Genomic DNA, 143,389 nt, shown 5'->3' with positions numbered 1-143,389 from the left:
AGCAAACAGCCAATGAGGGAACTCCAACACTCAGCCAGCCGACCAGTAGTGTAACTACATCACTTAGTCAGTCAGTCACGGACATTGGTGTTTGTCAGGCTGGCCTCGATGTTGTGGTCTGGCAAAAACATAAGCTGAAGGGATCTGTCGCACATCATCTTAAGAATTACAATTACACTTTTCACCCAACACTTTAAACAAGAGAATGTTTAAAAAAAAAAAAAAAAATCTTAGACCAATGCAGTGCAAACCAGATAATACTTCAAGTTCAAGGATGTCTACACATGTTTATCACACTTGGTGTCAGCTTTAGCTTTTTTTAAGGGCAAACTTTGTGGAAGCACTATCCTGGCATGCTCAGCTTTTACACCGCTCTGATGCAGTCAAATATTATATGAACTTTACAACAATCTCTCAAAACATGTTGAATAAGATTATAACCAAGATTTCAAATTAGTCATCAAAATGGTATAAGCTTTTCTTTAGCATTGCTTCAACTCTTCTTGTATCCATATTATGCAATTAGGTATTGATATTGAAATGAATTTCAGCATTTCTTTTTCGCTCAACTCAGCATTGTGTGCTGCTCAGACCCCTGACCATGTGTAGACAACCCATAAGTGGCTGCAGTCAACCCTTTTTTACTTGTTTGTAAAATTAGCAAAGGGTAGCTGAGACAGTAGAAGTTCACATTAAGTTGTTTGTAAACTAAATCAAATCCCAGGAAATATTCAGTTATATTTAATAAATAATTTACATTCATGTTTGCTAGAATTTTAAATTACCTCCATCCCTCCACAAAATACCTTACAGCTATGCTACTATTGGAATAAAACTGTTTCTTTCTTAGAAAGAAGCAAGTTTGATGCCCAGATAAAACATGTAGAGAACTCTGTCTGAATTGGTAAAACATCTATTTTTTGTGTGATAGAGATCTGTTTGGAATTGTCTCTCTCACCAAACTTTGAGCTCCACTGGAGAGAAATTTCACCTTCCTCCACTTATCATTATGTTGCGGCTCATGGAGGAAACAGCAGCAATCAGCCTGTTGTGTACATTGTTTGGTACTTGTAATTGTGCATTTGACCTTTTGAAAGACTATTTGTTTTCTTTTGTCAGTATACTTTAATAAATAGCTTAAATAGGTGGGACGAATTTCACCCACAATCCCCTAGCTGTTGGGATTTCAGACTTCAAGAACTACCTGAGAATTGTTTGTGTGTGCGTCAGTGTTCCTTGAAATGGTAAATTCAGTTAGCAGCTCGTGAGCCTGTTTTTTTATCTTGTTGACGGTGGTCTCAAAAATAGCTTTCTGTGGTTTTAAACATTAGTGCTTTCAAACAAAGTTAAGCGTGTATTATTTGAACAGTGACCCTAAGCCTGCATGACTGTACGGCACTAGGAAATGATACAGCAAAGAAGTTCATCAGACAACTGAAATCCAGACACACACAGCTGGAGGAGAGCTGATGTGAGCTCATTCAATCCCCAGCTCCTGCAGTTCACATGTTGAAGTGTCCTTTGGCAAGATACTGAACCCCAAATTGCCCCCAGTGTATTGTGTGTGTGTGTGTGTGTGTGTGTGTGTGTGTGTGTGTGTGTGTGTGTGTGTGTGTGTGTGTGTGTGTGTGTGTGTGAGAAAGCACAGTAAGTCTAGAAAAGGGCACTGTGTGAAGGGGTGAATGTCGCAGTAGTGTAAAGCGCTTTGAGTGCAGTCCATTTAACATTTACCATTTTCTGTTTGTTTGTTTGTTTGTGTTTGTGGCTGTGTTTGTGAGTGTATAATAGTTAAGCTCTACAATCGGACCCAACTTGTGAAGGGTCCGATTGTAGAGCTGGCAGACATACACACATATACATATAGTCCTGTACACACACAGATGCACTCACACACACTTCAACTACAGCATGGAGTCTGAAAGCTGTTGCAAAAGCTAAAATGGCACAGCTAAAAAGATGGCTGAGAATTGTGTGTGTATGTAATTACAGTGCAATCAAGCTTATATGCATCAATGTGTGTGTGTTACTGACTTAGGGTTCCAATTTGTTTGTGTATGTGCTGTTCATGTATATGTGTGTATCTTTCTTGTGTGTGCATGTGTGTGTGCCCATACTGTATGTGCTTTTGTGTTGAGGCCTCACTAACGAGGGGAATGTCATCTTATTGCTCATCAAACCTCATTAGAAGTGCAGGCTAACACTTCGAACCCCATTGCCCCCCATCACCATCACCACACGAACACACACACACACACACACACACACACACACACACACACACACACACACACACACACACACACACACACACACACACACACACAAATCTCTCTGTCCTCCCCCTCTCACAACACAAAGCAGTCTCTGTTTGTGGACATTACCGCATGTGCAGAGAAAGAAAAAGGCCTAACGACCGGAAGAAAAAGGTAGAATTGGGGGGGTGATGAGAAGAAAAGAAGAGAAAAAAAAACATGGAATGGCCTGGCAATGGGACAGAGAAACATCTACCCCTGTATGAAACACGCATAATGGTGGGAAATTCAAATGTCTGTAGAAATGCACTAGTGCTCCTGTCATTACCACCTGATGATGAATCAACTTGTAATACTGAATAAGTCCTCACAGCTTCGAGTCTTCCCCACTTATTTTAAAACTGCTTTAGTAAAACCTCTTTTAAAGAAAGGGAGCCTGGATATTTTAACACCCAGCAATTTTAAACTGATTGCAAATCTCCCATTTTTAAGCAAAATTTCAGAGAAACTAGTTTTTAATTAGATAAGCACCTTAGTAAACTCAAAGACTAACTTAGACATGTTTCAACCAGGTTTTAGGACACCTTACAGCATAGAGACATACCCCACTAAAAGAAGTGAACGATATCAGAACAAATCTTTACAAGAACAAGCCTTCACTGTCAGTGCTACTTGATCTTATTGCTGCCTTTGACACTGTGGACCACCAGATTCTTTTAGATAGATTAAGTGAGCATGTTTGCCTGTACGAAATCAATTTAACTGGTTTACCTCATATCTTTGTATTTATAGATGACCACACCTCGAAACAGTATGAGGTTATTTTTGGAATACTACAAGGATCAGTTTTAGGACAGCTACTTTTTAATTTGTACATGCTAACCATGGGCAGCGTCAACAGGAGGCACAGCATCTCTTTCTTCAACTATGCTGATAACTCTCAGATCTACGTAGCTGTGTCTCTTGATGACACTGGGCCAATTGACTCACTTGTTAACTGTATTTTAGATATAAAAGCCTGGACGTCACAGCTCAACCAGGATAAAACATAAGTACTGATCAGTGGTTCAAAGACTCAGAGAGAGAAACTGGCCTTCAAACTAAAGGCACTAGGACTCAACCCAAGCTAAGAAGTAAGAAATCTAGGAGCGATTTTTGACTCTGATTTTAATTTCAAAGCTCATGTGCAAGGTGTCACAAAAACAGCGTTTCATCATCTGAAGAACATCTCCAAAGTGAGGCAATTTTTCTCTCTGAACCACACAGGCAGACTGATGCTCACTTTTATAACTAGCAGGCCTAGTGCTTTCCTTTCTGGTCTACTGAACAATACAATAAATCGTGTACAATTAATTCTAAATTCTGCTGCACGATTGCTGCCTAAGACCAAAAGGAGAGCACACATTATACCTATTTTAAAGCCTTTACAGTGGTTACCTGTTAGTTTTTGTATTGATTATAAAATTCTTTTATTAGTTTATAAGGCACTACATGGCTGTGCAGGAGATTACCTCTCAGCAATGCTTGTGGTTTATGAACCAGGAAGGCCCCTAAGATCTTCCAGTTCTTCTCTTTTAGCTGTTCCCCAAAGCAAAACAAAAACAGTTGGTTATTTAAGCTCCAAGCTGCTGGTACAGCCAGAGGATCTGAGAGGAGCTGGAAACATTGATATTTTTAAATGTGAAGTAAAAACCCACCGATTCAGTCTGGCTTTTTAGTATTTATACTTATTTTATTCATAATCATCATTATTATTTATTTTATTCTATTTTGTATATCAATATTTTACTGTTGATCATTATTTATTTTATTCTATTTTATTTTATGAACATTTTACTGTTTTACTGTAATCAATTTATTTTGTGTAGTATTTCATAATTCTTTTTTTATTGTTCTTTTTTATTGCTTGTATTATCGTTTATTAATCATCTATGGTTGGTTTGGTGTGCATTAGTCTCTAAATCCAATCGACATCCTACATTTTGTCAATCATTTATAAAGCACTTTGATTTGAATTTTAAAACGCAACATTTCAAATCCAACCAGGGACTTTTGAAGTATGTAATTTCCAGTCTCTCTCCTTCTCTCCCCATTCTTCCTGTTACTATCTACTGTGCTGTCCAATACAAGAAAAATGCCAAAAATGTATATTAAAAAAAGCTCACTACTTAAGCAACAGGGTAGGATCTGCTTTTCTGTTCCCAGGGTGCCCCAGTAGCCACTAAACGGCGGAAACATTTAGCTTTCTTCTGATCTCTATCTTGGGACCAAAACTACTGTTATAAATTGTGCTCACAGACAGCAGGACTCTGTTTTGGTCTAGCCAGCTTTCACATGCACACGCACACGCACACACACACACACACACACACACACACACACACACACACACACACACACACACACACACACACAGGCCGAGGGCTGTAGTCAACCACAGAAAATCTTGGTCGATAGAAATCGAACCAACTCTTCAACCAACCCATATTAATATAATTTCCAAAAATAGAACTATATCAACTAGTGATCTGAACATAAGAACTACTGAGGAATATACACTCAAAGCCTCCAACGTTAAACATGAAAGTTGACGGAACATCCTAACACAGACAAGTTAGCCCACTGTTTTTAGATGATATGCCATGTTAGTTTTTGAGCTTTGATATGCAAACCACTGTTTGCAAAGTTTACACTCGACTTTTTGGTCATCAGTTTTAACAAAACACAGCCACACTGACAACTTCTTTGACATGGTGTCAATTTGTTTGGAGCCGACTCCGTGGACGACGACACGCCCCCGTTTTCACAGGAAGTCAGTCCTTCCTGCCAATGAGAATTTGGTTGGACGAGAGCATATCGACCAACCAAACGACTAGTCGAAGGGGAGACTACCACCCTTGACAGGCTATGATGACAAATACCACTCAGTCTGTTTCACTTCAGTTTAACTTAAATGTATAGTCTTAATCTTTGTATAGTTAGGTTACTGTTTTATCACTCACTTTAAGATAAAATAGCTGACAAGACAGTTAAATCCCATCTTAATAAAGATTAATGTAACCTTGTGCAAACCTAGGAGCTCTGGGGAATTTACAGTGGTAACCATGATAGCAGTCCATTGTCTCTCTATCTACAGTACTAGAGCAGCCGTTGCAGACTTTCTCATTCTAAATGTTGTAAAGTAGAACTAAATAGGCATATTGTTAGGGAAAACTCATGGCTCTCAAATGACTGGATACCAGGTCATTTCTTGCAGCTAAAAGGAGAGCAAAAATATAATTCTTGCAACAGTATAGTCATACTGTACCCAGTCAGCAAAAAATGCAAGACGTCTACACATAAACATGGCTGCATGTATTAAATAGTAACCTCAGTTAATGTCAAATAATTTTCTGCTATCAAACGTGTAAATGTATTTTAATCCAAATCTATAACCCTAAAATGCCAGCCTGTTAATGTCTCTTAGCTCTTTCTTTAAGAAGGCTCTGTCCACGACTGTGTGTACGTTGCCACAGTGATGTGAGAAGAGGGCTTGACATGTCATGTGAGGATGTATGATGCCCATGAGCTGTTATTATAAATGGATTGTGCACGTGTGGCTCAAATGTGACAACAACACAGTAGCCGTCTGAGCTTGAGCACCACACTTACACAAAACACTAGATGGCAGATATATGTACTGTATACACCGATCAGCTGATCAGTGTATGTGTGTGTACTAATATGTGTGCATGCAGACCTACCTCCAGGTCATCCAGGGAACGGGCCAGGCTGAGGCGTTTGGAGCGCCCAAAGGAGCGTCTGGCTGAGGAGCGTTGAGGGAGAGGAGGGAAACCCATTGTCAGACCACGGAACCGACCACCCTGAGGAGAGAAAGACAGACATTCAATACACATCCTATCTGAAGCACAATGTAGGTGGGGGCAGCAGTAGCCTAAAATCAGCCTAACAGCAATCCTAAAAGCAAGCTGGTGATGAAGTTGCCAGTTCTAATCCCTTGAGCAGATGAGAAAAATTTGTGGGAATAGTGAGTGTCTCCCCTCCCTCAACAGCTCCTGCTAAGCTTCCATTTAAGGTACATCATGCCAAATTCAGTGGCCAACAGCAAACAACAAGTCGACTTGGACGCTCCCAAGTATGAATGTGTAGAGCTGACTGAGTCTGAATAAACAAAAAACAATGCTCATTTGACTTTCCAACAGAAATAATGACAAAAAGTTGATTGATGTGGAGGGTTCATCTGTGGTCTGAGAAGCATTGGATCTAAAATTTCCTGGATCTTGTTCTGGCCAAAGGCTTTCTGTATATCACATGCCAACCCTCACCCTCTCTCCCCTCATACTTCTGTCCCTCTTTATTGACAGTCTTCAGTGGAAAACAATACCATGAAAATGGTCAAGTCAATATATGAATTTGAGCCAGACCAATATATCTGCCAAAATATTGTGTTATGGTAGATATTTTTTGAGGTCATAGTAAGTGTCTCCGTTATATATTTTGTCCACCAGACAAGCACTGGCAAGTTTATTCTTTAACTGTAAAATGTCCCCTTCAGCAGGAATCCTAGCCACAGTCCCTAAAATAATGAAATGCTCTTTATGAAATATGTTTGTTAATGTTATTTGTTTGTGTAAAAAAAAAAAATAGGAGGCAATATATCATTGCCATATATCAATATTGGTTTTGGTATCAACCTCAAAAATCCAGTTTCAGTCAGGATACGACATGAAAACCTAAAAAAGCATGCACAGTAAAGATGCAACCAAAAGTAATTTAATAAAAGACCACTTATCTAATCTAACATACCAGTATTCAATGCAATTTTTTGTTATTAGTACATGGAATCTCTACAGTGTTTACACTGCTGTTGGACTGTGGACTGTATCAAATAACAACCATGGCAACCAGTAGCCAAAGTCTTGAATTCACCTGTTAATAACACTGCAGTGCATTAATGGGACGTAATGTCAATTTAACCATACAGGTTTTACATCAAAACCTGCCAGGTGAAGCCATTTGTTTGCACTATCCACATCTCAATTTTCCAAACCATGATCCAGTTCAAACAGGTTTTGATCAATAGCACGTTCATAAACAGCATGCCAATGCCACTGACTAGTGCCTGTGTGTGTGCCTGTGTGTGTGTGTGTTTGGTGGGACAGGTGTTATAGAAAATTCAATGTTTACGTGTCAATTAGACAAAACAAAGAATGTAAACAATCCTACATGAAAGCTTACATGAAGAGATTTGTGCAACTTTGCCTAAAGCCTTTCTGTTACATGTGCATGTCTGTTAAAGAGGGGTTTCTTTTTTCCACTTAAATGTTAAATTCCACATGTTAGACACAGGCATGTACAGTCCTGTGGTTTTGCTTGCAGTACCAGGTAATACTTTAGTCAACCCCACAACCATAGCCATAGCACAGAGACACACAACCAGGGGATGGAAATGATAACAACAAAGCTTGTAGAGCTGTATCAGACAAAGTAGCATGTTTTGCTCTCGCATAGGATTGAATTATTGTTCAGGTGGTGTCATAATTGTGTCCGCTCATTTTACTTCCCTTTGATGCTAAAAATAGAAATACACAGAATATTCAAGATGGTATAACAAATTTTGTAAAGATAACTGAAGTGGAAACCCACTAACTGGAGTGAAGTTAAAACTGGCCTGCTGCTACATGACGCCATAAACTGTTGATTAACATAGGCACGATAAAATTAGTTATTGGGTCATTAGGATTTATTGTCCAAACCCATCTGGCTATGATGTAACCACAATGAGTTGTGCATTAAACCAAAGATGATAGTCTTACTTTGCCTTCACAAATCTACAATTAGCTTTTAAACAACTGTTGTTCTTTCGTCTTTAGAGAATGAGAGAAATACTGTCCTTCTTTCTCTCCTCTCACAAATGGCATTTGGCTAATCTCCTTATACTGTAGCAGAGAGCATATATCAATGGACCCCAGTTGACTAATGAGTAATTAATCAATGTTGACAGGCTCCAGAGGCCAAATTGAGGTGCATGTTGAATCTGACTGGTTGATTCAGAGCAGGTCTTGTCGGCATTTCATCAGGAGATGACAAGTGGTGTTGCCTGGATACTGAGTCAACCCTGCATCTCTGTGTGTGTGTGTGTGTGTGTGTGTGTGTGTGTGTGTGTGTGTGTGTGTGTGTGTGTGTGTGTGTGTGTGTGTGTGTCAGATAACACACATTTCAACACTCGATTACATTTGTGGACACAAATATTCTCACACGACCTCAGTTTCACCTGGTCAGTTTAAAACAAGCTTAATTTATGACGGCATTGACATTTGAAGCAAACAAAAGGATTTTTAAGAGAAGTTGAGATTTGGGTGAAAAAGGAATTGATAAATCCCTGATCTGACTCAGTGGTGCTGGGGTTGTTTTGGGTGTGGCTGCACCAGAGCGTTTTTAGAGCAACATCTGAAAGACTAAATTTTAGTGGAAATCTCACAGCTCTTATCTCTGCTGTTGATCTTGTCCCCTTCTCCCTCTCACACACTCACACACACACACACACACACACACACACACACACACACACACACACACACACACACACACACACGTTACCTTAACAATGAACACTACTTGGCTAACCATAACCCTTACCCTGACCTTAACCACTGACCCAAATATCATCTTTTTCCCAGTTCGGGACACAGCTTTTGTACCCAATTGGACAAGCCATCCCCAGTTAACTGGCCTTTAGTCTAAAATTTGTCCCCAAACGTAGGCTGTGACAGACACGCACACTATCAATGTCACAGAAAAAAAGGCATCCTTCCTGTTTACAACAACGCAGCTGTCAACAGAAAAAGAAAACACACGCACGCATGCACGCAAAAAAAAAAAACTTGCTAAAAACAATAACTCCAGTATAACATTGGCTGAATACTTCAAACATACAGGCACATATTTAATACAACATATTATCTTTTTGATTTAACATGAAGTATAATTATTAAAGTATCACATTCATCAAGATTCAACTGGTTTTTCTGTATTTATTATATTTTTAAGAGTTTTCTTCCAATATGAAATTTCATATCTACTTCATGTGGACAGATGAATGTCAGGTACCAAACAATTTCCAAAATTGATGAATAGCTTTTTTAGCTTTTTTGTTTTTCCAATGAGCAATGTTAGTGTGGGGGCTTATGGAGGTTTAAATGATGAAACAGTGCCACCATGTGGCAAACACTAACAAGCAATTAAGGATAACGCTCTAGTAAACTGCACATTATAGGTAAAAAGTCAGCAATAAGATCCATTTAATTCTAAAGTATAAAGAACACTGAAAGAAAATCTAAAAAAGAAAATCCACAACTACATTTTTCACAACAGAATCAGCATTTTATCGTGACTACGAGTGATCATGGCTTACCATGGCAGCCTCCAAAGCTCTGCGTCTCCAGTCTGACGACATTGTTCAGAGAAGTTAACATCCACCTTCCTGTCACTGTCACCCTCTATCCTGCCCCTGTCCTTGTAAAAACTTCCTCTGATTGTCCCCTGGGGGTCCCTGGGACCCTGCCAAGGGTGAGGTTTACTGGAGGAAGCACCAGCCTCCTTCGGTATCAAGGAAACAAGAATCTATCCCCCAGAATCTTCGTAATATGTAAATGTAGACAAGGCAACCATTTCCTACATACTTTTAATGATTCTGTATGAGCATTTCATCAGATGGGTTGCAGAATGGTTAATGCAGATGGAATCCAGTCTGGCTGGATATATCTTCCCCTCTTTGTCTGTATCTGTTCCTTTCTTTTTTCAGGAAACAATAACAGACAGTCAATAATGGACTATATCTCACTGCAATAAGAAATGTATTCTCACAAAATAATGCATCTTATTTATCTAACTATAGCTTAATCTTAATTGGAATCTTTGGACAGCTTTCCTTTACTGTTACACAGTACTAATGTCACCATATTAATCTCTACAGCATTTATATGTGAGTAAAAAACTGAGTTAATTAATTAAAACAAATATTATACATTTACTACTAAAACTAGTCTAAAACTTGCTTTGCTGTTACCACTGACTCTAATTACAGTGGGAAACAGGTGGTTTTCAGGTGAAGGCAGATGTCTGGCTAGTGCATAATACATGATCTGATACTGGAGCTGTGGGGATAAATTAATTATCAATCCACTTGTACTAAGTCTGGAGAGAAAGCCAACTGGGGTGCTCTAACTATCCAGTATAGTACAGGGAAGTTTGGTGGGGTGAATATGGTTGTTTACAATTTTCAAAACCACTGCAGGGTTTCGAATCTTTGAGAAACTTCATTCAAGGACTGAATGAGTTAATTTCCAGGCCTTTAGAAAGAGAGGGTGAAAATGCAATGGAGTGCAGTGGGATGAACACAGATTGATTTATAGCCTCAACAAACTGTAGTCTTGGACACACTCTAGTCAGAGTAAATTTCCACAGCAGGGGTGTGTGATGGGGGATTCTACCTGTTGCCAAGGGTTCTCATCTCATGGTCAGTTTTAACACAACTCTTCCAAAACACCCATAACCCACAAACTGGGACAGGGTAACACATCACTGAATGCACTATTATAGAAAGCTTGACAATTTTGTGCTTAAAACACGTGAATAAAAATCAGTAAAATAAGTGGTAAGCGTAGAAACCGAGCATCAAATCAAGGGTGTTTGTAATTAAAATACTTTTATAACTTACCTTTTTCTCACCCTCCTTTGCATTCCCTCGTTTCTTCTCTCTTTCACCTCTCTCTGCTCCAGTCCGCTCTCTGTCTCCAGCACCAAACAGCTTCTTAGCCCACTCATCTTTCTGAACAGCCAGCCGGTGGGTGTGGGAGTGGGGATGTGTAGGAGGAGGAGGCTGACTCCCCCCAGGTGGAGGCAGGTGGTCTCCAGGGGCCAGCGGGGCCCGGTAGCGGTCGGCCGGGATCTTATTCATGGGTGGGGGCAGGGTGCTGCAGTTGGCTGATGACCACCCGTCGGTGGATTCAGCGTAGGACTCTTGGTCGCTGCTCAGGCCCTGGAGGTGGCTGTGGTGATGCTGCTGACGCCAGTCTCTCAGCACATGGACTGGCAGCCAGCGCTGCGGCTCCACCCCTACTGCTCCTCCAGCTCCTCTCTTTTCTCCTCCCCCCACAGCTCCTCCCCGCTTCCCTGGTGAGTAGTGGTGAGGGTGGACCCCTCGTGAGTGCCTGCTGGGAACATCGGGTTGAGCTAAAGGGAGAGGGTGAGGGAGGTCGGCCAGGTGTGGATCGTGACGGTAGTGGCCATTTCTGAGAGCTGGCGGAGGAGGAGGAGTTGGGTGACAGGCTGCAGCTCCTAGGGTGGGGCTCCAGGCCTGCTGGGAGGAAGGTGGGCTGTCCCAGTGGCGTGACCCAGAAATGTGGTTGTGATTAGGAGGACCTCCAAGGTCTACTAAGAGCACTCTGTTGCTCTTCTCTTCTGGTAAAAAGTTGCCGATCCCACTATCACTGTTGCTGCTGGTGCTGTGGTTCTGTTGGGCATCGTTGTCTGGATCGTGGAAAGCCCGGGCCCGAACCCCCTCAATGTTGTCCCCCATGTCCCGGTAGAGGACGGAGACAAACTGGAGGAGAGGCTGAGAACTGGGCGGGAATTCCAGGCAGCCTCCCGTGTCTGGGTCAGGGGTACACTCAAAGCCGAACCTCCTGGCTACACCTAAATGGACCTGAGGTTACAAAACAGTCACAATAAGTATGTCAGTCAGTGGGTAGACATCCATTGTCATATATGTCAGTTTTTTTCCATGACATAAAGGAATAACAATATAAATATTCATAAACAAATAAGAATATATTTGAATTGTGTCAAAATGTTTCCAATTAAATGAAATGTAGCTGTTAATATGTTTCTGGTTTATTAGCATCACTGACACTAGATTAAATCAACTTGCGTACAACAATCAGACACTGAAAGTCCGGCCGGCTTCAATACTTTCTGAGTACTGTATTGTATTGTATATACTGTATATATTGTAATGTATATTGGCAGTGAATGCATAGTCAGATTCCTATTTACTCATTCTTTGATCATTTAGTTCCTCATTTAACAGACTAACATCATTTGACATAACTTTGTTTATATAAATATCATTAACAGCAGCTATGCTATGTGTGTGTGATAGAATTAAACGCTGATGCATTTGAGAAGTGTGGTTTAGTTTGTTAAATAGGAAAAAAATATGTTTATAACCCACAATAAGAGATATTGAAAAATAACAGTATTGCTGTGGTATTTGTAGCAAAAGTATTGATTGGTACCGCCACTGAAAAATTTCAACTTCCAGCCCCTTTTTTTTTTCATTATTTCTCCCCTGATGAAGAGCCTGTAAGGTCAAAAATGGTTGGTATTTTAAACCAACGGGGCCAACTTATTTAGTTTATAATAACTTTTCTCCTTGCTGTGCCTAAGAGTCCCCGAAGAACATCATTTTTTGCAGTGATCAGTTTTTTCATCTTCAAGATCAGCCTGAGGTTTCCTGGACTTACCTCAGCAGAGGGAAACAGCACTTACCCACTGCATTTGTTTTATGTTTGAAATCCCCAGCCCTCATTGACAAAACAGTGGAAAATTAAACATCCAATACTTAATAATATTGCAGTTAGATAGGAATGGTCTATGTATGTATCTGTATAAACAAAATAATTCGACAGAGTAATTTCCTTTTAAGCGTGATTTGTAAACCCTTGTTGTATGTCATCTCTGAGTCTCCCTTATACCTGGTGATGACAGAGGTCTGGGTCCACAATGAACACGTGACAGGAAGTCCTCAAACCACCCTCTTCATCTCCTCCGTTGCTGAAGTGATGATCATCCGTGGCCTGCATCGTGACCAGTCCAAAGAATCGCCGGTCATCAGGACAACAGGCGCTGAAGGCCAGTTTTTCTGCAGGATAGGTAGCCAGGATCTGACCTCTGTCACTGCACAGACGTACACTGTCATGCATGACCTGGTAGGATATAATTAATGCATGTTACTACTTGACTGTTACCAGTTACCTGACATCATTAACAATTACAGGAAGACAGAGAGGTTTCAATGTTGATACACTGGTTATACACTTTGTTTTCTAGCAGCTTTAAGCATGCAGGCTAATTGATCTGTTAAGAAAGACAGTTTGTCTGATTAACTCTAGACTCTTTTGAGTCCTAACAAGTTAAAGTTTCAAGGCTTACCAGGAAATAGCACTTCAGATTAAGCTATTGTTTTTTTCTTCTTTTTTTTTTACTGGATTAAAAAAATTAGCTAACAAGTTATTAACAAGCTATTATCCACCGATGGTTAACAAGATATTCAGTCGCACCTTCATGAGGACCAAAGAATGAATCTTTTGCTCTGCCCTGAGGCGTCTCATGCTGCCTCTGATGGCTTGCAGGCTGTCATTCTCTAAGCTTGTCCCAGTGGAGGCCAGCTCGATGGAGCCCAGATAGCCAACAATCATGCCCACATTGAGGATGCCTTCGCCAGGCTCTAGGCCCAAGTCGCCCCCATCTTCTACATCCACGTCTTCCTCTTCATGGGGCTGAAGGTGGAGATGGCGGAAGTCTGATTCCAGGAAGACTGAATCATCATTGAGAACTTGGGCCATCTCCTCCTCAGAGAGTAGGTTGGGATTGCTCTGGGAACGGGAGGAGTTCCGATACGGAGGGAACTCTGGATCGGACAGCGGACGTGGCTTTGATGATGAGCTAACACCAGGTCTCTCCTTGTCCGAGCTGCTGGAGGAGTGGCTGGAGTTCTCAAAGATCATGTTAAAAATTCCCCCAGACTGCAGCTCCGCCACCACCTTCTCTGCCCTGTTGATGCCCAGCTGCTTAGAATCCAGTTTGGGTTTGTACCAACCCCCACGAGCTCCACAGCCTGACCTGCTGTTATTGTTGTTGTTAACACTGTTGTCATAGAAACCATCCAACTCATCATCGCTAGAGCATGAGTCAAGGTAAGATGCTGCCATTGTATTGCTGCTGTGATGGCGACTTCCAGCAGTACGTTGGTGGTGATGGTGTCGTCTGTGACGTTCTCCCTCAGCGATGACTAGTTTCAAAACACCAGAGCAGCGCCCAATCAGTTTGACCACATCTTCATGTGACGCCTTGGAGACGTTGATGTCATTGACAGAGAGGATGTAGTCTCCCGAACGTAGGCCCACGTAGTCCGCAGGGCTCCCCTTCAGGATACAGCTGAGGACACATGGGCTTTGGCCGGACAGTGTAAAGCCATACCCTGTTCTCCCTCTTGCCACCTCCACAGCGCGGATGCGGCCCTGCTGGATGGAGGAGGCTGGGTTAGGCTGGGGCAAGTTCAGCCCAGTTCCACCACATGGGCGCCTCTTGGATGACGCATCTGCTTGCCTGAACATTGTGCCAGGGAACTTTCTCTTGTCCATTGATTCAGTAAGTTTCAATTAGTCATTATATGTCCCTAGGCTCTGCTCAAGAGGAACACAGGGCATATCCAGTGTCCGTCTTCTTGTCAAACAGCTTTGCTGTCAAGTTGCTATGAAAAAATGAGGAGCGGTTCTAAATGCAGCAGGGGAGTGAGAGTTTGGCCTCAGCTCTGGCACAGTCTTGCTAGCCCTCCCATCCTGGTGTCACTCGCTTTTCCAGTTCACAGGCAAGTTACCTGCAGCACAACAGAGCAGAACCAAGTCAATCATGAGGGCTTTTGCCTGCTTCACATGCTCTTGTTGCCTCTACCAGAGCTTCCATCATACTTTTATTCCATACGTAGATCAAACATGCTGTCTGTCGGCCTGTGTGGTGTCAAAACAACTCGTTATGTTTACAAAATCGTCCAAAGTGTTAGGTAAAATTGTGATTATACTATTATTAAGGGCAGTATGTATAGTTAATAAAGCATATTAATGGGAAGGGACTCTACGTACAGCCACATCCGTGCAAGGCGGAGTCAGTGCAGGTCTGTCCAATGAGAAGTGATTTCTAACCAGAGGCGTTTTCACACCTGGCAGGCATGCAGGTAAAATCAGACCGACCCAGCCTACAACACCTGTAACTTCAGGATAACTTCAGCTTTTAACTTTTAAATATGCGTTTCGCTTATTTTCAAAACCTTGCGTTTGTGTTGAACAACTTTTTTTTTTCATAAAGAGCCTCCGACCTTATCTGAGGAAATGTAAAGAAAATGTTAACGGTAGCTGAGATTAGCTGACGCGTTACCGTTAGCTTAGTTAGCTCCGCATGCTAGCAAAGTTAGCGCTGGTTGAATAAAGTTCGCTGGCGAAAGAAATGACCGGTCATGCGTTTGTTAGTCTACACTGAGAAATGCATGGGGTTTTTTTTCTGTCAATTCGTGAGAGTTGTGAAAACTTTTTCTTGCCGTGAGTTGCTGTTCAGAAGTGCATCCACCCATGCTTAAATCCTAGTACCGCCTCCCGCTTTCCACATCTTTGGAATGTCGGTCTGTGACTATGGCAACGGCGGTGTACACAGACTTTCGCATCCCGTCATTGGTTTCCAGAGCTGTCAGTCAGCAGCGACCAGTTGTGCGGATAAATTGACGAAAGTTAGATTGAGAAATCACAAATAAAAGTACCAACAGTGGCCCGATTCCACAGGTGTCAAAACTTAGCGTCGCAAGTGTGGCCGCTGAAGTTTGCTGATATTATATTTGGAGTATTATTGGGAGCAGAGTGCGTGTATCGATCTGTCTTTTACCAGCGCGCAGCGGGAAACAGACAGCAAAAAACGACTGCATCTGGCTAAAATGGGTCTGACTTGTAAAGGAGGGACAGCCAAGTAAAAGGTGGATGCAGGTCCTTTTTATGTGCCGAGGAAGAGGTTTGGTCTAGCGGGTTCACTCAGCAGGAGATTTCCAAAAAAAAAAATGACTTACTTATCGGAGTCCGACGGTGATGCTGCTCGGGCAGTTTCCATAGTTTTGTAGCTAAGGTTAGTAAGGTAAACTCAGGGACGATGGGTAAACAAAAGAAAAGGCTGCACCATCTGGCGAAGTAGCCTTAAGAGGAGGAGTAGGAGGAGAGGGAGGTGTGTTTAGAGTGGGCAACGGCGGGGGTGTAGAGAGGGGGAGACTTCAAACAAATGAAATAATACAAGGAAATAAATTGTAGAGTTTTCAGTGACTTCATAATGGTCAGATAGTGTGTCTGGGAGAGAGAGAGGTTTATCTAAGCTGCTGATCAGTGGTATCAAGATCCTTGAACTATACCACAACTAACAGTACTGAGCAACATCAGCAAAAGGCAGCAGGGAGCAGCCCCACCAGACCCTTCAACGTGAAACAGTTGTTCTTCAGGCCAGGGACACTAAAGTGACCTACTTCGGCAGGAAATCTGCACTTCTGAGTGTCCAAAAAAAATCTTTGATGCATATGCATATGGTGTGCAAAGTGGCATTGGAGTAGCTGAACTTTTGTATCTGAATTTCTGATTCAAAGTAGAAAGACCAGTTAGAGCACATCACACCTGTGGATTTATTTTAGTTTCAAAAGGTTACTAGAAATTAGCAATATAGAGTTGCAATAAGGTCTATAAAAGATTTAAAACATTGTTGGAATATTAGTTTATTTTCTTTCCAAAACTCCCACCTGTCTAGTTTTATGTGATTTTGTACATTGTATTAGTTTGTCCTGTAAATGATACGCAAGGTGCTATGCATAGTGTTAGACATACAGATGACATGATCGGCCCGTTGTAAAGTTCAACCATAAGGAGCGTTTGCTGTGTACAGTTGATTAAAACCTGTTCCATCGTGATTTCAGCTCAGTACTTCATGAACCATATGGCACCTGCTTAGTAATCCTGTTAATACCTTTTAATCATGAGCCGCCCATCTTAATGGGTGCTGTAAAACAAGGAGCTATGTATGTTTTCATACTGTGTGGTCCATAAAAGGGAATTGCAGCGTGGCTGAGAAAAGGAAATTGTAAAAATGTGGTAACTTGACCATGTAAAAGATCAGTTAGAGTTAAAGTTAAAGGTCTCATAACTGGCTTCAAATACAGTATGTTACAACAGACTTTTAAACAAGCACGTTGCTAAATTGTGGTCAGTGGTTTCTGACCAGCTCAGCTTGACCATTTGTTGCCTGTTTGGGTCATTTGAGCTGGTTGGTAACAGCTTGTTCTTTCTGACAGAGAGCAGGGTGAGGCAGAGTGTGGCAGAGCGTTTTAACGGTTGTAACCTCACTGGTTGATTGTGTTAGAGTCACACAGTGGATCCTGTGTGTGCCAGGCAGCCACGTTTATAATATTATCGAAAACACATAAAATACCTTCTACTGGTTTGCCATCATAGTTGTCGAGCCAAGTTTAAGACCATCAGGAAGGAAATTGTCTAATTGAATCACGAAACATAACAAGTTTAACATCTTTAAATAATTTATTCCTCTCTACAATGGACCATATGCAGTGATTAATCTCTTCAAAATATTAGAATTATTGAAATACACAATCTTTTGTTCATGTTTTTTACAAGCAACTGTAAAAAGAAAAAAAAGAAACGTGTAGAGGAGGATCCCAACTGAAAAAACTGCAAAGTGAATCTTCAGTCACCCCCAGAGAATTATTGGATAAATCACAATTGTGGCAAGTGGTCACCAAACTGCATTTTACAGAAAGGGGAAAAGAGGTATTCTTTCAAAGCCAAGCGCCAACATGCTAATCGCATAGGGAGTTGAGGTTATGGGACATGTAAAGAACTCGACGCAGAATAGACTTTATCATGTTGATTCTCAGCTTTTTCATTAGACTACAAACAGTGACTATATTATGCTCTGCGTTCTTCCAATCTTCAAGTGGAAGAAATTTAAGTCTTAAAGGGAAGCATGTTAAATCAGTAAAACATGACCTTTGTCCACGACCTCCACACCCATCTCCCAAAACCACAAACGATTTCTGGGTAATCGTATTACCCCCTGCAGGGAACCCCAGTCAGTCATTTGCTCTTCTTATGCCTGGGGGAAGATACTAAAAGGCAAGCTGAAAAGAATTTTTCCTCAATCCAGGTTTTTTAAATAATTTCCTTAGACATAAGTAGCGTAGAAAAACAAAAAAAAAGGTTTTCTGTCATCCTCCATTTTTCTCACCACATAAATCCATTGACTTTGAAGAGACTGTTGATCTTAGAAAAACGCGACTCCTTTAGTCTCATTTAATCTGCTTCAGAGAGGCCTCACATTGGAATTTCTTTAACAACTGCAGAGGTCTCCGTCATTTATTGTGTGAATACATAATTTTAACATGATCAAAGGAAACCAGTCACATTGCCTTTAAAGGTTGAAAAGTTGTAACATATTTAACATACAAATCGCTGTGATGTTTTTAAGTTTTCTGTACTGTAGGACTCATTGCATATCAAGAAAGCATCTAACATCAACATGAGAACTTCAAGTTTTTAAGTGCTAGGTGTATTTTAATATTCTGCACAGACACTGAATGATGAAATATTTACCAATCTTTAACAGAGACGAAACAATATTTAAAGCTCAACAAAAAACAGAAAACTCCCACGGTCACGTGGCATAACTACGCTACACTTCCTCGGCTGTTGATTTGTCAAAGCTGCTGTTGGTCGCTAAGGTTACAAGGCTCCCTTTGGATTGTGTTGCATCTCTTCCACACAACAGTCATGGCAACCGTAACCCATTCAAATACAGTATTAAGGACTATGCAAGAAAATAGCAGTAATGCCAAGCATGCTTTCAAGCTTTCAGTGTACAGGACATACATATATTCAGTCTTTTATCTAAGGCAAGTGTATGTACAGAGTAACAATGCCCAGCACACCCCCAGGCAACTCAAGGTCAAGTCTTCAAAAGTGAGGGGGGGAAAAAAAAAAAAAAAAAAGCCACTAAGCTTGTAGCTCTCTGCATTCTGCTGATTCCATGATTTCTCATTTTCGGATCACGTATGTATGTGTGTGTGTTAAGACAAAAAAGAAAATGGCATCACATTATGCGTCTATTTAAGATCCCTCCTCTTTACACAGATCTCACTGTATCATGCACCATGGCCTCCATATTACTTTACAATTACTTTTTACAAAATACAAAGGTAAATCCATTTAAAGATGACTGTAAATTACTTCCAGTCTTATTACAATAGTCACATCTTACATCCTGAGAATTTAAAAAAAAAAAAAAAAAAAAAAGGACAAGAAATCGACAAGTGGAATTATTCAGGTGCAATGGGGGAGCATACTGGACTTGAATGTAATAAAAACAAAAAAGGACTAGACAGACATAAGCAATATCATAAAATCTTAAGAGGAAATGCTTATCCCCCAGCTACTGGGTTATAAAAGAAAAGTTGACATCACCACAGTTTTGGTATTTTTGTCTTTTAGGTGTAGACTTTTTTTTTTTTTTTTTATACTGCTCACTATGTACCTGTCTGGTTCTTTGCCCTCTCACGATAACATCCAGAATACGCCACTGAACAGATGCAGGGATTGTAGTAACTTGCTGAAATAGTCGCAATCAAGTTGTCCTTTCTGCATTGACAAATACAATTGCAACACCCATCCCCTGCTTATGAGGAAAAAAATAAAAATAAAAATACTATGCTATTAGTGATCATTCTTACACATAAAATTTTACTATTTAACTAATGTGGGTCAGAATGACAACAAGTAACAAATATAAAATAGGTCTTCAAAGATACTAATTATTCACAACTTTAAGCAGGCATTTCTGACCCTTTTGTGCCAGCCCATTGTCAGTGTCCTAACCAGACCTTAAGCACTCCTTTTAAAAAAAAAAAAAAAAAAAAAAAAAAATACACCACACTGAAAAATAGATGCATTGAAACTTTAAATATAGTAAATATTGTCTAATTTATTCTCTATTTACTTTACTGACATCACAATACTCAAGCAAGTCCTCACAGGAAAATAAACAAATCTGATTCTGTGATTACTCTTATCTTTATCTATTTTGTTTGTGGGTTTTTTTGTTTTTTTAAATCAAGGTGCTGGGTAAGAGAAGTGTTCAAGGTGCTGTCATTCGTCTCAAGGAATGGTCTGTGGGTGCTGTGGGGGGGTTGTAGGCAGAACCAGATTTGCAGCCAGTGTCCTTCATATAGGTGCAGGAGCTCACTCTTCCCCTTCAGAGACTGCCCTTTTACATTTAACATACACCCTAAAATTAAAATGGATTCAGATCTCCCTCGCCTTTTCTTTTGATGCTCATTCCACTGAATTTGTCATGGTGACTCCAGTAGCTCAATTTCAGATCAGTGAAGGGAGGGACAAGAATGAGGCTACAGCAGGTTTTTGTAATAAAACATTCTGTTCTTCCCCACCATCGCAACTCAAGGGGGAGATTTACACTGAGATCTAATTTCGCGCCCTACCACATTTCTCACCCTAATCCACTTTTCTACCCACACTTCATTCCCCCCGGCCCCTCTCTGTGCCTCCATGTCTGTCTCAGTCTGTTGCCCTCAGAGTGATGTATCCTGGTGGATTGACTGCAGACAGCTCAGCAGCTGGTAATATGGGCTGCCCGGCGAGGCCACAGTCTCAAAGACGGACTGGAAAGCCCTGCGGTCCAACTCCTCGTCAATCTGGTGTCGGTAAAAATCCATGGCCACGAGGCAGAACAGGTTGATGTCCACAACTTCACTAGAGCCCATTCGGCTGATCACGTGTGGCAGTCTGGTTAAGAGCGGGGGGGGGTTAAGGACAACAGACCACATTGTTTGCTGAGCAATGACAAATCTGGACTGCATTTACACTTCTACGCTACTAAATACAACAACCCAATCACTGTCTTGCCCATGAGATCTACTGTTGGTTATGTGAGGATACAAGGCCGAGATCCACTGAGAGGTGGAAGCAGAGACGAAGAAGCAGGAAAGACTCCACATGGCCATGGCCACTGGTGTCCTCTGAGTGAAGTTGGACAGGGACAGCAGCACCCAGTCTCGCACCATTGACGACTGGCCGGTGGCATGGAGTGTCTGGAAAACCTGGGGATGAGTGCACAGCAGAGGGAGAGTTGGGAAAGCAGAGTAATTAGACCAGGACAAAGATATGGACAATATTACTTAAAATATCTATTTTGTTGTCTGGAACAATAAATGGGAGAATCGCTTCAGGTACATTGTACACCACGTGACTCTCACCTGCTCTCCTTCCCCGAGTCACTCACTGGGCTGCCAGTGTTCTGATTTTAATTTTCAAATTGGCTGATGATGTGGAAAATGTCAAATTTACCAGGCATTTCTAAATCAATTTGAAGCAAGAAATGAACCATGCAGTGATAGATTTTCATTACCCCTTTTCCAAAAATTAGATCTCAAAACAAGAACTGAGCTTGTAAAATTTGGGCCAGTTTTGCAAAGCGAAACAGTACGACTACCAACATTTATATGTTTAAAGATAACCGCTATTTCAAGATAAGCATTCCTGAATCATGCCGCTTCATATTTAGTTCTACTGCAAATTCTACTATTATATTACATTCCTGGATGACAACTGGAACCCAGTCTCTTTGCTCAAGCTTGATGTCTTGACAACCCATTGTCTGATTGGACAACAAGAGAGCTGACTTGCACAGTCAAAACAAAAGTAACAACTTTACTTAGAGTGGACTTCATTGAAATTTTCTGTAATGCTCCCTGCAAGAAGCAGACAACCAGTTAGCAGGGAAAAAGAAATTGTTGAGAAATGCACCATTTCTGTAGTCAAAGAATTCGATTTGTCAAAAATAGAATCAACAATAAACTGATCCAATTTTGCCTTGTGAGCCTGAAAATATCCTAAAAAGTTTTTTAATCTTGTTACATAAAAACAAGAAAATACTGAAGTGATTTTTTTTTTTTTTTTTTTAAATTTGCCTGGACTCCCTTCCTGCTGCTGACCTTGTAGACGACAGTCGCCATGAATTGTGGGTAGGGTTGCTGATTGGACAGGAACTCTCCGATGACCTTGTTCATGACGTCCTGTGGCGGGAAGAAGTCATCCAGAAACTGGGGCAGAATCCGGGACACCACCCGCGCCTCGCTGGGTAAACCCTTCCTGATTCTGCAAACAGGAAACCCCAGAAGAGCAAATGATGATGGGAAACAACATATGAAATTGCTTTTTATCATTAAGTACAGTAGCTTATTTTTGAACTCCACAAACCCATAGAGAAAAAAAAAATTAAAGGTGAAGGAAGAAGGCTGCAAAATAAAAAGTGTCACATGTATGGTTTGCTGTTTTTCTTTTACAAATGTTTGCAATTTATGTACAGTGGAGGGTGGGTATGCGTGTGTGTACCTGTCAAAGAGCACAGAGACCCTCTCCATGGCAACAATGATCGACTCGCTGTCTGGAGCCTGAGGGTCAGAGTGGGTGGGGCGACTGGCAGGGCTGGCTTTCTCCTTGCCTGAGGAGAAACCAACATGACCCGCCGTGACGCCCACCGCCTCCACTACAGCAGAGCCAGAGTCAACCTGACCTCTAACCCCTGTCACGTCTGAACCCGAGCAAAGCACCGCTGAGAGGACGAGAGGGGGGGGTTGGAACCGGTTGAACCAGTGGGGGAGAAGTTAGAGGTGGAGTAGGGACACTGATATCACATGATTCAGATCAGAATTTAGTTGACCTCAAACTGAAAATTGGTGAATTTCAGAGAGCTTCCTTCTGTCAAATCACATTCTTAAATAGGTTTTCTACAAATGACTGGTGTTTAAAGTATTAGAGAGATTTTCAATGCCATGTTTCCTAGGTACATTATATACTAGATTAGCCTCTCCTATGACCTGAATGCGCTTCAGCTTGCACTGCTGTACAGCACAAAGAGAAGTGGTATGCAGAAAGTTATAAGTCGATTTTCCATGTGCAAGAGCCAGGGTTTACTCAAAGAATTGGCTGGCTAGCTCTAGGCAACAAAGGAGTCTTATTTAGCCCATCAGCACAAGAACAACAACATGCTAGGCGCTGACAGAGTTAGTAGGGGCCGACGTAGGGGTTAGAGGTAGGGTATAGGAGAGGTATGTATAATACAGGTATCACATGCAGGAAGCAAGCAAATTTTTTAATGCTATCATAGGTGTAAAGAAATAGTTGGAGCACTGAAAGGTCTTTTATGGTATAAAGCAAGATAACGAATGGTAATCACTAGTATTAGCCATGATGTGGTTTCACATGGAATACATGTAGGTGTTATCAGTGTTGCTGGCGGTGTGTGTAAAGACAGCAGACCTGTAAATGTAACAGAAAATGGTCCATGTACAATGAGAAATCACTCCTGCGATTGTAATAGTTGGGTTTCTGAAAAACAGGTTTACTTTTAAGCATTTATTTTCATTTATACCAGCCATGCACCACTTCTCCCCACATGTACTACTGAAATCTAAACCACATTTGAAGGCTAATACTACTTCAGGAAAGTAAAATAGCTACTTTACTTTTCCAAAATATTAACATTAATCTAAGATGGACACACATTAATTCTATGTTCATGAGTAATTTTTCATGCATTACTAAACACATCTTAAATTTTTCTATAGTTACAATTTCTTGTGTCTCTACTATATGTAGTAGGGCTGCAATGATTAGATTTGACAATTTCTGTTTAATCTACTGATTGATTATTCTCTTAATTAACCAACTGATCATTGTCCACAGAAAAAAAAGGAAAAAAAAAAAAAGTCCAGTCCCCAGAGCCTAATATGGCATCTTAATATATCTTGGTTTGTCTCAAATGCCTTAATAGACTAAAGAAAAAACTAAAAAAAAAACTCACATTTGAGAAGCAGAATGAAATTTTTGCTATTTTTACTTAAAAACAAATAAACAAATTAACTGACTGTCAAAATATTTTGATTCAGTTTTTAGTTGTTTCAGCTCTTAGAAACTTTCAGATGTTTGCAAGAGGGCATAAACATTAAGGTTTAAGCTAGCGAGTTAGCATTGCAGTGGGCTTAGTAGCAGCCACACATTCCCACTTAATGTGATTCTTAAGCTTGTCATAACTCTCCCTTTTAACCCTTCCATTTGTTTCAGAGTCCTAAGCTATGAGCGTTAGATAAAAATGACTCCGAGCCAAGAGTGGAGTTAGAGGGGAGGAACATTTTCTCTGTTGTTTAATAGCAGATCATACCCTACTTAAGCTGCATTACTACTCTTTAGATTAGAAAGATTTGTTTGATTATCTTGAGAAGACAGGTTAAAAATATTTCTTACAGGACCTTTGTGGACCACTATATTTTACATGCAATTAGGAAGAAAGGGGTCTAGGATGAGAGCACAGGGAAGAAATGAGACACAGCCTTAGTGTGGCAGAGCAATTAACAGTTAATCTTGCATTGCTGCAAATTTAACTACTGTCAGAACTGCATCAGCCTCAGTGAGGAGAGCTCATGATAAAGTCGTCTACTAATATGGGTGTCCATGCAGGTGAGTTAGCCAGCTAGCTCGATGCCATGGTGAGAGTTTGCGGCAGACTTATAAAGCCACAACAGCAGTCATGAAAGCGCCAATCCTATTAGAGTACATTCTGGTGATTTAGCCAGCATGCAGGGTAAGTCATGTTAGCACCTTTCTTACCAGTGTACATGCAGGTGAGCATGAGGCCTAGTGCTGCCATGGCTCTGTGTGGTGACGGCATGTTGACTCGGTCCACGCTGAGTTTCACCAGCGCTTCTCCATCCACACGGGACAACTGCTCCGACAGCAGGAGACGCTCCAGACCGCGCAGCACGCAGTGATAGATGACGGAGGGAGTGGAGTCCTCGCTGGCAGAAACCATTACACCGCACAACTGGAAGACAGGGACAAAGGCAGGAGAGGAAGGCAGGAGCAGGACTGAGAAAGGCAGACATTTTTGTAATATATTTCTACTTTCATTCTATTGGGTAATGTGTGATACACGCCAGGGTTTGTTGTCCCCTATTAAATTTGCCTTACCTGTATAACGCCGGCCATAAACTCAGCTCCTACATCCAGAGGGTAGTTCTCCATCATGTAGAAGGCCACTGCGCACATCACCAACACATGCTGCTGGTTATGCAGGTTCACACAGCTGCAGAATAGAGACAGGAGACACACAGAGTGAGTGGGACAAAATTAAGATGAAACAGATAAAAAGGAAGGCCAGTAGGTATTTGTTTTAAATGTGAAGGGCAGCACCTAGTGGCCAGGAGATGCACTGTACTCTTGTTTCTATCACCTTATTAAGCTGAATAAAACTAATTGATTCAAAGATCCACTTGCAGTGTGGGGAGGGTCACACACGGCCATTAAACACACTGGCTCCCTGAGGCTCTTTGATCATCAATTCAGCTCATTAGAAGATGAAATGAGGTCAGGGTCTGCATCTGTTTGTGAGATGAGAGAGAGAGATACTCACTGAGCGATAGCCCTGAGGTTGGACAGTAGGTACTCTGAGACGGTGGGGATGAGCTGTTTGGCTGTGTCATCCAGCAGGTCACACTCCAACACATACAGCACTCCATGCAGGGCCCCCATGCGGCTTGGCAAGTGGGTGCTGCGCAGGGTTGTCTCCAACAGGCGACACACAGGCTCGGCTATTGCTTTGTCCTGGAAATATACATTCAGTTTCTTTATATTTCATCTGTACAATATCAGATTGCAGGTTAACAGTACACTTTTACGAATCACAAAACACACAGTCTACCACCATGTCACGTCTACCAACCACACACTGCCTTGCTCACCATTCCCAACACAGCAGCAGCCTTGCAGATGGCAGGCACCAGGTATTGATTGAGGATCTCATCCTCAGGCGGGTGGAGCTTCTGCAATTCCATCAGGGTGGAGAACATCATGTCAAACTGGTTCCTCTCTGTGAACAGGTCCGACACCGCCAGCAGCTACAGAGAATGACAAATGGGAGTAGAGGGTGGAAAGGTTGAGAAGAAAAGTGACCCATCCTGGGTTCACATAAACACATTAATCTTGGGAGGCTCAGAGTATGGGATAAGGTTAGGTCTTGGTCCCATTTATGCTGGATCCTCTCAATATTTACACACTTTGATTGATTGTTTTCACACTAGCCCATGACACCGAGCCAGCAGGTATACATTTTAAAGTGTCTGGACTCCATGGTGAGTAAAATTTGGCTCCTGAGGTCTACAATCTTTAGAATTTCAAAACTATTACCCAGAGGAGAGTAGACAGTCTTATTAGTGTGAATAAACAGATCCTTGGAAGAACAAGTGAGACACTAACTGAGCGTGTGCGCGTTGACTCACCGATCGGACCACTTCACTTATGAGGATGGTTGGAGTCCTCCTGTTACTCGGCGAGCCAGGGATCAGCCACTGGCTGTAGAGCTCCAGAAGAAACTGAGAACATGAATGAATATCCACACCTGCACGGTGCTTCCTGAAAGCACAGACAGACAATGGTAGGTCACGGTGTGGATGCTTATTTCAGTGCATGTTGCCACCTGTGCACTGGAGACTAAGGAAATATGTACATGAATGTGTCTGCTATTTGTCTGACCTAGAGTTTATAGGCGATATTGGCGGGGAGGTGGGTGCTGGAGTGTCTGCCTCATCTTCTTCATCCTCACCCCATTCTTCCTCCCTCAGAGGAGTGATGTTGTTGCCCAACCACACTGAATGGATGGAGACCTGGAGAAAGTGATGCCAAGCAAAATACACATTTGATTTAAGCTATTAACATTAACAAACAACTTAATCCAATGTATTGTTCAAGCTTCCTGTTAACCATTGCTTCATTTTTCATTCTTCTCTTACCTGCCCCAGTTTGTAATCCATGTTGCCCATCTCCCTCTCTGTGTTGATCTGAAGCAGCAGCTTCTCATGGCTGATCAGCATACCTGCTGAAACACCATTAAACAGGAAATCTATTCAGTTTTAACATATTATACAAAGTGTTAGGTGTCAGTGCAGGAGCTGGGGTTAAGGAGTGTGTGAATGTAGACTGTCTGTTACCTGCAGAGGCTGCTGACAGTGAGGGTACAGGGTCCCAGGCATGGTATGGGTGGTGTGTATGGACATTGTCTCTCTTCGACACAAGAGCCTGAATCTCTCTCTCCACTTCACCCCTGATCACCGCAAGTTTCCTTCCAAACCTGGGCGTGTGCACACAAAAAAAAAAAAAAAAACTTAATATTAGTACATGCTTATTTTAGGCTCCTACACAGTCAGCAGCTAAAGTCTGCATAGCTACCGTGTTTCCAGGGCTTTGAGGCTCTTGTTGCGGGGCTGCTGTTCCAGACAGCTGACTGCAGGGTTGCCAGCAGCAGGCAGGGTCATGGCACTCAGCACCAGGCTGGTGATGGCCTGCACTGCTAACACATTCAACTGGGTGCGCTCCAAGTCCTCCTAGAGACAAAAGGGTAAAATAAATTTGATTGGTAGGAAAAATATGCAGGATATAAAAAGAGAGACAGGGAACATGATTATAGAATGCTTACCCACAACTTATTGTAGTGTTTCTCATGTGTCATGACATAGAGGTCATGTGTATGAAATACATAAATGCTTGCACTTGTTTCTCTAAGTAAGCAGTCACGTGAGTGCATATGTAGAAGAATTGGGTTGTGTAGTTGTATGAATCTCACTAACCGCAGCAGGTATATGAGTGAAAATTGTTCTGTTTGTGTGTATACCTCTTGCTGCGCCTCCTCCTCCTGGTCCATAGTGATGGGTTGGGTGACCAGCACCCCCAGCAGAGTGGCCCAGGTCTCCTCAAACTGAGTCCTGCTACTCCAACCTAAATGTATAGCAACCATGGTCCATACAGATGTAAAAATATCAAAATGTCACATTTAGAACAAAATCTGACATTCAAAAAGGAAGAAATAAGTGGCATCAATGTGATATGAAAATGTAAATGTGAATGGAGACAATAGGGCAAAGTCAATTTTATAACTGTGTTTCTGTACCTAGTGTGTTGATGCGATAGAGAAACTCTCTGAAGACATCCTTTTCCTGCAGGAAGTCCACAGGGATCTCAGGTAGTGTAGTGCTGAACTCTCCTCCTGGCTGAGGGGACCAGCCCAGTTTCCAAACCTACACACACACACACACACACAAAGCATTTAAACAAATAGACTACTGCATTCTTGTATCTGAATTGCAAACAATTTCTTTTACTCACTGACCAGTGGAGGTACTCTGGTGTAGCTGTTGACCAGAGGCAGTCGGGACAGACTGATGACAATGTTGCGCAACGTTGGTGTGAGAAAAGCAGGGAATATACTGTTTCTATGGTGACCCAGGGCAAGGATGCTCTGCAGGCCTTCCACCAGCTCCGCCATGATCTCACATGCGTGCCACTCGCACATGTCTGCAACACAAAGGAAACTTGACATCGTATATCTCTTTAAGCTTTCACTTGAGAGCTACTCCGAACACAAGAAAAGAAACATACATGCATAAGCATCATGTGAAATGACAGGACAAAGCACTGAATTACTAGAATTGCATTAAACAACCCAGCAGTTTTACTCAGTTTATAAGTGAAAGCTCACGGTTTGCATGTGCTGAGTCCAATTGGTCTCCTTCAGCATCTCTTTCTGCCTTTGTCTTTTTCTTCTCTGGATGCAGCAGCTGGTCACGGGACTCACAGCCACTGGGCAGCCAAGGCAAAAGTTTAATCAGCAATGAAATGACCCAACTTTGGAGTCTGTACAAACATATCCTGCTGTCCTCGTTACCTGCAACAATGATGAGGCGTAGGCAGTAGACGAGGGAGCAGGTGTGTGTGGTGTACTCTGCGGTGGAGAGCTTGTTCCAGACGCAGGGCTGCTGCAGAGCCAGACACAGACAGGACAGAGCCCACTGCAGGTCCACACTCAGGGGCAAATGATTCTGGAGCAGACGCCATACCACCACCTGTAAGAGTCACACACACACACACAAAGCATTTAAACAAATAGACTACTGCATTCTTGTATCTGAATTGCAAACAATTTCTTTTACTCACTGACCAGTGGAGGTACTCTGGTGTAGCTGTTGACCAGAGGCAGTCGGGACAGACTGATGACAATGTTGCGCAACGTTGGTGTGAGAAAAGCAGGGACTATACTGTTTCTATGGTGACCCAGGGCAAGGATGCTCTGCAGGCCTTCCACCAGCTCCGCCATGATCTCACATGCGTGCCACTCGCACATGTCTGCAACACAAAGGAAACTTGACATCGTATATCTCTTTAAGCTTTCACTTGAGAGCTACTCCGAACACAAGAAAAGAAACATACATGCATAAGCATCATGTGAAATGACAGGACAAAGCACTGAATTACTAGAATTGCATTAAACAACCCAGCAGTTTTACTCAGTTTATAAGTGAAAGCTCACGGTTTGCATGTGCTGAGTCCAATTGGTCTCCTTCAGCATCTCTTTCTGCCTTTGTCTTTTTCTTCTCTGGATGCAGCAGCTGGTCACCGGGACTCACAGCCACTGGGCAGCCAAGGCAAAAAGTTTAATCAGCAATGAAATGACCCAACTTTGGAGTCTGTACAAACATATCCTGCTGTCCTCGTTACCTGCAACAATGATGAGGCGTAGGCAGTAGACGAGGGAGCAGGTGTGTGTGGTGTACTCTGCGGTGGAGAGCTTGTTCCAGACGCAGGGCTGCTGCAGAGCCAGACACAGACAGGACAGAGCCCACTGCAGGTCCACACTCAGGGGCAAATGATTCTGGAGCAGACGCCATACCACCACCTGTAAGAGTCACACACACAGGCGCGCACACACACGCAAGTAGAAAATTACCATGGTAAAGAACCTAAACAGTTGGTGCAAAGCAGTCGTACACAACATGGTAGGGTAATTTCTATTCTGAAATACAGTACAGTGAATTACAAACATGATAATTTTGTAATTATCATGCATTAAATCTAATTACTTTGATTTAATGCATCTATAAAGCTAGAATCAGATCTCTCACATCCAGAGCGCTCAACAGTCTGATAAACAAATTGCATGTTTAATATGTGGTATTTTACCTCAGTGGCAGTGCAGGTGAAAGTGGTGATGAGGTGCTCTTTGTCAGAGGGAATATGTAGTGCAGAAGGCAGCTGGCTCACACTTAGCAGGTACTGGGACAAAGCTCTGCAGAGTGACAAAACCCTGGGGTAGAAACCTGGCTCATCTGAAACAGAGACAGTGGAAAGTCTTACAAGAGGCAAGAAATTTAAGGGACTTAGGAAAGACAAAACTTGTCTGTTAAATGATTCAGGCTGACTGTATTAAAAAAAAAAAAAAAAAGAAAGATTACAGAACTTTGACTTGTGTTTTCATCCACCAATTTTTCAATTTTTCCCTCCCACTCTCACCGTACACAGCAGCCAGTTGGTCCCAGTAGGGCTGGGGTTGGGAGGGTGGCAGGAAGGACTGATGTGGGGCAGGAAGTGATCCGGTGACCCCTGCTAGTTGCTCTAGGGTCACTTGCAAGGCTGTCTCCAACAAGAGCGACCCCTGACCCCGTGCTAACCGCTGCATCCCCATACTCAGGCACGGACACAGCAGGCTTAGGTTGAAATCCTGGAAAAAAAGATAACAGAGGGCCAAATTCAGATGTGGTATTGTTAAGATATAATGAAATATAGCAATATATTTCAGTATTAAAATCAAATCAATACATTTTAAGAATATTTGACCTTGAGGTCTCATGTCTGGGCACTGCAGCAAAAAACTACACCATATTAAATAAGAGCACATAGATTGCAGATACAAATACAACTGAATAAATTCCCTGTCTTTTGGGTCAAAACATTTTTTACTGGGCATTGAAGTTTGTATGCGTACTGAAGGGCTGTATTTGTATCTATATCACCTTGCAGCTCATGATGCTGAAGAGATCAGCGGGAGGTAGTTTAGTAAGCAGTTCTGTCGTCTCCAACAGGGAAACATCTCCACGAAGACAGCACTGAGACTTCACCAGAGCCACGTACCACTCCTAGAAACAAAATAAAAATTGTTTAAATATTTTTTTGTGCATATTTTCAATTTATTTCCTCTTTTTTTTTTTTTATTAAAATGAGCAAAAAGTTCCTAAAAGATGTGTTTGTGATTGTGAGAGATTTACATGTACTTTGTTATTCAGGTCTGAGTGTCCAGACCTTGCAGACTCCCTGAGTCTCAAATCCCTCACCTTATCTGCAATGACCAGTTCAGGGGCAGGAGGTGGATCCCCATCCAAGGGGTGTGATGTGACCGGAGGGGTGGGGCTGCTGGTGTCAGCAACAGTGGCTCTGAACCTGTCCAGCAGGGAGTAGAACCTCTGATGCCTGCAACGGAGGATATGACAAATTGATTTTTTTTGATTTTTTTCAAACTGGACAGAGATGAAAGGACTATTAAAATTTTGAATAGAAGCAGTTTAGAATATTACCTCTGAGCCAGCCCACTTGTCTGGAGATATTCCTGGATCCTGTCCAGTTCCTCCACAGGCAGCTGGGCTATGCTGTTCTACAAGTGGTAAGGATTAACGCAGATAAGCATATGACCAACAAACCACAAAAGTACATTTTAACATGAAGACTTTTTCTTAAGTGAGAAATTACAAGTTTCTCCCCAAGCTTCACAGAAAGAGATGCAAAGTTTGCATCTGAGTATTTTTATCTACATGTAGCAATGTATTCATGAGTCGTATGAGCTCCCTCCCTGTATGACACAAGAACTGAATCTATCACATGTATAACTTACAAGCAAACTCCTGTGTGACAAGAAAAAGTAAGCCAACAATAAACTGTACCTGTAGTGTCTCAGCCAGCAGCATCTCTACCCTGCGACACGCCAGTGTGTCCACCATGCGAGCCAGAACCCTGAAAGGTGTACTGAGCAGCTTGTCCACATACAGCATCAGCAGCGATCCCGACTGACTGAGGTGGATGCCCTCCAAACACTGCAGAGTCTTCTTCAACATGGTAGGCTGTACGGTAGAGAATAAGGGAGGAAAGGTGAACACGCAGAAAGTGAGGATAAGAGGCAGAGAGGAAAGTAAAGGGGGAGAGGATCGGAAAGAAGAACAAAAAAATTCTAACAATTACTTGACAAAATTTTAACCGGTTTGTCAACAGATTAAATTGTGGAAAGGCCAACTAAAAAAAAAGACAAAGCAGAACAAATCAAAAAAATGACTGATCAGGCAATAAACAGATATAAAGGAAGTTATCTCACAGTAGTAAGGTTGTCACAGCGGGACTGAATGGCCTGGATGAAGAGGCCGCTGGCAGCTGAATTGCGGTGCACGGCGCTGATGAAGTCCTGCACTGGAGGCTCATGGGAAAGGCTGATGAGGTCACGCACATGGTTGACAATCAGCCAAGTCAGATGTTCTGAGTCATGGAGGTTCTGACACTAAAAAAGGTGAGGAAAAAAAACATACATACATCTTAACTATAAAACAGAGGATTCAGTGTTTTGCTCTAGGGCACTGCAGTATGGTGCATGCTTGTTGTCCTGGTATTGCGAGCTCTGGTCTGCACATGAGGACTGTTTTCTCACTCAGTAAAATGGTGTTACTACTGTTCCAAAATTGTAAATTGTAATTCTCAACATGTTTGAGCAACTGTCAGTGTTTCTAGCTGGGAATGATGCATCTTCATGTATTTATGATTCACTGCAGCAGTATGAACATTTTGTGTGTAGTCTCACCACATAGTCACAGAACAGGATAAGGGCTCCCCTGCGTACAATCTCTCTGTTGACCATTGCTGACCGGGACTCAGGCTTGTCCTCTTCACCTTCCCCTGAGGAGTGAGGGCTCAGCAGCTTTGTGCATGAGAGGCTTTGTCTCCTGACAGAAGGAAAAGAGAGAAGGGCAGGGCCAGGAATGATGGACAGAGGATACAATGCTGTGATTTAGCATGATTTCTTGTCCTAAAATTGATTCATGAGAAATGTCAGAAGTCGCTTGGGAGCCATTACCATAGGAAACTTATATTTCAGGAGTATTTTTGTTGTTCATGTGTGTTCTCACCTGGGTGTCTGGTGAACCTCAGCCCACCAAGAGTAGTTGGTGTAGTTGATGATGAGGAGAACCTGGCACCAGAGGAGCACCAGGGATGGGTGGGTGGTAATGAGGCATTGCACCATACTGTTCAGACCCTCTAATGGGTAGAAAAGGGTGGCCTCAGTGCCAGTCTGCCCACTGCCACTGTCACCCTTCAGGAGACGGCTGGCTGCAGCTGTGATCCTGCGAAACATTCCTGAAGGAAAAAGGGAAAGGATTTTCATATTGTTAGAAAAAATGTCTTGCACTTCATTGTAAAACTTAATACCCATTTTTTTTTTAATATGCCATGCTTATTCTGACCTTATTTAGAGAAACAAATTAATATTAAAATTATATAAGCTCACCACTTTTGAAGACATGTATGAGACACATGAGCAGTGTACCCAGCTGCTGGCAGTAGAAGGTGTGTTGCTGCTCTGTAATGTCCACTTTAACTTCTCTGGAGGAAATATCATCCAGCAACACTCCTACCAGCTGGAGGAGGAATCTGGAGGGAGGGCGGGGATGGAGGTGAAACAAGACATTTCAAGTGAAAGAGAAGGGAAAAAGGAAAGTAGAATAAAAATTAAAAAATCCCTCAATCCTTACTTGAAAAAAAACATTCTAAAACTCAACAAGACAGTTAATACACTCACTAACCTGGCAAAGGTTTCCTCAGGTGGGGCTTTTTGTGCCTCACCATTAGTGTCCTGGTTACCAAGTGTGTCAGCAGCAGGTGGGTCATTCGGGGAGGGGCTCTGCTGATGGAGGCGGCGGACTGTGTGGCAGGAGAGGAGATGGGGAGAGTGAAAGCTCGTGGACCCGGGACAGGACAATGTCCTCAGTGGACTGGGAGACGAGTACTCTGAGCACTGCAAGGATACCGGACACCCACAGCTGGACGGTAGCTACTGATGCCTGGAGAAGCAGAAGTTACATTTCAAAGTCAGACTTCTTTAAAAAAAAAAAAAAAAAAAAAAAATCTATATTTTTCAATCAAACAAATCAGAGTACGTAAGATAGGCAAGTCAAAAGTCAGCCCAGGACTTTCTGCATGTTCAGATGCAAGAGGAAATTCTCACCATGGTGGCTGGGATGGTGAACATACTCTTGAGCAGCATGTCTACAGGCCTGAGAGAAGAGGGCGCTACAGTCTCAAAAAGAGTGTTCAACACTCCCAACGCCTCCGGAGAGTCCAGATGCATCTGTAGGACACAACATACAAATATGTTTAAGTTGCCAGACAACTGGTTACCATTTATCAGTACTCGCCAACATGTTTTATCTTACTGTATAATAGCCTGATTTGAAGTTCAGGTTCCAAGAGGCAACTAATTATAAACATATAAAGCCTGCATGCATTTCCCTACCTGCTGCTTGGCAATCATGGGAAGTATGATGTCAGCGATCTGTCTAGACAATCTCTTCCACTTGTCCTCATTCTCTTTATGACACTGTTGTAGTACAAGGATGAACATCTCCAACACCTATAAACAAACATGTGATAGGCACGTGTAAGGCAGAGACGAGAGTGGCTGGAATAATTGAATACTACGATAGCCTTCTGTGTCTCTCTGCATCCGCTTGTAACTATACCTGATGGTACTGTACGAGTCTCAGCAACATGGAGACAACCACTTCTTTCTGCGTATCCAGCTCTTTGCCTGCATCTGCTTTGTTTGAGCCCCTCAAGACAAACAGGTCGTGAACTATTGGCTGCAAGGCTGGGATGGCTACCAAGGAAAGTAAGCATATCCATATCAATTATTAAAAGGGTCATCACCCCAGAGAAAACATTAAGGGGCTCAATAAAACATGCTTACAAGCACAAGAAATGTTTGTATGTGTTCCTCTCACCATGTGTGACAGCTTTCCTGCCACTTGCCATGATGCCGTCACACAGCTGGATGATCTTGGGAATGCTGATTATCTGCTTGGAGTGGTAGCGCTCATAAGACAACAGCACCAGGAAGAAAAAGATGTTTGGAATGATGGCCTCCGAGTCCCTGTCAGAGAAGTGTTAACAGGTATTATATTAATTCACAGGATGGCCAACTGAGAGACATATGGGTTTCTGAAATTGCCACAATTCAGTGATGAACAAGACTTACCTGAACTGTCCCACTTCAATGTATTCAAACTGCTTAAGGACAAAGCCTATGAACACCTGAAACACAGAAAATATTTTCCTGAATGAGCAGAGTTCCACAACTTGAAAACTAATCCATGCAAAAGCATACATGTGTTTGTTTAACCTGATCTGAGTCCAGTAGGCAGTAGTTGACTCGGAGCTGTACAAGCTGGGCTAGCAGGTCCAGCACTTGTCTCTGCAGCGCCACAGAGGTGCTTGTTGTGTACTGCTTCAATGCTTTGATCACCAGTGGCTCAAAGAGTCGAATGTGATTGTGGATGGCATTCTGGGAGAGGGGGTTAAAGCGTTTTCAGAGCAGAAGCACCTCACTCAATCAACATTTGGTGTCTTGATCTATGACATGTTTTTAGCTGTTCACAGGCACAACTTAAGTTTGAAAAAGTAGCAGGATAATGTAAGTGTACCTTGTCTCCTCTGTGGCGTGTTGCATTTGCTATGTTGGACCTCAGCTGATTGGATGCTTTTTGCATAACATCAAACCATCTAGAGGTGGGGAAAGGAGTGAAGTTCTGTAATGTCCTACACAGTCAACGCAAACCTATGTACTCGTGTACACAAATGTGAATAGCTGCTCCTGTGTCTAATCTGCGTGTTGCTACAACTCACCCAGAGGTGTCCTGCTCCTGTTCAGCCTGCACCATGTTGCGGAGACTAGCATCGGCAAGAGCCTGGGTGAAGTGTGTGTACGGTGCCATGAAGCAGTAGTGGTAAAGGCCTGGTCGCAGGCTGGATGAACCAAGACGCAGAGCTTTGCCCTGGGAACGACTGGGTCCACTCAGGACACCCTCGTACTGAGAGGCCAGGTTGGTGCCAAACAGAGTCTTCAAAAGCTAAAGAAAGTGAGGTCTTCAGTTACCAGGGCAAATACACCAGATGTGACTTAAGACTCCAAATAGTTTTAAATAAAATTGCTTCCAGATATCATGAAGTATTTGACTCTGCCAAGTGGGTTCTCAAATTCTGAAATAAGATCTCAAGTAGATCATCATCATCTACCAAGTCAGCGCCTTTTCTTGGAATCTTATAATAAAGTTAATAGGATGTCTTATAATTCAGTGTCTTTGGTCTAGAATAGGACATTCCTTCTTGAGGGCTAACATCTCTGCAGGATTATTAACTGCAAACCTATTTTCAAAAAAAAAAAAAAGGAAAAAAATTCACATTATTTGTTAATTCTAATATTATTCACATTGCCTGGCTGTGCTTAATGCAAGTGACCGATATTGTTAACAGCTATTTGTTTTTTTATAAAAAAGAAATTCCTCCTATCTCTGTTTAAGGAATTGCTTCTGTAATACATTTATTTAGTGCAAACTACATTCATTGTTATGCAATGCAGAGAATTACATCATTAGTGCCATGAATGCTTATCCTATCCAGCTTTTCCAACAGTTACAACAGTTAGGGAATTTGTTGTGTATAAAGACACAGGCAAGATGACATCCAGCTAGCATATTTCTATGTGTGTGTATCTTGATACGTATGAATGTATGGAACCATCGCACAGGGAAACCAATGCCTTTACAGGCCCTGTCGGCAGGAACCAGCCTCACTCTGTGTGCCGTCGTACCAGTTGCAGCACACTGCTCAGTGCTGGAACAATAAAGACTGTCACACACAATAAATGTAACAATACAAAATCTACAATTAGAGAGACACACAGATTACTGACCTGTTGTACACAAACTGTAGCCATGGTTGGTTCTCGGGAGAAGCAGGACTTGAGGTAGCCCAAAATTTCCTCCACACACTGACAGAAAATATAATACATCATTATATTCTATTGATTCCACACTTTGAGAACGTCCAGAGCTGATGATACCATCTTACCTTGCTGATATCATGTAGTGTGGCCAACTCCAGCAGCTGAGACAGAACATCTAAAGTGGCACGCAAGAAACCTCCAAACTTCTCCTGACTACTGTGGAGGTCCAATGTCACCTAGGAGACAAAAATAATTTTAACATCGCCACCGTTTAGGCTAAAAAAAACAATTTTCTTATATAAGAAGTTGTTTTAAAAACAGATGCATGTTTTAACCTTGTAGTTAGCATGTGTAGCTTTAAGGACATCATAGAGTTTGAGGTAGGGTGGCAGGTGGTAGAAGCTGCCAAGGGTGGTAGATTTGCTTACGGCTGCTGACCCTGTGCTGTCTGCTGGCCTGCCTGCTCAGAAAAACAAACACCAATAACTTATTGAATATTCACAGACACTCCGATGATCTGTACCTGTGGTAGTGCATGGTGAGGTGTGCATGTACCTGCGTTGACCTCATTGCTTTTCTTTGGGCTCATAGGGGCAGCACTGGGCTCAGCAGCCTCCTTCTCCTTGCCTTTCCTGCGAATGGGACTGAGGGAGGGGGTGTTGCTCAGGGAGGGGAGGGTGGCCTAATAGTACGGAACAGGGTACAAAAAGTGAAATCAGAATAATGGCTTCCTGCAAATGCAACTTGTAGGTAAATCCTAAAGTCTGGCTTTAGGAAATAATAATAAACCAAATAATTGGTTTGACTATGAGCCAATCAAACCAAACAACCTATCTCTCTATTAAACTTACCTTAACTGCTGGTCCTGGTGGTGTGTCGTCCAGCACATGGGCACAGATGTTGAGAACCTTGAGTAGGTGAGAAAAGAGCTGCTCCACCATGGCCACCAGGGAGCGCTCTGAAAGCGCCGCCCAGGGTTCATCCATCTTATTTGGGCCTCCACTGGTGTTTGTGCCCCCACTGCTGCCTTCCTCCTCTCCAGCCCAGGGGTTGCGCATGCATTTAGGAGCCACAGCTGCAAACATAATTATCAGACCGGTTAATCAGTAACAGGTTACTGATTTTCCTTGAAAGTTGAGTGAGCGGTGGTATGTTTGTAAATACAGTATAATCGCAAGCTACATGAACAACATGGTGAATTTTTTATGCGTATTACCCACCAGCAAGCAGATTGCCAGAAAGCAAAAGTGCATCCTGATGTGCAGAAAGATCCAATGGAAACCAGGCAGAGGAGAGTAATGAGAGGACCATGTTGGCCATTCCCACTGTCAGAGTCCTCCGCTCTGTGTCTGGTGCAGATGAGGAGGTCGAAGAGCCTGGAGCAGTGCTGGGCTGGGACAGACTGGAGAAAGAAAGGACAGCGAGAAGATAATCAGGTGTGTATATAGCAGAAGTACTGAAATGTAGAGAAAGAGTATGTGTTGTGTGGCAGATTATGCAACAAGAGTGGCATTAAATGTACAGGAAAAGAATTAATTCACATGGGAGGGAGGGTACACAAACCTGAGGGCCCTGCCTCTGCTGCGGTTGAGACTAGAGCGGGAAGAAAAGCTGCTACTGGAGCTAACATAGCCGCAGTGCCAGCCTGTGCTCCAAGTGCACACTGGATAATTTGAAGCCAGGAGGCACAAGGCCTCACAGCAGCCAAACTGCAGAGAAATAGGAATGGTATTTAAACATGTTATGAAAATATGAAAATACAAAAACACCAGAAGCATGTTATACAGCAGGGAAAAAAAGGTAAAGCCTTATATGTATGTCTGGGTGCTTACAGTTAGGGCTCTGGAGGTAGAGGAGGTGAAAGCGTGGGAGACGGCGGTAACAACTCTGGACAAATTGTTCTCCAATGTGACATCAGACACAATATTGGACAGGTTGTACCCTCTGTACGTCCTGGCAGAGAAGAGGGATCAGTTTCTCAAAGATTGTTTGTGATTTTGTCACGGTCCATGTAACTGAACCACTTTAAAAAACAAACAAACAAAAAAAACAAAAAAAACAGTAAAAGTTCTGGTACCTTGTGATTGTGCTAACGGTGAACTGAGAGGGGGGTTGCGTCTCATGCATTAGCAGCTGCAGGTAGACCGAACTCTGATCCCGAGCAATAGCCACCACTGGATCCACCTGGCCTTGGTCACAATCATAGAACAACCTGGGAACCAGTCTGGTAGAGAGACGGGCACAGAGACATGAGGGAAGGGTTAGTGGAGAACGAGAAGGGAGACGTAAGAAAAAAAAAAATACTGTTTTAATACATTTTTCTAAAAAAATGAAAGAGTTTCTTATCTACAGTTAAGTCCATTATACAGAAGATGTGTGACACTGACAATATGCTGTGATGAAAGATAGCGTACCTGCTGACAGCGGAGGCGGCCACGTGCCGCACTCTTGGATCATCATCTCCCAACAGACGGATGACCACGTCATTCAGGATTCTGTCCTGCAGCCGCAGCCGCTAGATGGAGAATATGGACAAATTAGGGATCACAGTCTAGGTTGCGCAAGTTGAAAACTAGAAACGATACACCCTGCATGTGTTTATGTATCTAAAACATTAAAACTTGCATTTTGCACAGCAAAGAATACTTAGAAGGTAGAATGGAGAACTTACCCCAGTGTAGTGATGAGCTCCTTTGTGCAACGTCTCCGTTTTCCTCTCCAGGAAATTAACTAATCTGAAACACAGGAATGAGTGAATCTTTTCAAAGGCAGTCACAGGTAATATGTTACGGAGGTGAGTTTCTGCTAAAGTTTTGTCATGTTGTATTTTTACGTCAAATTTGAGACATGTATCAAAAAGACATTTATATTATTAAGGATATAGTGATGTTGAAAGTGCACAGTCTGCTCACAACAGCAAGTTGCTCCAGTGATAGAAAAAAAATAAATAAATAAATATCTATCCTACCGAAAGTCCATCTCAGCCAGGGTCTCCAAGAGCTCAGTGCGAACGAGCCAATAGGATAAGTCCCTCAGAGCCAGCAGGTCTATCACCAACTGCAAGCCAAGCTCACTCAGGGTACTGCCGCACACAGTCATTATGCAGTGCTGAAACACACATTTAAACAAAAAGAAAGGAAGAAAAAAAGAAAAAAGAAAAAAAAAGGTAAGACTCAAACACAGACACACAGATTATTGACGCACTTGTACAACTCTGTCTTACCCTCACTGCGGAGCAAGCCATCTTGCAGGTGACGGAGGATTCGTCTTTGAGAGTTTTTTGGAGCAAAGGCACCAAGTCCACCAGGGACAGAGGGTTACCTGGACAGGACAGACAGGTGAGAAGAGCACCATTAAATACAATCCAGGCTTAAACCATGTCAGTACCAAGACAAACACACCTGTGCAAACACCCTGAACACAAACACACACACACAGACTAACCTGTTGCACTCTGTACACTGGCCAGCCAGGTGTGTATGTTGTAACGTGTTTTGGTGAGTGCGGCCTGTATGATGGCTCCGCAGAGGATGGCTGTGGCTCCTCTGATCTGGGGGTCCCCATGGTCAATGAGACCAAGCACATCACTGATATACTGCTGCTCTGCAAGGGGACAGAGAATGGAAGAGTGGGGTCAAGGACAGTGTTAAAGATACAAATACAGTTGCCAATTAATGCATTTTTAACTGACCAATACTTCCATTGCAGTAGTTGTCAAAAATACATTCTAAGTCTTTTCCACAAAAGACATTTTGTCATGTCACAATAGGAAAAGCACAGTGTAAATAAAATGAATGGTGGTTAATTCCATTAAGCTGATTCAGTTTCAGGATCCTGGTACTCTGCAAGCTGGCTCACTGTCATTACTAACTGGGACAATTCACTTCAACGGAGTGTTAGTGTTGTTAGTAATACCTAAGCTTTTCCTAGTGTACGCATTGAATTAGGCTTATTGTGTTACATTTAAATCTTATGCGAGATAAACACAAACAGCTAGCCAGTTCAAAAATATCCACATTTTACAATGAGTGTTAGTGAACAAAAGAAAACTATTGTATTAAAAAAAAAATAAAGTTATTTTTACCCACAATTACTCACAGGTGCATCAAAACTGCTGCTGTTTGCTGAAAGCTAAATTTGAACAGCAGGATTTCACTCATGCTGGAGATTACTAAGTGTCGTAATCTAATGCACCAACAGCTGCCTCCAATCTCAGACTTCAAACTTTAGTATGTTATATTGTTTTACCATCGTATCCATATAATTGTATCATGGCAAATTCTAATTTTGTCAGTATCAAGGTGCACAATTCTCATCCCTAAAATAATTTCAGTGTAAGATCTTAAATATCAATGGTCCACCTCCACAGGTATTTTCGATTATTGACTGATTAGACCTCTTCTCAGGACTGTGTGGGTGTGTACAAACTGTGCTTAATTAACATCTCCCTCTCTCTGCTGCCAGTTTACTAGTTCTTTGAGTCCAGTCAGACCACCTAATACTGTGATGATTCTTGCAATATTAACCCTGTCCATAAAGCGCACCCCTGATTTAGGCTGCATTGTCTTAATACTAACCTATTCAGGTGTCACGCATCATCTAAATAGGATTGTCGTAACTTTTTGTTCCCCCTACCTTCTGCTGGAATGCCGTCCAGCGGCTCCAGATAGAGGGAATTAAAGAAGGCTTCTGGATGTAGAGCTGCCGCTGCCCCAACACAGCTGACCGCCAGGGCCTTAACACTCACTCGCACCTCCTTGTCAGGGATCAGACCTGGAGAAACACGGAGAAAAGACAGTAGTAGACAACCGAGTGGTTGCCCTTATGAACTTGTAAGTTCAAGTTCATTTATTCATACAGCTTTGATCAAAAGCACATCTCAAATGACTTTATAAAGATATAGCCTGAGTAGACCAAACTTACCAGTAAACGGGAGTTGCTGTACATTATGAAAATAAAAATAAAAATCTCAAGCATTGGACCATCATTACTCCCATTTGCAGGGCTTTTCTTTCCTTATTTGAAAATTGTTATTACTTACAAAACTTCCCCAAACGGTCTTTTTAATATTATTTCCAAGCTATTCTAATGTTGTCTTTTCTTAAAACTTAATATGAATGAGTCTGAAATTATTGTACTGGATAAGTGGCCACATTTCTAAACACAAGGTTACCCAGTTCCTAGTTGTCATATTCAGTTTTACTCAAATTTATTTCATTCCCCCGACTTTTTAAAGTCAGCATTTGACATATTTTGAGCAGTTTTTATAGTCACCTACCATTCTTTTGTCCTGTCAGCAGGAAGGAGGCAGCAAGAAGCCGTACACAGTGCACCAGTGGCTCCATCCCCTGGTCTGTATAATGTCCAATAGGACCCTTTATCCGTGATGGCTAAGAAGTAGGCAGAGGAGATACATGACGACACAGGAAAATTTGTAGTTTGGCTTCAATTACCTTAACTGCCACTGTGAAACACTGGCATGGAGGTTTTTGCTTGGGTGTGTCTTTACCTTGTTGTCAGGTTCGGGTTCAACAGGTTCGTCCTTTGGTATGAAGCGGTCCACACTGCTGTCTGAACCCTGCCGGTTGTGACCTCGGCCTTCAAAAAGATGAGGCTTGCTCAGAGCTGCACACAAACACAGAAACAATAAACCGTGATCAAGGCTTTATATCTATAAGCAGCGCCGGTCTGTGTGTATCTTTTGATGCAAACATACCCAGTGCTGACTGTAGGAATGGTTGTGGTGGTTCTTCTTGAGAGGACGGTGCTGCTCCTTCATCTTCTTCATCCTGTAGTGTTCCGATCTGCATCCCAGAGTACTGACTCTCACTGCCGTCCAGCACCTTATGCACAGACACAAAACAAATATCTCTAGAAGGGAACTAAACTTAACTTTTTAAATACACCAAATGCGACAATCTGTCTCAGTTGCAATGCAACTGCATGCAAAGAACACCTAAAGAGTTTTGTGTCACTGAGTTAGATTTGCTGGGTTGAAGACAAAGACACAGACACACTAATGACTAAAACTGCAAGTCAAACAACTCTTGCCCTCTTAAAACTCTACTGAATCATGCTTGGGTCAAACGCAATTTACAGCAAATCAACTGCATACAGGAAAAAGCAAAGGCTTGAGATCTCTTCAACTGTGGTTGACACAGTCCACCAGAGGAAGAGCAAGCTTTTGATCCAAACTATTTGACTCGAAAATTAATTTCCCCTAGATTATGTAAGTATTATTAATACTTTTTATTTTAACATAGACCATTTGAAGTACATGTGATTTTTAGGTCATCTGCATGACCTATTACAGAGAACTCATCTGGCAACAACACTTCATCTGAGGAAGATGTATCTACGAAGCACTCTTGAGCAATTTGAAATATACATTGTTTTTTTCTCTCCAGGTTTGGCTTCCACTGGAACAAAAGCGCGTCACAGCCTCTCGAAAGGGTAGAGGGAAAACAATTAAGGAACAGATGGCCTTCATGCGTCTCTTTTTGAACTTCATGGCAAGCCAGTAACATGGGATATCTGGATTGCTTGTTTTTAAAAAGGATTTTCAAAGGCATCTAATTTTTGGGAGAGAAATCACTGGAAACAAGGGAAATTAAGGGCATAATATATTGTCTATGATCGTACAGAGGGGGAATGTAGCAATAGGCAGGGAAAATTCTTTGCATGGGTTAACACGAACAAGCGAACGAAGGGAAACAGAATGAAAAAAGCAAAAAGTGTCCAGAGAAGCAAGCCCCTCCCACTCGTTTTTCGCAGTGTCCAATTGGCTGACCTTCTCACTAGTGCTAGAGGAGGAGGTGGCATAAAAGGAGGAAGAGGAGGAGAAGGAGAAAGAAGACGACGAAGAGGAAGCAGTGTAGACAGAAGAGTCGCTGTCTGTGGCATCGGGACCCTCGGTGGAAGTTGGCGAGGGTGGGGACGGCTCAATCACCCACGGCAATGGAGTGCGCGACTGCGGCGGAGTTGGGAGAAGGATAAAGGACAGGGGGCAAGATCATAGACGTAGAATTGTTAGCATCCCACAACAAAATGTCTCCATAGGGTAGCAGGTTTACATGACCTGCCTCCAAATAACTCATTGGATTCACTCTAGGGTGTGACATCACATTTTGTCCAATGTGATAAGAGGAGCAGATGTGAACATTTTGTTAAATACTGTCTAGGCAACATTCGAGTTTGCATTTTTTACTCCATTAAATACCAAAACCAATATTTTAAACATAGTTGTCAACCACTTGGGACAAGGCCATAACCAGAATGAGGAGTGGCCTATATTTAAAGATCTAACATACATATTACCATTTCCATTATATATTTCAGCATGATGACCACCTGCACATACAATCGCACCCTGTTCGCAGTATCCCACAGCCTTTTAAAATGTAGGCACCTGCTTTGCCTGAAATAAAAAGCATCTCTACTAACATCAGAAGAAACTTAGATTTTAATAATAGACTTTTTAAGCTTCAGGGGAAACAAGCAGTAGCGTCATTCAGGTGCTGATGCATTTGTGTAAACAAATTATACGTTTTGTTGATTTTTGAAGTGAAGCAACCCCTGCAGCCAACAGACATTAAAAATAAGCTGTTCTTCAACTGTTAATGTACTATTTACTTCATCTATTTGAAGAAAAAAAAAAAAAAAAAAAAAAAAAAAAACCTTTGCAAACTTAAGCAGGGGGCTGAAATATTCTACTTTGACGTTTTGTGGCAGCCAATGGCACACTAAACATTGTACGGATAGGCAGAAGAACGGACTCCACTAAATATCAGCAAATTCTGGATGCAAATATCCCGTAGATAGTCAAGAAGATGAAACTGAAAAGAGGCTGGCTTCTATAACAGGAAAATGATCCAAAGCAGACCTCAAAATCCAACATAAACTAGTTCAAGAAACAGCAGATGAACCTTTTGGAAGGGCCCTCAAAGTCCCGAAGGAACATCGCTGAAAATCTGTAGGCAGATCTTAAACATGCTGTGTGTGGAAGACAGCCTAAAAATATCTCAGAACTCAAAGTTATCTGCAGGAGTTGGTGTAGTGATCTGTAGGAGTTCATGAAAATCCCTAAATCAAGAACAGAAAGACTCTTAGCTGGCTAAATACATGCATATGCAAACTGTCAAACTGATATCTGCCAAAGGTGAGGTTACTAAGTACTGACTCACACTTACCCAAATGTTTGTACACACCACAATTACCGCTCAATTCTTTTCCTATTTTTATTTTCATTAAAAAAAAAAAGTAACAGTGCATAACCATTTTGAGAAAGGTACATGTCTGTTTGCTGCAGGGGTTTGTGTTGAACGGTAGCTGTTGTGGTAAATAGAAGTAACATTGAAATTTTTGTCCATTCTACAAATCCTAATTCTATGAAGCAGCATTCATAAACCAGGTACTTGGTCATTACGGACACCAGGCTTCAAGGTTATAATAGCATAACATGTATTTTAGTCTTTCAGTATCTAGGGAAGAACGATGTACTCCGTATTACACACACACACACACACACACAAATAAATATAAAGTGCTGTATCTTCAAGCTGTTGTCCTGAAACTAATCAAATCTCACTTGCATGCCCCTACAGTCATACTGACCAGCTCTGCTACATCTGAGGGAGTGACAGCTGAGTCCGGGCCCTCTGTGGTGGTCTGGGAGGAGTCGCTGGGTGGGAGTGAGCAATCATTAGTGCCTAGCAGAGTCTCGCCCTCTCCCAAAGGCCCTCCATCCGGCGTGGCATTTTCTGATGTGGTGTAGTCAGCCGTCTCTGGAGTAATGTTGGCCCCACCACTGGAGCTCCGACTCAGCATTTCCTCCTCGTTGTCATTGGGTGACTCGGGAGTGTCTGATGTAGATGTCCCGCCACCGCCCTGCTCTGAGGAGGCACTGAGGTCCACGGAGTCGCCAGGCTGCAGGGTATGCTGGGAGGAGCGTGGCTGCTCGGTGATGATGTCAACCTGGGCTGCGGAGGAGCTGTCAGCACCAACAACTGACGCTAGGAGGAAAGAAATACACAGTAACACCTTTTTTCTTTTCTTTTTTTTACTGCAGATTGAGGCCCTAGTCAGTAAGACTGCCACATTTGCCAGTTACTATTCATTCTGCCTCCGGGTCGATGCAGCTCACCTGTGAAGGCACCAGTGGTCACCTCTGTCTTCTCAGGGTCATCCTCCAACCCATCCTCCTCTCCAGAAAGCATTTTACCTGAAAACGACAGGTTTAATGTCAGTAAAAGACATCAGCATTAACACCAGCTTAGTAGAGTGAAAAACCTGGCTGTGGGCACTTTACTTCAAACTGAGCACATTCAAAATAAAAACCAGCAACTGCCTCATTTATCATTGGAATTTTGTTATTGGACATATACATTCAAATTCAAATATAATTTATCAAGAATTTAGAGAATAATCAATTGCCTCAAGTGACCCAGTCAAAAGGTAAATTCGCCCAAGCCCTGACTGAAACTTCAGTAAGAGGGTAGAGGTGAGCAGGGGAGATAAATAGACTAGTCACCTCTCTGTTTCCTGAGAAGGAGTGGACTGCAGGAAGACCCTCCCCCCGCTGCAAGTGGCAGGAGAAGAGGAAGTAGAAACAGGAGGTGAGGAATAGAAAAGCAGCAAAAGCTCAGAAAGACTAATAGGAAACAGAAACACTTTGTTACAGACGACAGGGAACGAATTAGCAAGCAAAGAAAAAGGCCACAAACACAAACCAAATCAAAAACTAAAGAAGAGCACCAACACAGTTTAGTAAGCTAATTTCTTGGCAAAGTCAGTATGGGTTAATGAATTAAAAGCTACCTGAAGCAATTACATTAACGTCCCATTTTTTGAACTACTGCAGGGCCCACATTATAGTATACAAGATGGATAACAAGATTCATGAACACAGTCCCAACTGATTAACGTGTTTACCAATGAGCTCGAGGATGCTGCCGGAGCGCGCACGGCTCTCAGTGTCCTGCCGAAACACGGTGGCATGTGGAATGCTGCCAGCGGTGATGAGCATGTGCAGAAGCTCTGGCGGCGGAGTCCTGAACACCTGCTGCAGGAGCTCCAGAGCAGCCGTGACCACATTGTGGTCCCAGTGCTGTGTGTAGTGTAAGGTCAGCTCGTACACCTTGAGACACACACAGAAAAGTGAGCCAAAAGTTTATAATAACGTACTCACTGTCTGACACGCACGCACTACCTTCTCCTTACCTGTAGCAGCTGTTCAGGTGTTGGCTGTACGTCAGCCTCCTTTCTCATCACTCCAAAGCTTCCTTTGAGGCTGGTGGTGTTGACTTGCTGCTGCAGCAGAGGCATCATGTAGCGAAGAGTTAACAGCACCCCCAGAATTAAGTGGCTGGGGTGCTCCTCGTCCACTGGAACCAACAGTCCTGGAAAAGGACAGAAGGTCAGGCTGTGTCCTTCTTTGTGTCCTTCTTTGTCCAAACTGAATATCTGTCACCTGAGTACTATAATTAAAAGCAGTTTGATACCAGCTCATAAATGTTAAAAGGAAAAAGTTGGAAGGCAAGAAGGGTTATGTCCAGAGTCTGTGTGTGAGTGTTGGCTTTTGTGTGTCCTACCCAGTAGCACATTAAGGAGCCAGGTGTAGAAATAGCTGGTGCGTCTGGAGTGTTGGCATACACTGACAGCCGAACTTGCTGCTGTCCGTCTGATGGTCGGGGAGCTGGACTTCAGGTTGGCCATGAAAGACTTCAGCAGCACCTGGGACAAATGTGGTTAGACTACAATGAAAACACAATTTTAGGATGTACAGATATGCATATCTCCCCATGTAAGTGGTTCCCACTAACGTTTTCCTGTCTTGGCATGTACGGGGGGTAGTGTCTTATAGCCTGTATTCTGTCTTTTGTCAGTAATAATGGCTTTTGTTTAATTGGAAGGGAACAGTCCTCAAAGCCAAATGTTGCTAGAGAGCCAATATGAGGAATGTATATTTTTGAAGTCAGGCAGTCTTAGGAAGAGGATTTGATTTCAACTATTATAAAAATGGCTTTCAGGTAAGTCAAGCTTGTGTTTGATAGGCTAATGCAGGCAAGAAACATGAAAGAAAACACCAATTTCCTCAAGACAACATTTGATAGAAAAAATTATTTGAAAACAACAATTATCTGAGCCCAAATTTAATTTCCACACCAAACTGTTTCCAGTCTTTCCACTTTGTGTGGATACCTTGATCTCGCCATCATTGGCAAAGTGTCCCAAAGCTGCCATGATTTTGGGCATTGCTGCGGCCAGAGTCTCCTGCACCGTCTCCTCCTGCCGCTTGGTGATTCTGGTGAGGCACGGCAGCAGGTTGACCAGGTAGGGTCTGCACAGCAGGGTGGAGATTGCGGGAGGGTTAATAACGCAAACAAAACAAAGATGAGTAAAGGGCATTTAAATCTGGGTTAGACAGTGATGTTGCTTCCCCTGACCATAGCTGATTGTGAGGCATGCAATGTCAAAAACTTCAAAAATAATCAAGAAGACACAGATAATTTCAATAAGGTGGCACCCATATTTGAATTAGTTCAACTGATTTTTAAATAGCACAGTAAGTTCACAATGTACCCTCTCTCCACTTCCTACTTATATATGGTTTTCACGTGAATGAAGTAAAAATCAATTTTCAGGCATTTGTGTTTATACCTGCATTTCTGTGGTCTGATGAGGTGGGAAAGCTCAGCAAACCGCCACAAAGCCGCCCTGAGACTCCGAGAGGCACCATTCTACAGAGGCACACGAACACTCATCAGTCAACACTCAGATCACCACAAGCATTTTATCACAATTCCTTCATTCGTACTAATATCTTATAAGAATGACATCAATTATATACATTTTAACACTTCACATGAAACAAATGTCAAACCTGGGTCATAAGTCTGTTAGAATAATACTGTTGCATACAAAATGAGTCACAACACAGACATATATCTCATTACCTTTTTGATTTCTTTGTACAGCTCCAGCTGCAGTCTAGGCAGGTTGGAGTCCATCAGCGCCTAAGGATAAATATCAAAAACTAGCATTCTGAGCAATATGGGTGATTCAACAATAAAAGCCTGTTTAAAATTAAACAACAGAAATAATGGTTTGCTGAAAATTTTGATAATTATATTTATATTTTATTGTTTTTAAATTGATCACATCACATCACACAAACCCAAATTAAGGGAAGGTCATTATTCTGTAAGTGTACCATGTTGTCAGTGGGTACCAACTAAAATTATCAGTTTACTATCTTTTTTATGGTAGCCTGACTAAAAGTTTATAGGTTCCTGCTCACTTTGATGATTTTGTTCAGGCACTCATCGGCTACCATTCGGACATCTGATTCACTGTCATCACTGCAGAGCAGGAACATCTCCATGGCGATGCCCAGCAGTTTCTGAAACTCTGGAGACGTTCTGCTCCCAGGACCATAGAGAACAAAAGTCAGGCAAATGTCATTACACACATCAAGTACATATTTAACTTTCAACAGACATTGCTTGTGTATTTTAATAACACTATTCTAAACTGTTCTGAAATAAATGATTCAAACAACCATGCCCACACAAGTGATATACTTCCCTTCAGCTGTGTTTCAGCCTTTTCCCTCTCTCACACACATACACATGACTCACACATACACACAGATTAGTTTAGTAGTAATTGATTAGATTAGTTCTGGATTAGCTAGGTAGTTCACCAGACTTAATGCAATGGGGTGACTGTTCGTACTATTTAAAAGTACTAAAAAGCAGATTTGGTGCCGATTGTTAAGCCCGGGCATTAAAAATATATATAGAATAATATTCTGTGAACAGCTGCAATGCATAAAATCAGAAGAAGGAATATTTTTTTCCTTCAAAATGGAACCTTACTCAAACTGGTAATGATTAAACTTAGGTAAGATTTCAGTTGACTTAACAAGACCTACCTTAGAGACTGAGCCACAATGTTTTCACATATTGTCAGACAGTGGGTCACCCTATCCTTTTTTGTGGTAGCCTGTTCCTTTTTCCTGTGATAGAAGAAAGTTGGGGATAATGAGGAGCAGGGACAGAAAGCAAGATACAGTGAAAGAGAAGGAGAGAGAGAAACAGAGAGAGAAGGATTGGAGAGAACGATTGGGTTCAGAGACTGAGTCGGTGCCTTCTTGAAAGTAAAGTGTTGGAAATCATTCCATCACTAAACAGGATCTTAATTAAATCTCTTGCTAAGAGCCAAACAGCACAATGAATGTAACACTAATTTTTAAGAAGTCAGTGTCACCCCATAAAACACTGCAAGACTGCTCACTTCACTAGATGTCACTGAAAACATATCAATTTAAGAAATCACCATGAGGGAATAACAGGAAACACAGTGTACATTTAAACTCAAGCCAAATCTAACAGTGTTCCTTGATTAAAAGGGAGGAATGTCCCTTTGCTTTTAAATGCTTTTAAGTGTCAAAAGGCTTGGAAGTGAAAACTCACAATACAATTAATTTCAGACCTATTTACTGATCATTAAGCATGCATTAAAGTGAAAGAGCAGAAGCAGCATAAACCCTGTCACAGTCTGTGGAATTTAGTGTTGGGTAAAGCAATTTTTCTAAGATTAGTGAGGGGACACAGAAAGAGACAGAGCATCAAAATTCATGGTTATGGCATCATTACATCATCTAACGGTACGTCCATGCATTTACACCAAACATATATAATAATACATCCATGACATACATAATACTGCAAATGATGTAGAGTGGGAGGAACAATGCTAGTTATAGATTCAAAGTAACTGCTGTTTCACATTGTATGTCATGTGCAATTAAGCAGCAATGTTATCAGCGGTTACATAATCAATCAAGAATAGTGATCTCCTTGTATAAACCTTCTGAACACTACAGACATAATACAAATAAAACTCACAAAGACTTCTTAGAGATGAGCGAGGCCTGCCTCTGTACTGATCAAACGTGATGATAAAACGCTGCGTGCCGAATGAAATATTGTCTGACTTGATCAAACTGTCACACTGACAAAGGAATGATAATCTTAAAAGAGCCTGGCAGCTGCAGCTTTGGCATCACAGCTGCTTTCCACTGACAGCACAAGCCCAGTGCGTGATGGCAGCGACCTGGCTTTCCACTCAGCTAAGTCCTTATTGACTAACCAAATTTAAACACATTGAGTTTAAATATGGAACGCTATCCTGGATGATGGCCTTCAGCTGTTAAGTGGAACTGAGGTTGATTTCATACAATTTCATACTACAAAAGGATGGTAGATAACATTTAATTCAATTTAGTACTTCAGTGAAAAATGACCAGTGATAAATTGGTTATACTAGTTAAAAAGGACAAAAATTATAGAGCATATTGCTGCAAACAGGGGAAATTTTTTTTTAGGGACCTCCGGACTGGCAGATGATCCTGATGAGCCTGCTGGTGCTGTTCAAACCCCAAAACCACTTAATTGCTATGGACCATCATGACAATTCATATTCATAACGACAGATCCCCTCGGCAAGGCTTAATTATACATCTGTAAAGGTCGTGCTATCATTACTGAAGGTGTCTGGCATGTGTTCCTTGAACGAAAACATTTCTTAAGAAGGGGCATAACAAACACAGGGTACACAGCCCTAATCGCGACAGCACCACTTGCTCCATGGATTTGCACGGGGTAAATGACGTCAGTCCCGATGCACTAATATACCAATTAATGCACCGCCTCATCGGAAATAGTAGTTATAATATTTGACCTTCCGTGCAATTAACTACACAATGTTACGCTCAAATTTTTAACCAGGCTTTTTACACAGAATGGCTCAGCTGAGATCAACTTATTAAGCAAACACTGAACCGTTTAATTGGTCCTTTACCCCTTTAGCAGGTGCGTGGGCATCAACTGGCGGACGCCCTCTAATGTCGGCTATCATTCGGCTAGTCTGAACCTATAAAACCTGCCTAGCTAAAAACTTATATGGCGTGAATATCATTGAAAGAAGCCTCGACAGGCATAGCTGCAATGTCTGGCAAGGAGCAGGTCTAAAACAGCAGTGACGCTTAAATAACTGCTTGGACTCTGGTTGCTAGCTTGCTTGTTAGCCTAACTGAGGGACGCTAACGTTTGCTAGCGAGCTAAGCTACCTGTCTAGCCCAGCGGCTGTTAGCTCGCTATTTCAAATCACCGTTAGACTAAAATTTACTTACTGCCTCTGGACAAGCTCCTCGGCGGTTGGTGGTCCCTGTTGTTGCTGGAATGACTTCAGAGACTCGAAGGCCTTCATCAGTTTCTCCATGGTGGCCATTTTAGTAATCAACAGTAAGCAAGCTAGCTCGGCTAGCTAATATTTACTATGTGAGCTAACCAGCTAGCACAGTGGGGACAAGTTAGCGCACGGAGAGAGCAAAGCGGTGCGTAGAGCGACGAGAGTGTTAACACTGCTCGCAACAACTACCACCAGCCCTCCGCTTTCTCTTCGTGCAAGAGGTCTCTTATTCTCTCACAATATAATTCCTAAATGAACAAAACGTTGGTTGATTACAAGCCATCTTTGATGCAGCGTTGCGTTCCCCCGACAAATCAAACCAGGAAGTGAAGTAATTGACAGCTTGACAGAGAGGGGGGGGGGGCTGTAGCCTCAGTGGCCAATCAGACTGTGGGTTTATGTTGAGTGACTAGAAAAAGAACCAATGACTGACTGTGATTTTTTTTTTTTCTTTTGTTGTTGTTGTTGCTGTCACGGGACCGCTGAAATCCAGATTGTAAAAACAGATTTGTGCAACACCAATATCGTAGCGCTGGCTTTTATCAGTGCGCCAGAGGGAGATGAGTGGGGGTTGAGAGAGTGAGGAGCCAACGAGACCGTCCTGGGAATAAGATCAAACAGGAAAAAAAACACGTGTATGGAAAGCAAACTTACATCTGACTTCACGTTCACATGTACATTTGTACTGCAGCTTATTATACTGCCCATATCTGACTCAGTGGGAATGTCAGAGACCGAATGGCGAAACCAACCGTCCAACAGAAGGAAATCTATAACTTTAATCCTACCTTTGTAATGGGCGAAAGAAGTAGTAGTAGGAGCTTTAATGAAGTCCTACCTGCAGCAAATATCCTCTAATGCCACTGGTGCAGTTACATGTTGGGCCTTTTTTTTACTCCTCCCAACTATGCCCATTTATTGGCAACAAACAACAAAATAAAATGACACAAATAAGTCAAGACACTTTTTTTTTTTATACAAATGGCAGTGTATTATTTCGTAATTACAAATGTCAGATATGGTACAACAACCAGTGATACAACTTGTACAAGAATTAACAATGACTGCAGTGGTTGAACGACATGACTGTACAGATACAAAAAAAAAAAAAAAAAAAAAAAAAAGGAAAAATCAAGAAGTCCCAGGCCCAGCTTGAACACCGATAATGCATTTGCCATTCCTCCTTTCCTTGAAAATATCACTTAACTGACATACCTGGACCGAAGAGTGTGAAACCCTGGAGAATTTTCCAGACTTGTATCGATGGTTATCCCAAAACTAGACTCAAGTGACATCAAGGAGCTGAGGATCTCTCACTTCTAAACATTGCCGGTGAGCGTCATCCCAGTTTTTTTTGGGGGGGGGGGGCCTGACTCACCATGAGCGCCTTGGAGGAAGGCAGGGAAGAAGGAATGCTTCTTATGTATTCAAACTGGGCCAACTCAGCTGGTCACCTTGCCATTTATAAAGTTGTCCTCAGATACCAGTGAGATATGTTGGCACTAAGAGGTCATCATTTACATATATAAGGAACCTGAAGTATTACAAACCAATACATGCTTGAGTAATAAAACATATGTATTTTTAAAACAGGCATTAAAATGCACTTAGTGCGGACATTCAAAACTGTTGAGCTGTTTAAAGTTCCTTTATGTGAGGGAATTTCTCTCAGAATGGACGGATGGATGAAAAGGTTGAAAAAAAAAAAAAAAAAAAGATGGGATGTCAGAAATTAACTTGGTAATTGGCACATACAGTAAAGGCTGTCAGTCTTTCTTCAGTAAATTCTTCGGCTAACAAAACAAGGTTGATTTACCTCAATGGTGCTTTTGGTATCATTGGCAAAAAAGTTAAAGACACTTCCTATATAATCATTGTCAAAACACACCATAGTGCAATGAAACTGAACAGAATGTCTTTGCTGCTGTATGGATGGTATAAGAGTAAAGTTACTCCAAACAATGACAGAGGCATGGGTGGCAAAAACGGTTTTGTTTCCCTGTGTGAGTGAGTGAATGTGTGTTAGAGCTTAGTTACATGTTAGAAATACATAATTTACAAGGTTTTGAGGCTAAAGAGCTAAAAAGCTAAAATCTACATTGGCAAGAGAAATCAGCTTCAAAATGTGCCTGAGAGCAACAACAAAACAAAAACAAAAAAAAACAAAAAAAAAACACTCAGAAACTCAAGTGACAAAAAGCCAGCAACAGCTAGATGCACATGTTCGATTCCTGATTTTGATAATGGAGTGTGCAACACGGGACAAAATTTTAGAAAAAGCCAGCTCTCCAAATTGGTTAATAAAAGATGGGGAACTATACGCGTACCATTTTAGATGTATGCAGTCTTGCATGTTAGAAATTCAATTGGGTGACATTCAAGCCCCTAAATGATTTTGAACTATTGTATTGATAAAATGCAGACATTGCATTTTTTTCTGTGGAGAAAATTTAATCACAATGAATTAAGGTAACTGAATTCTTACTGCACAGGGGCATAGCTAATTTACTTCAATGCATTAGACTGAACTAAAGCTGCATTAGCATACAGTGTAATATACGTACACAAAGCTAACATGTCCAGATTTGATATTCACAGCATTAAAACAGGTGGTGGGGAGTAAACAGCAACTGCCTCAAAAGCAAAATTCAAAAGCAAAATGGCTTCAAATGCCTCTGAAATGCCAGTGAGAACAAACAAATAGTGAACATAATGAATCCTGATTATAACACGTTTGGGAAATGTACAGAAAATGTTTTTGCTCATGATTGATTAACTTGGAAGAAAACACTTCTATGAGAAAAAAATTGCACAACAATTGTGGTTCTGCAAGTGGTTGAGTGTTCTTGTAGACAGATGATGGTAACTCTGCAGCCAGGAGTTTAAACATTAATCCATCATTCCTCCTGGTTTACACACATACAAGCAACTGTCTTATGTCATTCCTATGAGAGAACAACATACATGATTTCAATGGAATAGCTAGAGGTGGGCGCTATTACAATTCACAAATTTTTATCTTTATCACAAACACAGCTGAAGCCACAGGATCTAACTGGAGGTCTACTAGCAGGATTAAGTGGCCAACAGGCATCGTGCTATCTACGATCAACAGGTACAGAGGCCAAAGCAGGCAGAGGTGCAGAAGCTAATAGCTGCTGACAGCTGAATCAATGGAAGTTAGCTTGATGCACCAGCAGTTTGTTATCTAGATGAAGCAATTCTCAGCTGCGGGTCAGATCTCTGATACAGTGCCATCATCATCCTCATCATCATCTTTCTCTATGTTCCAAGGCATACTCCAGTCAACCAGTCATGGGCTCTCTGATATACTAAAAATATGGGTAGCAAACTGCTAAGAAATTTCATGGGAACGGATTTTCCGCTCTGCACAGGAAAGAGGTTCATATTAGGAAAAAGCCAGGTAGTACAACAAAAGCAGAAAAAAGTGAATGAGGACTAAATGTAAATCACCAAAAATGTTCTGCCTGAGTGAATAATGTAACAGACATTTACTTAACAGTTGTGCTCCCAAAGGAAACACTGTCTGGCATCTAAAATTGATGTTCCGAGCCTTTGTAGCTCTTGAAAGATTTTTGGAGAGGTCCAGGAATGATCATTATCAGGCCTTGTGTCATTGAAAATGGCCTCCATAAGCTTTCCTTTGTAGTTTAAGGATATTCAATGCTGCACATGCTGACTAAAAGGTTGTCAGAAATAAATCCATGCCATCTCTGTTAGAATCGAGATGGTACAGGCACCTAGAAGACGGTTTACTACACATGCCATCCATTCCACTGCAACCTAACTAACTAAACAGAGGGAAGGACATGGATTATCAAGATCTTGGACTTCCAAACTAAAATCACAGGGCCAGGTAGAGAGCTGGGACAAATATGGGAAGGATTAAGCAGCATGGCATCAACATAGCAATGGTAGACTGGATTCATTTGGATCTACGCCCTTCATTCAGCTCTACCTGAGCCTTGAGGGGTACAGAGGCTAGAGGTTAGTTTGGGACGGGGTGGATCTGATGTGCTAACAACACGTCACGTTGGCCAAATCAATGACAAACTTACAGCACATATAAAAACAAAAACGCCTTATGCTACATTGAGAAAAATAAAAAGACTACTGGTACTGTGCTTCTTAAAAAAAAAAAAAAAACTCCCCAATACACATTATCCATACTCATTCCAAAAGAAAGTTAAAAGGAAATAAAAATGTAATGTATGCATTCAAGTGGTACTTTTATGGCTTTTTGTACAATACAACCTTTAGTGAAAATATACATCTAGACATAAATTCAAGTACAAATGTACAAAATCTTTAAACTCATACTTTTTTCTTTAATTATAATACACTTTTAATACAGCTCATAAATACAGATCAACATTCACTGAGTTCCTAAGATTTGCGCTCGGTTGGAGTTTGTGGTGAAAATCAGCGGCGAAGGGGGGGGGGCAGGTGGAGGGAGTGGTTTAAAGTCGCGAGGGCTCTTCGGTCTCGTCGTCACTGTAACCGCTCTTAAAACAGACCTGGGAAGAACCAAAAGTGAGGATATATCACTAAGATTAGCAACTTCCACCACATCACCATCTCCCATGTGCAAGATGAAGTCACACTCCAGAAACGCCAACCATGACATAACCACATGACAAGTGTTTCTTTAGCTTCGAGCTGGTGTCCAGCAGCCAAACACCTGACTGTGAGCAAGTGAGAAGATAACAAAAGACATTCGATGATAACAAGGGCATAGGTTTGGTAGCAAATACCAAATGATGATTAAACTGGTTATTGCGCATTCCATAATATAAGGATTATTAAATTTAAAAATAAAAAAAAATCTGTTTATCGGTTTAAATCTGTTAATATACTAGCCCTACTGAAAATGATGTGTAGTTTTCTTGATAGAGACCTGAGAATGTTGTATTTATGTCTTTCCTATAAAGATCTGCCTTATCTTTGATTGATGTTAATTTTTTTTTTTTTTTTTTTACCTGAAAACAACCTCCACCAGTGAGGGAGGCTGTACTGTATATATCGCCTGAGAGGCAACACACAGGGCCAAAAATGTCCTTAAAAATAGCTGCTGGTAAAGCTTATTGCTGTGAGTACACAGTAAATAAAGGTGACTCAGATGAGCATACTGACATTTTATCAACTCACAATTCATCTGGATTTTGGCAGCTGGACAGTAAGAGATAGATCAAATCAAACTGTAACTGTATCAATGCAGGGGACAGAAAATAGGATTTTGAAAAGTGAGGGGTTATGTTCCCCCTCTCCCCATTGGAGATTACACCCTTAAGTTCAAGGGAAGTACAGAGCATCATGAAGATTCTCAGTAACAAAGATCCTGTTAGTTGAGACGCTCCTGCAACCAATAAAGGGTGTTAGAATCATATTATCACCACTGTACCACGACAAATACAGGAAAGAATATGTGAAGGGATTACCAGTGGAATGGAAATTTCCATTTCAGAAAAAGAGAAAGGGAGGCCTTATTCTAACCAACACAAATTAGATGAAAAGAACTATTTAACGTTCAAATTTCACAGAGGTTCAGGAGTAATCTTTTCACGTGTTGAGTTTGGACAAGGCCTGGGAAAAAAAAGAGAGGAAAGAAGGAAGAGAGGAAGTACCTTAGCCCCCACCCCCTCGAACAGTTGCCGGAGCACTAGCACTTGCCTCTCTTCTGAACAGGCGGTAGAAGAAGCCTCTCTTTGGTGGAGGGTTAGGCCGGTTCACGTCCAGGTCTGGGCACAGCGTCCCGTCTGTCTCGTAGACGTTGATTTCTTTAAAGCACTCCATCTCAATCATCTGCAAAGGACGAGAGGTCGAGTTATCTGACCCGATATTTTTCACTTTAGGAGTATGATTCTGCAAAAGACGGGGGTTAGAGTCAGGCGGGTATCATTTGTTTATAACACAACCCTCTCTGCAGGCAGCCTTTTCAGTATCCATCTGATTTGAACATGTAGGATGTAAATGAACATGTCCAAACCCCGTCTAATTCATATTCAGTAACTTGACTCATTCATAGGCAACTGCATATTCACATTAGCGACCATTAACATCAATTTATGCTTCTACATTTCTCTTACAGGAGGGCACTCTACATTGATGCAGGTATTCCTATGTCACCACCAGTGCTGTACTGCGTTATTCTGTCTGCTGTGGGACTGAGCGATGACATCATCTCAGTGGCCCGAGTGTGCAGTACCTCGTTCTGCCACGGGATGGAGACACTGCCTGTGACAAACTTGTGGTAGAAGTCATCGTCTGTGGGGTCAAGGTTCACGCCTTTGACAGTGGAGAACTGCTCGATGTCCAGGACGTCTTTACAGTACACGGCCCGGGGCTGAGAGAAAGAGAATGAGAAAGCGGGGGAGAAAGAGAACACAGACGAAAAGAGTTAGAACAACTTTTAAAAGTATAATAATTTTGAATGACGGGGAAATACTAAACCTGAAATACTTCAAATCACATGGATCTTTACATGGAAATCTTTGCACACCTGAGGACCCTTTGTTGCTCTGTTTACCTCAGCTTGGCCCTACTGACCTGAATAACCCTAAATAGAAACGCAGATAACACTATCTACTTTCAACTATTGATTTAACCTCTCAGGCCAGTCACTTTCCCTCACGCGTTCTATTTATGACACTGAAAATGAAAAGTAACGCTTCGCTCTATGAACAGCCTTGTTATCCCAGACAAAAGTCTACAAGAGCAGCACAAAAGAAGTGCTTTATATAAATTTGGTTAAACTACATTTATCCACATAAGGTAGGGCTAATGGAGTACACCCCATGGTTATACATATTCATACCTGAGATTCCTAGTATGACCACAGCCATGCTGTTCATCATTAAAAAGCTCCCTTGGAGGTATTAGTGATGACTGCCATAAAAAAGGAAAACTCTGCTTTAATTGCTACAGAAAGCATGTTTTCCATATTATCAGCCAGTTTGGGATTCCATACACACTTGAATCACATGTCTGCTTCTCGCTACCCCCTCTGGCTACCATGATAACTAGCTTATACTGGAAGTGTTTGTTTACATGTGACAATGGTATTTCCTGTATGCTGATTTGCAGCTCGCCGAGGTTTCGGGCTCCAAGCTGTGAATCGAGCCTGTATGTACTGTGCGCACTGCGAGTTTGTGTTTGTGCAGTTCTTACATCGGGGCTGAAGGGAGGGTCTAGAATGTTGGCCTCCAGCCGTTTGAAGTTGATGTTTCTGAAGATGGGGTGTTGCTTGACCTCTATGGCCCCGCAACCTTGACAACCAAGCCGTTCCTTGGGGTCCTTGGCCAGGAGCTGACGCACAGCAGGAGGAAGAGGAAGAGGGAAAGGGGACTGAAACACTGCGATTCTCTTAATATGCATGTTTTATCCCAAATGGCTCGGGCAGATAAATTATAGCTTAACATGTTTCAAATTACCAAAAAAAAAAAAAAACCCAAACCTCTATTTAAGCCTTTTTTTTCCATCAATAAATCACACAAAAAGAAGGGGAGGGGGTTCTTGTGATGTTGGGTAACATCTGACAGTTTTATGACAAAACTCTCCAATTTATACCAATGTATACAAAACACACACACACATGTACATAGTTTGCATGCAATCCTGTTGACTTTGTTGATCAGTCCCTAAATAAACTAATAATGACCAATACAAATCCATACACTTAGGGGCTAATGCAACAGCATCATGGATACTATTAGAGAGAGTCTGTATGAGAGCTTTTGGATAAGATGACCACCCCTCCACCTACGGTGCAGCAGGCTTATGAAGTGGATGAGTGTTGTTTAGTGGTTTGGCTACTAGGAGACGCTCTCACTGGCCCTTTTGTCACCAAAAAGCTGATGGCTTTCACAATCAACAATTTCACTTTTTCACCACATCTCTCAATTTCCCCTTTATTTCTCTTGTCCTTGGGCAGTTCTTGCCCAATTCACACCAGGGTTAAAACACGACTCCCTCTCTCTCACTTTCTGCTCTTGACAACTCAGATCACTTGTCTATTTTGGGCTGTGGTAATATCCATCCCTCTAGCATGGCAGACGCCGGCCCCCCAAAACATTCTGTCTCCTTCCCTATTATCTCTCTCCCGTTCTTGCAGAAACCCCCCCCCCCCCCCCTTTCTCCTCTCCCTGGGGAGTCTTTGACTGTGCTGAACCTCGGGTCAGAATGTTCCACCGCGTCACACAAATAAACGTCCCTGCCTGCTCAGAGGCAGAGCAGACATTGTGGAGGTCAGAGGGGTTGAAAGAGAGATGAGCTAAGTTATAATAAACTTCTTAATTTTAGCCTCTTTCAGTTCACTGTTTTGATTTTACGGCAAAAATTTACAAATGTCATCAACCTTGTTTCCAGCAGCAGCAGGAAGCTGTTTTCAGCAAAAAAAAGGCCCAATAAACCCACTTTAATTTAACTGCTCAGCATCAAAAAGTAGACAGGCAAAACAAAGTTAGCAACCAGCCGGTGACCATAGTGGAACTTAAGGACGGTGAATATTGGACTTTCTATTCATCAGGTGACTGTAAACACGACTCCAAATAAATGCTAATGTTGCTGTGTGTCTGCTGGATGTGCAAATAGGCAACTGTTTACCATTGTAATTTAAAAGGTGATTATATGTCAGTGTTGGGCTTATAGCTTGTTCGATTGTCCTCAGGTGGCCAAAAAATCTTGTATACAGGTTTAAACTCAATTTGTTTAGGAATGGGGTGTAGTAAAAAAACAACTTTCTTAGTAGGTAGTGTCCTTGAGTGGACACTTAGCGAGTACTTGAGTGGAAACACTATTAAGCTAGGAGATAACTAGTGCCTGTACTCCTCACAGCCCTGAACAGGATATGTGGGTGTGGAAAAAACCGGATGGATGGTTCTTGTCTAAAGGTATCATGATATGTGATGCAAATAAGGTCTTCATTGACCTAATAACAGCTAGACTTATAGGCAGCTTTTGTACAACATAATGCAACATAACTCATTCATTCAAATCAGCATTTACGAATGTGTTTCAGCAAGTAAACTACTTGTGTATAGACTTATCAAAAATATGTCTGCATTCAGTCAAAGAGCATTGTTTCTAACTTCTCACTGTGCATGAAGACATGAACTTGGGAGTTTCATGCTTACAGAACTGAAATCTGACCAGGTGGTCTGACTTCTTTTCTCTATTCAGTCCGACAGCCCTTCAGCCACATCCCTCCCTATCCTCAATTGTCTCTAGCCTCAAAGAATGTTCTTAATGTGCTCTCCTCCCTTTGTCTTTCTCCCCACCTGTGTCCTAATCCCACAATCAGTCACCTCCATCCCTTCACTCTCACCTGTCTGCAGATGTCCTTCGCCTCCTCTGAGAACTTATCAGAGTATTCCTCCTGGTCCTCACGCACTCGTCTGTCCACCTCCTCCCGCTTGACACGCTCCTTGCGCTTGCGGAAGGGCGACTGGCCCTGGATCATCTCAAAGATCAGGCAGCCAAGCCCCCACCAGTCTGGGCTGAAGGTGTAGCTCTCGTTCTGGATCACCTCGGGAGCTGGGGGAGGAAGCAGATTTAAGACTCGATCAGAGAGTTAATAAATGTCACAAAAAAGGGGCAAAAATGTTAAGATGTGTACAGAGGGAGCAAAGGAATGGCTGCAGCGTATTGTGGTAAGAAGGATGAAAAGTTTGACTTAAAAAGGAGGTAGAGTAGGGTATCGGAGGGTTGTTTGACCAAAACTTTGCTTGTAATAAAGCGACCATAAGTGCTGGAGCTTGTTTTCGACTTTTAGCTCTTTTTTTTTTTCTTCTTTGTTTTTTTTTAAATTTCAAAATCTTACCCATGTATCCAACAGTCCCAACTCTCCCTCGTATCGTCTCTCCTTCAGGAATTTGAACAGCAAGACCCAGGTCTGAAATTCGGATGTGTCCTAAGCAAGAACGACAGATTAATTACCCAACTATGATGGTGTAGAATGTACATATTTTGATAATAATTTACACTGTTTTATGGACTTACAGAGGAATAAATTTAATTTCATAGAAATCCAGAGTTATGAGAAACCAGTAACAAGTAGTGCAGAGAACAAAGCTAAAGTGCCCTGACAAAAGTCATGTTACACTGAAATTATTTTTTTTATGAAAGAAAGTGGTACAGCGAGAGAATAAGAAAAGTAAGATCTAAAGCGAGACGTGGGGGAGATTCCTGTATTTCAAGATAAGGCCATGTTACAGAGAATAGATGACACAGGAGTATGACTCAGAGGAGAGAGCATGATGTGAAGAACTTGAAGAGATGACTTTTCAGTCTGTGATAGATGGGGCAACACTCTGCTGCTGTGATTGCACAGTATAAAGTGGACTACTTACAAACTGTTCATTTATTTTGGACATTGTGAGCTATGAGTTACATCCAATAAACAGTGGAAACCAAATAACATTCTCTGGCCAAGAAGTGTGCCTACATATTGGTTCACTTTGGTCTGAACTGAACAAGAAGAAAAAAAGAATTGGGACATACCACGATCATCCAGAAGGATGTTTTCAGGTTTCAAATCCCTGCCAAAAAAAGAACATATTACAGAGTCATAACTCTGATATTGTGCTTGTTTAGGATATAACCATAAAATCCTGGATAAAAATTTGTATTCTTTATTAACTTGTCATTTTATTGGCATTTCATTGTATGCTTTCTCTTCTTGAGCTTCTACAGTCTTTCATATGAATTAATAAATGTCTTATCTGCACATCTTTTTTTGCTTTATTTGTTATCATCCATTGTCTTGTCCTGAGCTATATTTATGCTTTGAACACTGTTGCAATAGAACCTCCTGATTGAGGATTTCAGACTTGTAAAGTCACTGTCTTCTTATTAAACCCTTCTCAACACTCATTCATATGTTAAGGCCTTTTCCTTCCCATTTTTAATGATCACGCCACATTGTCACTTCATCTGAATCCTCTTTTAATTGTTCTATCTAACTTTCTGAAAAGTGCTAGATACCAAATGTTTGTCACCTCCGCCAAGGACGTTATGTTTTCACCGGTGTTTTTTTTTGTTGGTTTGTTTATTTGTCAGCAGGATTACGCATAAACTACTGAGCCAGTTTGCACCAAACTTGGCGGAGGGCTGGGAAATGGGCCAGTAAAGAACCCATTCAATTTTGGGGAAGATCTGGATCATTTACTCTGAATTCAATTTTTTTTGGTCTGAAGTCTGGTGTATGTTTGTTTGACATTGGCCTTAGCAGGGGTCTGCACTCTCTGAGTGCCCTTCTAGTTATTAATTGTATTACAATTTCTATGAAAACTGCGACACTTAACTAATGCCAACCTTAACCACAATGCCAACTTTGAAGTTTACTGTAACACATGCAGAGATCAAGGAACACTGTGTGTGTTTATGTGACAATGTGGGCCTCGTGTATGTGGGTGCATGCGTCTTCAAGGAACATCAGTGTTTATGTTAGCATTAATCTAAGGCTCTACTGAGTGTGACAGGTGCATTACACCTCAGTGAAATCAGTGTACCATTAATCCAGTCTCACTTCATCATCCAGCACTTTGTATTTGCACTGTCCCAACTAACGCCAGCACAGGGACACAGAGCTGGACATAGTTTATGGTTTGTTTCAGACCTTTTTTTTTTTTTTTAAATTATTATTATTATTCCTATTTTTTTTGTTATCCCTTTACCCAAAGACCTAAATTAGGTCTCTGGGTTACAGAGATAGTCCAATTTACTACTGTACTTCCAGTGGAAGTATCCTGACCTTTGGTCCTTAGTATGGGTCAAGCTTCAAAATCTCAGATCCTACATTTTCCATGATGTAACTGGATCTTTTAATCTGACCCTAACTGCCTGGTAAAAACTTAGATGCAGACTTAAGAAAGCTCTCTTACAGCCACAAAAGAATTTATACAGCTCTTTCCAGAGGCTGATTAGTACTCCTTGTGACAAGTAAACTGAACTTTGTGTGTAAAATTGGTGGAGTGTCCCTTTAAATGCCAGGACATTTAGACAGTTGTAGGCACATTCTCTTGTACAAAAACAAGCTTACATAATGTGGTTCTGGGAGGACTGTAAACCTCACAGCATTAGTCCTCAGAGACAAACATCCTCCAAATACCCCTGAAAATCTTCCTAAAGCTTCTATGCTTCATGCTTATTTGAGACAGTAAAGCCTACGGTATCTTCTAATCTTCTAAACTGAAATACTATCATGAAAAAAAATCTCTTAGTTGTATTTTCTGACTTGATTCCCCATCTACACCTGTCCCAAACTGTTTCCTGACCCCCACGTGACCTGACCTGTAGACTATCCTCTCACGGTGCAGGTCCTCAAGGCCACAGCAGATCTCAGCAGCGTAGAAGATGGCCCTCTGCTCGTCGAAGCCCGAGTTGCCCATGTTATAGATGTGAAACTTTAAGTCACCGCCATTCATTATGGTCAACACCAGGCACAGCGCATCCTTGGTCTCATAGGCATATGCTAGACTAACCTGGAGAGGGAGGCAAATTTGGGGAGGTGGTAACAAGGGAGGTGAGGGACCAGTCAAGAAGAAAGAAGTCGGTCAAGAAGAGGGCAAGAGGAGAGAGAGTGGGGAGGAGGAGGAAGAGGGAAGAGCAGTGGTAAGAGACAGGGTGACTAGAAGAGAATGATTGTTTCATTTGGTTTGTTTAATGCTCCAAATAATCATCCATTATCCCACATCACAATCTCAAGTATGTGCACAAAGAGAAACAAAAAGATATATCACAAATATGGAAAACCAGAAGCTTCCTCTCCACTCCTTAATCTATTGCTTCACATCCTTTCCCTCTAATCCCACCATCTATCTCTCTTTTCTCCTTTCATTCCCACCAGCTTCCCCCTTCCCTTCCCTCCCACTTCCTCTCTCCGCTGTGGTTCAGTGACACGCAGGGTATAGTGTGTGTGCATGTGCCGTTGTGTACAAGCAGGATGTTGCTGCCATCAGGAGGAATCCCATCTGCTACAGAGTATGTAGTCAGAGACGGACCACAAGAAGAGATGGGAAAATTCTTATGGGCCACACACATATACATGTGTATATATATATAGATATACTGTACCTAAACAAAGACACAAGTATCCACTACAAGCCAAATCAAATAGTCTTATGCACGCTTCTAAAAATCCTGTTTATTCATTAGCAAGGGACAAATATATTGAACTTGGCACCACAAAACATACTGGGATTGGATGAGGTTTTTCTTTAAAATGTATAAAACACTATACAAAGATATCCAAAAGCCTCTCCATAGTATAAAAAGGCTCAAAGTGTTGAACGATTTGAACGATCAAATTTCCACTAAGGCCTGACATCTGTGCTAATGCAATAAAATCATAAAAATTAAGAGAACCCAAGGCAATCAGCATACTGGAAATGACTTTACTCTCAGAGGAGGTGAATCATAACATCATAACATCCGCATTTGCCCCCTCTAGAGTTTAATCTTCTCAGGTAATGGACAGGACAGTTACAAACATTGGTCCTGTTCACTTGTTCTCTGATCAGACATTTAAATCACATTTAAATAAGTCATATACGTCAACATTGAATCATATAGCTGACTTGTTTCCATTCTTTAACAGTTTTAACATACTAGCACCAGTTTCCACAAATTTCATGATAGCCAGCCGATTCTGCATCAGAGCGAGGTAGCTCTGCCTCTCTCTCCCCTGCTGGAGACTTTAGAGCAGCGTGACCCTGCCCTGTGTCTCACATACACATATACACACCCACACACCGAATATGTGGATGGGTTACTGGTTAAAACCAAACAGTAGGCTAACAGTATGTATTGACTAATAGTATGCACTAATCAAAAAAAAGGTAAAGAAGAATAGCGCGAGAGAGAGAAATGAGGGGTTTGAGAGAGCACTTGACTCTTCTCCTTGCTACTGCTGTTTGGTCAGTGTTGCTAGGCAACAGAGCTGCTCTCGTAGGTAGAGAGGCACATGAAGAGTCATCAGTTCTGCCTGCAGCACAGAGAACGAACGAACGAACGAACGCAGACACACACACACACAGAATCATGTGCCAATCCCAGGTGACAAGAGCTGCAAGTCTGAGTTCTGTAACAAGCCCACTCCAGCCTCTGCGTGTGTGTGTGTGTGTGTGTGTGTGTTTGTGTGTGTGTGTGTGTGCATGCATGCCCATACACTTGTTTCTGCCATGACTCACTCAAAACAAGGATGCGCAGCATAGCTCGCGCTGCATCAGAAACCGACTAATCCAACACATAGTACAACTCAAACACAACCATTAGCTTCAAATGGAGATCACAGAGAGGCTTGGAGGCTCTTCTTTGCTCTGGTACAGTCCAGGTTACTGTACTACAGATCAATATGACAGTTCTGTACAGTTAAACAGTCACACTGTGTTCTACAGTATGTAGAAATGTTCAAAGTACACACTGCACACAGGCCCACAGACCAGAAATAACCCTTCCAGTTGCTCCTCAACATGTTCCAAGAATGCTAAACGAACACTTGCTGTAATTTTCTTGTATTTGGAACAATAATTTTTTTTTTTTTTTAAGAACTAGAACACTGAGCCAAAGCTAAGTTTTCCTTTCCTGCCTGACCACCTGAGATGGTTTTGTGCATAGAGTTTGCACGAAATGGAAAGAGAAGCACACATCACTAGTTTTCCAATTGCGTTTGAGTCCTGATGTGAACACGTGCAGTTAAAGAGGATAAAATTACAAGCATATTCAAACAGAGAAATACATCAGGAAAATGTGTACTGTTACAAAAGGTATACACAGTGAGAGGTAAAAGGAGTGAAGATGTTTCATGTTGTAAAATGTGTTAACTGAAAAATGGCAACTCTTGCTACCTATTTGTTGTGTTTTTTGACAGAATACCAGTTAACAAAACCTTACATTTAATAAATGGCCCATAAACATAAACATTGATATCTCCCATTTAGGTCGCAAACTGTTCCTGCAATGTATCATTATACATGTTAATGGACAGTCAGCTGCAAATTCCCGCCCCTCAGTGCTTTGGAGGAGCATGGAAGAAATGAAAAGCTAGGTGACTCCCTAAAAAGCGCTCAAGCTTGGCATTAAAGCACCAGCCAAAAATCACCGCTTATGACTATGTCTCAATTTATAGAAATGCTCCATGGGAAATTCAGCCAAGAGCAACGGCACCATTAAGAGCGTGAGGCATGGTGTTACGGTGGCAGGGTAATGATTTTTCTTTTTCTTCTTTTTTTTTGGCTGGCACACATGCACAGGGCAGGACACTGTGCTACCTTCTTATACATTTAGCTGCTCTACTAGGAGATGTTATTTGTGGCTGAAATTTTCATCAAAAATTCATTAACATGTTTGAGACAAGACATGCACCCAGGCCCCCACAGGCCTCTCCCTGCTTTTGGTTGTATTACAACCCAAATACCATGTAGTTTTTTAACAGTTCACCAACTGTAATGACCGTTGTTCCAGTTGTTTAGTTTGGTTGGATGACGAGGAGGAGCAGAGGGTCAGCACAAATAGGATTAATACCTTATTTTAGAGTAGTTATCTTTACCATTGGTTTAGTTTTGAGCTGATTCTGTGACAATAAAGTGAGTGATAATAAAATTTAAAATTTAAAAAGTAATCCATCCTGTAGTGAATTCAGTATATAGCAGAAAGTTAAAATCAGACAGTTAAAAAGTATGGGACCAAAGTAGGTGTAGAGGTGTGTGTGTGTGTTATTTTTCCTGACAATCTACGCACCTGTCAAAAAGGACACAAACATATAACTATTGATCTGTATATCTGATATTTAAAAACCTCTGTATCGGAAATGGTATGGTAGCAAAACATATCAAATTTAAGAATGCATTCAAAGGTGATTCAAGGCTGTCAGTAAACTCCAAATAAAATCAAATGTGGCATGTTTGCAAAATAGCAAGTTTGTTACAGAAATAAAATATAAGATTTGGCTTCGATTGCTTCAGTGCATGCAAGCTGGTCAGATGAACATGTCAAAGTTTTTGACCAGCCTTGCTGACCATCCTGTTGTACACCTGCATCTGCTCAACAATGTCATGTGACTACCCCCCCCTTTTTGTGGTTTTATCCTATCATGTCTCTTTCCACTGCAACTCACAGGCTTCTCCAGCTGGCTTGGACGTCATTAAGCAAACAGAGCTCGAGTCGCAGCAACTGTCTTTAAAAGCAGATCGACAGCCTTTGCAAACACACCATTCAATTTCATTTGCAGGATCCTGGAGCCATAACAAACAATGCTCTCACAGACAGTACGTACGCACGCTCAAACACTCACACACAGACACAGAAAACAGGTACAATTCTGATGAAAGGTTGAATAAGAAAAAGGTAGTACTTACTACAAAACTACTGTTAACTTTTTCTAAAATGCGTTTTTCGTTTAGTGCCATTGCTTCACCTTTTCTTTTCTTCACTCGTTTCTTTTCCAGCTTTTTACAGGCGTACATCTTACCGGTGGCACGTACTTGGCAGGCACAAACCTGGAAAACAAGCAACGAGGAAACATGATCACACATTCTTACACATGAAAAACACCCTTTAAAGCTGTAGGCTAACTAATGGAAGTTAATATGTCACACCACAGATTACTCCACCTAACATCACTGGAGCGGAGACATAAACAGCACTGCATTAACTAAGTGTTAAAGGTTACTTGTAGCAACTTTAACCATTAACATTCACATCTAATTTCCAGACTTAATGTGTAAAGGAATATAATGTTGGTTCATCTGTCATAAAAACTTTAATAACCACAACACCATGGTAAACCCTCACAGTTATTCCAACTTTATTTCTTGATTGCTGCGACACTTACCTCACCAAATCCACCTTTTCCTAGTACTCTGTAATGTCTGAAGGTATTTTTGGTTACTGGTTGCCTGCAGGGATGGATTGGGGAATGAGAAAGAGAGAAAGAGAGAAAAAATAAAGAGAAAGACAAAATAAGGAGACATAGAATAACTGATCGGTTATGTCATTCTCGCAGACCATGTGATGTTGCAGACAGAGTAATGCTCTAATATATTATTAATCCACCCTGATGACTGCTGTTTCGACACAGCCATTATGCAAAGTATCATCAATTATTTACCAGTCACACAGAAACACTGATTGGCGGCACCACCTTTGGGTTTTGATGCAAACACTGCTCCTGCTACTGGTCAGTATGTACCATATACTGTAATGTTTGTCTTGTTTGTGCCTTTGAGTAATTTTGGTTTGTTGTAGACATTTCTATTGTCTTTTTATTAATATACAGTTAATACTGTTTAAAAATATTCACTATTAATTGACTTCATTATCTGTTTGGACACGTGCTGGAAGTTTAAAGGGGACAATGTGTTCCCATAGCAAACAAAAAAAGGGGAATGAGGGATACTAACTGTGCAGTGAATATTCAAAGTGTCTAAGATCATAGTTGTCATTTTTTGTAAGGAGGAGGAATGATTTACATGTTTGCTTTACCAAGTATGCAATCTGCACTGACTACCCACCTCTCCAACCATTTCCACTGCAGGAAGCGAGAGAAGTACATGGACTCCTGGTAGAAGGAAAATGGAGCGCCACTCAGATAATCACGAACTATTCTGCAGGAAGGGAGGGAGAAAGGGGAGTGGTGATCATTTTTAAGAACAAGTTAATAAGGGCGTTGCAATGTACATGTCACCAGAAAACCTAAAAAAAAAAAAAAAAAAAACAAGCGCATGTAAGATTTCTTGCCAAATCTTACAGACAGAAAAACAGACAGCTGGCCTGTGTTCCCCAGAGAAGGCCTTTCAACCTTTGCAACAACTACAAAACACATCCTCTTCATCTGACTACTCCCCGAATCACATATGTGTGCATGTTTGTATATATATCTGTGTGTTTGTGTGTGTGTTTAGGCACTGCTAGCTGTGTTATGGTTCAAAGCCACTCTCAGTGGAAAGACGGAAAAAAACTCAGTGTTGATACGCCACCATGAAAAATGAAAAATGCCTTTGAACAGAGACATTCCACTCAACTGAACCAGGAAACAGGGGATTTTGGGGAAACCAGTTTTTACTGAGCAGGAGGTTGAGCGGAACATCTAATCTCACCTTACTTGCAACGTGAATGTGGGTATAAATCTGTCCCATTATGTCATATAAACAGACGTTAGCAACCAAAAACATTAATTTAGTCAAACTGCTGCCTTAAGAGCCATGACGACACTAAAAAAGAAGAAAAAAAAATTTATTCTTTGGGGAAGAGAGGGGTTATGAAAAGTCACAGCCTCACCGTCTCATGACCATACGTCAATCATCACTCCACTGAGAGTTGTTAGAACACACCTCTTTGACATGACCCCGCCAGCCTCTCATATTAGTGTCCTTTTTAACTACTACTACTTGACCACATATGTTGTTTGACTTAAAACACCATGTCCTCTTTAACACTGTTGTACCAGACTGACATGAACTGAACTGTAGCGAGACACATTTACAGTTACTTCAAGGTTTGTGATAAAAAACATTATTCAGGTCAGAAAAACTGTTGTGGTTTCTACAGCGCCTTTAAAATCTAATGTCCTTGCTGTCAGTGTTGTTGACAGATTAAAATATTCAAGCCGTGAGAGGAGCCAGGAGCTAGGGTAAAAAAAAGATTGGGACTGATAAAAGTGAAGACAAATGTGAGTCACCACAAAAAAAAAGTGACAATAAAAAATGGCTGATATAACTTTCATTAATATAATCTGCAAAAACTTAACACACCATTTACCAACTTGTAAAAAAGAAAGAAATATAAAAAAAAACCCCAAGGCAATTCAATAGCATATTCATTTTACAGATGAAGTGTAATTTCCCCTTTACTTAAAAGTTTCAACATTTCATATAATCCACTGAATCAAAAATACCCTGTGGAGTTTGTGACCACTAGTATGGCTATGGAGCAAAGTTTTTACGACTGGGTCCCACAGTTTTGTCTGTATCGTTCCCACACGATTTACATCTGGTCGTCCGTTTCATTCTATGCTGCTGATTGACAGCTGGTGGCAGTAGCACTCAAAACAAAGTTGGAGAAGAAGAAGCCTGCTGGCAAGCAAACATGGATGTAAACAATGCAGGATTTACAGTATTTTTTTTTTTAAATAATCTGTTTTGCAAATGTTTTATAAGAAAGGAAATGCATTCACCCTGTTTGCTTGTCCTCAAGGACACATACAGTGTGTTTTGGTGAGAAACACTGAATGTAAACAAATTTTGATTGTTTAAAAGAAAACTCCGCAGGGCACCTTTAAGCTTGTACTTAGTTATTGTTCATAGCATGGGAAATTGAAAATGCAATTCAGTGCATTTCTGTTCTGGTCATAAAACATATTCACATCTGAGCGATAAACTGACATGTTTACTGACAAATATTAAATTAGGACAAGAAGTCGCCAATACAAGCTTTCAATGCAGAGTTTCATATATCCAGCATAAGACATAAATCCTAATCATTACCAGCACCATCATGACTGACAAACAATGACTGCATTCCACCTCTCACAGCCAACTTCATGAAGATGAAGAAAGCAGGATTAAATAAGTCCATGAATCTGCTTTATGTAGCAGCAGAGAGACTGAGCCAAAGGCCACAGGCCAGTACTTGTACCACCTAAGTACCTTAAGACAGGCTTGTCAGAAAAGCTTTGCACCTCTGCATTTGTACTCCTAAGAAAAATATATGTCTGTATGGATATTAGTCGACGCAGGTGACAAATTTGGCTTAAAAAAAGTCTTAGTGGAGCTCTAAAACTATTATAGGCAACACCAGCAGAACTTGTATTAGCCAATTAACAAGCCTGTGGTATGAAGACCATCCCAACCACTGGGAAGTTTCTGTAATCAACATAAAATAGTATTTTGAAAGTAGAAGCAAGTGATTCAACTAATTAGACATTTAACAGAAGTACCTAGTAGAGACGCAGCATACTGTGTTATGATCCAAAACACCGTGGTTACAAAACAAGTAAACAAAAATTGCAGCAGTGCAGCTCTCTCTATTGCTGACCAGAATGTTCACAATTTCTTCTGCCAGCCTCCAACACATGACTAAAAACCAAAGTTACAAACCAAAGTTCCCTCCTCTGCCACCCAAATGCTGAAGAGATGCTCATATTTGGCCAGGAGATTTTCCTTGACCATATTACTTCATCACTAAGGAGGATGAGGAAAGCTGCCTGCGGTTACCAACAGCGCTGGGGTGGCTGTTCTTGGCAAAAAGGCTCGAGAGTAGAGTTTCCACAAGGGGAGCACCCTCTGCTGTGTAAAAGAAAACTGAATTATGTCATCATGGGACCTGGTTGCTCAGCACATGGGCTGAGCGTCTATCATCATCATCATCATCATCATCTATCCTGATGAGATCTCGATTCTTCACAGAAGTAGTAAAGTGTCTAACAGATTTTATAAGTCTCTCCTTTGCTGCTCCTGAGCTCCAAGGAGCCTGTACTATAATCATGTATGTCGAAGCTCAATTAAAAAACCTTGTTGTAATTACATAATGCTAAGCACAGTATACAATTTTCCTCATATTAAGTTCTTTCTCAGTTCTTTCATTAAACCATTGCTTGAACAAATTAAGTTTTTTCAGCTCAGACTCTCATCCATGTTCATTTATCAGGTCAATGAACTTTACTCAGTCTTCGAAGACGAAACTGGTCCCAGACACTTAAAGAAAGGGGCTCCAGAAAGGCAGGAGCCTAGCAGTGCCTGGCTTGGAGTCGAGTCTCAGACAGACACCACTGGGAGTAGAAATAAACAAAGCTACAATATGGCTTTTGTTACACAAAGGGAATGGGAGAGGAAGAGAAAAGCGGAGAAAAATCCGCAGAGAGACCTTTGTTAAGATACACAGAACATCATGATACACATGTACTGAACGGCCACGCTCTACTCTTGGTATGACATAACCGTATGTTCCACTGCAGCAGAATAAAATCCATGAGTGAGCTAATACATCTCTGCTAATGTGTGTGTGTGTGTATGTGTGTGTGTGTGTGTGTGTGGCTCTGCCAAAAGTCACATTTCCACGTGTAGCACCATGCTTTCCTACAGGCTTTCCCTCTGAGAAAAAAAAACCGAGCAAGCCCTGGGCCCGAATTACGAATCGGAATAAAGAAAAAAAAATGAAGAAAATCAAAATTCCACAACGGAATATAAATAATAATGGTAGTGGAAGGATTGATGACAGAACTTGAACAGGAATCCCATTCAAAAACATATCAACTGCTGCTGCTGCGAGGCTTTCAGTAACAAACACGTGCCTGTGTTGTTCTATGTTTGTACACTCTGCTGTTTTCCCCCGCTCTCCTTAACACTCTCTTTCCACTTCTCCTCACTTTTCCCAATTGCTCCTTTTTGCTCTCTTTTCATCGCTCTCAGTGGGTTTTCCAATTCAGCCCCTCATGCTGTGCTTTCTGCCGGCGTATCACTTCATCGCTCACTCCGCTTTTTTTTTTTTTTTATATACGGTCAAGACGTTTGAATGGAGCAGATGCTGTGCTTCCCACATCAACGAAGTGTGGAGCTTAATGTGTCATAATGCTGCGGTCTTCCTCTCTGTCACGCCATTTCTCTTCCCTCCTCAGTGCTCTTTTGAATACACAGAGGTGTTAAAGTAGAGAAGCATGCAGAAACTGACCCAACAGACCATGACCTGAGATACCAAAGCTAGAGGACAGGTGTGTGTATTTGTGTGTGCTGTGCTCATGTTAACCGTAACCACTGATGTTTCCAACTTCAGTCAAACACAAGCCAACGTACTCAGTGCAACGTTCCTCTAACAGTGCATTTGCTGTTTTTTTACTTACACACACACACACACACACACACACACACACACACACACACACACACAGCAAGGCTAAGACTTTTGGACTGTATATGCACACACACACACACACACACACCTCCGTGCTGTGTCTCTGCACTGCTTACATTGTTTGTCACCCTCCCAACCCTCAAGCAAGTCTCACCAGCAAACAAGAAAATTAGGATATGTGAATAAACTGTAGATAAACTGAACAAAACTGAACAAAACATCACACTCAATGAAAATCACCTGGTCTTTGCCAAAACATGAGTGCAGGCTGAGAACATAACTGAGTGTTTTCCCATCCATGATTCCCACTTCTCCTGAGTTCCCTCTCGCAGATTCCAGTATTCCCCAGGGAATGTCAAGTGAATCAGAGGCTGGTTGCAGCATTTCCAATCCAAATCCGTCTGCCTGTGTGGCTTAAAGTTGAGACTTTGCAGAAATACAGCTTTTGCCAGGACTAAGGAAACATGGGTTTCTTGAAGCCTATTGACTTGATGAGGGGTGGACTGTACTGAACTGTACATCCTATGTACTGATGTGATATATGTATTTAGAATATATTTCCTCTCTTATAGTATTGTTTTGTTCCGGACAAATAAATTCAATGAAAGGAAGTCAAATGTGTTGTATGTCAGGTTTCTCAAACTGTGTGCATGTGAGCGTGTCAAGCGTGAGGCGTGAGGAGTGATCCACAGTTTTGTCCAAAATGTGTACTCTTTCTAGAAATCGTACCTCAATCAAATTCTGAACACACAGTCATGATACACATAATTTTAGATTCCTTGTGACTAACACTTCCTAATGATATCATTTCAGATGTACATCTAAAATAAACATGTATAAATCTCCTTAAAGGAGAAGAGACGTTTCTCATAACTCCAGAATTTGTCTGAGAATCATCACGTTTTTAATTTTGCTTCAGTTTCGGCACAATTAAGTGATAGTTGTCTGTACATCCATGAGTACAATACAAGCAGAAACTCGTGATAGCTAACTCGGCATACTTTTAATGTTGTTTTCCCTTTTGGCTATGTTTAAAAAAAAAAAAAAAAGAAGAAAAAAAAAAAACACCAACAGGACACATCCTGGGTTGTAGTTCACAGCAAACTGACTGACTTGACAGCGACATTATAATTATAATCCCCGTTTGCATCCTCCACGACCCCAAATTATAGGTACTGACACTTAGATCATGATTATGCCCCAAAATTAGTAAGACAAAGAATGATAATGGGAGTTACAAAAACTCAATAGCCTGTGGCCAGGAACAGCTTTTTTTTTTTTTTTCTTAAATGGTGTATTCTTGTCTATTAAAAATGACTTTTGAACCAGGTTTTAACTTCCTGTTTTGATGCAATGTTTCCTGGGTAGGGCTTGACAGTAAACAAAATTTATTGTTTTATTGTCTCACATCATCACACCAGAGGTGAGCCAACATAAGAAAGGAAATGTGGAAGAGAAAATATAATGTACTGACATAGTTAAAATAGATATCATTACATCATCAATGTAAATGTGAGACTATAGCATGATATACATGTCACAATATATCATTCAGCTGAGGCGTTGGGACACAGAAACTAACTGTGAAAGAGTTAAATCATTGGGTTAATACAAAGTTACGTTGAGGTTTGTCTATGTGTGTGTGTCTGTGCAATGAGAAGTACATTTGGGGGTAATAATCCCCGGTCTGTTTGCTTCTCCTGGCTCTCAGAGCAGGAAGCAGAAACACCTGCAAGAGTGTGTGTGTGTGTGTGTGTGTGTGTGTGTGTGTGTGTGTGTGTGTGTGTGTGTGTGTGTGTGTGTGAGTGTGTTTGTAAATCTGCATTTATGTGTGTGTGTGTGTGTGTGGGTGGGTGTGTGTGTGAGTGTGTTTGTAAATCTGCATTTATGTGTGTGTGTGTGCGTGCGCGTGCGTGCGTGTGCGCGCGTGTGTGTGTGTGTGTTTGTATACGGGGAACACTGAGGTGGCTGTTGTTTTCATGCCAGGCATCCGGATGCTCTCTCTGCCCACTGCTCTTTTTCATTCGCCTCCACTGTGCGTGTGTTTTTGCAAGTCTTGTGTGTGTTTGAGTGTGTGTTACTGCACTCCAGGTGCCAGCTGCCTCATCATCACTAGTGACAGGGCGCACTGGTCCACAGAGTCTAAAAACACACACACGGTTTCTGAAGGAACAAGCTTCTGTTGGTGCCACTGCACTTTGACAGGCAGACTCAATCATAAAGAAAAACAAAAACACTAAATCTAAACGCTTCCAACTAACGAACATCTCATTAACAGTCTGAGTGTAGGACAGCTGGTCTCAACCAAGAGATGCAGGTCAGTTCATAGTATAGGAGAGTATAAAAATGACCCGCTATTGCAGATGTGCGGGGAAGATAGAGGCTTACTTGTTGCAGTCATTGAAGAGCTCCTTACACGGACTCTGCTCCAGCCTCTCCCGGCACCCAGCAACTACATCCTGGGGTATGTCTGGAAGATGGGCTGCCGACTTGAGGGTTAAAGAGACACAGACACAGAGAGTGAGGCAGACAAACAGAGGAACAGAAACAAAGTGAGATGTTGTTTTAATATGGCGCAGACTGTCAAGGCTAAGAAAAGAGATCAAAACGTTATCAGTCTGCTTGTCCCTTTCAGTTTGTGAACACGGGCTGTGTCGCTAGTAGAGCAGCATCAAGCCTGTGGTCACACTTAAACACTTTTGGTTTGGTTTTAAACGAAACTTTGATTCATTTGCAAGTTTGGTCCAGTTCATTTAGGGTAGTATGAACAATGTCAACTCTTTTGTGGACCAACATGCACCAAGCTTAAAACCAAAGGTCTCAGGGTGGTTATGGTGAGAGCACAACAAAGGATACCACAAGAGGGAGTGATATACAGTATATATATGTGACACATTTATACATTCAAAAGCTAAACCAAACCAATTAAACCAACTCATTTCCTCCTCTGTCCTTTACTGTATTTCTAACTATGCATCATCATTTCTATGACAAATGAAGTCCAGATGAGCCTTGACCACTTATGCTCATTAACCAACACAAGTCCCCAGTGCTAAGTCCCCAGCATATCATACATGACACATCAACGGCAAATATGTGTTTAAGCAGTAAAAAAAAATGTAAATGTAATGTTAAGCAATAAACCAGCAGAGAACTGTTTCAAAATTACAGTTTTAAATACATTTAAAAAAAAGTTTTATTGTACTTAATAAAATCATGCAGTTTAAAGAGAACAACTGGAAGATTTAAGATATACTTTTGCAAACATGAGCAAAAATTATCTTAGACTAATATAGAAATATTTTCTTATGTCCATATCAGCCAGTTCTGTTATTGACTAAGTGCGCATGCGTCTTACCCCATTATTAAAGTATGTGTCTAAAACATTCAGTCCACAGTCCCTCCTCTTCTCATCCGGAGCTAGCTGGTACATGGCCTGTCAGAAAAGAACAGAAGTGTGAGCAACCACACCAGCGAAGGAAGCCATGCTCATTCAGCCATCTTTAATATCTCTCCAAATAAGGTCAGAGAGAGACTCGCACCAGGAGGCAAGAGGAGAGAGGAAGGGTGAGACAGGGGGGAAGAGTGAGAGGGCAAGGTAAGGGGTGGTGAAACGAGAGAGAAATCAATTGAAATAAAAAAAGAGCGTGGGACAAATAGAGAGATGTTACTGATGACAAAATATCTCATCTTAGTCAAAGCAGCAAACCGGCAACCATGTTCGTCTCATGCTTCAACCATTACATCTTTCCCTACCAGGATGACACCTCAGATTTCACCCCATCACACCAACACAGATTGTGTTTTTGGTCAAATATGGCAGTGGGCAGGGAGATGGTCTGGAGTTTGACTGCTTCGAGCCGTATGTTTTGTTTGAAAACAAGCTTGGCGGAGAGGAATCAGACAGACCCTTGCCACTATGCATCACAGCCAAGGCATGAAGTTCTCAGTGGCACTAACAGCACGTGTTAAGCACTAAGATGTTTCTTGTTTCATTTCGTGTTTTCTTTTTTTGTCAGCCAGTGTGCATATGTGTGACTCCAAGTGCGCATATGTACGTGCCTGTCTGCTTACCTTGAAAAAGACTAATGTAGGTTCTTATTAAATAAGCATGATTTCCCCCCCTGTTTTCCTTTCTCGCATACCTCCAGGGGCCTAGACACAAGCTCGGGCCTGTGTTTGCATGCTCACTCAAGGGACCTGCCTCTGACGTGGGCTTGACCTCATGGAGGAGTGCATGGAGTAAGGGGAGAGGTCTGCTTTCTGACAGCCTGTCTAAGTCACTAATCACTCCCCTACGCCCACCCCACCCACCACCTCGTGCTACCGCCAAGAGCAGGCAAAGGACCAAGCCCTGACTTTCCTCTTCTATTCCTTGCACTGCAGGGGCCGGGTCAGGCATGGGAGAGGACACAGGGACAGTAGAGAAAAAAAAGGGTGTGTGAAAGGGGGAGTGTTGTTAGAGAATTCCAGAATAAGCAGAGTAATGGTAATAGGCTTATATTCAAAGTCTTACCACAGCATCCATAAACTCGATGCAGCGCTTCAGCTCTGGCCTGGTGTCACAGTACTGACGGAATAACAGCCGACCAATGGGCTGCTTCTCACATAGACTGGTGTAGTCCCTCTCTAAGAGGAAGAGAGGAGAGGGACGAAAAGACAAGGGGGGAGACAGATAGAGAAACATTATTACACTTGAAAAATACACTATAACAGTAGTTCCGAACCCAGGGTCTGAACCCCACAAGCAGAGAATGAGTCTTGAAGCTCTGAGTGGAAAATAATGAAAAAACATTCTTCTACATAAAATTATCCATCTTTCCAACTTTTCTCAAATACTTTGCTTCTTTTTTGAAATACTGTATAGCTCTGACCATTCAGGCCTTTAAAAACTATTAGAATTAAACAAATTGACAAGGTAAAATGACTCTGAAATGTCTGAATTGACCCTTGGCTAAGCCCTGCCCCTTTGTTGTGGGCCGCTGCTAGTCCGTCAAGCTGGCGGAGCAAGCATGCCGCCAACTGCACTCCCTGAAGAAAAAGCAAACAGAAGGGTCTACAGTATGCGTTTGATGGATGTATCCAGGAAGTCAAACTGACTCAGCAGTAAAAAACACGTTAAAAAGGTAAAGACAGAAGATAAGCCTACAGATCGCGATGTAAAAGTGAACCACCGCATCACCTGGCAATCGAGAAAGACTATGAAATTAAGGAGCAACACTGTTCCTGTAAAGCAGGGTAGGTTCACTTATATTCAAAAGCAAAAGCAGCATGTGTTTACATTCAGTAGCTCATGACTGCTGTTCTGTACTCTGCTAATGTTAGCTCCACACAGGTTTTTGCAGCCATCTAATCGGACTTACTTTGACTTACTTCCGGTATCACTGTTACATGTGCCCCTGGCACAATGTTTAACCGTGACTAACTTGAAATCCACAAAACCAGCCCGAAAAGGACGAAAATCTGAAACGACTGCATGAAGAGTCTATGGGCACTGCCGTATGGTTGTCGGAACCCGGTCGGAGCTGGCCGATGCTATGCTCTGATTGGCCATTCTTTGTTTGCTCATAACTCACAGACTCGCAACCAAAAGGATCATCACATGTAGATTTAGCTTCGTACTAATAAAATTTGGAGCTATGCACTGCTCTACAATGTTAGAGGATATACAGGGATACGTTGGTTTTTGGGGAATTGCACTATTATACTGCCTTCTTACCCACCAGAGTGAGAAACAAAACCATGGATGCTTTTTTTAATGTCTCTTCGCAGTTATTCACCAATCTTGTACAATTAGCCTAGCTTAGCTCACTAGCTTAACCTACCTCTGTTTGGAACAGGTAACTGCTTTATTTAGAGGTACAAAAATACACATTTTTCTCATCAGAATGATTTTTTTCCTGTTGTTTAGTATCTGTCCTAAAAATTACATTACTACTTCAAGAAAAAGAGCTACAGTCCTAACCCTCTCTTAGCTAGCCTCTGTTCAACTAATGTTAGAAAATACATTGATTTACAGAAGCTAAGACAGTTTTATTCCTTTGTTCCTTATTCCAAGCTAAATTGATGCTTACTACTGTACTGGATAGTAAAGTTGTATAACTTGTCATTTTAAGCAAAGAATAAAAAGATTTTTTGTACTTACATACAACAACAGGATAGCTTTCAATGGAAGCTAAAGTTGTTTGAATGCTAGTAAAATAAATGGTGTTTAACCTGTGCGAAAAACACAAGGGGCTTAACTTTAAATATCGAGGGCAATGCAAGACACCCTTACTTAAAATATAGACAAAAAACCCATGGAACACCTTATTTAGTTTTCCAAAAAGCCTGATGAAAGAAATTCTGAAAAAGCTACCCATAGCTAAAGAAGCTAACGGAAGGGAAACAGAGGCTAGCTGAAAGAGGACGCACAACTTTGAATGTCATATCCGTTTTGATGTAAATTAGCAGCATGATAAATATATGTACCAAATGTTACAATGTGTATTTTAGTTAGACTATAGGAACTATTCATCTGTGGATAAGTTTGAAAGTACCTATATTTCTGTACCTTTGAGAAGAGCTACTGTATGCGTATACTACAATATTCTAGAAACAAAAGACTGCTTGTATAACTTTATGTTTTAACTAAAGAAAAACAAGGATTTTCCTAGTTAGCATACAACAACAACATATCACATGAGTTAGCCATTGCACCATGTCAAAGGCTCAGGAGAGTATGAGTCTTAGAATGCTAAAAAAAAAAAAAAAAATTTTAGGAGTAGTCTCTAAAGAAGTTTGTGTATTTCCCTACCTAAAAATCCTTTTAAAAAAAATAATAAAAAAATAATAAAATGATGCCACAATATGCTACAAATAAAACACACTGTATGTCTGTGTCCATGTTTTCTATATGTGTGTTAGCATGTTTTCTCTGTGAGTGTGTCTCTGTGCAGCTGGCCCCAGCTTATTAGGACTAATGGCGTCCATTTGAGTCATATTTCCTCTGGTACCAAATGAGGAAGAAGACCCAGGACGTTTTCCATCACTGGTTGACAGTAAGGACACACATAGACACACACACACACACACACACAAGATAAACATACAAACAAAAATAGGCCACACACATTCACGTACACATGCACACTTGTGAATAGAGTAGGAGAAGGAGGGATGCATGGGATGAAAATGTCTGAGTGGTGACAGCTACAGGACAACCTCCAACAGTAAATCAAATATTCACAACAGCCCTCCCAGCTGCACTGTTTATTACACAGCATTCCCCTCTGCTCTGCAGCTCAGTGCTTCTCATTCAGACACACCACTTATACGACCACAAAACCTAAGTTATCAGTTTGTGTAACAGAAGAGAGTAGAGATATATTTTATTGCTTCTCTTTCTACTGTATGTCCGCTGCGTTTAAATCTGCAAAACAAAAGCTCTTTCAGAAGATCTCACTGAGAGATCTTTAACTATATTGCAGTGCACTTGCCTTCAGACATTGCCTTTTCATCTTTGATCAAGTTTTTGGAGACCTGCTTTGCGTTTCCCTATCAGCTGTGTTCAGCTGTGAGCTGGCTCAAGGAAAGCCCTCCACACTCATAGTTGATAAGGGCAATTGTAGGGTATTTGTGCAGAAAAAAAGTGTTTGGAGCAGTTTATTTGAACTCTGGAGGGTTTACTCCTGTAGTCTGATTGACCTAGCCAGGTGAAGACCATGCTGTTTGAGTTATGTATAATCAAATGACTGCTTCACAATGCCTGAAATTTTTGGATCTCTCTCTCTCTACTTCCAAGCAAACAAATGTATTGACTTCCCTCAAAATCACAAATCTTGACCATCACAGCACAGGTTATGAACACTTCATCCAATAAGGAAGCTACTTGATGATACATCTGACCTCTGTTTATGAGCTGGTTTGTTTGCAACTGGGCAGTGTGAATTGTTTGGATTGTTAGCATCTGCTCCTCTGAAACCAAAGAGCTGAAGATTACAGATTCTATTTTTTAGTTAATATTTTTTCATGGGAGTTTTGCTTATCCTCTATTGCATGTAATTACCAAAACAGATTTTAAGATATTGGCTTGACGCTCTAGTTTACAATAAGCCTCCTGGCGCGGTTTCAGTGTCTTGCTCGAGAACAGGTTTTGATGGTTTCCATCTAATGACTAGAGTCCCCAACCACTCCTGTGGTCATAAGATCCCCCCTCTGCTGAATCGCAGCAAAACTAGTCACTGTTTGAAGTGACACGCTCCAATTTGCGTAATAATAAAAAAAAAAAAAAACTAATTCACAGGAACTGTTGTGCAATGTTCTTGAAACGCTTTCCATGTTTTTAAGTAACTTACCAATTGAGCAACACATCTGACGCCAAAAGGATATGTCTCACCAAAAACTGATGTTTTCATGGTAAAAAGTAGTTTTATTGTAGGCTAATATCACTGTCACTTCTGAGCGCTGCATGACATGAATTGTTATGTTTTGAATAAGATAGGCTACTAAGAAATGCCACGAGTTTAGGGACAGTTTTTATGAAAAGCAAATTTACACTATCATAGTATTAAGAGTTTTTTCGCCTACATGACCAAAGGTTTTCAACACACAACAAATATGTATAAATGAATGCACAGAGGTAGGTGTCTGTATCCCAGGGATACATACATAAAACCACAATGACATGACATTCTGAGCCTTTTGTCAAAAATGTACTGATAGTGTAAAACCAAAAATAAACTGAATATATTTTGTCACAGGGTAAAAAGACATTTTTATCCACTGGTGACAGTTGTCTTCTATCACACAACATCCTTAGTTCCAATTTAAACGACGGAGCAGCCTCAGCATTTACATATATTCTCCGTTATTTTCTGTCATTGTTTTAACGGTACACAGTGAACTGTAACTTTGCAACAATCCACCCCCAGGAACACATGAATGATTTGAGTATCTATGTTTTCATAACTTAATGGCAAATGAGTCAACTTTCTAAAAACAGCATATTTCTGTTACAACAATGCCAAATAGACAATTTGCATCAACTTACTGAAGAAAACGGTTAAAATGTAGATAAATGTACCCTTTTTGAAATAAAAAACCTGCATAAATCCTTTAGTTCTGAAATGCTTGTAGCTTTTGCAGTCTCAAGCTAGTGTTATACTTTCCACATCCGCGAGTAAGCAAGGGTCCGCTAGGGTCAGAGTGACGTAAATTTCGTCATCATAAGGCTTGGTTACGTGGGATCTTTGCAGACATCCGTGTACCCTCCAATTTTACCGGATTCACTCACTTGTTCACTAAAATACTGTTTGTTTTCTGGGTTTGGTTTGAGAGGAGACATTATATTGTCGGATAACGTCGATACTGTGATATTTGTTTAGTGAACATCTAGAAGATGATTTAGATGGACCACCAACATTAACCCTGGAACTATAGCAACACTATAGTCAGCCGACTGAAGGTAACATTTATGTTACCTCCACATCGACAGAACTTGATAGTTACATTAGCTTACCTTTTTATAAATGTCAGCATGCTGCCTGCATATTTTCGTAGTTTGTCTCAGCTGTTTCGTTGCCGCCCCTTGTCTAATTCTCAGTGGGTTGTAAATCTGTTTCTTCCAAGAACAGGTCAAGCGGCTAAATCATCTTCATAACTAGAGTTATTTTGGGTAGTGGAGGAAACTGTTTTACTAATCAGGAGCTACAGTCTGTGATTCCACAGATGCAAGTTGCTGAGCAAGACTTTGCATTAAAACTTGTCCATTTGTCCGTCTTTCACATTATCTTTTATTCGTTGACGAAAAACGTCATACATTTTGTCATAGTTCTAGTCAGTTTTAATCTGGGTTTCGTTGTGAAAAATAGGTCATCAACGAATTTTTTTTCCATCATATTTTCCATTTAATGAAATTAACAGTGGTGTGGCCTCTAAGCTACCAGTTGCGCGTAGTCAGCATCAAGTGGAGTCCAAACAGATTTGAAAGTATTTAATAAGACCAACCACGCATTCGTGGTGTCTGCAGCTGTCCATGTACATGTCCTCAAGCGAGCATAATTGAGGCTTTAGTGGGTCAGACACTGACTGTGTTAATGTCCATTAAACAATAAAAATAATGCTACATCTCAGATATGTTTTTGCATAGTCTCTCTTAACCGTGTCTATTTCTTGGATGAAGTCTATTGATTGGTCTTTTTGTAGATGTTCACCATCTACATTATGTAACAGAATTCTAAGTTTTGCAGGTGAGCAAAGAGCTGAAGAGAAAGTTTCCTTGGTCTGGCTCTGGCTCTTAATGTGTAAAGCATATGTGTATGTATGTGTGTGTCCAAACTGATTCCAGGCTCTAAGTCATTTGAATATGAGAACTTAGGCCAGCATTCCACCAATGAAAACTTTCCTCTTTGCGTAAGAGAACACTCTCTCCCCGGTCCTGAGGAAAAATAACAGAAAGCAAAAGGGGAAAGAGAGAGAGACTGTGTACAAGACAACAAGGTGTCAGAGAAAAATGGGCCAGGAAAATGAAGGGATTGAAAAGAGAGGGAAGAGCTGCAACGCTTGAAGTAGCCTGGACTAGTACTGTCTGTGCCAGTTAACTTAACTGCTATTACAACTTAATTAAAACTCTAATTTAGGCCAAGACAGAGGGAGTTAGTGAGACAGTGAGTGGCCATCTAAATGTGCACAAATGTGAGCGTGTGCAATAGTGTGCGCTTTTGAGGCAGAGACCTTAGTATTGGTACACACTACCTCTGGTTTCAGGAGCATGTTGAACAAGCTAAGATATCAGTGATCAAAAGTAAGAGGTACTGTATGTATTAGAGACAGAAAGAGAAACAGAGAGTGAGAGTGGTCTAAGGCTGGCAGACAAAGTGGCTGCAGACCACATAATGTAATCTGGGCTTCATAGGAGTACTGCACACTTGTCAAGGCTAAGGTCAAATGCCTGACACTATCAAGACACAACAAAGACACAGCTATCAGCTGCTATACTATATCCTTCTATCCGTTGTGCTTACACAGTGCATGGGCATGCATGTGCATCTCACGGGTGTGTGTGTATATGCACATGCCTACACGTCTGTGTGTTTAAGTACTTAAAGGGGATTATTTTGATCCTGCGCTCGGTGTGATAGGGAAATTACGCAATAGTTTCTATGTAATAGTGACGTATGAAACCCTCAACAGCTGCTGCGTGCGCACGCACACACACACGCACAAACACACACACACACGCACATAGTCAAATTAATCCTCAGCAAAGTTTTAATACAAATACCAATAAATATGTAAGATATGACAAGTACAATGCTTCTTCACACTTAAGGTGACATTTATGTGCTGTTTTCGAGTAGGTCATCTATCACCACTGACGACAGATACATTCAAGTTCATTATAATTAGATCTGTGGGTGATGATTTGTGATATGAAGACACAAGGAACACAATCGACAGTGCATAAGAGATATCACCGCAGGAAGTATGTCCCATCTACGTCTCTTTCACTAGCCTCCCTCCTTTCCTCCCGCTGTTTCTCTCCCTCTTTCCTGTCCTTAAGAGATCTTTCCTCATGTTGTAAAAGCCCCTCTCTCTTTGTTTCTGTTTCTCACTCACTCTCTCCATAACGCTCCTGTTTCTCCCACTTTTATGCTGCTCTGAAGTGGTGGAAAGAGAGAGGGAGAGAGAATTGCAGATAGTAGGAGAGGGAGGCATGCTGATAGATAAAAAGGGAGGGAGAGTATGTGGGGGAGGGTAGCACTGCAATCTCAGAGATAGCTGTGACGCACTATTACACACACAGACACACGCGCACACACAAGCACCTACACGCGCACACAAGCACCTACACGCACGCACATGCACACCCACGCGCACAGAGTGCTGTGGCATTCAGAGAACCAGGGTGTGGAACCAGGAAGGAAGCTGGACTGAAGATGTTTTGATTTGGTATGTGAGCAGACAGATAGTGAGACACAGGCATAATGTTAAAAGAGACTGAGATTAAGAAACAGCTTACAAACGGATTCCCTGAGTCAGATACATACACACACACAAACGCACATATACATATACACACACACAGTTTCCTGTCCCCTGCCTGTAACTGCGGGTGGAGACTGGTAGAAACAGGAAGGAAGTTCAATCTGAACTTCCTCCCACAGTAAGACACACCCCAACGACACAGCATGGCATGTTATCTTTCTGCCACACACACACACACACACACACACACACACACACACACACACACACACACACACACACACACACAGAGTTTCTTACCAATGGTGCGACGTAGCTCCTCACACTGGCTGATGTGCGGGAGTTTTAGCATCTCCTTCCATTTCTTACTGCGGCCATTCCTCTTCCCTCCTCCACCTGAGAGAGACAGAGCAAGTTGTAAAATCAGTGCATCAATCAAGTATCTATTTCCCCATCGCACTTGGAATCTTTAACCACATCCACCTGGTGGCATTTTTTTTTTTTTTTTTTTTTTTTTATACACAAGAACGTCAAGACGCCAAGTGTGTGCGCGTGTGTGTGCGCGAGCATGAACATGTTGACCTTGCAGTAACCACAGGCAGGGACAGCTGGTTCATCTCACCAATCGCCTCTATGCATCATGACAGAGCTTGTGGTGAAGAATGTTGTCAGCTTCAAAAGATCATCGGGCAAGCACACACTCACACACACTCACTCACTCTCACACACAAAAGTGGGCTCTTTCCCTGTAGCTCCGTCAAACATAACGTGCATGGGTTATCTCATACACACTGACACACACAGTGGTATTGGGCAGTCCAGGATCAGATGACCCTGATGTGAGGGGTGAACGACCCCTAAGCACAACCACGCTCCTCAGAGGCCCGGGGGTCACTCCATATATTTTACTGAAATGCACTTTCCAACAGCAGCAAGAGTGTGTGTGAGTGTATGTGAGTTTAGAGAAGTAGTCTGATCAGGGGTGAATTGAGGTATTTGCTGCCTGAGGCAGACAGAGTACTGAAGCTGAAGAAGTCAGCAGAGTATTCTGATGAGATGCTGCTTTGATTTGAACACTAGCACTTTTACACAAACAGAATACACACATTTATAGAGAAAGTGTGTGCTTGTGTGTGTTTCTGTATGTGCAGCCATAAACAGAATTAAAGATCATCATTTAACTGTTAAAAACACACCAAACATTTGTTGGTTACAACTTCTCAAATGTGATGATATGCTTAGTTTGCTTTTAATTCCTTTGGTATTTAGACTCTTTATCAGACAAAATAGGCTTTGTAAAACATGACTTTCAGCTCTGGTAATGTGAGATGTAAACTTAAAATGATTTTTTACTAAACGATAAACCCCAAAAACTGATCGTTTAATCCAACCACCGCTTATCCTTTGAGGGTCGCGGGAGGGCTGGAGCCAATCCCGGCTGACATTGGTCGAGAGGTAGGGTACATCCTGGACAGGTTGTCCATCTATCAAAGGGCTGACCGATTAATCAGTATTAAAAAAAAAAAAAAAAAAAGAATCTTTTGTGGGGTGTCCAGATAGGCGAATGGTTAAGGCGCATACCACATACTAACAATGTCCTCAGTTAAATGCTAACTGCTCACATCTATATATCCTTTTTTAGTATATAATTAGGTAGTTTACGTTTTTAGAACTCAATCTAAAACCAACATTTTTTAATTTAGGTGAATTAAGGTAACTGATGCAACATAAAATGTATGGCTGTGTATTGTTTGAAATGTTTCAAAACCAGCGCCTATCAGAATGGTGCCAACCATTAAACAAAAGTAAAATGCCTTGGCCACAGATAACCAAACATCACACTCAGCTTGTTTAAAGCAACTTTATGTAACTGAAGTCCTCTTCTTCACTGTTGATAAAAATCCAACAGCTCTTATTTCTTAAAAGGAGACACACACAAAGTGCCAATCAGCATTAATGTAAAACATCTAATGGAGCATTCAACTCTTACTGCCATGTAAGAAAATGTACATATGTCACTGGGCGATCACTTTTATCTACTTTGCTCTTTCCAATGACATTCTTTGAGAATTTCAACATGTTTTCTACAAAACCTGTGTCATAATTTAACAGACCAAGACAAATTTTCACAAAAGTTACATATTGTCTAGACCCAGAAAGCTGTAAAATCTTTACCAAAATAAAAGTCTAAAATTGTATAATTAAAATCAGACAGTCTGATCCAAGAATAGGCAAATAAGAATAATCAGGTGATTATCTTCTTTCTCCTCTTATGTAAATGTATTGCTCTGTTTATAATGATGTGTTACTTAACTCTGGCAATAATACATCATCCATATTCATGCCAATAAAGCTTATTTAATTTGAATATTGAAAGAAAAGTACAAATCTAAACAGGCTTTCAATCCCAAGCCCTGAAAAAAAATAAAAATAATAAAAATAATAATAATAATAATATATATATGTGTATATATGTATGTATGTAAATGCCAGTAGTATTTATTTCTATTATTTATTAATTTCCCATTGCAACATGTCTTCCTAGGTTTTTATCATTTTAAAAAAATTTGCGAGAGTGCAGTGCTCCATGGACGCACATCTGGTTTCAGAGTCAGCGGATTTAAACCCTCGACCCTCAGACATATTGCTGTTCGTCCAATCCATTGTATTCTATGTTTTAAAAGACTGAGTCAATAAACTAGACCCATTTCAAGTGAACCATACAAACTTACAGTTTAGGGACGACAGAGAGGGAAATCCTCTGCTTCCTAAGTTCACAAGGCACCAGCTGGCCTGGCAGTGTCATGCGACAGCTTCAGTACAAACACATACAGGGGTTCATCGTGTATAAACACCTGCAAAACAAGACCCCAATAACACACACAGGCATACTGTATGTACAGTGTGTGTGCTCTCTCCTCCACAGAAACATCCTCTTCTATTGCACTAAATCACTTTTTTTTTTTTTTTTTCCCTAAAACCAACCATACTTTTTAATCTTTACCTGTGCTGTCAAGTCATTTGGACATGCAATGGTAGAACGCATTCAAAAAAGGACAGCTACATGTTGATGTGTTAACAAAGCTCATACGATCCCACTGGTCTCATGCCATCAACGCTGACAGGCATGTTGTGGGGCTGCAGGGCATGTAGCTACACACACACGTGTGGATGTAGACATAAGCACGTGCACAGAAATGTACTCTCTTCGTTGCAGGAAAAGTTAAAAAAAAAGAAAAAAGAAAAGGAAGAGCAGCAAAGATTAATGTTGGAGTTAAATGTTGAATTGGCTATCCTACTCACTGTGTGATGATAGCCAGTTGCGCCAGACTGGTTATTTTGCAGTAGGAATCCTTTCGCACACTTGAGCCAAAAACAAAGTGATTGATGAATGCAATCAAACCAGCTCAACAAAGAGTACAAATTCTCAGAAATTAACTTCTTCCTTAACCCGGAGCTGATATTAAGAGAAAGAAATTTGAGTGTTTACACATGTAGCACCACTCAACGTTGGCATTGTCAATGCTTGTATACTGCGCAAAACATGACATGACATGAGGCTGAAATGTCACCTAAACTTGAGGTCAGATGGGAAAAAAAGGGAGGGAAGGATACAGGGAAGAAAAGAGGAAAATGACAAAACTGACGAAGATACTGACAAGAAAAAAAAAAAAGAGATTTTCATAGCAGTCTATGGAAGAGCATGTCTGTGGGTATGTGAGTCTGTGATCGTGTGAGAGTGAGCACATGCCTGTCAGAGCCAGCTGGGCCACCCCACCCTGTTTAATGTCACTCTGACGTCAAAGCCATGTGTGCAGGCCGTTAATGCAGACAGGATGGAGCAAGTATTTATTTAACTTTGGTTCTCCCCTCCGAGAGAACGGGGCCCTCCATAAACACCGACTTCAGAGCAGTTTCGCTCATTCATAGCCAAGCTACAGCCAGCGCTGAGATCATCGTGCCGGACCTCGGGTGCAGGTCTGCGCATGCGCGACAGTGACGAGATTCAAAAGTTGGAACATGTTGAGAAAGATTGATGTCAAAACATGAGACAGGCCGCTCGGCTATTAGGATGCACATTCCTTTCCTTAAAGGATTAATAGACAGCAGGGTCATCCTGGTCAGATGTTTAACATATTCCCAACAACGTCTCTGGTTTGAGTCACAGTGGCCAGCGTTGCCATACATCATCCGCTTCCCTATTTCCTCATGTTTTCTGTCACTTGCCACTGTCAACTGTCCAACAGAAGCAAAATGCTGCAGAAAAAGGCCGTAGAAAACTGCTAGACAGCTTTGGCCACGGATGAATGGATGACCCAACATAAAACAACTCTATGTGACCAAAGTCTTCCCTGTTGATAAAATTCTAACAGTCAGTCATTTCGTAAAGGAGACACAAAGTGCCAAGTGGCATCAATGCGAACTTTTTTTTTTTTTTTTTTTTTTTTTTAAACAATGTAACAAAGCTTCTGATCGTCACAAGACAATCACTTCCCATCACTTTTAACTATTTTGATGTACTATTTAAATGACATGGATGGATACACCACTAGCAGTGTCATTTATTTAGTGTCTGAGGCGTAATTTCGGAGGTGTTTTTCCTCCATTTTAAAGTGTGACCGATTACTCATATTTAAGAAATGGGAGACTGGGAAACAGAGGGAAAATACAAAAGAGAGAAAGAAAGAGAGAGAGAGAGAGAGAAGGAGTAAACAGTGTTTTCATGCAGCTTTCGCTTGCATGTTTCTGTCTGTCTGGAGTGAACTATGAGCGCATTAATGAATGTACTTTTATGGGTCTCTTCTGTCTCTGTCTCTGCTCCGTTTCCTCCCTTGTGATCAATTGCAGTTTTCACATGGTCTTAATGCGACTGCAGGCCAAACACAGTCCAATACCATCCCAAATATGCTCCTCTCCCTTTCTTCTCGCTTTCATCTTAAGTGGGAGAAGGAGCCAGACTGAAGGTCACACAGTAGACTGTGGCAGTATCATCTCAGAGTGAGGCCTCAACTCTGCATATCAGAGTTCATGCAGCTTCCACCAAGTCAGATTTCACATTTATAATTTCTTAATGCCAGTTTAAATAGAGTTCACAGCTTATTTCACATTCAAAAGTTAAAGTGGAAAAAATAATGTAGACTTTACAGAAGACATCACTGTGTGATGAATAAAATTATGACTCAAGCGTTCATATACCTAGACAGCATTTAAACTACTTTCAGTCTGTTGAATTTATGTCTGGAAACAAGCAAAGCTAGACTAGACCGATAAAATCAGCCAGGCCCATATGTTGGCAAATATTAGTTCATCACATATATATTGTATCAGCATATGTATCGGTTGGGAAGTCCTGTAAAAAGATACATTTCAAAACATGTTAATATTACATAGTTTGTTCATCAGAGAGCACTGACAAGTAAGTATATTATTGTTTTGACTGCAAACTATTAAGCAATTAATCGAGAAAAGAATTGGTAGATTATTCGATAAGGGAAATAATTAGTTACAGCCTTAAATTACTATTTAGTTATTTATCAGTAAAATACACTCTGTAATGAGAAAACAATGTATTGTTATACGGCAAATATGTGAATATATGAAGCGATTATTTGACAAAAAAAAAAAAAATACTTGGAAGGGGAAACAGCATCACTGGCAACATCTTCTGTTGTGATTCCCAGCTTTTTTCAGATGTTACCGAGAACACAGAGCTGCTGTCTTCACAACCCGTCTTTATTTTGCACCGCCATATGGGGGAAGCTGCTGAACACATGTCACATGCTTGCAAAAACACTCCGAATAACAGCCACAAGGCCCGAAAATCCAGCTCATCTGTGACAGTGACAGACCGACCATGGCAGCAAGCAGCCAGTATTTACATCTTTGTACAATATGCTCTGGGAAATTCGGCTACACACTTAAACAGAGTGCCTTAGAATGGGTAGAAGGTTTCATTCCCAGAAGCCTGACTTAAAAAGCGGCGTGGAGGTCAAAGATCAGTGTCGGTGTGCACTTAAAAACTTCCTCTGACCATTAAATGAAGAAAAGCCCCAGGAAAAAATAAAAATAAAAATAAAAAAGGAGTAAAGAAGAAAGGTAAAAAGCCAAGCATGCTGTTAAGTAACTCCACTACATTTTGGCACTAACAGCAATTTTTCTAACTTTCAAAACACTGATAACACTGTTTACCAAGATATTTTTGGCCGAGGTAATCGTGCACTGAATATTTGGTACCAGCCAATGCCTCGTCTGATTTGAACCCCACCATGCAGGAGCCACATAGGTGGAGCATCGGATAGGATGGCTGTGGTACTCTCCCAAAAACATTACTTAAATGGTAGGAAATGAGAGAGGGTCACACATAGTTTAGGCCCATTGTAATATGAGCTTGCACACGCACATAGGCACAATGGAGCCTGGCCATGAAAAATGAATGGCCTGTTGCTTTCCCAGTCGCTCTCTCATACAGTGCGTGATTGGCTGGAGTAGCCCCTGATAAGGAAAACATTAGCTGCAAGTATCTGTGTTGCCTATTCAAAGCAAAGGCCCAGTGTTTGCATAAGGCAATCCGTCTGTATACCCGCACTGAAAGACACACATCAGCTGAGAGAGAGGAAAGACAAAACGTGAGTGTCAGGCAGCACTGCTCTCCTCTAATCCTCACCTCTCTCACATGCCCCCTTCCCTTTTTCATCCACTCTGACTTCAGCTTCTTGTTCCCCTCCCCCATATAAACAGTTTTCTTCTCTTGCTATGCCATCGTTAATTCTTTATGGCCAGACTTCCCTCTCTCTCTCTCTCCATATGGCCCTGAGAGCAAAGGCGTGGATCACGTGCAAAAAAGTGAAACAACATTACAACATCAGAGTAAATTCCAGGACACGACAACAAACAAGCACGGCGGCAGGGAGGACGGTGGGTCTCACACGAGGTAGGACATCCAGTGTTTCACATGAGCAGAGAAGGCACGCACACACACACACACACACACACACACACACACACACACGCTCTTGTTCATTCCAGCAGCGTGCTGTGGTGTTTTGCAAGACCTTTCCTTCCTCTGGCCCATCTCGCTGTGTTCAAGATATTCCATTAAATCTAGCCGAGACGTGCTTGAAAACTGACCCTTGTTTTCACAATGTCTTGAGGGAGAAGGGGGAGGGAAAGACGGCGGGGGAACATGGTGAGACTAAATTTGAGCAAGACGCGCAGAGTTCTGAGTGTGCAAGAGCACAAACTGAAAGGTTAATCATCTATATGTTATCTACGGCTGTCTCTCAGATGAAGGGCCCACTGGTTAATTTCATGGCCACACTGAAAGAACAGGAACACAAAAAAGCAGCCTGTCCAGCACTGAGCCCTTGAGTGTGGAACACATAGCACATATTACAACTTGAAGATTATCTTCAAGACAACACCTACGTGCCATATTTGAAGGCAGGACTGACATTAAATTTAATCAAAGGCAGATGGCAAAATTGTGACTCTAGGAAGGATTTTAAAAAGGTAAACGGAAAAAACATGAGGGACCTTTGACATTTAATACACTTGCTACTGGACTTTGACTCTGCCCAACCTCTAAAAACTATTTTTAGAGAAACAAAATCTTTATTTGAAGTATAAGAACTTGTAAATACACTCAACCGTACAAAAAAAATCAGGCTGACAGCTGCCTTCTCATAGGAAGAACGCCCATTTCACATTCAATAAGGCAGCTGGAACAATGTCCCTATGATGTTCACAAAGTTTCCCAAAAAGTGCCTCTTTATGGTTAGACAGCTTGCCAAGAAATTGTGCTAACGAACATCCCAGTTGCCACCCGGCTACGCGTCGCTGCTAGTGCCATGCAGCGGGGCTGCGTACGCGACACAGTGAGTCTCATTCTCCACACGGCCCATTTGCGGGTGTCATAACTGTAAAATGAGTCCCACATCAAGGGACAGTCACAAAGCAAAGTGTTTTATGAGCCTCAGCTGGAAGAAACACCCCAGAGTGATGACAACTAGTGTCAGCCCGGCTATGGCCACAAAACTAATAAAGCTACGCTGGCTGACGTCACAGGAAAGCCCTCACAAATAGTCTGGAAGGACCTGCTAGCCTACAATTTGAGGCGTGGTGCAGAGGGGGCTGAGAGCACAGGGAGGTTAGTGGCACCAACATCAGAGGTACGGTACACTCTACCTCTGATGTACATCCACGTACATTTGTAACGCCATAATCAAAACTTGCAACTTGTAACGTGGAAATGAGTTATATAAGCAGGATTAAAGTTTCTTCAGAGGAATGTGAGCACTGGACTGTCCGCATTCCTTCCTTTTTATGAAGACAGTAGGAATGATGACAGAAGCACAGCAGAAAAAGATCGAGTGAAATCTGACTCCCAGGAAGAGGGGTAAGAGTAGTGAGACACCCTTTATGTCCAGTCACTCTTTACGTTTGACTATGGAAATAAAGTATGTGTGGAAATGTAAGATGTGGTCTAAAAGATGTTCATTTCCCTGGTGTTTGTATTGAATAACAACACTCAGCTGCACCACTGAATCTGTTCCTCTCTGCCCTTTGGACAGTTTCATTGCTTCTTAGCACCGATACATTACTCTTCCACACCTCGAAACTTCGGAACTGGGACCAAAGTCAGTGATGGCCGTAAAAATGACAGTTCACCTGTTCATTACACAGAAAAGCTGACCATTTTTATCAACTCAAAATTTTAAAAAATTAGATTGCATCCTATAAGACTTCCTCTGCACCAACTATATTTATAAGTCACAGCTGAATGTAACAAGTGAAGACCGACTCTCAAAGGGCATTTGTAGGCTAATTTAGTCAAAATCTAACTGAAATAACGGCAAAGGCAACAAACTCCAAATTTACTGATACCAGCTGACCGGATTTTGTCAGTAATGTTCAATTTAATTCAATTCCCCAGGTGCTAGAGCGCTGTCACCTAAAAGCTACAACACCCAGATCATCCTCTTGCCTTTGTGGTGCAGGACATCACTCAAAACAAAGCAGTGTACAACACAGTGAGCGCTAATGCTTTATTAGTTTAAAAGAATCCTCCAGCAGACCGTTAAATGCAGACATGTTTCACAGAAGCCCCAATGTCAAGTTGAAAAATACAGTTAAATTCTGCGTGTTCAACTTTTTTTTTTAAATTTTATAAATCAATTTATGTGGTTTGTCATCTCACAGGCTCAATCGGAAAGACAACTCGGAGCAGTTTCACAAAATCATTCCTGTCATGTACAGTCCACTGATATCTAATAACGTCAGAGCAGAAAAAGGCTGGATTTTTCTTGCAGAAATGTACAACTTCAGCACAGTTTTACTTGTTTACAGCATCCGCGGGGAGATTAGGATTAGCAACCGTTGACTTTTTGAGGTCTGCAAGGGGAAAATATGTCTCATATAAATTTTCCAGGGGCTATTCAGCACAGCTAGCTTCTAACTGAGATACAGCTGTATGTTAAGCTACAAGAAACATATCGGTTTGTATCTACAGTTGTTCCCCATTTAATATGAACCATCTTTATATGTGGAACTGATTTAAAAAAAAAAAAAAAAAAAAAGACCCTCCAAAATGTTCATTAAAGAGCTCTGACAAATAAACGTAAAGGAGGCAGGATATTTTACAGCTGAAGAGTAAACAGAATTTTTCTTAACGGACTACACACCACCATCTGCTCCGCTATGATAGGGAGCTCTGCAAACTCAGGTGCTGCAAAGTACTGTAAACAGTGGAGTCTGCAGGACAAACTATGATAACACTGTTTCTAAATGATCTCAAGTGCTTTTAACTGCATTATGCACTGCAGCTTTCCTTTAAATATCAGCCATTATATGCACCAGTACTTGTCAGAAATGTTTGGGTCAGATTCATTTATTATATATCATTTATAAGTAAATATTGAATATTGGTACTTAACTGTGAAAAGAGTTTAGACTCATAACTACTGATGAGATACCCCTGATGTTATGCTGAATGGGACAAGGCAGAAGCATGCTGCTACGATGAAAATAGCTCTGGTATGCTTGGCTGAGCTTTTACATCCACATAATCTGTGGGTTGCATCTCTGCATCAAAATATTCTCAGGGGAGCTTTAGCAATAACTTCCTTCAGCTGTAGGAGACTTTCACCTCATGCAGCTGTCTCCTTGTGCAGTCTGAGCAGCTTTAAGGCAAAGGAAAAAACTAAACATTGTAAACGGGCTGATTTTCCTTTCTACATTTGATTAACAAATGTAGGTGTGAAATTTACGTGATGCTGGGAGCAGTATTATCTGTAACCACTTCCCCTGACGTGTCATTTCAGCCCCGGCAGGCTGGGCACACCCTGTCATAACACTTCTCACACTGGCCACCCAACTTCACATCAACAAGTACACTGAAGTGATGAACACGTATAGGTTTTGAGCATCTTGTGAAGTGTTCCTAGACGCTAATGGGCGTGCAAGGATGACATTATTAGTCAAGTGTTAATTCTGAGATGGAGAGACCTGCATATCCACCGTGAAAACCTATGATTCTGTGTGCACAATGCATTTGTAGGAAGCATTAAGCCAGTAAATTGTCATTTCCCATCTCTGCAGCAGGGTCAGAGAGTTACAGAACAACTGGTTTAATGTCCTGCTCAAGGACACATCAGCAGGGCAAACTCTTGCTGACTCAGTGGCTTGGAACCAGCCCCCTTCAGCTGGAAAACCGCCTCCACGCAGCGCCCTGCTGCCTGCAGAGGCTTTGATGCCATGTAGCATGAAGGTGACCCACAAGAAACTCTCCGATAAAAAGGCCGCTGACCTCTGATGCACGGGAGCTGTTTTCTCTCTGGTTTTTGTGTGATCGAAGGTAGGGTTCGCTCCGCAGCTTGTGACACTACCGGCGCTGACAACTGTCAGTGTGACATACTTAAAAACACCCTGACAGCTACAAACGCCCACCGCTGGAAAGGTGATTTCAAATCAAATTAGTCCACTGTGCATCTTAAAAAGGGATACATTGGGAGCCATTAGCGGTTTTAATTCTTGTGATGATCAAGACAGCGAATGATATGGCAGAGAGAAATATGAGGTGAAAAAACACGGACTGTATACTCAACATGTATGACGTGGCGCAGCATTCTCCATGTTCCACCAACTAAATCAAAACTTGGTAAGACTGCAACTACTGTCTGTTTTCTTTATGGATGATTTTTTTTTTTTTTTTTTTAATATTGAAATCCACTCCCTAACTCCACATAATCTTAAAACCAACTGACAAACTTCACATGACTTCACATGCACTTGTAAAGCAAATGACAAAGGATGCAAATGATTAGTGACTTATCCAAATCCCAACCACTCTTCTTTTAAAAGAGAAACTGGTGTATCAACAACTGTTTCAGCACAAATCTTACCCTTAAAAGGTAAGTAGATGATGGTGATTTTAGGCCATATATTGAGAGATACCAGGCTCCTTCCACTCTCTGCATGGTTCACACAGGTTAATGTGTCACTGAGGGCCTTGTGGACCCTCTGGTGATAAAAAAAGACTAAGGACACTGACAGGTATTGAGCCTGTAGATCCGATCAGTGTACAATAACCTCACGGGGTGACACTCGTGATGCCATGCCATGCACCATTTAACGGCAGGTAAAGGAGAGCCCGATGCCACCTAAGGGGCGGCTGCGGCTATGAAATGGATTCACTGCTGCTGTGAATAATCCGTTTCACAGCAGCGTCGGCGTTTAGTCTTGAACTGAAACGCTGGCTGAATATGATGCAAACCGTAAGCAGGGAAGGGCCCCTCTGCGTACGCACACTGACCCCCGAGCCATGTACGCACTGTACCCTCTGAGACCAGAGACCCCGCTGCTGGTGTCCGGTCCGATCGGAAGAGGGGGGGAAAAAAAAAAAAAGAAACGAGTGGAAATCGTTGAGCAGTAATAGCACCCTGTTCCCCTCCTCTGGCTGCTGATACAGTGTTGCACACCCACCTTGCGCCCACTCACTGGCAACAAAGCAGCCTCCCTGCTCTGCCACCTCCTGGAAAACAGACGGACGCTCGCCTCTGTTCCACCTCCAGGTGAGCTGCTCCGTACACACCCGGGCGCTGTAGAGCCTGGGCCGCCGGGGTGCATGGCGGGCCGTCTTCCAGTGACCCCCCCCCCCCTCCCTCTGAATCTAAAAACCTCCAGGATAACATTTTTTCCTCCCGGCAGCTCCTAGTCAACAGCCGAACAGCAATGCAGTGGCATATTTCTGCGGCAGATAACGCCACACGTTCACTTTACCTTCCTAATCAGGCTTGAAACGCATCGAAACCCACAATGACAGGTAAGACGAGGCTGCACTCAAGTCACTGAGCCCCCAGTGCGCAGCTATATTTCGCTCGGCGCTCAATGCCGTGTAATGGGAATACCATTAAATATCCGTTATGTCCTCGTAAACTGTTAATATCCACTAAACCGCTGGTGCCTGTGTGAAAAAATTTGCTCGGCAGCCTCTAATGCAACGCTGCCATCTAAGCGCGATGCTGCAAACACTCCCTGCGTTGTTCATCTCCAGCCCGCTGGGCCTTGTGTTAACCTGCCCGGGGGGGACGTACGTGTGTGTGTGTGTGTGTGTGTGTGTGTGTGTGTGTGTGTGTGTGTGTGTGTGTGTGTGTGTGTGTGTGTGTGTGTTGTTCGCGGACAGGCAGCCGAATTCAACGGAATATGTCGGGTGTTTTTTGGCCTGGAGACGACGGCGCTGCGCAGGGATGGGAGACGGGGGAAAGCACGAATCCCGAGGAGGACTGCCGAAAGCTCGGGCTCGTCCATGACCATGTCGTTGAGGTAGGTTTAAAAAAAATAAAAAAAAAAAAAGAAGAAGAAAGAAAGAAAACACACACACACACACACACACACACACACACACACACACACACACATTGAATGTATTGTTTTTGTCATGGCGCACAGCTTACCTTCCCTTGCCTTCAGGAGAACCGTGTTGGCCACGATATTTTCAATCTCCATTGTCAGAATGTGAACCCCGAGCAGTCGCGATACATTTCACTCGGCGGAAAAAGACGGTTTCTCTGATCAAACGTGCCGACGGCGGTGGGGCTGCTGCACGCGCACAGGGCGAACGCGGCACTGGCGCATAGTAGGTCTCTAATAGTGGTCGTCGGTCCTGTCCATTGCAAGATGTTTTTATCAAAGCCTACATACGGAGCTGTACGATTACGACGGGGCTCGTTAGCATTCACAGCCTGCCTCCCTGCCCTCTCTGCCTGCCTTCCTTCCTGCTTCGGCTCCCTCCTCCTTCCTCTCCTCCTCCTCCTGCTCCTCCTCGCCCCTCCTCTGCACAACGAACCAGCGAGAGTAGGAGGGATCAATTTACAACCAGTGCAACCACACACACATTCACACACAAGTGCGTTCACACATACATGCGTGCGATTTCCTCGGCCCAGTCCCCCCCGAAATTACGGATGGTTTATGCCATTTATTGTGTGGCCGCTTTGGATTAAAAACGCGCTCTCTGCGTGGTTTTCTACAAGTTTCCCCTCGGGCATGATATTCTCCTCAACCACACATAATGTCAGAGCGAGAGCCTATTGGAAACATCTAGAAAGGAGAAATACTTCCCTCGTTTTAATCTACTTCAGGTGGCTTTTTATTCAAACGTGAGCGAGAGCACCGATAAGTAGACGTTTCCCCTCCGTCATTTTTTTTCTTCCATAGAGCTGTTTTCCTGCGCTGCTGGCTCGTGTATTGTCGGGAAAACACGGACGCCTTCGGCCGCAGAGGCCTGACACGGACCTCTTGTTGTGTGAACGGTGGCGCGAGGTTTTTGTTTTTTTTGGAAGTCGCTGCGCACGGAGAAAAGACGTAACACACACATTGGCTCAGCCGCTCCGGGCTCCCCGATCTGGCCCCGTGATCTACGGAAACCACGATGCTTTTTTGAGCTGGGCCGCGCGTCCGCGAACGGAGAAGCCGGGGAACCAGAGAACCCGGGATGTGTCGAGTTCGTGGGCGCGTGTTTTCTGAGCAGGGGGGGGGCATGAGGTTTCAAAAGTGTTAACAGGTGTGCCCGTTCAGATATGAAAGCAGTAATTGGCTGTAGTCTTTGTCCTCGCGGAGTCCTTTGGACATTAGCACCACCGTTACGTTCCTGAGAAACAGGATACTGGTTCGGGGCCAGATGCAACCAAGGTGTCCCCGAACACTGTCAGTGATTATTAAAGGAGACCCAATCCCAGTAATCCCAATACACTCTCTGTTTACTGTACGGTGCTTTCCTTTCAGAGGCACAGGTTTAGACTCTTGCTAGAGTCCGGAGGCATCAGTCCCGCCAATCAACCTGATCCTGAACACACCACTGTCCATGTCCGCCAGCACGTGCTTTTTTTTTTTTTTTTTTTTAAGTTGTCAGTGTGGGGTTGCCTGTCCGGAACAAAAAGAAAAAGCCCGATCTAGCCCGATCTGTCACATTTAGATTCAATGCTGCCATCCAGTGGTGCTAAGACATAAATACAGGAGGACGCTGCACGCAGTAGTCTAACAGAATACCATCATGTTAAAATAGCTTTTGAAAAAAGTATTCTTACATATAAGAAGACATATGTATATTCATATATTGCTGCTGAATGTGTCTTATTAGCACAGCCCGTTACATCTAGTTCTCAGGTCAGTCCTGTGTTGTGCACATGAAACTATAATGTATCCGCACCAACACACAGGGTCAGCTGGGATGCAGTACCGGAAGCACAAAAATATCTCCTTTTCATGCTGCTTTATACTTCTAGCCACAGCCGTTCAGATGGAAAGATTATACTTTTTCTGCCACTACAATAAGTTTACCGCTTTACTTACTAGATACTTTAATATTAAGAATTTACACTCAAAACGTATGCTGTTCTATAGATTAAAGTACCTAACAGTAAATACTGTAGAGCTGAAACAATTAGTCGATTGACTGAAATTTAATTGTTATGCAAAATGACAAACATTTCACAGTTTCAGCTTCTCAATGTGAGGATTTGCTGCTAATTTACATTTAAATTAAATTAAATTAAATTTCATTTTTAATTCTAATTTTGAGGGTTTGGACTATTGCTTGGACAAAACACGTATTGTGAAGGTGTCACTAAGGGCACTGGATAAATCGTAATGAATATTTCTCACAATTTGATATATTTTTTACAAACCAAACAAGCGACTGGCTACTAGAGAAAATGATGACAATAATAATGAGAATAATCATTACATTGCTTACACATTAATTCCTGAGTAATAAATAGGAAATTATATAACATGTAATATCGTATCACTAGATATACATGTACTATTTTTGTGCATTGAGAACTTTTACTTGGAATACTTTTAGTACATTTTCCTGGCCATTGTTGCATGTCATTCCCCATCTCTCCCTTCCTTCCTTTCCTGTCATCGCTCCACTGTCCATCCTTAGATAAAGGCACAAAATGCCCAGAGAAATAACTGTGTAATGAAAGCTCAGTTTACTCGTACACCCACTATATTTGTTGGGAAATAATGTCATTCTGATTTTTAGCGACCTTTTTTCATGACATGTACTGTAGACATCAGATAAAAATAAACAAGATGTACCTATACAATTGCTATGGGAGACTGTGTAGCGAAAACATCTAAAAAATAGATACCAGTTAGATGAGAAACAAACAAATAAGAACTGCTCAGTCAATAAGAGATCTAATTCATAACTCAATAGCTTTTAACATGTGATTGCTATTTTCAGTGAGTGACTGCTCTTCTTTATGCGAGAGGTATAACTCAACAACAAATTTAACTCAATGTTTCATCACCAAATCCATAATTTTCTCTCTGCTGTAATGCAGGCTGCAGTAAAGACACAAGGTGGTGCTGCTTTCATACAACTGTGAAACTAACTACAATATTTATCTTTGGTTTCAGTTGTTGGTGCTGGAATTTCTACAAAGTAATCAGAGTAAACAGTTAGATATCCCTAATATACATATTACTCATTTTGACCTCTACTTCTGCATGTGATATGTCCTCAGGCCTCAGTCCCCAATAACGTAGACATAAACCTTGAAAAAAAATTCCACCCTGAATGGAAATATACATGGAATTCACATTTTTACCACAGTGATCTGGGACAAGGTTGATTCACAGAGAGAGTCCGCCCTAAAGCTTGAAACAAGTGACTCAAAAAAAGTTTTCATACATATACATATATATACATATATATATATACATATATATATATATATACTTGATGTGATATTTTTATGATCTATGATTTATATGATCAGGCCCAACATGTTCTTAAACTTGAGGAGGTTCTTTGATCACAAAAACAAATGCCTGGTTAAGTTGTATTTTCTACTACCTTTTAATGTTTTTCAGTGTCTTTTCCAAACGTCTCCTTTCCTGTCACAATAAACCAGAGGATCCTACAATTTCTCATGACAAGGATCCACTAAAGAAAAACCCCATCACACCATTTCACAATCAATTTCATGAGATTTTTGTCAAAAGATTTTTTTTGTTAGGTACCACTGAGAATTACTAGAGAATTACAAAGGTGGGCACACTGTAGATGAGAGGGTAAGCGTGTGAAAGAATAGAATAAAAATCTACTTGAACCTTTCATTGAGCTAACTTCTTTTTTGGGTTTTTGTTATTATTATTATTATTTTTTTTTTAACAATCCAGCAAACTATGGTAGCCCTGTGTACAAGAACAACCAGGTCAGAATTAACATCTCTCTTACAACATTTCTCTCCTCCTACAAGATAAAAGTGTGGGAAAGCATGATATATTAATAAAAGTCTTCATACGCTCTGTCTTAGGTCTCTGCAAAGTTTGTATTAGTGCTGGATTCCAGCGTAGATTTACTGTATATGTACACAAAGACAAGACCTGCACATATTATCTGTAACAAGATATAAGGTTTCATATTGTTCAAAGAAATATAATATATAGAGGTCCACCAGCGAGTTATGGCTTGTGTAAGGCCGAGACAGCAGATCAGCAGATCACTCTTTTTCTCCAGTTTTGTAGAATTGGTCTCCTTGTTAGCAGCGCGGGGCCAAGCTTCCCTCAGTGCACCCATATGAGCTCCGGGAGGAGACAGTAGATCATACACCTCCATTTCTGCAATAAATGTCCCCCAAACCCCATACAGTTTGAGATGGGGATGAAAGAAATAAAGGCCGGATGCTAGTTTCTCCTGTTGTCTACCAGAGAGAGGAAAAGTCAAAGTCAAACTTCTGCACAAGTGAATTTAGGATGATGCGAAAATTTGAAACAGTACGAACGGTTGCAGAGGAGGAATGTACTTGTACTCACTTGCTTATTTCCATTTTATGCTACTTTATATTTGTAATCCACTATATTCCAGAGGGAAATATTTGACTCTCTACTCAACTATATTCATTTTGCAGCTATAGTGAATCTGCAGATTAAGATTTTACTTAAACAAATAATCAGTGTATAATTTTAAAAGCAGCTCTACAGTCCACCAATGATAACATTAAAATGTTGCCTACATATTAATGTGTCAATAGTAATAGTCCAATAATCAATGGTGGAATGTAACTAAGTACATTTACTCAAATACTGTACTCAAGTACAATTTTGAAATATGTGCACTTTATTTGGGTACAGTATTTCAATTTTATGGTACTTTACACTTTACTTTAAGAGAGAAAAAAATGTTCCTTTTCCTCCGCTACATTTATCTGACAGTTATAGTTTCCGGATCACCTTTCAGATCAAGTATTTATATGTATATGTATATGTAGCTTGATCAGCTCATAAAATAGGGTTTGTCATTGATTAAACTACCCAATAGTATATACAGTTGTTAAAATTTGCTCTACCTCGACATCATAAAAATCCTGCTTACATGTAAACAGCAATGATACTCCACATATATACTGTGACTGGACCTTTTTACATAAAGAGTACTTTTACTTTTCATTTGGCTTTTTGGCGTACAGAACGTACTTTCACGATTTTGAGTGCAAGCCTTCTACTTTTCATTTTTGTTTTTCCCTTTTCTGAAATTTGACTGGGGGGGCCGCAACTGAAGATCAAATGTCTTTATTTGAGTCTTAGCAAGTTTTCTAAAGGTATTAAAATGTGATTAGGCCAGCGGTTGCCCGCCGATGTGTTGATGTCTGCTGTTTCCTGGCTCTGCGTGCGCGCGCGTGCGTGTGCGTTCACGTGACCGCTCAGCGAGCCAGTGCGCCTCTGGTGTAGCGGCAGACACTGAAACCAAAAGGAAGCATCACAGTTTGGGGCTCAGTATTTGCCAGATCACTTTGGACGCCTGTAATTTTCGAGGATGTTTTCGCTCGGGGAGAAGATGGAGTTTCTCATAGGGAACCCCTTTTCAACGCCCGTCGGTCAGAGAATCGGTAAGTCGCGGTTGCTTTTGAAACTAGGCCCTATATTAGTTAGGAGTTGTGCTCCGTTGGATTAATTTGACATCATTAGTATCATTTAAATTATCCGTAACATTTTTTAGAATTTTACAACCACCCTGCGCGGGGCGTAAATCAATTTAATAACGCTTTAATTCCAGCTTTCGCACCCTAAAATGTTTAACAATAAGCTAAAAATTTGACAGAAACATAAAAAAGAAATCTTCAGAGCCAATGACGCGGCAGAGGTGGGACTCAATTCCGACAGTCTTTCATGTGATTGGTCGCTCGGAGTAAACCGACAACTCACTTGGCGAATTAGGCATCACTTGACGTTTCCTCACACTTCCTCAATCGCTGATGTGTTTTTGTCAAGCTACGGCTTCACACCTTATGCGTAAGTGTTACCGGTCCTCTTCAGCAAGCCTGTGTCAGGTCATACGAGTCTTACAGCAGAGGAATTTCCCCATAATGGCAGCGGGGTGCCTCTTTCTGTGGGAGCACTCATCCACAGAGGGCCCGAAGCCAGCCACTGATGCCAGGAAAGAGGTGTAATCAGGACAGTCATGAGTAGTGATAAAATGTTACACACCCGTCTCAAGCCTTCCTTCCTCTTATCTCAACCACTCACTTTCCCACACATAAATGTCAGAGAGGCTTCAGCTACTTCTGAGGCGAAGGAGAGCAGAAGCAGCTGACGGTCACATGAAGTGCGGGGAGGGAGGGAGGGAGGGAGGGACTGTCTGAATGGTATTGAGAAAGCCAGGGAGGAGGGTTGGGAGAAGTGTTGGGGGGGCGTTGGTGGAAAGGAATGAAGGAGATTTAGAGACTTAGGAGGAGCCCGTCAGGGGTGGACTGCAAAGAAAAACTGGCTGTGATTGCTAAATAGTTTAGAGGAAAAGATGTGTTAGAGGTGAAAACCTATTTTCTCAATCAGTAGTGGGTTCCTATAAAATCGCTATTATCTGAAGGATACCAATTACTTGAGAATTCAGTATTGGATTTTTGTCTGTGTTCTTTCTCACTGCTTTAAAGTAGGCTGGGACTTGTTGGGAAAAAGGTCCATCACGCTATGAAAACAGCCTTATAAAGTTCTCTGTGGCTCCAAAGGGAGCCTTTTCAGTTTGGAGGAAATGACCCCGATGATGCCATCAAGGTTGTCTTGGCTTGGGCTTGGAGACTTGAGGACTGGAGTTTGAAAGATGTGGGCATTTACAGGGCAGAGAAGGCGCTATTGTGTTGCATTATGGGAAGCATGGGGTCCAGCATTTTTAGAGTTTGACCTATATAGAGACTAAAAGCCTGCATATTTTGGAATATGCTGCTTTGATTTTCACTACTTTTTTAAGTCCCCCAACTTTATAGAAAGAGCAGCACTACAGTGATAGACCCCTTCACCCCTGTAAGATTCGTTTGATTAAAGCTGCACTAGTCAGAATTTTTATATGAATAATGGAACAAATGACTCTAAATATAAAATAATATAAAAAGTGTCTTTTGTAGTGGTAAACTCACCGGGAATTATTGCCCAACTTAGACAACTCTGCATGGTTTTTAAGCATCTTTCCGCTCATTGTTTGGTTTTCTGGCCCGCAGCTATAATTTTTCAGGTCTACGCCATGCTATTATAAAATCCAATTGTACACTGCCTAGGGGAAAACGGCAGCCAGGCAAAGTAAGCGTCCAACCGGTGAACGTAGTGGAGCATTTAGCAGCTGAAGAGCCAGATATTTCCATCAGGAGTTGGTGGAGACCAAAAACAGAGTTAAAAGGAGGGTGATTATCAGACTTGCATTCATCCCGTGGCCAGAAACAGAACTCAGAATTAATGGTAATGTTGCACCGTGTCTGTCAGATAAAATGTATAAATAAGCCACTGTTTGCTAACAACCTCAACTTATCAACTTGAAAGGTGACAATGCTTCAGTGTTGTGTTCACTGCTGGGTTACGCAGCCCACGAGTGGCTAAAAAAAATCTGCTAAACCAGGTTTAATTTAGACTGATGTTTATTTTGTAACAAATATTCAATTTTTAATAAAAATACGCAAGATTTGAAACCAAGTTGTCAGGTGCTTTAATGAAACCTCAAGTTAAGTTTGCAGTCAATACTGCAAATGTGAACCTTTGTTTCCTAAAATCCATGGATATCACAAAAACATCACCTCTTATGAAGGTACACCGTGATATGATCATGTTAACTTCTTTCCTGTGTGAATATATTGCAGTGTCAACAATAAATCTTATTTAAATCTTTTTTGTCTTTAAATATGATGTTTTAATAATGTGAATCAGACACACAATTCTGTCATTTCTCCTAGAATGATTTCTGTAATAGATCTGAAAAGACCGACTAAAAATGACTTGTATGACTTCCTATAATCATGCTTGATATTGGAAGAAAGTCTTCTGGTTATTGTGATGTGTCAGTTCACATATCAGTATTACTATATTACTGTAACTTCACTTGATTCTCTCTCTGTTGACAGAGCAAGCAACCAGCGGCACTCTGCAGTCAGAGGACTGGGGGCTCAACATAGAGATATGTGACATCATCAATGAGACGGACGAGGGGTAGGGATGATGTCTTTTGTTCTGCTCAGTTATTTTTGGTCTCTCCAGTGGAGCAGACTAGCCAGTGGAGACTGTGATTGTCCTGTTCTTAATTTATTTTTCTTGACATCTCAGTACAAGTCATTATAATGATTACTGGTGAAAGAGGGAACTCCAAGGAACACAGCATAATTTCATCAAATAGCCAAAGTGTCCCCATCTGGTGCATATTGCCTAACCTTTCTGACTAATTAGTACACTATACTATGTGTACTGTAGGTCTCCATTTCTTATTTTTGTATTACTTTCTACTGTCACTTCCTTTATGGTTTTGCTGTTTCTTTTTACAGTAACATACAACTGGTTTTGACTGAATAACTTCCTTATGTTTAAGGCCAATTTCACTGCTGTTTTGCTGTTTGGTCTGTAAAAATACGAGGAATGTTACTGTAAGGTTTTTTTTTTTTATGTTCTTTGCCAGACATGGCCCTATATTTAGTCACTTTAGGCTATTGAACATTGAGCAAATGAGGCATGAACAAAACTACTTTCATTGAAGCTTCTGCAAGATCTTTTTTGTTAATGAATATTGCTTAGTTTTATTCTTAAATATTAAGCTGGAAAAAAAAAGCTAACTGATCATTTGATGCAAAATTGTTGTCCCCCCCCCCCCCCCAACAAGTCCCAGAGATGCAGTCAAAGCTATTAAGAAGAGGATCGTAGGAAACAAGAACGTCAGAGAGATCATGTTGGCCCTTACTGTGAGTTTAAAATTTAATCCATTCTTTCATGAGATGAGGATTGCATGGTGTGAGAGTGTAATTTGAAGGCCAGAATGACCTTTGTCCTGATTGGCTTGTGGCCTAGAAAAGGTGGTTTCAGTGCATATGCTTACAGAAGTGGCTAAATCAATATTAGTATTGAGACTATGTAAGAAAAATCTTTACTTTGCAGCAGCTATAATTGCATTTTTGTTGGTTTTTTTGTGTGAGTTTCCTTATTATATTTTGTAATGGATCACACAGGTTCTTGAGGCTTGTGTGAAGAACTGCGGCCATCGCTTCCACGTTCTGGTGGCATCGCAGGAGTTTGTTGAAGGGGTTTTAGTTCGTTCCATTCTGCCCAAATATAACCCACCCACTGCGCTCCATGACAGGGTACTCAGCCTCATACAGGTATGTGGATGCTCCCAAGAGGACAGTATGATAGGAACTGTCTGAATTATGACTGCAACTAATGATTATTTCCATTATTAATTAATCTGCTGGTTATTTTCTTAAATAATTGATTAATCATGTATAAGATGGCAGAAAATACCTATCACAATTTCCCAGACCCCAAGGTCATGTCTTTAAATGGCTTGTTCTGGCTAACTAGCAGTTCAAAATCCAAGGATATTCAGTTTACTGTCATAGAAGACTAACAACACCAGTAAATCCTCACATTTGAGAGGCTGGAACCGATGAAATTTAGTTACTTAAAAAATAACTGAAACAACTAATTGATTATTCAAATCAGTTTTCTGTCTGTTGTTTCAGCACTAATCTGTACTTGGTTATATTTTATTTTTTGGTAGTCATATTTTGCTTTTTTGTTGTGTGTGGTTTGACAAGGTCTTCACCTGTATCATGAGAGAATTCTGTGGTGTGTTGATATCCCACAGCTTTTAAAGTTTACTTAAAGTTCAGCTCTATTATGTCTACAGACATGTACAACAGTGTTATCTTTAGCATTCTTTGTAATTTAAATAGCTTCATGCATGCATTCCTAGCAGGAATGATAAAATTAGATAGAGTCAGGCTTGTAAGTGCTGCAGGATAATTTCTTTCTGTTCTCTCTCCAAGTTGCTTTTCTCATCTTCTTGTTCTTTTCACATGTAATCATTGTTTTGGACTGTTTAGTGTGAATAGGGAGATAAGAGTAAGTCATTCTCATTATATTTCATCATGTGTTCTCCCTCCCATCTCCAGTCATGGGCTGATGCATTTCGTAGCTCTCCCTCCTTGGCAGGGGTGGTGTATGTATATGATGACCTGAGGAGGCGAGGCCTGGAATTCCCCATGACAGACCTGGATGCTCTGTCCCCGATCCATACTCCAAACAGGGTGAGACTGTCTACCAATTGAAAAGTACCACACCAAATAAAAATAGATGTATAGATATTTATCTATCTTTATTTATACTCTACCATTCTGCCTTCATCTTGCAGAGTATCCCAGAAAACGGGACTCCTGAGACAACCGCTGTCGCTCCTGCAACACATCAGTCACAACCACAAGCTCCTCCAAGGGCTTCCCCTCAGAATACCTTACCTCCAGTCCAGCCCAATGAGGGTCCAGTGTCACTTTCTGCAGAGCAGGTACCACTGCCTAATAACACCTGTCAGCCAATTGGAGCTTTTCTATAGTGGTATTTGTAGACTCAAGATCAATTTGTTTACACGTTGACATTAAAGAACGTTTTTTATTTTCAGTGTCAGAAATCCTAATTACATCCATTATGATGTGTGTGTGTGTGTGTGTGTGTGTGTGTATATATATATATATTTCCTGCTCTGTCAAGTCAAAACAAATTATAATATAATTGTATTCCAGGAGTTATTGCCTTCATGTACCAGTAATGTATCACTGTAACCTTAGCAGTTAGCAACAACATTACTATAAAATTGAGCTAATTGTATGGCAGCTTTTTACTGCTGTCTTTTTTTAAATCCAGGAACAGAAGCTGCGGAGTGAGCTGGCACTGGTGAAAGGAAATCTCACGGTGATGTCTGAAATGCTAAATGAGCTCGTACCTGGACAGAGCCAGCCAGATGATACAGTGCTGCTACAGGTGTGTATGGCTCACAATTGTCTATAGCATCTTCCGTGTCTTGCAATCATAGTGTTGAAGGGGGGGGGGGAAGCCCCATCACAGTACAGTTTCAAAGCAGACCATACTGAAATTCATACTCAGAAGTTATATTTAAAGGCAAAGCTTGAAAAAGTAGTATTTGTTTATCATGCGCAGCCATGTTCATACGATATCCCATGAAGTCAACCTTGGCAGGGCGATTTGTTTTACTTTCCACAAAGGGAATCCTGATTTTTGTCAAATGGGCACAGCTTTATTGACACTTATTCCTATCTACAGTAAATGCATATGGCCGTGATGTCCAGATCCTTGCAATAGTTTAATACTGAAAATATTTGTCTAAAACATCTGCAGAAAATATCAGTCAAGACCAAGGGTTTCCTTGTAAACTTTTTATATTTAGTTGATGTTAATCAATCATACTTGGAAAACACATCATACAAGTGGCACCAATTAATAATTTTGTTGTCAAAGAATGCTGGGGAATGTAAGGAACCAGTGATTGATGTAAGAGTAGATGTAACGGGATGAGTAAAACTGGATACACCAAAACAGTAAATTACATTTGATTGTTAAATACCTTTCTTGGTCTGGATTAAACATAACAAAGATTAGTGGTGATTTTCCTTTCTCTCTCTGCTTCTGTGCCCAAGCAGGAGCTGTACTCAGTGTGTAAGAGCATGCAGACTCGGGTGGTGGAGCTCATCCCCCAGCTGATGGATGAAGGATTTACTGAAGAGCTGCTTGTGGTCAACGATGACCTCAACAACGCCTTCATTCGCTATGAAAGGTGTGCTGCAGTCTTGCTTTGCTGTTTGTAAGAAAGTGCTTGTTTTAAGAGCGCAGTATGTATCTTGCTAAATTTCATGTTCACTGTATTGTATTGTGTTTGTGCTTTAGGTTTGACAGACTTAACAAGGCACAAATTACAAATACTCAGCAGGTGAGAAAAATCTTGTCTTTCTCTTTTGTTTGAAATAATGAATGCAGCACCTCATTTCTCAAAAATCTCTGAGGTGTAAAGGTTTTCCTTTGTCATTTAAGCTGTAAGAGTACAGTCACACAGTGGTGACCACTGCGTTGTGTCGTCCTCCTCAGCAGAGCACGACCAACAGTCCGAGCCTCATCGACCTCAGCCCTCAGCCTTCCACCCCTGGCCAACCTGCTGTCATCACAACAACCAGCACGCCAGTAGTAAGCACCTTGGCCAATCAAAGGCAACCGGTCAGCCACAGTGAGTAAACTCTGTATAACTTTTGCTTCAAATGTTCACTCTTTTGCAACACCAAATCTAAATGTACGATTTCTTGTAACTGATGTCCAGCTTTCATAATTTGGTGTATATCTGGTCAAAATAGCACGTTGTTGCTGGACATCACATGGGCAGGGAATGTTTAAAAAACAAAAATCACCATGGCTAGCATCATATCTTAAGAAAAGCAGCGGTGGTTTCAGGTAGGAAATACTAAAAATGCACTGTTGGACCATGTGATCTGTTTGGAAGGTGAAGGTTGTATGTGGAGGGAGGGGCAGGTGAGGACTTGATCAATGCTTTTGGCTTATATATGACATTATTAGTAATGATGCTGTTATCTGTAAATTATGTAATTTATAAATTTGTGCTTTTATGGAAAAATTTAGAAAACAATGTGAGAGAGTTTTCATGCAGCTGTGATTGAGTTAAGCCTCTGCCTTGCAGAAGAGGAGGAGGAGTTCGACATGTTTGCCCAGACCAGAGGGAGCTCCCTGGCTGAACAGAGGAAAAGGTGAGTGGTGCTAACTGGTGACAGAAAGGCCACACATCATATCGTGATGCATGCTGTCAGTACATGTGTTTTGTTTACTTGTGTGCAGCACTTAGTATAAGTGAAGCCTTAGGGCGAGCTGCAACTGATTTACATTACAGATATCAGTGACTAAATATAAATTAATTAATGTAAGATATAACTTGTAATTTTTGAATGTAGTTCTTAATGGCGCTATCTACAGTACGTGACATCACGAGGAACACTAAGCCTTTGAAGTTTTGTTTTTTTTCCCAATTTGGTTTTAAGTTGGCAAGTCCTTCCCAGATAACAAGTAAAGCCTTATGGTTACAGTGCATGCCACATAATTGCAACGTGCATGGTTTGATTCCCATATGGGGATCAGGCAAAAATGCCAAAAAATAATCTCCTTAAGAAAGAACGGCTGCTTGCCCCTCCACACCACTGTTATGACTACTGTGACATCTGTAGTGATCAGTTCCTAAACACTTTCATATTGCCTACATTGCATCATATCATTACAATACATCTCTGATGTGTGTGTCCAGTGTCAGATATGAGGACCCAGGAGCTGTGGAGGGTCTCGCCGGAGCTCTGGACACAAGGTTGCAGGTCACGGGAGGAGTGAGTATACCACAATAACACAAAAATGGACTGGAAGAGGATATTTCCTGTGAAAGTACAAAGTGTAGTTCTAATCGTATAAAAAGCTACAACGTAGTGTCATCTTATCCCTCTCTTGATTACTTTTCCTCTTAGATGCCATCAGTGAAAAACTCTTTGAAGAATGATATTGACAAATGGTTACCCTCTGATATGGTAAGACTATATATGTAGTTCTCTTTGAAATAAAAAATATGTGTGTTGTGAGGAAGAATTTGTTTGAACAGTATGATATGGTCTTTAGCTCTTGTGTTTTCTTGTTTTTGGAAATACAGGAAGAGCAGTCTTCAGTTTGTGAAGGAGTGTCCAGTGAAGGTATGTTGTATCACCTTGAGTGGCCTGTTACTTGAGTGTAAAGATAATGTTTACACTCAAAGATTATTCTTCTGCTATGCAGTATGTGTTCATGCATACACACACTTTTAAATATAACCGTCTCTCTCAGAATTTGATAAGTTTCTGGAGGATCGGGCAAAGGTGGCAGACCACAGCAGCCAGGGGCCACGTAGCGTGCCTCCCTCCACGTCCAGACCGCCGCCACAATCTACCCAGCAACAGGACAGATCACATGACCAGCTTTTTTCGCTCTGAGTGTGGAGACGTAGAGGAATGGGTGTATGTAAAGGTCGACATACACATACCATCACTCTGAAATGTACAGTATCTACAGTCAGAGATATGCAGTGCCAAGTCAGGTTTTCTCTGAAAGTACACACACACACACACACACACACACACACACACACACACACACACACACACACAATAAAACCTGACACTACAGAACTGCCGCCTAATCAACTCATTGCATAAATGCAGTGTTTCTTAGTTAATTTTGCTGATTGTATCTTTATGTAAGTATAAACAACTTTATGTGATTGTATTTATGAAATACATTATTATAATGTTGATGTAAACAAAAAAAAGTGTTTACAGTTATGTATAATTTTGAAAATATATTTGATATTATACCGCTATGTGCCTTTGACCGAGACAGCTGACTCTGTGTAGATGCGAATAAATGGGGCATTGTCCTGCAAACATGTCTCATCTGTCCTCTTTTTATTTTTTTTCTATGTAAATATCTAAGCTGCCTTGCAGTGAATTTACCCCGAAGCTCATTTTCTAACTGATCTAAGTGCATCCTTTGTGTTAGAGGGCTGTTATTTGTGAACATCTTGTGTCTGGGGTCGCTGACACAGCTCCACCAAAACGAGGTCAGATGATACGTTTTCCTTGGGTGCATGGGTGAGTTAGCTGAATGAGAAATGAGAGCTCAGGTGTGCTCTGGCCATGCTCCATAATATGTCTGCTGTTTGTGTGATAAGGCACTAATTTCAGTATGTTATTGTCTAAGAGCTCAAGGTTGTCTGGTCTTGGGTACACGGAGTCCCTGATGCGGCCAGAGGAGAACCTATAGCTGAAATAGTGAAGAGGAGGGTTAGAGGAACAATTCTTCATTCTCCTGTTTCACCATCCAGACCTAAGACCATGTTTAAACTGCTCAACTGTGTCTGTCTGTGCTGGATTTCTGTGTCCGTCCTTCTACATGGATTGGAAGCCTTTACTTTTAACATTTCAACCCAGAATCAGCTTCCAAATGTGTCTGTTGTTCAAGACCCGGAGGATACCGGCTGGGATTCACCATTTCTTCAGCTGAGAACCAGTCTACTGTCCCTCTTGAAGCCAATCCGTCCATACAATCTGTTGACAAACACTGAAGATTATCACCACCTGCCCAGACCCAGACATCACCGGCCCTCTCACCTTCTGCGTCTTCTGGGATCCTCTTTTGACCCATTCTGGATGTCCGTAGAGCAGCCATTTGAGGCCTCTGTGGGTCCTTTGTTGCACGGAGACACGCCGCCTGCCAAATTACCCAACTACCCTACCATCAAAGAGAAGTCTTACCTGAGTTCTTCTCCAGAGCTGCGAGAGTCTGGAGCAAGCCATCGGAAGAAGCTGGAGAAGGACGCTGCTGGTCTGGACTTTGGTTCTCTACCTTCAGACATTGCCAGTTCAGTTCGATCCTGGCTGGTGCGCTCTGCCACATGTGAATTATACTACCAATGGATGGATCTGGGCCCAGCTTTCTGGCCTCGTTGGCTGCGGCAGACTGATTGTGAAAGATCAGGCAGAGTGCGAAGTTGCTCCTTTCCCAGTGGGATGGAGTGTGTGAGAGCTCAGACAACACACATAAAGATTCTGGCTTGGCATTGCCTGGAAATCAGAGATGGAGGCGATGGATCCAGAAAGATTGTGGGTGAGAGGTATAATGGCAGCACAGAAGTGGGGACAACTGAGGCAATGAAAAGGTGTTTATGGAGGCAAGTGCCTTATCCTGTGGTCACCGCATGTACATGTTCATGCAAATGAATGTTTTTCTCACCAAAACCTCAGATTTTCAGCCTTCATCTGCAGCTGGGTTTCTATTTGCATAATATGTATTTTATGCTGTCATTGAGTTGCTGTCATTATTGAAACCAAAATTGTGTGTACTGATTTTCCAAATTTTTTTTTTTTTTTGCTTTTAATTACTCTGTGAGACATTGCATGTACTGTACCTTAATGTTACTGGCTTTAAGTAGAATTTAATTAACATATTTTCTCTTCTCTAGGAAAGTTTTTTTCAGCAACATCACTCTTCTCCAGTCACTCTGATTGACAACCAGAGTCCACCCTGTGGTTGGATTGACAGTCCAACCACAGTCCTCTATTGATGTTTTATGGAAGCAGCTGCAAAGTTAGGTGCCTATATAGTGAGGAAGTTCTATACAGGCTACTCATTCCCTCCGTGTCTCTGCTCTGAAATATGTCAGCCTTTCTGTCACTTGCTTTCCTCTGTAAAAGTCAGGTAAATGTCTGATATCAGTAATGCTAAACTGTCATTGCTAAAGCCCAGTAGTCTCATATTTCTTATGGGTTGTGCTGAATTCAGATCATATGGGCAATGATGTATCAGTGGTTTCGGTAAACTGCAGACTTTTCGACTCTCTTTTTTTTTTCCCCCTTTTTTGCAATTACAATGGGTTTAAAGTGTGACATGCAAGTTAATGTTTTACAGCAATGACACATTATAATGTCAACTGCAACCAGAAAAATCCAAGAGAAACGTTTGACCTGTTGTGCCCTTTCAAATGTATTTTTGTGATAAGTTGTTTGTTTTGTCTGTCTAACATAGTCTCTAGCAGTGTAAATATGTTTAGGATGTTGCAGAAAGTATCTGCTTTTCTTTCAAATGACATTAATAAAACAGGTTGTAGCTGCGATGATGATTTTTTTTTTTTGGTGTTTTTGATGTCTACTAAATCTTCATTGCTCTACATGAGTGCTTGGCATTCTAAAACAAAAAACAAAAAACAAACTTGAATATATGAAAATTATCACACGCTTGTTTAGATTTCCTTTGTTGGTTTTGTTTGAAATAAATGTAAAGATCATTAAAAGAGTGATTAAAGTCCAGGTCATGATTGTTTTAGTTGATAACATTTCTGAAACCATAGCATAAGTGGGGAAGAAGACCCATTACTGCCATCTGGTTTTTGACATTTTCCTTGTGCTTCTCACTCCTGATTGTGACAGAAGTACTTGTTTAGAGGTAGACTGTCATAAACACTGACCCCCTAGCGTCATAAGGATAGACTTTTCACACCGACCACAAAGACTACTTTAGCTCCTTTTTGTCATGCTTCAAATACAACACACTAGCCTAGTCAAACATAGACTGTAAACAAAAACTCCGAGTCTCAGTGAAGGCATCAGTGTAGGTACATCCCACCGGAGCTGTGCGTTGCAGTGTACACAGACAAGATGGCAGCTTCATTGGAAGACGAATTTGAGGATGCGCCTGATGTGGAGCCGTTAGAACCAACTCTAAAAAATATTATCGAGCAGAAATCTTTGAAATGGATATTTGTAGGTGGAAAGGGTGGTGTTGGTAAAACGACATGTAGGTAGGTTGAAGGGAAACGCTCGTTTGCCTCCTGGCATCGACTCACGTCGCTAGCTAACATAGCTAGCTTAGATTCGCCGTCACTGTTAGTTGACGTGGATCACCGTCAGTTAATGAATAATATGTTTTGATTTCCCCTAACAACAATCTGATGAGCGTTATATTACTATCTTAAGACGCTCTAACATTAAAACATTATTATCGTTACTGTTACATTTCAAGTCAGCAAGGCGAATCTAGCTGTCAATTTGCCGACTAGCTGAATGCTGCGTAGCTAACGTCAGCCAGCTGACACATGGATTCATAACTCTCAGCCGGTGTGATAATCACGAGGCAAGCCGACATTGACAGCCTTACTTGTTCCCACATTTCCTCCCAGATTCAACAGGAGAACCTTCTAACCTGTGCTGGGTAACTTAGCATTAGCTTGTATCTAAGCTAAGTTAATGCATAACTACCCTGGGGTAAGGGATACGCTAGCTAGCTATCTTGCGTTAACGCTAGCTGTCGAGACTGCATAGGGAGCCTACACATTACGCTTTCTCCAATTTCTGTCGAAGCAGAAGGCATACATATACACGCAGATCATTGTTTATTAAGCCACATCGAAGGAGCAATGCCAGGTAATGCCCACCAAGTTAAATATTTTTACCTGGTTGAAAACGTAGCTATATCCTTACTACGACAATAAGTGCTTTCAGACTCATTTTCACCCATAAAGGTTTAAGCATCATTGAAGTCATTGTGGACATGATGGCCACGCAGTTAGAAGCATCCATTCAATGTAACTAGAACCGTCGAACTCCAGGAAATGTATCACTTAGCTTGCTTACTGCATCTTTTAAGACCAGGAAGAGAGAAAAGATAAGGTGCATAACAATCTTCCAATAACAAACGTTTCAGTCAGAATTTAATGTTATTTTTTTGTTATCAATACTACAAATGCCAAGCTCCCAGTGGAAGTGTTGCTGACATGAGGTGCTCTTATTAAGCACTTAAAACGTTGTCCTGTTCACCTGATGAACATACCTGTCTCCCCTCTGTGTCCTTTGTTTAGCTGTAGTTTGGCTGTCCAGCTGGCTGCGGTCAGGGAGAGCGTCCTCATCATCTCCACGGATCCTGCGCACAACATCTCGGATGCTTTTGACCAGAAGTTCTCAAAGGTGCCTACCAAGGTCAAGGGCTATGACAACCTCTTTGCAATGGTAAGTCGACGTGCAAAAAGGAAACCACGAGCAAGGGATTTTGCAAGGGAAGGTGTCGCCGACAGAGTAAAGTGTGTGAACAAGTGGGGTGGTAGAGTACTGAAATTTCTACAGCAAAAATAACAGTTGCATTAGAGAACGCTACAATATTACCAAAGATTGATCTATTACGCACTCAAACCACAAATTACTGAACATTTCATATTGTTAAATGGCTAGATTTAAATAATAAACTTAGCAAAGAAATGTTGTCTTTTTTTGCAAAAAAGACAACACTTTTACAGCAGACATCTTCACCTGTCATTGCAGGAAATGCACAGGTGTTTCTAATGACACTAACAATGGCTCTGGTATATTAATGCGCCTCAATGAACCATGACAGTTTGACAGAGGGAGCATGCGCAGTACCAGGACCCTGAAACTGAAGCAGCTAAATGGAACTCATCGTTAATTTACCAGCTGTGGCATGTCAAAACATCTCTAATAGTCACATTTTACTTTTTGCAGTATTTCAAGTCACCTAAAGTTTCTTTGACAAATTGATAGAACCATAGCTACATCTGTTAACAAAGAGCCCTCTTTATGTTTTTGGAAAATGTAGTTTAGTGCGAGATCACTATCTCTTCAGTGTCATGAGGATGGTCGGTTCCACATCTCGGTCTCACAAGCACAAACCATTATTGTGTAACAAACAGAATCACCACAGGCCCAAAATGATGCTAATAATGTGCTGTTTTTTGTGTGTGTGTGTGTGTGTGTGTGTGTGTGTGTGTGTGTGTGTGTGTGTGTGTGTGTGTGTGTGTGAGTCCAGGAGATTGACCCAAGCCTGGGTGTGGCAGAGCTGCCCGATGAGTTCTTCGAGGAGGACAACATGCTCAGCATGGGCAAGAAGATGATGCAGGAGGCCATGAGTGCCTTTCCTGGCATCGATGAGGCCATGAGCTACGCAGAGGTCATGAGGTAAGACAGCCTGGTAAATACAAAGCCAAAGCACATTTTCTTAGTAGCACGGATCCAGATCTGCATGTCCATTGTGTTCATTGTGCAACCACTGAGTTGTTAAAACAAAAGTTGGCCAGTTATGAGTTATACTAACTTAGCACTATTGTCTACCTGTGCCTCAGGTTAGTGAAAGGAATGAACTTCTCAGTGGTGGTCTTTGACACTGCCCCCACTGGCCACACACTGCGGCTGCTTAACTTCCCCACCATTGTGGAGCGTGGACTGGGCCGCCTCATGCAGATTAAGAACCAGATCAGCCCTTTCATCTCCCAGGTGAGGAGGGACGAGCAGATCCAACAATTCACGGGTCATTCACCAAATTTTCTGGTAGTTAGTTGTCTAAAAAATCGACATAGCTGCTGTTGAGCTTTAAATGGAAAGAGTAAAGCAAATACATGAATGGAAAAAGCAGCTATGACATAAATGTCATGTTTTTCATGTAAGGTACTCTTTTGATTAATTTTTTTTGGAACCTGTGCATCAGATACTGTGTATGATTGAAGCCCCTGCTGTATATTGTATAGGTTAACTCTGTTTCTCTCGTTGTTTGTAGATGTGTAACATGCTTGGTCTGGGTGACATGAACGCAGACCAGCTTGCCTCTAAGCTCGAAGAGACCCTGCCGGTCATCCGCTCAGTCAGTGAGCAGTTCAAAGACCCTGTAAGTCACACTAATATACAACACTTGTAGTTACAACACAGTCACATTGCTGTCTCCTCAAGATAACAAGTGTCACCGTGCAGTTGCTTTTATGTTGTTGTGAAGGTTTTTTTTCCCTGGGGTGCCTACAGGCTTTTCACACTACACTTTACAGAATTACACTTCTCATATTGAGGTATTGCCGTAATTACACGCAAAGGCTCTGTATCTCCGTAGTACTGTCATTTACGTACACCTTCACAACAAAAAAGGAACTGGGTCTGTGTGGAGAAACTGTCGTTGATTTGAGTGCCACTTGTATTTGTTAATAGTGAAGATAACATGAATCAGGTGGAGAATAGGATCCGTTTCAGTTATGCAATACCAAATTAACATTTTGTGATCTAGCATAGCCACCTCTAATGCAAACCTTCTCTTCGCTGAGAGTGTCGTTCTGCATCACACTGGAACTATACATCAGTTCCTATGCTTTGTGCATCTATACAGCATGACTGTGTTGCACATGTACGCACAGTATGTGTCCTATGGAGGTGCAGCCTCCCAACCCTTCCCACTATACGCCTCTCTGCAATGGATGAGACACGTAGTATTGTGAAAAAAGGAGTATCACATTTTTAAGTTTCTGTGTACTATGTTATGTTTTTATATTTCAATGACAACACCCCTACTGAACCCTTTTTTTTTTTTAAGAATTAATGTTAAAAGATTTTTTCCCAGCAATTGCTAGATGCAGCTGCATTGTACTGTATGTTCCAGTGTTGAAACTTGCCTTTACATAGATATGTTGTAGGTAAAAAAAACTTGATTTAATTTTAGCATTTAGAACAACTCAGCACTTGAACTACTCATTTTCAAAGCTTTCTGTGTATGTGTTGTAACCCTTCTCCCTTCCCTGCTTTCCTCACATCCATCAGGAGCAGACCACCTTCATCTGTGTGTGTATCGCTGAGTTCCTCTCCCTTTATGAGACAGAGCGGCTGATCCAGGAGCTTGCCAAGTGCCGCATCGACACGCACAACATCATCGTCAACCAACTTGTTTTCCCTGACGCAGAGAGGCCGTGTAAAATGTGTGAAGCCCGCCATAAAATTCAGTCCAAGTATTTAGACCAGGTACGAGTCAGTAGTTTGTTTTTGGGTTGTCACAATACAGCTGCATTATCAAAACCAAATATTTAATATTTAAAATATTTACAATTAAATGTCACGTTATTGTCCTCATTCATGGCCTGTCTTCTCCCACAGATGGAGGACCTTTATGAAGATTTCCACATAGTCAAGTTACCGCTGCTGCCTCATGAAGTTCGAGGTGCTGACAAGGTCAACACGTTCTCTAAGCAACTTCTGGAACCCTACAAACCCCCAAACAAGTGATCTCCCTCCCTGCAGGACTTCCCCCCCCCGCCCTCGTACAGACCACACCTCTATCTACAGTCTGAACTCACCTCTTCTGAGCCCCCCCCCCCTCCCGCAACCAGCCTCAGACCCCACAGTTACAGCCTCAAGACGATCCACTCAGTCCTCAGCCCGTCATCCAAAGCAGAGCACTTCTACGGCAAGACACACGCTCTTAATGAAGGGGAGCTGATGAAATCACAAACGCGCACACACACACACCAATCTGCCACAAGAGAAACAGTTTTCATGCTGTGGCTGAATGGTTTGTGTGTATGTACATATATATATGCGTGTGTGTGTGTGTGTGTGTGTTTGTGTGTGCGCACACACATAGATGCGCACACACACACACACACAAACCATTCATCGACAACATTAAAACCTTTAATTGAGTTTAATGTTTAATGTCTGTGTGCTGTTCCTACTTAAAGCATTTAACCCCACCAGTGTCCAGCCTGAGTTGTGAAAAACAAATGTTTCCAGTGACGATGCTGTGTATTCCATATTTCAGATGGTTGAAGTTATGCCCTGTTTATTCTGTGTGGTTTGGTGGCTGTGTCTGTTCTCCAGTTTGACTTTTGACTAAAATTTCATTTCTCACACATTGGGGAATTTCCATCCAAATTTCTACAGATTCAGGGTGTGACGGCAGGGCAGTGAAAAAAGACACTTTTAAAAAAAATCAAAAAAGAATATGGTCTGTGGTCTTGAGTAATTTTCATTCTAGACCAAGACCCCCCCCTGTTGTTAGAATAAAGAAAACCGAAGCAGTCTAAAGTGTGTCTTACCATTTGTCAAATCCTTAGACCTCATCTCTCCAAGTGATTATGGTGTAAATGCAGTTACCTAATGTCCATGAGATTTTGAATCAAGTCAGACTGGGATCTTTATATCCTCTATGACAGTGGTTCTCAAACTGGGTGGCGGGCCCCCCTGGGGAGGGCATAGAGCCTCTGCAAGGGTGGCCTGGATGACCAGGGGCAAAATATGGAGTGAAACTAATTTGAATGAATATGATTAATGTAGGGAAAATTAAACAAAAAGAGTTTGCAGATGCTATCATGCTAGTCTTTATTTCACTGGGGGGGGGGGCACGCCAGAGGAAGTCTGAGAACCACCGCTCTGTGGCTATGTTATTGTTTGAATTGGAAAAGTCTTAATGGCCTCTTAAATATTTTAGGCCACTGTGGTTGCTTCAGGTGGTACGTGCATGGAGACAGCAACAGTTTTGAGATTTTAAGGCAAAATATGTAATGAGACTCTTCATGTTTGAGTGGCTGGAAGCAAAACAAGTTTATTATTGACACTGCTGAACCCCCCCCCCCCCAGTACAAGTTCCCATACAGTGCTCATTAAACTCAACCAATGCTCTTCTCTGTCCAACATTTTGTGTCCATCCTGTTTCCTGAGAACTATATGGGAACACTATTGAGAGACATTAGTAGCCTTATTTAGTGCATTGTTACTGACAAAATATATTGAATGTTGCTTGATCCAATGTTGAACCAATGAATGGTGAGTAAAGCATCCTTGTCCTGGTCATTAAAGACTGGACTCTGATTGGCTGACCTGATGCCTGCTTTCCTACGTTTCCCAGCAGAAAGAAATAGTAGACCGGTTAACACATCACCAAGCAAAAGCATAATTTCTCCTCTCTGTTACTTAAGGCTTTTGAGTCCACGAGAAGCAGTTTCAGTACATTTTCTTTAAATCATGTTGCAAGTGTCAATTAAAACAAACTTGCCTCAGCTCAGAGCCTTTTGTGGTCATTCTTTTGATCTGTTTGGTTAATCCGTCTGTTAATTGGAATAGACTGAAGCACATTTTCTTGACCAGCCTGCAGTCTGCCTCTGACAGAGCATGGAGCCTCAGTTAACCTGGACCAAAGAAGTTCAGGAGCAACAAACGAGCTTTTTATATTTACATAATGAAAGATGCTTGGCAAAACAAAAAACCAAAAAGCTAGATGAAAAGCACAAAATTGTCCTAAAATATCACCGGTAAGTCATCTGGTCTGTTAAACCATGATGTATTTACTTAAAAAAAAAAAAAATCCTGGTGGGGAACTGCATTGGGAACAAGTGGGATTATCACAGCCCACTGGGATTTGAATCTTCCTCTAAGAAAAAGTTTGAAAAAGTGACAGAATGACATAAAACGCTTTTCCTTGCCACTGTATTGGTATATTGTAACATCATCTGTTTGTTATTTAAGCCGCAACAAGTAGCAATTATAGACCTGTAAGCGAAGAAATCGCTTGTTGTTTTCATATCACTTAACACGAAAGTTTGCCATGGTCCGCTTGCTCCTGTTTCCTAATTCCCTGCTGTACTCTACGGTCCTGTGCGCTCCTTGTGCCCCGGCGCTGCGGCCTGTCGCTTGTGGTCCATCACCGAGCCGCGCTTTCCCGGTCGGGGGCCGCGCTAACGAGCTCCTCCTCCTCATTTTGGGGGATTTACCCCGGGGCGCGCTGACCACTGGACGCACCGAGGAGGCTCCGAGGATTACTGCCATGCAGCCGACCCAGCCTCGGGTTTACCGAGCTCACGCCAGAGGATATCAGGGTTATGAGCTCTTGGAGGGGGAAAAAAAAAAACACACCACTGGCGAGCAAAGAGAGCGGCGCAGAGAAGACGATACTGCTAAGTGAAAAAATGAATTCACTTCTCCAGTGGTGCCAATTACGCACGGAGATGCGCTGAACAACTGGCACATTCTACTGGGAAAAAACCCACAAAAGGTAAGGAGAAGCTTTTTCATACATTAAAATACATTACCAGTAAGTTTTTAGTCTGTTCAGTCAGATTCACGCCACAACCTAATGGGAAAACACTTTATCTGTGTATCAAATCAAGTTTGAGGTGACCTGAGTTGTGTAGTGTAAGCATAGGACTGTCTGACCCGCCTGAACATGATACAGGAGCACGTTTGGTCCCACTGCAGGTGTAAGTACAGAGGGGATGGTTTTCTTCCATATAGCTCTTCCACCCTGAGGACCTGTAATCTGGCCGTCACCAATGACTGTCACCTACACGGCCCGAGTTGCAAACGCCCGATTCTGTGGCTTCTCCAAGCTGCTTTTGGTCTGGAAAGGCAGCATCTACAAGGTGTTGTACAAGGAGTTCCTGGCTTTCTTTGCCATGTACACCGCCATCAGCATCACCTACAGGTGAGACCGCAGCTTAAGGAAAGACCGGTAACTCAGAAATATCAGTGTTTTGATTTACACATCGTTTCGTATCATTTTACCGTTTTAGATTTTTCCTCTATGATGACCAGAAGAGGTATTTTGAAAAACTGGCAATTTATTGCAACCACTATGCCAGTCTCATCCCTATGTCCTTTGTACTGGGTAAGCTTCAGCTCCAAACCTCAAGACCTCTGTTTGATAGTTTTATAGATTAGGGGCAGATATAAATATATGTATAAATGTATAAATTATGTAAGAGTAAAGCCAAAATGTTTTTATTTTGCTGGGGGTAACCTGATAGTCCCTGGACTTCCCTAGGGAACCTAGTGAACCCACTATGACAAAAAAACCCCTTAAGCCCTTCTCTCCAGGTCTGACCTACATCTCCAGAGTAATCCCCTGTGTCTCCTCTCCACCGCTGTTTCCAGGCTTCTACGTGACCCTGGTGGTGAACCGGTGGTGGAACCAGTACACCAGCATCCCTCTCCCTGACAGGCTCATGTGTGTCCTGTCGGGGGGCCTCCAGGGGAGCGACGAGCGAGGCCGCCTTCTGAGGCGCACCATGATGCGCTACGCCAGCCTCTCGGCCCTGCTCATCCTGCGCTCCGTCAGCACGGCTGTCTTCAAACGTTTCCCCACCATAGACCACGTTGTGGAGGCCGGTAAGTAGGCGCCCACAGCGTCCGCTGTGATTTAGCTGTGAGCTATAGGCGGTATGGTCTCACGCAATTATCCACAGCAGTTTTAAATGAATACAACTTGAAAAAGATAGCGATTAATGAAAATGCCCACTTCAACCACTATGTTCGCAAGTGCGCCTCTCAGTAATTATAATTTACAGGGATTTATGCGCCTAGTTGAGCTCTCTCGCGCGGCAGTGGGGAAGTGCGAGGAAGTGTTATAATAGGCCGATGTGATCAGTCACACGCGCACGTCATGAGTGCGTGTTGTTACCTCTTCTGTACATTCCCCACACCAGAGAGCGCAGGAGAAATCACAAGGACGGGCACGTCCTGAAATTCCCGGATGATAAAAAGGGAGTTATCACACGGCTGGAGCAAGATCACAAGACAGACTGTGTTTTCTAAATCAAACAACAACTGCAAAATTTGTCACAGATGTCAACAGTGGTAGTATATTTTCACAAGCTGTTTTGTAACTGATACTGTGGTGATGGTGACATTTCTTGACACATTGAAGTAGTTCTCACTCACTATATAATGACTTATTTGGAAATGTGACTCAGAGAAAAAGTTCAAGCAACCACAGGCTCAGTCATACAGAAAGTTGGTCCCTCATCTGGCCTTCGTCTCTTTCTCTGAGCCAAATTTTAAATTAAGAAAAATTGAATCTGAGGCCTCAAGTTTCGCTCTGCTATTTATGCAGGATTTATGACGAGAGAGGAACGGAAGAAGTTCGAGGGTCTCCACTCTCCTTATAACAAATACTGGATCCCCTGCGTCTGGTTTACCAACCTTGCTGCTGTGGCCCGGTGCGAGGGCAGGATCAAAGACGACCACACACTCAAACTGCTGCTGGAGGTGCACCATTACACGTACACACACACACACACACACACACACACACACACACACACACACACACACACACACACACACACCACTTACACAGGCCCACTGTTGAGTAGGAACTACAGTCCTTGTGTTTTGACAAAAACTCAGTTTGAGATGTATATTGAAAGAAGAGTCGGGATTAATGCTCTAAAGTACCCCACAGTCTCTCCTCTTTGTGCGTCAACAGGAGCTGAATGCGTTCAGAGGGAAGTGCAGCATGTTGTTTCATTATGACATGATCAGTGTTCCCCTGGTCTACACTCAGGTAAGTGCTTTGTTGCCTGGAATGTTGCATGACTTTCACAAAAATGCTTTACGCGCTATATTTGATGATACTCAAATCTTTAGGTGAACTCTGATTTTCACGGGCGCACACACACACACACACACACACACACTACATGTTTAATTTTATTCTTGAGGCTTTCACATTTTATCTGGCATTTTGTCAGTTTTATACTCTGGTCCTAAAGATACATTAGTTCGTTTTGATTGTATTTTTTACAGCTGAAATGACAAATAAACTTAAACTTAGAGGCGATGAAGATAGTGTGTTTATATGGCTGATATGTATTCATCAAAAGAACATGTAACATTATCATTAAACTATACAGTAGTAAAGGGGATGGATTTGCTGGTTCTGAGAGTATTTTCCCCACTGTAAATTTGCTTTCTTAGATGTGCATTGACCGTGATAATGATAACTTTCACCATTTAAAGTTGCTCAACACAAAAAACACCTACATGTCCTGGGCTGGTGAAAGATATTATTAGTTTACAATTTGGCCGTTAGTTTAGCATCCTTCAAACATTGTCTCTGAAGAATCGTGTTTTTTTCCAACAGTGTGCCATCTGCTATGGCTCTAAATACTACAGCTCCCAAGAGCCTTAGTGACAAGTGCTCTGCAGTATATAATCAAATTCAGAGGCAAACGTGAACGGATTCGAGCAACTTACTGTCATTCTGTTTTGAGCAGTGCAGGCACCAGCATTTTAAGCTCAGTGATATTAGACATTTTGAAAATGTCATCAAAAGGAAAAGCACATGTGTGAATCAGTCAAGTGAATGATGGCTGAATTCCATTTAGCTGCTTCAGTTTCAGGGTGCTGGTATTTGTGCATGCCGGCTCACCGTCACACAGTCATGCTCTACTGGGACACTGCAATGGAGCAGAGCCATTGTTGATGTTATCACTAACACCTGTGCTTTCCCTTCTATGATTTTCTGCTGTGAAAAAGGACTATAGGTTGTTTGTTACTGCAGTGCTTCTCTTCTTTGGTGTTTTTGTGTTTTTACATACACGGTCTTGCACCTTTGACGTTTTTTAAACAAACACAGGGCTTTTTCACGGCAGACATTTTGAATTATTCTAGCAAAGAAAACAGTAACTTATAATGATGGTTACCACCTACATTATGGACGACGTAAACAGGATACAGCTCTAATTAAGATTATTAGTTGCACTTGTGTTTGGCACAGACAGGCCTATTTGCCTTAACAGTGTGGGGAAAGTTATTTTTACTGGTTACTAGATACATTGTTTCACCCTGAAACTTGCTTAAAAATGAGCCTTACAAAATCATGAGCCACATTACAAAGATACTCTTTATTAACCTCTTGCATTACACAACATGCTATATAAATTAGGTTCATGCTGCCCGGTGTGTTGTAAGCCAGTGTTTTAAAATAATAAAATGCAAGGTGACCGGTCTGCTTTTCAAACAATAAGCCAATCTTAGTCACATCAAGCAGATTCAGACCGCCGCTTCCTGTCTGCGTGAAATATATCATAAAAGTAATGTCATGTAACAAGGTAACAATTGGAATCAAAGGCCAGCGTGACATGTGTCCATTTACCTTCATCTGTCCCTCAGGTGGTGACTTTGGCTGTGTACAGTTTTTTCCTGGTGTGTCTAATTGGTCGTCAGTTCCTGGACCCCAGTCAGGGTTATCCAGGTCATGACCTCGACCTCTACGTGCCCATCTTCACCCTGCTACAGTTCTTCTTTTATGCAGGGTGGCTCAAGGTCAGATGAAAGGGTCACATACCACTTGTTTGCTTTTGATGCTTGAGCACAATGTTAACACCACTGACCATTTCTATAGTCAGCTTGTTAAATTTTCTCTTCTGTCCTGAAGGTTGCAGAGCAGCTGATCAACCCCTTTGGAGAAGACGATGATGACTTTGAGTCCAACTGGCTGATTGACAGAAATTTCCAGGTTTCTTAATGCTGTCTCTTTTTCTTATTTTGTCACCCCTCCGTTTCTGAGGAGGACAATTAACAAACCCACATGGGAAATCTAAGGCCATGTTATTACATACTGCTTCACCAGGGTCTCTTATTTTAACTTTACCATGTCTTGGGGCAGTCAGACTGCTATAATCAGACTTTTTCTGCACTCAGTAACTCACTTAAAATCAGTTTGTAACCAGTGACCAGCACGTTTTAAATTAAGTTCTCTTCCGTTTTCCACCGTGGATACTTGATCAGTGTGTGTGTCTGTCCGTCTGTCTGCATTTCACTCTACAGGTGTCCATGATGGCAGTGGATGAAATGTATGGAGATCTGCCGATGATGGAGAGAGACCGCTACTGGAACGACTCCAACCCCCGGCCCCCCTACACCGCTGCCACTCTCTTTGTCCTCCGCAAACCCTCCTTCCAGGGGTCCACATTCGACATGGCGTGAGTCTTTGAGTTTTACCCTCTCATTGTATGTGTGACTTGTGAATTTGACCCTTTCGGTTTGAATTGCCAAGCTGGGTGGGAAAATCTGGCTGATGAAAATTAAAGTATTCTGACTTAATTCAAGAAGTTGTGTGAAAAAGTTAGGGCTGGAAAAAAGTAAAAAAAATTCCCCCTAATAAAGGACAGGAAACACCACACAACACAGCAACTGTAAAGTGTGGTATTTTCCAGAAAAAATACACATAAATGACCATGACATCTCTTGACAGGATCCCTAAGGAGGAGATGCACTTCCAGCCTCTGGAGGACATTGCTGAGAACCTGGAGGAGTCAGGCAGTCGTCACCCCAACATGGCCCTTTTCAACCGCCTCCTTAACGCAGCTCCATCCCCCACCGGCCTCATGGGTGGGGCTCTTCGCCGCACCTCAGCCCAGCTCCAGAGGCTACGCCACTCCCCCAGCATTGACCAATGCACCAGCGACGAGGACGACGATGAAAGTTGTAAGATAGGCAAAGGGGGGTCTCTGCCGTCAGGGTTGGGGCAGGAAACCCAGAGCACTGTGTGCAGTTTCAGGGAGGAGAAGAGTGCCAGAACACCTCTGCTGGAGATTCAGTTTGGCGCAGAGCAGGAGAGGCGAGGAGGGCACCCTGCCATCAATGAGAAGAAAGGGCTGAGTGGAGTAGAGGGGAAGGGTGATGGAGAGGGGCAGATGAGGGAGGAAGGAAGAAAAGCAGAAAGTAGGTGGGAAACCCAAGCTCCGGTGTCACTGCTTCCTCCTTCCCCCCAGTCCTCCACAGAGACGTCCGATCGACCAACCTCCGCTTTTCCCATCACCTCCCATCACCCCTCTGCCTTCCTATTTCACCCGGCTGTCCACTCCAGCCTGGAGCACTGCAGCTCTCAGCCAGCTATCAACCAGAACAGAGCTGTGCCCACCATCCCCAAGCCTCCCTTTGGTGGAAACAAAATGTCATTCCTCACTGTGCCGTCTTACAACGAACCTCAGCGTTTTCGCAGTGTGAGCATGGGCTCAGAGCTCACCGGATCTTAGATTCCCATGAGTTTTTGACTGTTTGAAAATGTAATGCTAGATTCAATGCACATTTTCACGAGTGAAATTAGTCATTGCTGAAGTGTGCTTCCGCTTTTACTCTAAAAGTCTACAGCACCTTTGGGGCCATATAATGACCAATGTTTGGAAATAAGATTTCTAGAAATACACTCCCTGATTTTGTACAGAAACCAACAGCTCACCACATTTCCAAAATATCCCCTCGCCTCACTGAGGATGTTTTAAATGTCAACTTTGAACTTCTACTCGACTTCAACACATCATCTGGGACCTGGGTGGAAAGCATGGTCTTTGGCAGATTTGGGGAACTTTAAAGGAGGATTTTGGAAGATTCTTCACTGAGTGTGTGAAAACTAAATGATCTATTTAATCTCTGTACTTTCAATACAGGCATTACCAGTTTGTGCTAAGCTAGGCTGAATGAATCTCATCACAGGTTTAGCCCTAGGTTAGCACAGAGACTAGAGGGAGGGAGGGTGGGGGCTGGCCTCCATTAAAAAAGGAGGGAAAAAACCCCTCTGTGATTCCAACATAGTCTTATTTAGATGTTGTATTTTGGTAGCTAGTAAACTAGTCACCAGTACATCCAAGAGTCAACTAAACTAATGTTTTGTTTGTCTTTTTCACTTCTATTAGATACAAAAAACACAACATAATATGACAGCATCAGAGTCGTTGCAAGGCACCCATGACAGCTACTTTCAGCTTTTGAGGTACGCGAAGCTGAGCAAGGCAGAGCTACCTGTGTTCAAAGAAGGTGAAACTGAAACCACTTCTCCCAGAACATAAAGGAGTGTGTGTTTAAAGAAAATGAATTTCCGGTCCTTCGGTTATCTGCGCATTATACTGTATAATATTTATAACTGATCTGTTACTGCTGAAGTCTGTGCTAATATTTTAGCATTAGGCAAAGTCTGGACAGAAAATGGTGCTAAAAAGAAAAAATGTGTGTATTCTCAAAAAACCTAACTTAAACAAATAATGAATGAATTACACTACAGTTGTACATTGATGACATAAAAGGAATAGTCATTGTTTTGCATTATTTCTAAAGGAAATTGTACCTTACCTGAAAAAAATAAATGTATAAATATGATACAGTGGGGAATGGATCAGACAATCTGGTGATTGTTTACAAGCACACATTCACTTATAATACAGATAAAAAAATATAATCTATGACACTTAGTATTTAGTTACAGCAAATCCCAAATGTCACTTCAGTACCAACAATGGCCAGCTGGGGGTGATAGCAGCAAACCAAATAGACTACATAGAGTGAGAACTTTAATCAATGAAAAAAAAAAGAGAAAATTCACACCTTCTTCCACAATCTTGCTCTCCCTTCTGCCCATGAGGGGGCTGCACTCCTCCATTTCCCCCAGCAGCTGAAGCCTCCTACCTGGGCTGCAGCCGGGGGGAGAGCACTCTCCTGGCCTGGGTGGACTGCCTCTGCTTGGCCAGGAAAGACTGAGCCTGTCCTGGAGCTCTTGAGTCCTCACATAGACTGTGCCGCTGGAGAGCCAAGGACTGCAAGAGAAACAAACGACTTTGTCTGTTAGTGGAAACAGTATAATACTCAAATTTAGGCACGTTAACAGCCTATTAACACAAATAAAAAAAGTTCTATTGCTACTACTATTACTCTACTATACCAGTATAATTTAATATTTAGATTGTGTCTAAAATACAACTAAAAGGAGCACATGGGTAACACAGTTAATACAAGGCCGGTGCTCAACCCCTACAATCTGCTTGGTTGTGACGGATAACGTGAACCACTCTGTACACTCCTGGTGAATCTCCTCGTTTGTAGGCTAAAATAAGATACTTTTCTTTATCAGAGAAGGCATGTGGCTGTCCACATCCTCTCCAGGACCAAAAGTGGAATAATCACTGACAGAGACTGTAGCGCAGTAGAACTGGTCATGACATATCACATTGGGGAGAAAAAAGGATGTGCAAAAGATCCACCAGAAAAATAAAACACTTATTTTGAAGAGGGGAATTTGATGCATTGTTCATTCAAAACTGTCACTTATTGCCAGACAAAGCGATACTATACTATCACATAAACAATCAGAGATTGTTTATCAGAGATTGTTTATGTAACAAAAACATAAGGTCTCATCTACTGTTCGATTCACCATGTATCAGTGCATGTGCATGTCACTGAACGCTACAACACAGCATACTGTGTCACCTCCCATAAACTTGGATGTACTCCTGAAAAATAGTACTTTATTTAATTTGACTGATAGTTTTAAGGGATACAGGTATTAGGATTTTCTTCCCTCGTGTTGCTCACCATGCTTTTCCAGGCTGTGAGGATCAGTTTCTCCTCTTGTTCCTGTCTAGACCTGGTATTATCTCCCTGAGAATCCTGCGACATTTGAAAAGTCATGAAGTGTTTTACCAGGTCAGTTTAGCAAAATGAGATGACATGCCCAACACAACAAAAAAGTACTTCAGAGAAGTTAAGAGTCTGGACAGACATTAACTCACCTCTGGGGCAGTTGTCATCGTGGTATCAAACAGTCTGGCGTCCTCGTTGGTTGTCATTATTTGAAATATATCACAACACAGACAAACGCGACCAGAGTATAACCAAAGAAATGTGCACTCCACTGACTGACTTGTACATCAACAGCCCGACTGTCTGCAGCTGTATTTTGCAGCAGAGGCCCCGGTTTTGTTGTATGGTGGACAGAACAATATGGAGAAGTGCTGCAGGCTTAAGTGCTCTGGCTCCTCGCCACAGTCAAAGATGCCATCCTGCTGACTCGGGCACATTCACTGTTTGACAGCCAGTCATCAGGCTGGGGATTAGTAGGTGAGTAGCATAACACAATACAACTAGAATGGCACTCAACAGAGTGCATACCTCTGCCAAGGCCAAATATTGACGGAAAGTGTTGAAAAATGTTCTATCTCATGGTGTTGAGGAAAGCGATTGAAAATCTGTTCTGCACCAGAACGTAGTGGGGTTCTTTCCTGGCCCATGTCCCACCCCTCCACCAAGTTTGGTGCAAATCGGCTAACGGTCAGTTGCGGTACTTTTGCGTAAAGCTGCTCACAAACAAAGGAACCAAGCAACAAACAGACACGGGTGAAAACATAACCTCCCTGGTGGAGGTAAGTAGCTACACAATAGATACGGCTCCCTGTTGAAATGTAAGAGTTTAAAGTTGAGTACTTCAAAAGCATATTTTCTCAGAAATCACGTTTGTTGCCCTGGTGATTAGACACATTAAGTAATAAAAATTCATTCATGGTGTTAAAAAGAGAGCAAGAAGATATTCTGTCTACTCTTCTGTCAGTTGCATCTTCTCATGGAGCTGTAGTGTTTTCACTCATGGATGGATCCATGAGTTAGTGCACATGTTTGTCTGTTTAATTGAGTCATTACCAGTTTCAGTGACCCAGAAATTCTGTAGTTCCCCTCATTATCACTTGTCCAGCCTCAAAGGCCAGCAGTATCAGCATATCAGGCAAGATCAAGCAATGGAGAAAAAGCCTGGCCACTTATGGCTAGTTGTCTACTGGAGCTCTCTATTTCCTGTCTCCCAGAGTCAGTTTTTTACAAAGGTCACACGATTCCAGTCTTTGCACTGGCTTCAGGGGAAATGTGGTTTATGTTTTTGTCATTAAGTGTGAAAACACAAGTGTGGGGGAGGATTTCAAAGAACTGTGTGTGTGTGTGTGTGTGTGTGCGCGTGTGTGTGTGTGTGTGTGTGCCTGTTTCTCTGGAACCAGGAGTACTGAGGTCAGCAGGCACGCTTACTGAAAGTAGCTAATTTAAGACTCAGATCTGCTCGGCACCTCTTCATCAACGACGTGACCACATTTACCCACAGTAATGGGTTTTTGCAAGTGTGTGAACATTTTCCTTGTCAGACTGGCTACATGGATGTGCCCCTGTGTGCATACTGTTTTGTCGGACTTTGTGGAAAAGAAATGCGCTCCTGAAATGGAAACAATTGCAACAAACAAAACAGAGAAAAAAATGTGGAAAGAAAAGAAACAGGTTTCTTGGAATCTGCCTCATGTGAAACCTGCAAATATTTACTTTGTTATGAAAGTGATGCAGATCACAAGGCTACAACAGACACGCAAAGTGCTACTAATTCCTGTTAGCTAGCAGGGCCTGAGCGTCTATTGTGAAAGCTTCCTCCTACTGCTGCAGTTTCTGAGTTGCCATCTCACAAAACAGAGATTTCTGAAGATTTCTGCTGCATCACAATCCGTTTCCTCGCATCAGCTTGTCACATGAATCAAGCTTAATAGATTTTAAGAATGCCCATAAATACCCAATACATAAAGGAAAATTCTGGTTTACACCTTAGTACACTATCATTACCTCTGCCAAGGAGGTTACGTAATCACCCATATCTGTTTGTTGGTTTTCTTGTTTTTCAGCAGGATTACGCAAAAGTGCTGAAACTGACTGTTAGCTGATTTGCACCAAACTTGGTGGAGGGGTGGGGCATGGACCAGGGAACAACCCATTACGTTTTGGGGCAGATGTGGATCATTTACCATGAATTTGAATTTTTCTCTCTGAAGTCTGGTGTATGTTTTTTTTAAATGGGCTTTGGTGGAGGTCTGCGCTCTACTGAGCACATCTTCTAGTTTTATTGGTTATGATAATATTGTACACACAAAAGTAACGATCGAGATCTAGGAACACGGTAGTTTCTCTACAATGAAATCCAGTGGGGCAAGAAACACGAGCAGTCAGGAAATCAGTCAGGTTGTAAACACACCAAAAGTTCAGTCACATCATCTAAACCACTTTATTTTGAGGTAAAACTGAAAGTGAGCACACCCAAGATGTCAGTAACAGCCTTTCATTGCACAGGAAAACTGTGTGTGTGCAAATCTACTTTAACTACCGTAGATCAAAGTTGACCTACTTTGGACTTTAAACTGCCAGTATACAGATGGACAGTTAGGATAATAATTCCACTGTTCCTTTTTGTTTTCTCTTCCAAATATATCTGACTAACCTTAAGGGGTTAGTACATTCTGACACATAAAAAGAATCGATAATACGACTGCAATGATATTTGTATTGATTTGTTTGCTGAGTGAAATGCACAGTCACAGACACTGTTTACAACCTCAACTTGTTGCCTTTGTTTGCACATAATGCAACATCGAGATCTAATGTGCTCTTCCAACAACAGTAAACACACATGTGACTCCGGTCAGTGTTTATTGTACTGTTTCAAACCCTGTATTTTCACATTTGTTTTTGTCTGGTGGGTGTGTGTGCACTGTATGTGTGTGCTTCAGGCACTCCCTGCTTCCTTAAAAAGTACTCTGCGCATAAAGACCTGTCTTTCCGGTTCTCCCTGGCTGTATGTGTGTGTTTGTGCTTCTGTCTGTCTATCAGCCCTGTCTGTTACAGACTGGTTCTCTCTCTCTCTGTCTCACACTCATACAGTATCTTTTTGGCTGTCTACTGTGCTAACTTTGTTTAAACAAGAGCACTTTATCAGTATTGCCTGACCCTGAATGAATCAACTGTTTGTTAATGGTCTGTCTGACAGTGTGATGCTATCAAGATAGATGACAGTAAAAAGACTGGTTTCTGGATGCTGGTTAGGTGTGTGTGTGTGTGTGTGTGTGTGTGTGTGTGTGTGTGTGTGTGTGTGTGTGTGTGTGTGTGTGTGTGCGTGTCTAAAATAACCCTAAGTGTTTAAAACACCCAGGAGGCAACATATTTCCTAGTTGTCTTTTTTTCATCTTTATGTAAAGGAGCAGTTAAACATTCCGGTAAACACACTTCTCTTGATGAGAGTTAGATGAGAGGACAGATGTTGCTATGGTCAATATGAAAATACAGCAAGCAGCAGGTTACCTTAGCTTAGCATAAAGACTGGTTGAAACAGCTAGCCTGCTTCTGTCCAAAGGTAAAAAAAATCTGCCCACCAGCACCACTATAGCTCACCAATTAACACGTCTTGTCACATATCTTGTTTGATTAATCTGTACAAAAACTGAAGCATAAAAACAACACTTCGAGGCTTTACAGGGGGTTATGAGCAAGTCGCGTTGTCGGAGACGTTTTACGAGACATAACGACAATAAGGACTTTGATTGTTGTCGCTGTGAGGTTTCCAGGCAACCGGCAGGCCCAACAGGAATTCACTGCTTTGAGCCAAGAAATAGTATCGCATGTAATGCCCATAAAATGGGCAGGTAGATTTTGGTGCCTTTGGACGGCGCTAGGCTGGCTGTTTCCCCGTTTCGAGTCTTTATGCCAACCTAAACTAGGAGTCTCCTGGCTCCAGCTTCACACTGAACAGACAGATATGAGATTGGTATTCATCTCCTCATGTAACTCTTGGCAAGGGAGTAAATAGGTGTATTTCCCAAAATTATGAACTAATGCACCAATGCAATTGTCTCTTGGTCACTTTTTCTTCCGTAAATTGTCTCCTCACTCCTAATTTTACATACAAATCTCAGTTCCTTTGTCAAATGTATGATATCTAGGCCCGTGTTTAGGTCGTGTTTTGCATATATACATAATTATCTAGTTTTCTACATACAGTGACAATGATATTTAACCGCAGTAGTTGCCAAAGTGGGGTCCAGGTTTCCAGATTAAAACTAACTGTGTTTTACTCCCTAAACAAGTACAATATGTACATTTAAGGTTTGTTTTGTTCTTCACTCTGCTGGCATCAACTCACAGTTATATAATTCTGTACCAAGTTATATTTAACAACAACAGTCTTCTCAGATGTGGCTCCAAAGGATCATTTTTAAAAATCTAATTAAACGGAGTCCATGGTCTAATGCGGATCATTTTTTTGGCAGGAGGTGAGCTGGGGGTGGAGGTGAAGAGTCTTTAAATATGAAAAGGTTTGAAAACCCTAACACACACTGCGTTCACTGTAGAGTCAGTCCTTAAGTTCTGATCTGTCATAAATCCCTGGATCCCAAACAAGTGTCTGTTTGCAGTGTGTTACAAAGTGATTCCAAAGTGTCGACACCTGAGTGTCACAGCGCAGCAGACATGTCGGCCGCTGTCTGTTTGACTGCCAGCCGCCACGTGCAGCAGCAGCCTCACAGCTTCCTCTGCCCGGCCACACCACTGTTTATGTCTGGGCTGCAGCCCTCAGCAGTGGCCAGCAGCAGCAAAACATGTTTTCCACTGAGGATCTGAAAACTGGACAGACAACGTCTCCACAGTTAGACTGCAGGTTATTATCTAAGTCAACCTGAGGATGTTATTTTTTCTAAGGGTGAGGTGGAGAACTTGATGGGAAGGATTTCTACCACGCTGTGAGCAAAATGGACTTTAAAAGGTGATTTTTTTTTTCTGTAACATTAAGAGCTGATATGAAAGGCCCATTCTTGTGTTTTTCCCCTGCCCATTAATCCCAAATTACATGACAGTGGATTGTTATTCAAAATTCCTTTTTCTTATTTAGATATTGGTTTCAGTTAAATTACAATATGAAAATGATTTGATATGAAAATTCTAACCTGGTTCCAGACCTTTGAATCACTGTCCATATCTCTGATTTCTTCAGGAATTCAAATGAAGTGAAACAAAATGACTTTAATATATCAGGCTATAGAAATCCTTCTTCTTGATATAAAGAAATTCTGCATTGATGGGATATTATAACAAGTTTTGACTTCAGAGATTTAACAGCATTGAATTTAAGCTTAGTTCTTCAGGTTAGATGGTTACATAAAAAAACTTGTTTTAAGAAGGGAACCTTTGCTGTGCCACTTTTTATTTGTTGAGCTTGGGACATTAGACCGAGTTATTTATAGTATAATGCCATATGGTAGAAGTTACTGTATGTTGTTCCAAGCCCTGTAACAGTAGATTTGGCATCTTATAAGTCCTTGATGGCTGGGTGCTCCTGTGGGAATGACACAATATATAAAATATGAAATAACTAACAAACTAACTAACTAGCAGGGACACTGAACACACCAACAGGGAGGGACAGTTTTTCAAATAGTCCCTGCTGGTCACTTGACTAGAATGTAATTTTGAAAAAAAAAAAAAAAAAAAAAGGGAAGGTAATTTTTTATACTTCCTCATTTTCTTTTTTTTGGGGGGGGTTGTTTGTTTTTTGTTATATACCACTCTCTTTATGTTAAGCTAAGCAATACCTTAGCCTAGCATAAGACTGGAAACGGGGAAACAGCCAGGAGACGACACATTTCCTTATTGTTTTTTGGGGTTTTTTTAATCTTTATCTCAAGAACTAGTTCCATGTTTTGGACATACGCTTATTTGCTTTCTTGCCAAGAGTTAGATGAGAAGATTGAAACTATTCTCATGTCTGTAAAGTAAATATGAAGCTAAAGCTAGCATCAGGTTAGCTTCGCTGAGCATAAAGACTGGAAACAGGTTGAAACAGTTAACCTGCTTCTATCCAAAGTAAATAAAATCCCACTACCAGCTCCACTGTAGCTCAGTAATTAACACATTATATCTTGTTAGTTTAATTCGTACAAAAAACACAGTAACAATAACCATTTGCCATTTTACAAGCCTTACATGCTGGACTATTTCCTGGCAGGAAGCAGTTGACTCTGGGAAGTTACTAGTCCCAGCTTCTGCTTTATGTGTAATGGTGCTCCCGCTTCCAGTCTTAGTGCTAAGCTAAGCTGACAGACTGCTGGTTCCAGCGACATACTTATCGTACTGACACAAAAGTGGCATCAATTTTCTCATCTCACTCTCAGCAAAAAAGCAAACTGGCCTGTTTTCCAAAATGTTTCTTTAAAAAAAACCATGAAGCATCTTATTTTTATACTCATAGAACTCTCCAGTGACCACTCGTGCCCTCTATGAAAGTTATATTTATCCACCCATCTATTCATTTTTTTTTCTTTAATCTTTTCATATGTCTGTATACGACATGTTTTGGCAAATAGTCCTAAATAAAGTGCCGGTGATTTGTAGTTAAAGCGGTAACAACTAGCATGGCCCTGAGAAATCCAGCAGCTGCAGGGTTCCACATCTGCACTGAGAACAGATGGAGAAGGAAGGGGAGGGAAGGAGGTGGTGTGGGGTGTGGGACAGCAAACATGTGCACTTGAGGGCTGAGGGGTGACTAGTTAAGGGGCCGACTCCCCACCCTGACCTCTCCTCCTCCTCCTCCTCCTCCTCATTCCTTTATTCCTCCTCTCTTGCCTGTTCCCGTGTCACCCCTGGGCTCCCTGATGAATCCTGACAGTAACTGCTGTCCTCCATCCCCTAACTCATCAACCCCACCCATCCACCCACCCACACCCCACATCCTCCAGCCTCCTCCTCTCTCCTTCAGACTGCCCCCTGCTCTTGCCTGATCAGCCCTGACCACGGTGACCTCGCTTTGGAAGTTGTCATCCTGGGGCTCGGTTCTGATCTTCTTGGGGGGTAAAATGTCTGTGTCCAGCTGTCAAAAGCACATCCAGGACGTGATCTGCCACCCATCCATGACTATTAATCACTTGTGGACAGTTGTGTTTCTCAGTGCTACAGGCAAAATATTGCATGTGTCTGAAAAAACAAAAATTTAGTTTTACTGCATGTATCACTACACAATGCTCTCATGGTTTGACTGAAGTTAAACACAAGAGATATCTTTGTGATAAATCAGAATGACACCTGTGTTCAGACAACGGTTGCACGACGTATTACGAGTGAAATTATTACAAGTCCCTTTTTCTAAACTAGGGTGTGACATTGTGTTTTAGACACACGCACATACTCGTTCCTACTTCCTGTTGTGCAATTTCATAAACTACCAATGTGAGGGCTGAACTTGTTGAACTGGATGCAACATGGCAGGTAATCAGCACAGAAGCCTAACATGAAAATAAAACTGGGACAAACGCACACACACTACTTTGACATGGGTCAGTAATGATAAAGTAAACTTTATAAAGCAGCAGATGAGAGAAAGTGGAGGATGTCATCTTTCAGTGGGGACATGTATTATTCATGCTGTCAGTGGACACGTTGGTGAAGTCACAGGAGTGTAAGTAATAGCATGTGTCACATAAATCAACGGCAATGATGACCTCATTTTACCACATAACTCCCTCCACCCACACACTCTTTGAGGAGCTCCAAATGTATGAGGATGTACACACACACACACACACACACACAAGCACACACACACCTTAGAAACGTGTACACTTATGTTTGTTTTTTTCTTCGAGTATAAACAGAATAAACAAGTAAAATAGAAATGTTGGTAAATTACCATAACATTAGGGAGTGACTCTTTACACTTTCTAACCCTAGAATTACGCCAGAGGAATTTCGCCTCTCTCTCTACCAAACACACACACACACACACATCCTCCCTCTCTTTGCTTTCTGGTTGTTTTCAAAATCAGTCAGTGGTGGAAGAAGTACTCTGATTCTTCACTCAATGTAATGATGAGAAGATTGATGCCACTTTTTTGTCTGAATGGTAAAACTATCGCCAGCCCTCTGGGAGCAGTGACTTCCTGAAGTACGTTTTTTTTTTTTTTTTTATTAAAGTTTTAATCTGAAGCGTAACTAGACAATAACCGTCAGATAAATGTAGTGCATTAAAAAATTAAATCATTCCCTTTGAAATGTAGTGGGGTAGAACTATAAAGTACGATAAAATAGAAATAGCTAAAATTTGTACTTCAGTAAACACACACACACACACACACACAAACACACACACACACACACACACACACACACACACACACACACACACACACACACACACACACACACACACACACAAACACGCACACACACACACACAAACACACACACACACACACACACACACACACACATACTGCATGCTGTGTCCAGCTGTTGTTGTCTGAGAGCTCCTGCAGGTGTTATACCTGGCAACGAAGCCAAACACCCGTCCGACTACCACCACACCTGGCTGGAACCGCAGACAGCCACATGGCAATAAACTCTCTTTCACACACACACACACACACACACACACACACACACACACACACACACACACAAACATGAGTGTACATGGTAACACACACCACACACTCACTTGTAGCCACTGATCAGACGATAAATGCAGCACAAGTCATTCTCATTGTCAAAACACAGACATACACAGACAGTCAGACAGTGAGGAGGCAAGAATGACAGATGTTCTCACCATGCAATTATTAAATCTACTATTGTGTGCTCCCTCCTTCCCATGGAAAAAAAAAAACAAAACAAAACTGAAGTTGAGAGCTTCATTTTCCCATGGCTTCACACAAACAAAATTAATCATGTAAAAAAATTAAAGATGTGTCTGGTCTGCCTTGTGGGGAAGGCCTTCAAATACATGTGGCAGCTATTAAACATATTTCCTTCTTTTCAGCTACACAAAGCAATATGTCTTATGATCACAAATATTTCTTCAGTGATATGTTCTCAAATGTTTCCAAATCTTTCTACCCATGCTTCTGAGAGACAATGGGACAGGTTCTCTCCCGATTCCTCGCCGCAGGCCAACCTGAATACAGGACGGGATGTCAATAAATTTCCCAAGCCTTTATTTTTCCGCCTCCGTTCGCGGCAGTTCTTGTCTTGTCTTGCTGCCTGTTGTTTTGCTGCTCAGGAGCCTTGGGAGGTGATCTCATCTGTGTCTTGCTCCTAAACCCCCGCTTCCAAAACAACATTGTATTTATCTGACCAAAATAGCCACCTCAGGCTGGAAAAACCCTAGTCAAGAGAAACAGAAATAGGCCAAGAGTTTCCAAGGAAGCCAGTCTGGGCCGGAGGTGAAGCTTTTGACTGACATAGCCACAGGACAACAGACCAAGACTCTGCATGTACTGTTGTAAGGTGACTGTTCGAAGCACATATAATAAAAGCTCTTATTATTCTTGAGCTACTGAGAGTGGACGCATGAGTTAAAGTTACTTTGAATAAATGTTTGCCGTTGCACTTTGTGAATTTTTGCCCGTTTTTTTTTAATATTATTCATTATGAGGCTGCTCTATGACCATAAAGTTTACTCATAGTTGATTTATTTTTCTGTAATTAATTATAATATATGACAACTTCAGAATTCTGTAAAAAAAAAAAAACATTTTGTAAAGGAATTTTTGGAGGCAAAACTAAACTTTACAAATATGTATTTCATTTTAAATCTTTAATGAAACTATACACATCAAACATTTTCTCAATTCCAATGCCTTTATTCTGAAAAAGACAATGGTGAATACATCCATATTTGGAAATGAAAAGGTAAACAGGAATAAAATGTCCCTGACCTCTGTTTTTCATTGATTGTACTGTGGTTTTGAACCTGTGCTTCACTTACTGCCTGTTTATATAGGGATAGTTCGACAAGTGCTGTCAACACCGCGAGGTTGCTCGGAAATCAGCAATAACTTCTGGAAGTCTTTGCTCCCAGCCAAGAAATATTGCTGCTAGGCAGATTTTGTTAGCTACGGAGAGAACCAGGCCAGCCGTTTCCCCCTGTTTCTAGTCTTAATGTTAAGCTAAACTAACTGAAAGCTGGCTGTATAATGTTATATTTACTATACAGACATGAGAGTTATATTAATATTCTAATGTAACTCTCAGTAAGGAAGCAAATAATCGAATTATTGTTTAATATTTCCATCATACTTGATAGTTATTTGATTGTTCCTATTATTAGCTTTTGGTTAAACTATTGTTTTGGTCTCAGCAGACCAACAGAAGCCACACTTTCAGTCTTAGTGGCATTGCTAACTCTCTCAGGAAACCAGTGAGATGATTTGGGCTATCTGCCATTAATTGTAGACCTCGGGAGAGACACATGAACAAACAGACACACCACAACATTCACACAGACAGACAAACATTAACCCACAGTCTGATCCTCCCTCACTCTGCCAAAAGCAAGGAGGAAGGGGGAGGAAAAAAAAAAAAAATGAAGAATCAAAAACACATTCCACTTCCAGTAAAGCTGGGAGAAGGAGCAGTGAGTCACTGGAGCAGTTTGAAACGGGTCCTTTTTAGTTTCAGACGTGTCGTCTTTGAACGTCTACACGTGGAGCCTTCAACCTCCAAGGGTCGTCTCAGTCGCATGTTGTCGATTTGGCCACTCTCCTTCCTTCATCCCACCTCCTGCTGTTTGTCCAGCCGCAACTAAAGAAACTCATTCACTGACTGTGGGACACGACAGCTTGTCTGAAAGTGATCATCACTCTCATCTGCTCAGTTCAACTGCAGGTCATACAGGCTCTGTATGTTCTGGATAGGATTATTTATGATTTCAATAAGCCTTTTTTTAAACACAGATTGCCAAATATCTTTTTAAACATTCTTAATGGTGAGATGGTATCAATATTTAACAAACATATACAACCACAAAATGACATGCTTAATCACACTCCCATCAAAAAAGCCACACATTTAATCTCAGCTGAGTGTCTGTAATAGACCTCTATCATGTTTTCTTCCCCCACAATGCTGCCAGTAAAGGATTTAACAGCAACATTTTGGGAATAAACCTTCCTCCTCTCTTTCTTTTCATCTTTCCGTTTCCTACCATCAGTCCAGACAGAGGCCACCCCCAAAAAACAGACTCAAACCCCTGAAATGATGCTGGTTTTCCATTTGGTCCACAGGCAGCATCCTGAGTCACAGACCGTGGGTCCCGCTCCAATCACACACACGCTGACAGCTTAATTGACTCCACTGAGGAAGAGTCCATAATATCTGTTCTCTCTCAACTCCCCTGCTGGAGGGACTGACTCACACCCTCGAGTTCAGGTGGACCAGCTATCAGTTAAATCTGTTCACTTGCGACAGGCGGCCTGATTAATGGCAGATCACGTGATTTAGACCACCTGGCTCAGGGCTGCTTGTTTTGCTGTTGTTGTTGTTAAGTCATCTTTTTGTCCTTTTTCTTTATCTTCTAGTTAACTTGTTTTATTTTGAGGTGTCAAAGCCTTAAAGTCAGGAGAGAATTAAAAGGAGCATTCATAATCGATTTCTCTTTATTATTACCTTGAAGTATAAGGCTGGTATTTATGAAGACATAAATCTTTAAAAACATGTCACAAACACATACTATCATGGTTTGAAAAATGCTCAGAAATATGATTAAAAAGGTGGGCAATGATGGTTTTTGCAAATGTTTCTCAGACAAGAAAAAATAGCGCATTTGTTGGGGACTATTTTCAGCTGTGGATTAATACACATTTTGAGCTCTCCTGTGTTAACATTTGACACAGTGCAACAATGTGGCTCACTGATGTGTTTTTAATAGTTTTAGGACAACGA

General features: G+C 41.6%; 7 protein-coding genes, 1 long non-coding RNA gene and 1 other non-coding gene across 17 annotated transcripts in view; 5 read left to right on the top strand and 4 right to left on the bottom strand.

Annotated features, from left to right (window-relative positions):
- Positions 1-16,243, bottom strand: part of rgs12b (regulator of G protein signaling 12b) — a 53,684-nt gene extending 37,441 nt beyond the window's left edge. For 2 of the 3 annotated variants that reach the window (XM_040146648.1, XM_040146650.1), the window contains exons 1-5: positions 16,144-16,243; positions 13,595-14,913; positions 13,010-13,240; positions 10,972-11,958; positions 5,996-6,115 (exon numbers count right to left, since the gene is read on the bottom strand). In XM_040146648.1, the coding sequence (XP_040002582.1) occupies positions 5,996-6,115; positions 10,972-11,958; positions 13,010-13,240; positions 13,595-14,677 (2,421 nt within the window). In that variant the 5' untranslated portion in view covers positions 14,678-14,913; positions 16,144-16,243. Of the gene's footprint in view, positions 1-5,995; positions 6,116-10,971; positions 11,959-13,009; positions 13,241-13,594; positions 14,914-15,004; positions 15,044-15,175; positions 15,424-16,143 lie in introns of those variants that run through there. The other variant, XM_040146649.1, reaches the window with a different exon arrangement.
- Positions 16,244-20,031: 3,788 nt separating this feature from the next.
- htt (huntingtin) lies at positions 20,032-52,612 on the bottom strand. The gene is given in 68 exon segments (XM_040145428.1): positions 20,032-20,923; positions 21,077-21,237; positions 22,132-22,294; positions 22,532-22,751; positions 24,806-25,019; positions 25,166-25,280; positions 25,608-25,798; positions 25,936-26,091; positions 26,473-26,605; positions 26,726-26,856; positions 26,983-27,068; positions 27,181-27,320; positions 27,419-27,573; positions 27,861-27,964; positions 28,137-28,263; positions 29,184-29,368; positions 29,553-29,654; positions 29,741-29,918; positions 30,203-30,348; positions 30,533-30,740; positions 31,033-31,155; positions 31,351-31,486; positions 31,591-31,667; positions 31,954-32,130; positions 32,379-32,558; positions 32,856-32,997; positions 33,181-33,409; positions 33,561-33,703; positions 33,856-33,992; positions 33,994-34,113; positions 34,278-34,400; positions 34,566-34,682; positions 34,792-34,928; positions 35,053-35,201; positions 35,307-35,362; positions 35,451-35,612; positions 35,752-35,830; positions 35,954-36,177; positions 37,020-37,097; positions 37,178-37,288; positions 37,388-37,512; positions 37,608-37,734; positions 37,904-38,127; positions 38,273-38,454; positions 38,616-38,761; positions 38,885-39,005; positions 39,130-39,276; positions 39,467-39,567; positions 39,724-39,787; positions 40,021-40,160; positions 40,276-40,373; positions 40,497-40,655; positions 41,688-41,825; positions 42,331-42,442; positions 42,562-42,677; positions 42,769-42,895; positions 45,666-46,063; positions 46,195-46,272; positions 46,582-46,629; positions 46,983-47,187; positions 47,271-47,449; positions 47,642-47,783; positions 48,252-48,390; positions 48,711-48,790; positions 49,007-49,066; positions 49,351-49,471; positions 49,987-50,070; positions 52,249-52,612. Coding segments are annotated over 68 exon segments (9,588 nt in total). The 5' UTR covers positions 52,347-52,612; the 3' UTR covers positions 20,032-20,709.
- Positions 36,833-36,962, bottom strand: LOC120800997. Its single transcript, XR_005709043.1, has one exon.
- A 4,150-nt stretch (positions 52,613-56,762) lies between the features above and the next one.
- grk4 (G protein-coupled receptor kinase 4) lies at positions 56,763-100,143 on the bottom strand. Of its 4 annotated transcripts, none has more exons than XM_040146946.1 (16): positions 99,753-100,143; positions 86,436-86,531; positions 78,685-78,797; positions 77,527-77,604; positions 76,557-76,657; positions 69,836-69,928; positions 69,157-69,220; positions 68,681-68,821; positions 64,617-64,807; positions 62,826-62,863; positions 62,146-62,235; positions 61,651-61,859; positions 59,496-59,633; positions 58,534-58,671; positions 57,999-58,130; positions 56,763-56,845 (listed from the first exon to the last, which is right to left on the bottom strand). In XM_040146946.1, exons 2-16 carry the CDS (start codon positions 86,485-86,487, stop codon positions 56,789-56,791), a joined length of 1,635 nt encoding a protein of 544 aa, XP_040002880.1. In that variant the 5' UTR covers positions 86,488-86,531; positions 99,753-100,143; the 3' UTR covers positions 56,763-56,788. The 4 variants fall into 4 exon arrangements, with proteins under 4 accessions (XP_040002880.1, XP_040002878.1, XP_040002881.1 ...); XM_040146944.1 differs by lacking the exon at positions 99,753-100,143 and adding an exon at positions 99,086-99,738; XM_040146945.1 differs by lacking the exon at positions 99,753-100,143 and adding an exon at positions 99,086-99,738 and having other exon boundaries at positions 56,768-56,845; positions 57,953-58,130.
- Positions 98,340-102,762, top strand: LOC120800681. Its single transcript, XR_005709004.1, has 3 exons — positions 98,340-98,454; positions 98,815-98,954; positions 102,519-102,762. It is a non-coding gene; the product is annotated as an uncharacterized LOC120800681 (long non-coding RNA).
- Positions 102,763-104,321: 1,559 nt separating this feature from the next.
- Positions 104,322-113,130, top strand: LOC120800679 (target of Myb protein 1-like). 3 transcript variants are annotated; one of them, XM_040146948.1, is made up of 15 exons: positions 104,322-104,536; positions 107,030-107,114; positions 107,776-107,854; positions 108,119-108,268; positions 109,064-109,198; positions 109,303-109,452; positions 109,809-109,925; positions 110,603-110,736; positions 110,847-110,889; positions 111,045-111,180; positions 111,646-111,712; positions 112,261-112,336; positions 112,472-112,531; positions 112,651-112,690; positions 112,821-113,130. In XM_040146948.1, exons 1-15 carry the CDS (start codon positions 104,464-104,466, stop codon positions 112,964-112,966), a joined length of 1,491 nt encoding a protein of 496 aa, XP_040002882.1. In that variant the 5' UTR covers positions 104,322-104,463; the 3' UTR covers positions 112,967-113,130. The 3 variants fall into 3 exon arrangements, with proteins under 3 accessions (XP_040002882.1, XP_040002883.1, XP_040002884.1); XM_040146949.1 differs by having other exon boundaries at positions 104,323-104,536; positions 111,048-111,180; XM_040146950.1 differs by lacking the exon at positions 104,322-104,536 and adding an exon at positions 104,556-104,939.
- A 124-nt stretch (positions 113,131-113,254) lies between these two features.
- Positions 113,255-115,799, top strand: LOC120800680 (noggin-2-like). 2 transcript variants are annotated; one of them, XM_040146953.1, is made up of 2 exons: positions 113,255-114,690; positions 114,994-115,799. In XM_040146953.1, exons 1-2 carry the CDS (start codon positions 113,867-113,869, stop codon positions 115,034-115,036), a joined length of 867 nt encoding a protein of 288 aa, XP_040002887.1. In that variant the 5' UTR covers positions 113,255-113,866; the 3' UTR covers positions 115,037-115,799. The 2 variants fall into 2 exon arrangements, with proteins under 2 accessions (XP_040002887.1, XP_040002885.1); XM_040146951.1 differs by having other exon boundaries at positions 113,255-114,702.
- A 386-nt stretch (positions 115,800-116,185) lies between these two features.
- On the top strand, positions 116,186-122,345 carry get3 (guided entry of tail-anchored proteins factor 3, ATPase). Its single transcript, XM_040147244.1, has 7 exons — positions 116,186-116,328; positions 117,385-117,532; positions 118,344-118,492; positions 118,657-118,807; positions 119,088-119,195; positions 120,110-120,307; positions 120,440-122,345. The coding sequence occupies exons 1-7, from the start codon at positions 116,186-116,188 to the stop codon at positions 120,566-120,568; spliced, it is 1,026 nt and encodes a 341-aa protein (XP_040003178.1). The 3' UTR covers positions 120,569-122,345.
- Positions 122,346-123,609: 1,264 nt separating this feature from the next.
- On the top strand, positions 123,610-129,149 carry best2 (bestrophin 2). The gene is made up of 9 exons (XM_040146719.1): positions 123,610-123,761; positions 123,850-123,944; positions 124,211-124,444; positions 125,169-125,323; positions 125,544-125,621; positions 127,232-127,384; positions 127,497-127,577; positions 127,889-128,043; positions 128,316-129,149. Exons 1-9 carry the CDS (start codon positions 123,610-123,612, stop codon positions 129,097-129,099), a joined length of 1,887 nt encoding a protein of 628 aa, XP_040002653.1. The 3' UTR covers positions 129,100-129,149.
- The last annotated feature ends 14,240 nt before the right edge of the window (positions 129,150-143,389 follow it).

This window comes from Xiphias gladius, chromosome 15 (genome assembly GCF_016859285.1).
Source record: "Xiphias gladius isolate SHS-SW01 ecotype Sanya breed wild chromosome 15, ASM1685928v1, whole genome shotgun sequence".
In the NCBI taxonomy this organism is placed as follows: Eukaryota; Metazoa; Chordata; class Actinopteri; order Istiophoriformes; family Xiphiidae; genus Xiphias; species Xiphias gladius.
This window is presented reverse-complemented; position numbering and strand designations above follow the sequence as displayed.

Excerpts from the sequence above, each read along its gene's own strand:
- grk4 (XM_040146944.1), bottom strand. The coding sequence starts at position 99,137 with ATGGAGATTGAAAATATCGTGGCCAACACGGTTCTCCTGAAGGCAAGG. Across the intron at positions 62,864-64,616 it reads CGTGAGAGGATAGTCTACAG|GGATTTGAAACCTGAAAACA; the intron begins GTCAGGTCACGT and ends TTTTTTTGGCAG. Across the intron at positions 59,634-61,650 it reads CGAAGGACATCTGCAGACAG|CTCCTGGCCAAGGACCCCAA; the intron begins GTGAGAGTGAAG and ends GCTGTGCGTCAG.
- LOC120800679 (XM_040146948.1), top strand. The coding sequence starts at position 104,464 with ATGTTTTCGCTCGGGGAGAAGATGGAGTTTCTCATAGGGAACCCCTTT. Across the intron at positions 109,453-109,808 it reads TGTCACTTTCTGCAGAGCAG|GAACAGAAGCTGCGGAGTGA; the intron begins GTACCACTGCCT and ends TTTTAAATCCAG. Across the intron at positions 111,713-112,260 it reads CTGGCTGAACAGAGGAAAAG|TGTCAGATATGAGGACCCAG; the intron begins GTGAGTGGTGCT and ends GTGTGTGTCCAG.
- LOC120800680 (XM_040146951.1), top strand. The coding sequence starts at position 113,867 with ATGTTTAAACTGCTCAACTGTGTCTGTCTGTGCTGGATTTCTGTGTCC. Across the intron at positions 114,703-114,993 it reads ATGAAAAGGTGTTTATGGAG|GAAAGTTTTTTTCAGCAACA; the intron begins GCAAGTGCCTTA and ends TCTCTTCTCTAG.
- get3 (XM_040147244.1), top strand. The coding sequence starts at position 116,186 with ATGGCAGCTTCATTGGAAGACGAATTTGAGGATGCGCCTGATGTGGAG. Across the intron at positions 118,493-118,656 it reads AGCTACGCAGAGGTCATGAG|GTTAGTGAAAGGAATGAACT; the intron begins GTAAGACAGCCT and ends CCTGTGCCTCAG. Across the intron at positions 119,196-120,109 it reads GTGAGCAGTTCAAAGACCCT|GAGCAGACCACCTTCATCTG; the intron begins GTAAGTCACACT and ends CACATCCATCAG.
- best2 (XM_040146719.1), top strand. The coding sequence starts at position 123,610 with ATGACTGTCACCTACACGGCCCGAGTTGCAAACGCCCGATTCTGTGGC. Across the intron at positions 124,445-125,168 it reads AGACCACGTTGTGGAGGCCG|GATTTATGACGAGAGAGGAA; the intron begins GTAAGTAGGCGC and ends CTATTTATGCAG. Across the intron at positions 125,622-127,231 it reads TTCCCCTGGTCTACACTCAG|GTGGTGACTTTGGCTGTGTA; the intron begins GTAAGTGCTTTG and ends TCTGTCCCTCAG.